At 48.0% G+C, this 131,679-nt stretch overlaps 1 protein-coding gene and 2 non-coding genes across 3 annotated transcripts; all 3 read right to left on the bottom strand.

Moving 5' to 3' along the window:
• Window positions 1–18,151: 18,151 nt before the first annotated feature.
• LOC119957056 (zinc finger SWIM domain-containing protein 4-like) lies at window positions 18,152–103,921 on the bottom strand. Its single transcript, XM_038784676.1, is given in 20 exon segments — window positions 18,152–18,445; window positions 18,448–18,501; window positions 18,504–18,618; window positions 18,621–18,914; window positions 18,916–19,271; window positions 21,403–21,484; window positions 23,337–23,500; window positions 27,985–28,142; window positions 30,413–30,548; window positions 33,042–33,302; window positions 35,170–35,307; window positions 36,074–36,220; window positions 38,057–38,218; window positions 43,282–43,470; window positions 51,158–51,308; window positions 52,234–52,382; window positions 58,000–58,098; window positions 58,101–58,355; window positions 94,443–94,644; window positions 103,713–103,921. Coding segments are annotated over 20 exon segments (3,351 nt in total). The 5' UTR covers window positions 103,914–103,921; the 3' UTR covers window positions 18,152–18,407.
• Window positions 103,922–107,622: 3,701 nt separating this feature from the next.
• Window positions 107,623–107,816, bottom strand: LOC119957260. The gene has a single exon (XR_005458773.1). It is a non-coding gene; the product is annotated as a U2 spliceosomal RNA (small nuclear RNA).
• Window positions 107,817–108,522: 706 nt separating this feature from the next.
• Window positions 108,523–108,629, bottom strand: LOC119957262. Its single transcript, XR_005458775.1, has one exon. It is a non-coding gene; the product is annotated as a U6 spliceosomal RNA (small nuclear RNA).
• Window positions 108,630–131,679: the final 23,050 nt, after the last annotated feature.

The raw sequence follows: 131,679 nt of genomic DNA, 5'->3' as shown, positions 1-131,679 counted from the left end.
GCTCTCTATCTCTCCACAGATGCTGGGTTTTCCCAGAGCTTTCTGATTTATTGCATGAGACTCCTGCCACTGAGCAATTTTTTCAATTTACTGTGGGAAGATTTTCCCACGGGTCTCCTTTTATTTATTCTTTCAGAGGGCGTGGGCATCGCTGGGCCAGCCAGCATTTATTGCCCATCCCTAATTGTCCCTTGAGAAGGTGTCCGTCAGCCGCATTCTTGAGCTGCTGCAGCCCTTGTGGTGTAGGTGCATCCACAGTGCTGTTAGGGAGGGAGTTCTTGGATTCTGACTCAGCGACAGTGAAGAAACAGCCGATATATTTGCAAGTCATGATGGTGAGTGGCTTGGAGGGGTACTTCCAGTTGGTGGTGTTCCCATGTGTCTGCTGCTCTTGTCCTTATAGATGGTACATGTCGCAGGTTTATTTGAATGTAGAGTGCCTAATTCTTTTTTTACAATTAAGGGGCAATTCAGCGAGGCCAATCCACCGACCCGGCACATCGTTTTGGGTTGTGGGGGCAAAAACCACGCAGACACGGGGAGAATGCGCAAACTCCACACGGACAGTGACCCGGGTCCTCGGCGCTGTGAGGCAGTAGTGCTGACCATTGCACCAATGTGCTGCCCTCACGTCACAGATTTGGACGGTGTTGTTGAAGGAGCCTTAGCCAGGTGCTGCAGTGCATCTTGTAGAAGTACACATGGCTGCCACTGTGCGTCGGTGGTGGAGGGAGTGAATGTTTGAGGATGGGGTGCCAATCAAGCGGGGCTGCTTTGTCCTGGATGGCGTTGAACTTCTTGAGTGTTGTTGGAGCTGCACTCATCCAGGCAAGTGGGGAGTATTCCATCACTTCCTGTCTTATGGAGTAGGGGGTAGTTACTCACCACAGGATTCCCAGCCTCTGACTTGCTCTTGTAGTCTTAACCTTCTTTGTTGAAAGTAGTTGAGGCCAAAACACTATGTTTTCAAGAAGCAGTTAGATATAGCACAGGGGTGGGCAAACTACGGCCCGCGGGCCGCATGCGGCCCGCCAAAGGTATTTCTGCAGCCCACCAAGTCATTTTAAAAAAAAAAAAAAAAAAATTTTTTTAATTTTTTTTTTTTTAAATTTATTTTAAGGTTAATGCGGGGGGGCTGTTGGCTTACTTACTGGTATAGGGTGGATACGTTGACTTGAGCAGGGTGATCATTGCTCGGCACAACATCGAGGGCCGAAGGGCCTGTTCTGTGTTGTACTGTTCTATGTTCTATATGAGGCGCCCAGAATCATAACCGGGTGAAGTAATTATTTTACTTAATATACTATGCGGCCCTTGTGAATTGTGAATTTCTGAATGTGGCCCTTGCACGGAAAAGTTTGCCCACCCCTGATATAGCACTTGGGGTGAAGGGGATCAAAGGATATGGGGGGGGGGTGGGGAGGCGAGATCAGGCGAGTTGGATGATCAGCCATGATCATAATGAATGGAGGAGCAGGCTTGAACGGCTGATTGGATTGGCTGACTAGCAGGAGGCAGAGAGTGGGGATAAAGGAGTCTTTTTCAGGGTGGCAGCCAGTGACTAGTGGTGTGCCTCAGGGGTCGGTGCTGGGACCACAACTTTTCACAATCTACACTAACGCTCTGGAAGAAGGAACTGAGGGCGCTGTTGTTAAGCTTGCAAATGATTAAAAAAATGTATGCAGGGGATGGGGAGAATTGAGGAAACAGGGGGGCTGCAGAAGGGCTTGGACAGGCGAGTGGACAAAGAAGTGGCAGATGGAATACAATGTGGGAAAGTGTGAGGTTATGCACTTTGGAAGGAGGGATGGAGGAATAGACTATTTTCGAAATGGGAAGATGCTTAGGAAATCAAAAGCAGAAAGGGACTTAGGAATCCTAGTTCACGATTCTCTGCAGGTTAACGTGCAGGTTCAGTTGGCAGTTAGGAAGGTAAATGTAATGTTAGCATTCATGTCGAGAGGGCTAGAATACAAGACCAGGGATGTACTTCTGAGGCTGTATAAGGCTCTGGTCAGACACCATTTGGAGTATTGTGAGCAGTTTTGGTCCCCGTATCCAAGAAAAGATAGATAGATAGATAGATAGAGAAATACAGCACAGAACAGGCCCTTCGGCCCACGATGTTGTGCCGAACTTTTGTCCTAGGTTAATCATAGAATTTTGGACACTAAGGGCAATTTTTCATGGCCAATCCACCCAACCTGCGAATCTTTGGACTGTGGGCTTGGAAGGGTCCAGAGGACGTTCACAAAAATGATCCCTCGGCTGAAGAGCTTGCCAATATGAGGAACGGTTGAGGACTCTGGGTCTGTACTCGTTAGAGTTTAGAAGGATGAGAGGGAATCTTATTGAAACTTACAGGGATACTACGAGGCCTGGATAGAGTGGACGTGGAGAGGCTGTTTCCATTTGTAGGAAAACAATGGACACAATCTCAGACTGAGATGAGGTGGAATGTCTTCAGCTAGAGTGGGGAGGCCAAATTACTGAGTGCCTTAAGACAGAAATAGATAGGTTCCTGATTGATAAGGGATCAGGGGTTATGGGGAGAATTGGGTACTCTAAAAAAAATTTTTAGTTCTGAAACCTCGGCACACTCCCAAGGGAATGTCAGAGATTTTCCTCATGTTCCAGTTGAGATGTCAGAATGGATTTTGTTAATGAGAAAACCCAATGTCTAAATTTCACAGTATAATTAAGTGGGTGCCGGGTGAGGTTTACAGAGGATAAGCAGCTGAAAAAAACTGGAGCGGTTTCACCCTCTGAATCCTGGGCTGTGCTAGAATTGACCGGATTCAGCCGGGGACTAGGATCCGGGAGTCTTGAAGCACTCAGAGCTCGGGATGGGAGACGCTGCAGAGTGAAGGTGGGGGAAGGAGAATCAGACTAGGTAGCTGGCTGAAAAACATTAATTGGAGCTCCAATTTCCCCTCGCTCCGAATTCAGAGGCCAAAGTTTTCCTCCTGAAAAGCAAACTTTTCTTTTGAAATAATGACTTCATTGCCTGATGGGACAACATCAATCAGGGAATGGAATCCTCCCACTGCATTTACTCTTTAATTGAGACTATTTTTTTCCTGCTTATCTGTTTAGACAGCCTGCAACTCCATTTTCCACCCCCTCGGTGATCAAAGGACTAAATTTAAAGATGTCATTTATTCAGAATCTAAAGTTTTCTAATTGCAATCCTCTGCGCCCTTGCTCGAGGGATTGTGTCACGGCAGTGATGTTTACCCTGTGTTACAGGACAGCCTCTGGGAGATGTAGAGCTACATGGGTGGCGCAGGCAGGATCTGGGGCCTGGCCCAACATTCCCTTGCTCCGTCGGAGTTTCCCAGTCTCGCCGGCAGGGAGGCACAGTGTGAGGTCATTGTCACGTCCTGCAGACTGGCCAAAGTGAATGACGAACTACAGACATCTAGCTTGAATAATTTATTATGAAACAACGGCGCGCTAGAGACATCTAGGATAAATTGCTACACTGTCGCTTCACAGCTCCAGGGTCCCAGGTTCGATTCCCGGCTTGGGTCACCGTCTGTGTGGAGTCTGCACGTTCTCCCCGTGTCTGCGTGGGTTTCCTCCGGGTGCTCCGGTTTCCTCCCACAGTCCAAAGATGTGCAGGTTAGGTGGAATGACCATGCTAAATTGCCCCTAAGTTTCCAAAAAGGTTAGGTGGGATAGGGTGGAGGTGTGGGCTTATGTAGGGTGCTCTTTCGCGGCGCCGATGTCCCCGGTTCGATCCTGCCCCTGGGTCACTGTCCGTGTGGAGTTTGCACATTCTCCCCAGGTCTGGTGGGTTTCGCCCCCACATCCCAAAGATGTTCAGGTTTGGTGGACTGGCCACACTAAATTGCCTCTTAATTGGAAAAAATTTATTTGGTACTCTAAATTTATTTTTTAAAAAGTAGGGTGCTCTTTCCAAGGGCTGGTGCAGACTCGATGGGCCACAGGGTCTCCTTCTGCACTGTAAATGCTATAGAAAAAAAAAAACAATAATTAACTATTGTAGAGCTACTACAATATACGTCTATCCTCCCAACTCGACATACTCCCAACTCCCCAGCCAAAGGGTGGTGAGTTTATACTGCCACCTAGTGGTCGGAGGTCGTGCATAACGTTACATATCGAACTGCTTTATGCATATCAGCACAGTCGTGTATCACAGAAGTGTGCGATCTCCGCGTTTGAGGGACCTCCATATCCCTTTATTCTTCAAAAAACTATCTATCGTTATCTTAAAAACATTTAATGAAGGAGCCTCAACTGCTTCACTTGGCAAGGAATTCCATTGATTCACAACCCTTTGGGTGAAGAAGTCCCTCCTAAACTCAGTCCTAAATCTACTTCCTCTTATTTTATGTCCCCTGGTTCTGCTGTCACCCGCCAGTGGAAACAAACCTGCCCCCATCTATCCTATCTATTCCCTTCATAATTTTATATAAGATTCACCCCTCATCCTGCTAAATTCCAACGAGTACAGTCCCAGTCTACTCAACCTCTCCTTGCAATCTAACCCCCTCAACTCTGGGATTAACCTAGTGAATCTCCTCTGCACACTCTCCAGTACCAGTACGTCCTTTCTCAGGTAAGGAGACCAAAACCGAACACAATATTCCAGGTGTGGCCTCACTAACAACTTATACAATTGCAGCATACAATTGCATCCCTCTAGCAATGAAGGACAAAATTCCATTTGCCTTCTTAATCACCTGTTGCACCTGTAAACCAACTTTTTGCGACTCATGCACTAGCACACCCAGGTCTCTCTGCACAGCAGCATGTTTTAACATTTTATCATTTAAATAATAATCCCTTTTGCTGTTATTCCTACCCAAATGGATAAGCTCACATTTGTCAACATTGTATTCCATCTGCCAGACCCTAGCCCATTCACTTAACCTATCCAAATCCCTCTGCAGACTTCCAGTATCCTCTGCACTTTTTGCTTTGCCACTCATCTTAGTGTCGTCTGCAAACTTGGACCCCAAAAGGGGGAATCCTGCCCAACAGGTTTCGATGGTCATCATTAAACTTAATTCCAGATTTAAACAAAAAATTAATTCAAACTTCACCGTCGGCTGCAGTGGGATTTGAACCTGCGCGCCCAGGTTCTTGACTACTAGTCCAGTGACAATACCATTACACCATCACCTCCTGTGCTAATGCACTCCTGTCTCTTGTCAGCCACAAGGAAGAGCAACTTAAATTTGGAGGGGATGGTAATACTCCAGTGCAGATAACGGCATTGCCAGGTGGGGGACTGCAGATGATATTCTCAACGCTGGTCAGTTCGAGGCCCATTCCAAGATGGAAAAAGCAACCCTGACACTGTCAGTGTCGTTCATTTGGAAAGGCACGCATTTGTTAAGGGATGGTCATCTCGGATTAACTGGATTGGAAGGATAACAGGTTAAGTTTTTTAAAAAGTTGTCAAGCATTTTCCGATGGAGAAGTACAGTTTCTGTAAACAGCTCTGATCGAGAGATTTAATAACACTTTAACCAACACCCCATCCGTACAGCTCGGAAATAGAACTTCATGATTTTATGCCAACCCCATTTACCTCCTGCGTTATGAGATGATGGGGTTGACGTGTCTGCAGAAAACCAGGGAACATGTTTTAAAATGTTTTCACATTTAACTTCAGGCAGCTAGATGGACGACCGACAGCAGGACACAGAGAATGCTAACTCGACTCTGGCCCCAGCTGCCTTGATTCCATCGCCCTCTGGTGGCATCTTTCATTCACGATAGCTGGAATCCCCTGGTGCCCGCAAGTCCCTGGGCTTTCAAACACTTAATCAGCAGGGGACTCTCTTAGCATGCTAACCCTCTACTACCGGACCATAAGGCATAGGAGCAGAATTAGGCCACTCGGCCCATCGAGCCAATTTCGCCACTCAATCATGGCTGGTATGTTTCTCGTCCCCATTCTCCTGCCTTCTCCCCAGAACCCCTTATTAATCAAGAACCTATCTATCTCTGTCTTAAGGACACTCGGTGATTTGGGCCTCCGCAGCCTTCTGCGGCAAAGAGTTTCACAGATTTACCACCTTCTGGCTGAAAAACGTCCTCCTCATCTCAGTTTTAAAGGATCGTCCCTCCAGTCGGAGGCTGGGCCCTCGTGTTCTAGTCCCGCCTATCAGCGCAAACATCCTCTCCACGTTCACTATCTAGGCCTCCGTGTTCTGCACGTTTTTTTTTAAATTCTATCATCAACGAGAGCAAAGAAGCTTTTCATTTCACACCAATGGCAGCATTTAATGCTCCCTTCTAGCCTATCCACTTACCCTGCGTTTCTTTCCCCCACAGGTGCTTCCCCTGAAAGGCCCCATGAGAATCATCTTAACTGTAGGTCAGCAAGGTGGCAGGTGTCATGTGAGAGTACCTTTAAGAAATGAGTGTTTAAGAACTGTACCTTTAAGAAATGGGTGTTTATCAGTGATGTCAGAGTGTGGGTGGAGCTGGGCTGTCTGTCGGCTTTTTACTTTCATTTTAGGCTGTTTGCTGCAGGGTGTGTTTGTTTTGTTTTCAGTGTTGGAGCTGAAGCCAGACAGAGGAGGTGTACTGTTGATCTCTCTGCCATGAAAGACTATCTCTTGATCATTTGGTGAATTCAGAATTATAAATGTTCTCAGTAGTGAATGTAACCTAATGTGCTTCTGTTAAAAGGTGCTTTTAAGTCGTTATGGATGTGTTTGGGAAGTGATTAAAGATTACTTAGCGGTTGTATCTTGGGGGTTGTATTTGATTATGGTTGCCAGACGTTCACTGTATGTTTTAAAATGGTTAACTTGAGTTCATGGAATAAACCATTGTTTTGCTTTGAAAAATACTTTCCATTTCTGCTGTACCACACCTGTAGAGTGGGCCGTGTGCTCCCCATACCACAATCTATTAAAAGTTGTGGGTCAGGTGAACTCCATGCTACGCTATGGGATTCTCTAAATCCTGGCCCATAATACAGTGGTTAGCACTGCTGCCTCACGGCACCGAGGTCCCAGGTTCGATCCTGGCCCCGGGTCACTGCCCGTGTGGAGTTTGCACATTATCCCCGTGTCTGCGTGGGTCTCACCCCCACAACCCAAAAGGATGTGCAGGGTAGGTGGATTGGCCGTGCTAAATTGCCCCTTAATTGGAAAAAGAAATTGGGTACTCCAAAATTTATTTGAAAAGAACTATTCCATGGTAGCGAGCTCTACTCCACAGTAGAAGTGGGGAAGAGGTTTGAGATTGACTATTTGTTAGGGAATAGCAAATCAATGTAGGACAGTGAGGGACTGCCCAGAACACATGAGAGACTCCGAGAAAGGCAGCAGAGTGTTGGATGATTAGGAGTTCTGCCAGAAACCTTATTACTTTTACTCACCTGTAGCTGTAACCATGACAACTTTCTCCCATTCACCACACTCCAGAAACCCAAGCTCAAATGAAAACGCTGTCGTCCAGATCCTCACCTGGTCCTATTCACCATTCACCCCTCCAAGGACAATAAATGCAGCCTTGGACAGCAACACCTACACCTGCCAAGTAAAAATTCTCTTCCTCCTCCTCCTCCTTTAGCTCCAACGCCCTCAAAGGTTTCAATATAAAATATTCATCCGTGTTTGAAACCCTCGGAGGCCGCATTCCTTCAGAAAAATATCACTCAAGTCCTAAAATACACCTCATTCATCCTCCCAACTCCATACTCTCATGCACCCAGATCTCCTTTGTCCTAATTATTTGCGCAAAACCGGCCCCCCCACCCCGAAAATGTGAAATTGTCTATTTTGGCAGATAGAATTAAAAAAGATTAATTAAATGATGAGAGATTGCAGCGCTCGGAGATGCAGAGGGATCTGGCTGGCCGAATGAATGAATCACAAAAAGCAGTCTTGAAGGTACAGCAAGTACACTTCGGGCAGCACAGCAGTTAGCACTGCTGCCTCACACCGTCAGGGTTCAATTCCAGCCTTGGGTGACTGTGGAGAGTTTGCACGATCTCCACGTGTCTGCGTGGGTATCCTCCCACAGTCCACAGGTGCGCAGGTTAGGTGGATAGGCCATCATAAATTGCCCCTTAGTGTCCAACGGTTAGGTGGGGTTAGGGCGGGGGGAGTGGGCCGAAGTAGGGTGTTCTTTCAGAGGATCAGTGCAGACTCGATGGGCCAAATGGCCTCCTTCTGCACTATATGGATCTAAGTAATTAGGAAAGCTAATAGAATGTTACCATTTATTGGGAGGGGAATGGAATACAAAAGTAGGGAGGCTATACTTCAGTTGTACAGGGCATTGCTTTGGGCATTGCTTTATTTTTTTAAATAAATTTAGAGTACCCAATTCATTTTTTCCAATTAAGGGGCAATTTAGCATGGCCAATCCACCCATCCTGCACATCTTTGGGTTACATAGAACATAGAACAGTACAGCACAGAACAGGCCCTTCGGCCCTCAATGTTGTGCCGAGCCATGATCACCCCACTCAAGCCCACGTATCCACCCTATACCCGTAACCCAACAACCCCCCCCTTAACCTTACTTTTATTAGGACACTACGGGCAATTTAGCATGGCCAATCCACCTATCCCACACATCTTTGGACTGTGGGAGGAAAACCGGAGCACCCGGAGGAAAACCCCACGCACACAGGGGGAGGACGTGCAGACTCCACACAGACAGTGACCCAGCTGGGAATCGAACCTGGGACCCTGGAGCTGTGAAGCATTATGCTAACCACCATGCTACCCTGCTGCTTGTGGGCAAAACCATATGCAAACACGGGGAGAATGTGCAAACCCCACACCGACAGTGACCCAGAGCCGGGATCGAACTTGGGACCCTCGGCGCCGTGAGGCAGAAGGGCTAACCCACTGCGCCACCGTGGTGCCCCGTACAGGGCATTGCTGAGGCCACAATTGGGGGGCGGTTGTTACAGTCTTGGTCGCCATTGGAAACAACTCAAAGGTCTGCCAGATTAATACTTGGAATAGTTTGTTTTATGCGAAAAGGGTGGAGAGATTAGGCTTGCATCAACTGGAGCTTAAAGAGGCGACTTGATTGAAACAAAAATCCTGAGGGGTATTGACAGGATGCCTGGTGGAGAAGATGTTCCCTCTTGTGGGAGAATCGAGAACTAGGCCACAAGGGTCGTGCAATGGTTACCATTCGTGTTTCACAGCGCCAGGGTCCCAGGTTCGATTCCTGGCTTGGGTCACTGTCTGTGGGGATGCTCCAGTTTCCACCCAAAAGACTGAGCTGTTAGGTAATTTGGGACACCCTGAATTCTCCCTCTGTGTGCCCAAACAGGCCAGAGTGTGGCGGCTAGGGGCTTTTCACGGTAACTTCACTGCAGTGTTAATGTAAGCATACTTGTGACACTAATAAAGATTATTAAAATAAAGAGGTCCCCATTTAAAATGGATGAGGCAAATATTGCACTTGCAGAGGGCCATGAGTCTTTGCAACTCTTCCTCAAAAGATTTTGGAAGAGGGCAGCACGGTGGCCTAGTGGTTAGCACAACCGCCTCACGGCACTGAGGTCCCAGGTTCGATCCCGGCTCTGGGTCACTGGCCGTGTGGAGTTTGCACATTCTCCCCGTGTCTGCGTGGGTTTCGCCCCCACAACCCAAAAATGTGCAGAGTAGGTGGATTGGCCACGCTAAATTGCCCCTTAATTGGAAAAAATAATTGGGTAATGTAAATTTATTAAAAAAAAAGATTTTGGAAGCAGAGGCGTTGAATATTTTTAAGGCAGAGGTGGATCGATTCTTGATATGCAATAGCGTTAACGTTTATGAGGGGGGGGGGGGTTGGTTGGTGGGATGCAGATGAGATTAATAAGGTGGTGGCTGATCTGATAGTAAACAGCAGAGCAGGCTCGAGGGGCTGAATGGCCTCCTCCTGCTCTTTAATCGTATGCAGCTGGCTGACCAAGCATTCAGTCACTCTTCCCTGGTCATGCCACTTCCATGAAGGACTTGGACACCCATTTCTTGGCACTGCGCAAAAGTCGCAATGTCACCCCAAACAAAAGCCCTGTACTATTGTGCAGTATAATTTTTTTAATCATTTATCCTACAGCAAGATGCCACAGGGAGCAAAGCTGCGAATAGTCGAGGAAGGAATGCTGGCTGGAGCAGTTACTTATCTACACAATTCCCTTGTGGTTCTGCCATCCACATGATGCTAAGCAGATAGATAGAACATTCTGATGAGCATTGACACCATGGTACTCAAGTGCACCTCCCCCAGGAAAAGTCACGAGTACGCCCATTAAGCCAATGCAAAAGATTGCGAGTATCAGACCTTCGTCAGAAGGCAATGGTCTTGCATACAAGTTGCCGTGAATCTTTAACCTGGGGTAGGAGGACAGCAGAGTCTTTGTGGTACAACGGGCATCGTCCCTATTTCTGGGCTAGAGTCAAGTCCCAACTTCAGGATTTGGGTGGTCACAGGCGGGGTGTTCATAATGCCACCCAACAGGTTGATTGCCAGCCTGCCAATATGCATGCGGGCAGGCGGTAAGAGTGAGAGCGTTTGCTGGTCAAGCACACTGCAGAAGGGGCTGTTTAGCACAGGGCTAAATCGCTGGCTTTTAAAGCAGACCAAGGCAGGCCAGCAGCCCGACTCAATTCCCGCACCAGCCTCCCCGAACAGCCGCCGGAATGTGGCGACTGGGGGCTTTACACAGTAACTTCATTTTGAAGCCTACCCGTGACAATAAGTGATTTTCACTTCATTTTTTTCAATGACAGACCACTGCAGCATGTTGCCAAGCCAAAGCCCTCCAAGGTGGAGGTGGATTAGCAGCAATGTTGCAGGCATCACTTGTGCAAATCAAATTCAGCTCGCGCTCTGGCCCTGGGAGGACTACCTTCTGCCACTCAGTCGATCTCTCCCGTCTCCCCACCTTCTCAGACCTTCCGTAGTTATCCCACCCACCCCATGCGGTACGGTGGCACAGTGGGGTAGGACTGCTGCCTCACAGCCCTCGGGTCCCAGGTTCAATTCCGGCCTCGGGTGACATGTTTGTGTGGAGTCTGCACTTTCCCCCCAGTGTCTGCCTGGGTTTCCTTCCACAGTCCAAAGTTGTGCAGGTTAGGTGGATTGGCCATTTTAAATTTCCCTGCAGTGTCCAAAAAGGTTAGGTGGGGTTACATGGTTAAGTAGGGTGCTCATTCCAAGGGCCAGTGCAGACTCGATGGGCCGAATGGCATTCTTCTGCACTATAAATTCAATGATTCTCTGCTCAAAACCCATTCCATCTAACTTTGCCTCGTTCTGATGAAAGGTGATCAGTCCGAAATATTCCCCGTTTCTCAGTGTACAGCAGCACCACCTAAACTACTGGTTGTTTTTTTTTATATAATCCCCAAGCATTCAGTTTTTGATTTCAGCTCATACAGAATTGGACACCTTCAATTCAAGGGCAAGACATTCAGTTTCCCCCCTCACTACTTGACTGACCAAAACGCTTTCGAAAAGTGCATAAGGTCAGAGGTTAAAGCAGAGGGTCACCATGAAAATGAAATGAAAATCGCTTATTGTCACGAGTAGGCTTCAATGAAGTTACTGTGAAAAGCCCCTAGTCGCCACATTCCAGCACCTGGTCGGGGAGGCTGGTACGGGAATTGAACCGTGCTGCTGGCCTGCCTTGGTCTGCTTTCAAAACCAGCGATTTAGACCAGGGTGCCCAACAACTAGCGACATCCACACTCGCCACCTTTATTCTAAAAAAAACACCTCATGGGTTCTGATCTGTAACTACATCTATAGGTATGTAGAGAAAGATTGATTAAAAACTAGTGTCGGCCCCTTACCGTGAGAAACGGGGGAATTCATAACGGTGAATACAAATGGCTGAGGAACTAAATTCGTACTTTGTTTCTGCCTCACAAAGGAAGAGGTGGATACTCGGTGAGATCTTGGTGTCCTCGTGCATCAGTCACTGAAAGTATACACGCAGATACAGCAGGCAAGTAAAGAAGGGCTAATGGTATGTTGGTCTTCATAGCGAGGGGAACAGGGATGGTCTACTGCAATTGAAAAGTGCAATAGTGAGGCCACATACTGGGGTATTTGTGTGCAGTTTGGTTGCTCTTATCTGAGGAAGGATGTTCTTGCTATGAGGAAGCGCAGCAAAGGTGCACCAGGCTGATTCCTGGGGTGGTGGAACTGATCATGTGAAGACGAGATCAAGCCAGTTAGGCCTTATACTCATTGGCAGTTTAGAAGAATGAGAGGGGATCTCTTGAAACTTATAAAATTCTACCAGAAACTAATGTCCCCGATAGTGGGGGAGTCCAGAACTAGGGATCATAGTTTGAGGATCAGGGGTAAACCTTCAGGACTGAGGTGAGGAGACATTTCTTCACCCGGAGTGGTGAATCTGTGGAATTCATTACCGCAGAAAGTAGTTGAGGCCAAAACATTGTGTAATTTCAAAAAGGAATTAGATATAGAAGCCCTACGGTACGGGAGGCCATTCAGCCCATCGAGTGTGCACCCACTCTCTGAAAGAGAACACATCCTAAGCTTAGCGTCCCCCTCCCAGTAACCCCTTGACCTCACCGACATTTTTTTGGGGGACACTTAAGGTGAAATCCACCTAATCTGCACATCTTTGGATGGTGGGAGGAAGCCTATACAGACACTGGGAGAATGGACAAACTCCACACAAGTCACCTGAGATCGGAATCGAACCTGGGTCCCTGGTTTTGTGAAGCAGCAGTGCTAACCACTGTGCCGCCCCAGAGGACTAAAGGAATCAAGGGATTCAGAGAGGGTGGAGAGCTCAAAGGCCAAATGGCCGACTCCTATTTACGAGCACGTTTCTATGTGTCGAATTCCACCAGAGCAGTTTGAAAATAGGCCAGTTCAGGTCATTGGTAAAAGTAATCGTTGTCAAGCTACTGGTTCATAAATATCCTGTAGGGAAGGAAATTACTCAATTTTACCTGGGCTAGGGCAGCACAGCAGCAGTGGTTAGCATTGATGCCTCGCAGCATTGAGGACACAAGTTCGATCCCGGCTCTGGGTCACTGTCCGTGTGGAGACATTCTCCCTGTGTCTGCGTGGGTCTCACCCCCACAACCCAAAGATGTGCAGGGTAGGTGGATTGGCCACGCTAAATTGCCCCTTAATTGGAAAAAATAATTGGATACTCTAAAATTGATTTTTTTTAAAAAGACACATTGCAAGAGACTGAAAATGTTTTTATTTCCACAGGGTGGCAGCAGAGAACACCGCATCCAATATATAATCCAGAAGAGTGCAGCCCTATGCTTCGAGTGGCAGGGGATTCAGCATATTCTGATCTTCGACACAGATGGTGCAGCTGGCAACCCCCTCCCCGTTCTTAGCAACTTGGCCTGCCTCACGACAAGTTGTCAGGATGTAGCGCAGTTTGCCCCCCCCCATCTATTTTCTACATGGAGTGACGCCAGGAAATAGATACTGCAGTAAGATGGGAGGTGGAGAGCAGGTTACGGTCACCTGGGACTACGGTGACCTTCTAACCTACCACGAGGAGAGCAGGGCAGGCTTTCTATTGGATTCGGCCTTGACAGCACCGAGTCCCCATCACACAGCAACCCAGGAGAGACTGCCATTTATTATAAATATTGGTCCACGGCTAACAAGGCTGAACTCCTCCTAATCTATGAAACAATGGCCTGGCCCATTCCGAGAAATGCAACACCTCAACATTAGAAGTGGCACGTGAACGGCGCTGAGGTCCCAGGTTCGATCCCGGCTCTGGGTCACTGTCCGTGTGGAGTTTGCACATTCTCCCCGTGTTTGCGTGGGTTTCGCCCCCACAACCCAAAAATGTGCAGAGTAGGTGGATTGGCCACTCTAAATTGCCCCTTAATTGGAAAAATGATTGGGTACACTAAATTTATAAAAAAAAAAAGAAAAAAAAAAGAAGTGGCACGTGTGGAAGCACTCCATCCATACTGTGATAGTGTCAACCCGGATTTTGGGTTTTCACATCCGATAGCGAACAATAGGGAAGAGGGAGTACAGGCAAAAGTGGTCAAGAGTTTAAAGCCAGGATTTTCCCCTTTTGCTACATTCACTTTTTTAAAAATAAATTTAGAGTATCCAATTATTTTTCCAATTAAGGGGCAATTTAGTGTGGCCAATCTACCTATCCTGCACATCTTTGGGTTGTGGGGGTGAAACCCACGCAGACACAGGGAGAATGTGCAAACTCCACACGGACAGTGACCCAGGGCCAGGATTCGAACACGGGTCCTCAGCGCCGTAGGCAGCAATGCTAACCACTGCGCCATCGTGCTGCCCCCTTGCTACATTCACTGGGATCGTCGACACCTCCACGCTGCCTGCAGTACTGCCAATCAGAATTAGTGCCCTAAACAGGGAAGCATTTCAGGTTTGCCTTCTGCCTGCAGTTTAAAACCTTGCTCGCAGCAAGCCTCAGTCTAAATAGGTCAAACACCAGCGAGCAAGTCTAGCCTCCCTCACGGTGGGCATCCAATCAGCATTGCTCGCACGACTGCACGACTCCGGTTCGATTCCTCTTACTGCAGTTTCACATCGATGCACGCCCGCAATTATATTTGGGAATCCTCTCCCACATTTATTGCCGAGTGTTACATTAAAGTAACAATGTACAGCTTTGGTTATGCATGGCATTGGTGAGGCAGCATCTCAAATACAGTCTTGGATTTTATTTAAAGGAAGGCTGGGGGTGTGGGAATCAGATGCCTGGTTTACTAGATTGACACCAGGATTGCGTGTGCGTCGGCAGGCAATCCTCGTTGTCCACCGTGAGTTAGAAGAGTGAGGTGTGACTTGATTGGAGTATACGAGACCTCGAATGGTCTGGACAAGATGGACGTGGAAACGAAGCTCCCTCTTGTGGTCGAGTCCATACCAGGGAGCGTGGTTTTAAAATTAGGACAAGAGAGGAGAGGATAATTTTTTTTCCTGAGGGCTGTGCGACTTTGAAACTCTGCACGGGTGGAGGTAGATAACAATTCTTGTTAGGCCCGGGGGGGGGGGGGGGGGGGGGGGGGGAGATTGGGAATGCCGAACTCAAAACAAAACAGATCAGGCATGATCTATAAATGGCGGAAGCAGGCTTGAGCGGGCCAGAATGGCCTGCTTCTGCCCCCTAATTTCATATCTATGCACGCGTGTAAGAGTAGAAATCTCTCCCACTTTCGCAGGCCGTCACTGATGTGTGCTGGAGGGATTTTACAGGTTGTGGCCACATTATGAAACACAACTTCCCTCGGCATCAAGTCCTGGGGTGGGATCAAATCCGGAGTTTCCAGCTCAGAGGATGCCTTGAAAATGGTTCAAAGGCAGCGAGGTAATCCCGATAGTACCAGTTTGACCGATGTGGGGAAGCTCGGGACATTAGTGTTTTTAAAAAATGTCCCTTCATCACATGTGAAAGCCAACAAGCGACTTAGGAATTTTAACGATTTGAACAGTTGGATGGCATGAGTTGGGGGGGGGGGGGGGGGGGGGGGGGCTGGGAATATGGAGATAGACAAACCGCCTCTCTGTGGCCACTGCAGAATAATAAACATTAGGAATTGGATTGCTATTTCAGAGCAGCACAGACGAATGGAGGTCGTCTCTTGGCTCGGCGGGGGGGTTTAGCATCCTGGAAGTAAGTTTGGCCGGGGGGGGGGGGGGGGGGGGCTGTATCGGCCATCGGCCCTACGTGGCTCCAGACGGAAGAAGCATGCGCGTGAAGATTGCATGGCTGCCACAGCGGACGTGCACGTGGAATGTAGCAGGGCCCACACTGCAAGAGAAACGGGGAAAAGAAAACGACCACACCCAAACGCAACAATTCACTCGTTCTTAATAGGTCTATTTCTCAACAGTGGAAAAACCATTTACAAACTTCAATAAATATTTAACAAAAACATTTTGGGTACACTGTACAAAAAAATCAAGAGCAATAAACTGACCAGCAGCGTTTTTAAGTTGTCCCTACAGCTGTGCAATACATCAAAAAGTTTTAAGGATGACACTGCTTTGCCCACAAAGAAATTCAAGTACTGTATTACACATACTCCATAAATTAAAGGTTCTTTTAAACTTTCTTTCATATTAATTTGACAAATAAAATACTATTTACAAAATGTTCCTCCTTTTCCCTGAGATGGGGCTCAGTCACAGCACACACAGGTTTACTTTTTTTCTTTTAAAAAAAAAACACACACAGGCGCCTGATCAAAATGGCTTATGTTTTTTCCTTTGTTTTTTTTAAGATTCAAGTTTGGCAGGAGTTGTTGGCGAGAGAGAGAGAGAGAGAGAAATGCATGAGAGAGAAAGCGCACGCACAGCGGTGGAGAGAGGTATAACGGCAAGAGGAGAGATTTGGTACAGCGGGCAACTTTGCCAGGATCGCCGGGGTAACTTTTTTGGTTGGTGCCAGGTGTTCAGAGGTGGCTTGAAGGCAGGCTCAATGGGATTTCGAGGAGACCAGACGAAGGAGGGGGGGGGGGGGGGAATTCGATCCCTGCACACGTTGCCTCTGACCCGGAAAACAGGATATCGAGATACTTTCGAAATGCATCCTACCCATCACACATTTTTTTAAAAAATTTAAAAATCTTGACAGTCAGGGTGGTATTCTTTGTGAGAAACTAGATTCCACCGCATCATTTAAGACATGCTCCGCACATTTTCCGAATAGAGTTGCAGGGAAACGCTACTGAATAAACAATGCAAAAGAATCCTTGGGCACCTTCAATGGGATAGTGAGAAGGCCAGGCCATTGGGGAGGGGCACGGTTTGCTCAGTGGGGAACCAATTCAGAGAACCTGCATACAATCGTAATGTAACGTACAAGGCAGAGGAGGGATTAGTGCGGGTCGTCTGCAAATGTTAAAAGCTCTGCAGAAAAACCAACAACTTCAGCCAGAAATCCTAAACGAGTTGAATTGTAAGAACACTGAATTGGAGAAATACTGCTTAATTGAGTGAGTGAAATCAGAGCTGTGCTGCGAATGGAACACTGCCATTTTTGGCACTGTGTCAGCATCACATTCTCCAGTCAGATGGCCAAGGATACGAGAGAGGGAGGAGAGAGCAAAGAGAGAGAGGAGAGAGCAAAGAGAGAGAGGAGAGAGCAAAGAGAGAGAGGAGAGAGCAAAGAGTGAGAGGAGAGAGCAAAGAGAGAGGAGAGAGCAAAGAGAGAGAGGAGAGAGCAAAGAGAGAGAGGAGAGAGCAAAGAGAGAGAGGAGAGAGCAAAGAGAGAGAGGAGAGAGCAAAGAGAGAGAGGAGAGCAGAGAGAGAGAGGAGAGCAGAGAGAGGAGAGAGCAGAGAGAGGGAGAGAGAGAGAGGGGGAGAGCAGAGAGAGGGAGAGAGCAGAGAGAGAGGGAGAGCAGAGAGGGAGAGCAGAGAGAGGGAGGAGAGAGCAGAGAGAGAGAGGAGAGAGCAAAGAGAGAGAGGAGAGAGCAAAGAGAGAGAGGAGAGGGTGAAAAGAGGGAGGGCGAAAAGAGAGAGGGCGAAAAGAGAGAGAAAAAGGAGAGAAAAAGAGAAAAGCAGGAGTGTAGAGAAAGAAAGGAGAGAAGAGCGAGAGAGAATGAGAGAGAGAAGGAAAAGAAAAAAAAGGAGAAAGAGCGAGCGGGGGGGGGGGGGCGGAGAGCACGCGAGTCACAGAGTGAAACTGTCCCTTTCCTAGCACTGGCCACAAGCCTCCCCCGGAGTGGGTTCCTGCTGCAAGCGAGGGTCATGGTGACAGGACTGACAAAGCTAATTTCAAGTACAGACCCCTCTGTAAACAGCCCACCACAGCAGAGATTTACCCAGGGCTCTCCCAGTCCAGACCTTCTGGTTAACGGTAGGTTATCTATAAATTCTTTGACCATTAGGCAACAAAGTGGAGAATACACTCGGAATTGATGGGATTAAACCACACCGCTCCACCTTCCCTCCTAATAATCATGCCTCCTCCAAACAGATACTGCAAAAGAAGAACACCTTCCATCCACGTACAATAATTTTGCAGGTAACTGCAACGAAGCTGACAACACTCGGCCTCCGTGCAAACGGCTGGCAAGCCCTCGGGCAGAGTGACCCACTACATTGCCAGCCTTTAGCAGTGTGCATGCCAGTCTGACACACACCCCCCCCCCCCCCCCCCCCCCCCACCCCCCCCCCCCCCCCCCCCAAAAACCTGGCCAGTTCCAGCGCAACACCAACACTTCCCCACCCCAGACAGGATTCGGAAGCAGATGGGGCATTTTAAACTCCACCCTCAGCAGATTGCAGACAAAAACGTCGGGGCCAGCTCCTGGAGCAGCTGCCGTGACAATACTGCGCATGTGGAATGACTTGGTTAAGTTTGTACCTCTCGCTTCTACACACAAAAAGGAAAAAAGGGACTTCACTGCAACGTAGGAAGACTTGAGACAGCGGAACCCCGAATTTCAACCAAAGCGTTCTCGAACCAGCATCATGAGCTTTTCTTGCCCTTGTAGGTCTGTTTGAGGTTGTCTATAAACTGTGTAAACTGAATGTGCCATCCTGAGCCATCAGGAAGGTCTCCCGAGCTTTGCTGAGGAATTCTATGAACTCGCCATAATGGCGGGGGCTGATGTGCGTCAGGCGCGAGTGCGTGGTGCTGATGTACGCGTTCGATCGGTCGCGTTGAGCAGCTGGCAGAGCGGGGCCTTCTCCGTCGACATGAGCTTCCCAGAATTCCTCCGGCCGGGAACGCCGGCCAGGCCGGGAGCAGACATAGTCCACCTCCTGAGAATGTCCGACAGCACAGGGGCGCACTGCACGCTCTTGATGACCAGCGGCACAATGGCGGCCAGCTCGTTCTTGCCCAGCGAGTGGCTGAGGGAGCAGGCCCACAGGACGTCATTGATGGCCGTGTGAGTGTCCTGGTTGTAGGCGACGTTGAGGGTGGAGAGGGCAAGGCTGGCCATTTTTGTAGGCCCTGATCGGGAAGCCCCTGTGCTCCATGTATCGAGCGATGGTGAACAAGTGCGAGTAGCTCATCCCCGTGGAGGCAGAGTCCAGGACGATCTGGTACGCTGTTTCAAAGGCTACGTGGTTCTTTTCGCACAGCGTCAGGGCCGACAGTGCGCAGTTCTGGGGGTCCTTCATTGTACACTGGAGTGCAAGTGTCCGGGCACAACTATCCAGCTCCTCGCGTTGGGTATAGTCCAGATTCAAGCGCAAAACAGTGGCATGAGATGTCACCGTGGCAGCTACAATCGTAGTCGCTTCAGTTGGCGTGAAGAGAGAATACCAATTCTGCATTATATTCATCAAGGCACAGACCCCTGGAAAGATACAAGAGGTAGATTCCTTAAGCACAGCTGTCGAGTACGGTTTGGGATATCTGCTAAAATATATGCAAGCTCTACAAATAAAAATTTGCCATTCACGGCCTCTGAACATCCTGATACAGCCAATGAAGTACTTCTGAAGCGGAGTCACTGTTGGCGACCTTGGTACAAAAGCCAGGCAATTTTGCACTCAAGGTCACAAAGTCAGCTATGAAACAAGAGGCCAGACACAGGTGGTGGTCTAATGGTATTGCTGCTGGACTGTTAATCCAGAGACTCAGGGTACCATTCTGGGGACTTGGTTTCAAATATGATAGAATTTACAGTGTAGGAGGCGGCCATTCGGCCCATCGAGTCTGCACTGGCCCTTGGAAAGACAACCCTATTTAAACCCACACCTCCACCCTATCCCCGAAACCCAGTAACCCCATAAATCCTTTTTTTGGACACGAAGGGCAATTTCAGCCAGGCCAGTCAACCTAACCTGCACATTTTTGGACTGTGGGAGGAAACCGGAGCACCCGGAGGAAACCCACGCGCACACGGGGAGGACGTGCAGACTCCGCACAGACAGTGACCCAAGCTGGGAATCGAATCTGGGACCCCGAAACTGTGAAGCGACAGTGCTAACCACTGTGCTACCCTGCCGCCCATCCCACCGGATGTTGAAATTTGAATTCGACAATTTTAAAAAAGAAAATCGGGAATTGGAAGTCTAATGATGACCAGGAAATCATTGTCGATTATCGTAAATACCCATCTGCTTCACTAATGTCCCTTTTAGGGACAGAAATCAGCCATCCTTACTGGGTCTGGCTTACTTGCCACTCCAGACTCTCAGCAATGTGGTCGACTCTGAAAATGTGTGTGTGTGTGTGTGTGGGGTGGGGCGGGGGGGGGCGGCACGGTGGTTAGCACTGCTGCCTCACGGCGCCGAGGGCCCAGGTTCGATCCCGGCTCTGCATCACTGTCCGTGTGGAGTTTGCACATTCTCCCCGCATCTGCGCGGGTCTCACCCCCACAATCCAAAGATGTGCAGGGTAGGTGGATTGGCCATGCTAAATTGCCCCTTCATTGGGGGAAAAAAAATTGGGCACTCAAGACTCTGAAAATGTGCTCTGAAATGTCACTCATTTGAAGGGCAACTAGGGACGGACAATAAATGCTGCCCGCCATGAATCAATAGGAAAAAAAAGCGATGGCCACAAGTTTTACATCATCCCAGAGGTCCGGAGTGGTTTAAAATCCCCATCTGAAAGACCATGGTAAAAGGTTGTTTCAAGTGCTGCGCTGGAGCAAGAGTGGGCCATTCAGCCCTTCGAGCCGCTCCATCATTTAGTGATATATGTTTTTAACATGTAGAAATCTATCGATCTCCATAGTGAACATACTCAACGACCAAGCCTACGGCGCCCTCTGGAGGTAGAGAATTCCAAAGATTCACCCACCACTGAGTGAAGGACATTTCTCCTCGTCTCAGTCGGAAATGGCCTGCCCCTTATTCCCAGGCGCTGCCCAGAAACCCCCACACTCCCTCTCCCCTGTACCTACCCGGTCAAGTCCGGCAAGAACTTTGTATGTTTGAAGGTGATCACCTCGAGAATAAAGGCCCAAGTCTATTTAATGTTTCCTCATGGGACAATCCACCCATCCCAGCAATTAATTTAATGAAACTTTAATGTACTTTCTTCTACGGCAAGGAGACCAAAATTGCGCTCAACAGTCCGGGTATCAAACTGGGTTTTGCACTCCAATTTCTGGAAGTGTCGCTTGAACCATGTGCACACTCGCTCAGAAACCAGAGTGCCGTGGCAAGGCTCAAGGTAACATCCGTCACCAAGGAAGGACAAGAAGGTCAGAGAGTGAGATGTGGCTGACCTCAACAGTTGGGCCAGTGTCAGAGTTAATTACAACACCCCTTGGTGCTGAATGCGAGGCAAGGACAAACCAATCTGGGGTAGATAGCACATTATGCTTTTCACCCCGTGGGTTACTCTTAACTGTCATCTAAAAGCAAGCCACGCAGTTGAAGGGCAATTAGAGAGGGGTAATAAATGCTGGCCTTGCCACCAAACCCACAGCCCATGCAAGAATAAATAAAAATACACACTTCATTCTTACTTACCAACTTCCGTAGCACAGCTGACCAGCCAGCGGACCATCTCGCGACGCCGCCAGTTCATTATAGACAGCGTCATTCTCATTACCTGCAGGTAGGAAGTACATTTAGTCAAGCACCAACAAAAAAAAAAAGGCATTAATGATATAAACGAAAAAACAGACCCCTTTAAAATCACAATTTCACAGGACACATCGAGGGCCATGGCCAGGAAAGCCTTGTTGCAGAGCACAGCATGGTGGAGTGTGCCTCTAACACACGCACACACCGGCTCGCCAGCTCCTAAGATCCTACTTTCAACAGTACAAGTAAAAAACAAAAAAGGGGGCGATACTCTACAAACTGTACCCCAACCACTGCACCACAATGAAGATCCAGGGATGAGGGGTCGTGGCATACAAACTGCACAATGAAACAGTCGACACATTTGGCTCATGCAATTCCCCAAGCAAACTGCTACACAAGTCACTTCTGTTCACTTGGGAAAAGGCGTGCGGCATGGATGGATCCCAGTAAATGCTCACGATACCTTGCCATATGCAAGGAGAAGTGATCAGGTTTTAATAGGAGTCACGCCGCTGAAACATAGCAACAGACTGCAGAACCCCGGCCATCCTCGACCGACCTCCAACAAAATCTACAGGTTTGAAACGCACAAAAACCATTATTTCTTGATGGTCTTCAAGTTCACTCCCAACTAATTGGCCCTCAGTGCTGCTCGACACAATGTTTGGAAGATTCTCAAATTAGCACACGAGGGCGCGAGTTGAAGTTTGGAACAAACTTAAGAGGAGCCAATTATTTTTTTTCCAATTAAGGGGCAATTTAGCGTGACCAATTCACCTACCCTGCACATCTGTGTGCGCTGTGGGGGGGTGAGACCCACACAGACACGGAGAGAATGTGCAAACTCCACATAGAGAGTGACATGGGGCCAGGATCGAACCCGGGTCTTTGGAGCAGTGAGGCAGCAGTGCTAACCAGAGCACCGCCGTGCTGCCCCTCTCATCAACCATACGTGAAATAACTCCGTTGATGCACGCTCCAAGCTAGTGCTGCAAACAGTTTCAAACACACTCTCACATCGAGACACGACAGGGTTTGTAACTGGGACAGTAACTGTGGGCAATTGCAGCCGGTCATCGATCACCAGGAGATTGACGTGGCAGAAGTCTGCTTCTCTCCATCCTTTCAAATTAAATGAAGCCTTTTGTAGCTTAATGCATGGTGCAAAATCCTTTCCACATGTTGAAAAATATGGCACAACGCCCAGAGATACGACATTCTAAACATCTTCCTGTTATCTCCAGATTTGACTATGGCTTCCCAACTTGGGTTCATCCAAGACTTTGTTACCCATAGCCCAAGTCCCATTGACACATCACCCCCCCATGCTCGCTGACCTACACGCACTCCCAGTCTGGCAACACAATAATTTTAACATTCTCAGCCTTATTTCCCAAATCCTTCCATGGCCACACACTTGGCCTCACCATGACCCCTCTCTAATCTCCTGCAGTCCCATGACTCAGACCTCGGTCTTTTCCAACTCCGGCCTCTTGAATATCCCCGATGTTAATTGCTCCGCCATTGGCAACAGTGCTCCGGACACAAACCTGTGGCGTTCACTCCCTAAACCTCGTCTCCTTTTAAGATGCTGCTTAAGTGCTCGCTTCAGCAGCACATATACTAAGATGCTCCTTAAAATCTAGCTTTTTTTTTTGCATCAAACTTTTGGCCACTTGTTCTGATGCATCATGTGGCTTAGCGTCAAATATGCTTCTGTGAAGTACATCCAAGACATTTTATTGCAGCAATGCAAGTTGTTGTTTGGAAATCAACCGGTGTCCTAAATTCTACACGTCATTCTGCGGCAAAAAAATAAAGATAACATGAAAAAGACAAATTGACTGCAATATCATGATTGAAAACATGCCAACCTGTAGTCCTAGTTCCAGGGACACATTGAGGAGTGTAATGTCGGGTGCACAGCTTGGTGGTGTAGCTGTTTTGCAAGCATCCTGTGCTAGTTTGTATATGAGCGAAGGGGAATGAATGTTCTGTTGAATGGACTCCAAGACCACTCGCAGCCACTTTGGGTCTCCTGCAACAAGAGGGAGTGAGCATTAAACGATCACTGAAATAGGAAGGAATACTTAAAATACAGGGGGAAGTCTGAACAGCAGCCCAGGACCCAGGTACACGGAGGGAGAATTCAGAATGCCCAATTCACCTAACAAGCACGTCTTTCGGGACTTGCGGGAGGAAACCCACGCAGACACGGGAGAACGTGCAGACTCCGCACAGACAGTGACCCAAGCCGGGAATCGAACCTGGGACCCTGGCGCTGTGAAGCAAAAAAGTGCTAACCACTGTGCTTTCTATTGTTACGATCCCAGCTGATGTTACTACTGGGCAAGTTAGATCCCAGAACAAAACCTGGTTTGATTGATCCTAACTTCTATTTTATTGTAAAGTGAGGTAGGTTACTGAACAAATTTGCAGGAGTCTATGAACGTTTAACAAAGAATAAACCAACAAAAATGAACTATTACACCAGACAAGGTTGGAAAGATCTCAAAACAAACACACAAGAAAACAATTCAATCTCACTTTTCTTTTACCCCAGCTATATCTTTGCAGACAAAAAAAATTCAGGAAGGTAAATTCACTCCATCTCTTTCTTATTAATTTACAGATATGGGTATAGCTAGCTAGGCCAGCATTTACTGTCCACCCTTAATTGCCCTCAAAGTTGGTGCTGAGCTGCCTTCTTGAACTGGGGTGGTCAATGTGGTGTAGGGAGGTAGCCCCAAGATTTTGACCCAGTGACAGTGAAGGAACAGCACGAAAGTTACAAGTCAGAATGGCAAGTGGTTAGTGGGGAACCTCAAGGTAGCGGTGCTCCCATATATCCGCTACCCTTCTCCTTTGAAGTAGTAGCAGCCGTATGTTTGCAAGATGCTATCCAGTGAATCTTGGAGTTCTTTTAGCATGCAGGGCAAGTACACGCCACTAGTGAACCCACGGACGAACTGTCTGACACACTCCAAAGTAAATGACAGATGCAACCAAAGCAGATTCTATGGATTTCCCAAGAACCAACCCAGACTCTGGTCTTTTTCACGAGGGTTTCCAATTTCCACGTAGAAGAACATTCCTTAGAATTAACTTCAAACGGCGCTCCCACTTGGCTGACTTCAACCAGGATCCATCTCCAGGGTTTCAGTCTCACCTTCCAATGTTCCTTTCCTCTGGATCTCCATGTACACTTGAGCTTCACCTTCCAGCATGCTTTGAGAATTTCAACTGCGCCAACTAAAACACCATGGCTCTAAAAAAGATATCTTTGCCCCGACAACACACTGCATGGAGTCACCATATCTAGGCAGCCTTGGATCTCCAGGGCTTCTCTTGAGCCCGCTTTGCTTCATGACTGCACCCTGCATTCCCCCTTTAATACAGAGCCTATTGCTCTGCACATTTCTCTCACCTTTACTTAGGAGATTTCTGATCTCTACCCTTGTCCCAAACCTTGCCCCACTGCCCAGTTTAGGATCTTCTCCCATTTCCCTACAACATGTGCTCTCGAATGGCGCTCCTCTTCAGGTCACCTGACCTGCAGTTACACACGTGCATTTTTTTCTCCCATCTGCGCATGTTTGCAAGGCCAGTTCCCAACCTAAGAGGCATGAAATGCCATCAAAAACACGTGCAGCCCCTTTCCAGACCAGCGCATTCTTGAAATCAACGAACCGCGCACATGCGGCAGCCATCTGCGGGTCGGACGTGCAGGAGATGCAAAAAAGGCTCACGCGTGTGGCCAATTCCCAGCCAGAGCATGCACATATGTCAGGGGGCTCACTGAGAACTGGAGAGCCTGAGCTCTCGCAACAATATAATGACCTGGAACAGTGATAAGGAACAAAATCTTCAGTACTGTGAAGAGTCAGCTTCAATTTGCTGGCTGTGCCAGCATTTATCACCCTTAAATGGAGTGGCTTGCTTGGTCATTTCAGGGTCAAACACATTGCAGTGGATCTAGAATCACATGTAGGCCAGACCAGATAAGGAAGGCAGATTTCCTTCTTTAAAGGACATTAATGAACCAGATGAGTTTTCAATGATGAGGACAATGGTTTCATTCACCGCTATGTCATCACTTCCCAATTGGTAACTGTATTTTTTTTTTAAATTCAAGGTACAAATGGAAAAACATTTTTATTGTTAGTCAAATTAGGAAATAAAGCTTTTTTAAAAAATTAATAGACAAGGTTATGATAATTATATATGTTTTCCAATGGATTACTACAAGGAACTCCCTACTCGCAGTGCAAATAGAATCCATAAAGGAAGCAGGGTGTTAAATGCTTCAGAATGAGGAGATAGATATTAAAAATAAAGAAGGGTTAGTTAGGAGGAAGGCAACTCCTGCAGCCAGCAGGAGTGCTATGGCCTCCATCTGCACTGCAATGTTCGAGAATTATGAGGGGCAATATGAATGTGAAGGGACATAGATTCATAGCCACACTCCTTTGATCTGTACAGAGGGAGGATAAGTCAACAGTTAGCAGTCACTACTCTGGAGGTCAGAGGGCGGCACGTGGCACAGAGATTAGCACTACTATCTATGGCGCCGAGGACCCAGGTTCTAATCCCAGCCCTGGGTCACTGTCCATGTGGAGTTTGCACACTATCCCCGTGTCTGCGTGGGTTTCGCCCCCACAACGCAAAGATGCGCAGGGCAGGTGGATTGGCCACGCTAAATTGCCCCTTAATTGGAAAATAGGATAATTGGGTACTTTAAATTTATATTTAAACAACTATTCCGGAGGTCATGGAAGAGAAAGCTAAAGACAATGCAGAAGCTGAAGTGGAAGCAGAACACATCACCGCTGACGTTTTGACAAGCTCACTTCGCAGGAAACCGTGTGTTCAGGAACTGTTTTGAAAGCAGGTCCAGTAAAAGCAGGGGTCTTCTGGTAGAATGCTTGGTTGAGAAACGTTGGGAAGAGGAATTGATCCACGGGCAAGGGAATTGCAGAACCTCCAGAGTCTGAAATGAATTTCTACAACCCGTTGCATAGCTACCAGGGTTACCTCACTGGATCATTGCACAATCTAGTTTAGCTCTCGCTATGCGTCAGCACGCCTAGTGGTGACCATGGGTCTTTCAAACTTCCCCATCATGGCAACTGTGGGTGACTTGGTTGTTGGGAACTCTGCTTCGTCCAATCTTTAATGCGGTCTGGCTGCTTCCTTCGTGGTTGGCCTCTTGTTCTCCTCCCATTCATTCTTCCAAAAGGTTATAACCACAGGTAACACCTCCAAAGAACTAGATGCGTCTTCTTTTGACATTGTTTTCTGGACTCATTTAGTACCTCTCCATTAGCTCTTCCCTCCACCCAGCTTACCCTTAAGTAACCTCGTTAAACATTGCACTGAAAAGTTGCAGATTTTCAACTCTCCCTATTAATATAAACTAAGTGATAATGTTAATTTAACTCGCGCTAAATTTGCTTCTTTTATTCAACAAGGTCGCACACAGTCTTTTGTCAACTCAGAATTAATTTCTGCGCAATAACACCCAGTTGCCTGCAGATGGCACTATGAATATTCGCAGTAGTTTGCAAGCAATGGAAGCACTGGTGGGAGCAGTGGATTCCACCCACAAACCTCCGGGTCCAAAATGGTTCCAATGCAAATAGAGGCCAACAGTCCAGGCAGCAAGAGCTAAATGATGGGGGGGGGGGGAGAAGGAGAGAGTGAGGCAACTACAGTAAATCCCCACACGCTGTACAGTACCGCAGACTGCAAGGTACAGTGTTTCAATTTTTACAAGCAGGCCAATACATTTACATTTATTTTTCTGGGCAAAGGTTGTCCTCAGGAATGCAACTCTGGCTTTAACCTCGATTCACAAGGCAAACCATGCTTCACGGGATTCACTTATTAAAGCGGCGATTTTCAGGAACCCAACCATCGTTTTTTAAGTGAGGACTCCCTCCATAGGAATTCGGTTGAGGGAAGTTCATTTGTTGAGCGAAAAGGGTTGACTTTTGCAGAGGAACTTCACTGAACATTAAAAGCGGGACTTTAAAGGGGGTCTTCTCTCGGAAACAAAAAAGCCCAGGAGTGCACAGGACAGTCCATGCCCAAGCAGGCCAATACTACAACTACGTATGAAGATACGACCATTCAGCCTCTCGATACGGCTCCACCATTCAACAAGATCGTGGCTGATCCCATTGTGACCTCAACTGCACATTCCCACTGACCCGGATCTACATCGAAGACACTGGACAAAAACAAACACTGCTCATTTGGACATCGACTTGTGCATCCACAATTTTAAACCATCTCAATGTTTGTTTCAATGTTTTCTTTAACCTCCTCTAAGCATGCCGCAAAACAAAGGAATTTCGCCAGTTGAATTTGCTGCTGAGAGGGGGTGGGTCTGCTCCCCACAAACTGCAATTCACAACAATAGGACCCAAACCAAAATGTAAAACCCACACAGGGACAGGGAACGTGTAACACAAGATGTACAACTAACTGTGCTTGGAATTGATCAGTGCCCTGTCTTACCCTTCGCAGCAGTTAACATGGTGGATGCCAGCTCACACTGCTGAGTTTCAAGGTGCCCGAGGATGAACCAACGTGGGTAGCGGCTTGGGTCCACTAATGCTACAAGGTGCGGGTGAGAGCCATCGCCTGCTGGCGCCATAGATTCCAGCACTGGCAGCCTGGAAGGAAGAGAATTGTAAAACAAGGTGAGCGAAGGGTCAAGCACTCTGGACACACAACTCAAATGTTTAAACAATGGTCTCGAGTGGCGTGGAGTGCAGGAGAAAATAAGTTAATTCTGGAAGCACATTGCACAAAGGTGAGTAAAAATCTGGAAAGCAATTCTCCACACCACTGTGGATGATGGGGACCAATTAAGCATTTGAAAATCGGGATTGATAGATTTTGTGTTAGGTCAGAGATAGAGCAACGGTAGATGAATAGAAGCTAAAGTGTATAAACATTGGGTCAAGCCAAGTCGAGGGACACACTCCTGTTCCTGTGATCCCGTCTCACTTTCTGCTTCAGAATTCCCCCAGTTTCTGCGTGGGTTTCCTCCGGGCGCTCCGGTTTCCTCCCACAGTCCAAAGACATGCAGGTTAGGTGGATTGGCTGTGCTAAATTGCCCGTGTCCAAAAAAGTTAGGAGGGGTGGAAGTGAGGGCTTAAGTGGGTCGGTGCAGACTCGATGGGCTGAATGGCCTCCTTCTGCACTATGTCCTAAGATCTACAATTCATCATCTGCCACATATATGCAGCAGTCAGTGACGCTGTGTTAAAGAACAGATTTAACACATGCAATTTCTCAGCTTCAGCTCTGCGTCTGTTTCCCCACCTTCCCCCAACCACCCTGTCGACTAGAACGGCGATAATCTGTCCTCTTTCCGCAAGAACTGCTCTCAAATCACCACCTGACTCCCACAGGAGATGGCAGAGACTCCGAGGCACATGTTTTACCACCAATGGCAGGGACACCAGAGGAATTTCTCAAATTCTTATTTTGCCTTCTTTTCCCATACCCATTCACGAAGTTCAACGAGTGCCTTCTCTTCAACAACCAGCACTTTGTCCCCATAAACACAACACTGAGCACCGCCACGTACTCAAGGGCAATAAATGCTGGCCTGACCAGTGCACCCTACATCCTGTGGAAGAACTTTTAAAGACCATGGCTTGAAATCGGGGCTTGTTCACCAACCATGATCCCACAAAGATTAATTACATTTACTGAGTGCCAAATATTTCACAATGAGTTATAGAAAATGCTTAATCATTTGTGTATTAAAAGAACTATCAACTTCGAATAGTGAAAGCAAAATAAATATTTGGACAGAGGGAGCACGTGGCTCAGTCAATGTCGTGAGCAATCAGCGTGTCCCTCACTTTGCTTGTCCCTTGCTTTGCACGCGAATCACTTCAGTCAAAACCGGTAGAAAGGAAAAATATACAGACGGAAATCAGCAGAACGCGGCAGCCCTGCACGCAATCCACGGTCAACTAAATGTCTCGTGGCCCATCTGGGCTCAGAGTGCGACCTGGGTGTGCCCCCCACCCCCCACACACACAGGATGCCCATCACTGGATTAGAGGGTTGCACGTATAGGAAGGATAGGAGTGGAGCATGGACTGGTCGGGCCAAATGGTCAGTTTCTGTTTGACTGTATTTTGTGTAACCCTGATAGCTTTCGGACAGGGGAACTGCAGATCAGAGAGCCCATACCTGCAAGAAAAACATACTTGTAGCAGCTCTCTGGAAAATTGTGGTTTAGAGAGGGAAGCCTCTTCAGCTAATTAGTTAGGTCTGTGGTTAGCACCGTTCAGTCACAGAATTACTGAATCTGCTCAGGCGGCCGTGGAAGGGAACCCACGCAGAGATAAGCAACAGATGAGTGACGCCTCATTAGGCAAGTTTTCCTCATGACGGCTGCCACCAGCTTCCAGCCCACATTCTTTTCACGCGACAGCACAGGCTCGCCGCGACGGGCGTCAAAACAGGAACCTCCGTTACAGATACCGCTCGCTGGTCTCCGAAAGGTCACGTGAAAAGTGCAACCATCAGAACACCCAGAAAGAGAGGGGGGGTGGGGAACGACATAGTAAAGCCCCAGCCTCAGAAATGACTCACTGAACAATACGCAGGCTGCATATTTCCTGCTCGTTAAAAAACAGCACACGCTTGCAATTGCCAATTTGGTTCAAATTTCTCCACCTGTAAGAAATATTCATTGCACTCATCCAATGCACAAAACCCAACGTGACCATGTTCTTCCCATCTACCAGGTACCTTAACTCAAGCACATTATATGAATCAGGGCAACGCCACGTTCAGAGTTCCCTCGAGCAGCTTTTTCCGACACCTGCAGTAAAACAGCACACTTCCCGTGCAGTGGGCAACAGCTGTCGGATTTGCGCGGAGTTTAAAAATGTTTCCCCTCAAGGGTTTCACCTACCTCATTGCTCGTAAAGACACTTTGTAGGCCAAATCAGGGTCATGGAGCAGGAGAGCTTTGAACAGGTATCTTGCAAAAGTGTGCATGGGGACACTTTCCCGGTGGACCACCTCGCCCAGGCCGCTGAATGGACCTCCTGAAGAAATATAAAAGCCATCCTATTAAATGCCCATTTTCTCCAAAGAGGAGGATTGTGAGAATAAGCGGGTACTCTTTTTTTTTCCAAAAAATACGATGCTCTTTCACGATAATTTGCTCTTTGGCACAAAACTGAGGTGCGTGTCTACGTGGGCTCAGATTCGCTCCCTGGGCCCCGTGGGTTGCACCGAGAGGCAACAATGAGCCATAATTGGCCTCAGCGTGTTCTTAGGCTGCGGCGGGGGGAGGGGACAGAGAAAAGCCCAGGCTTCCATTCCTCAATGCTCCTGACCAAGGAGTGTAACGGTGATACAGAAACAAGGACGGACGCACTCATCCAACCGCCTCCGTTATCGGGGTTCGCATACAAAGACTTGGCCGTTCAGAGCATGGTGACAGGGCTGCCTGAATCTATGAAATGAGGTTTGAATGGGAGTCGACACCTTCACGAGTAATAACCTTTGTCTATGCTCAATAATGGGTTGTTGGCTACCAACGGCATCAGTGTTCAGTAACTGTTGTGGTCAGGTGCCTCTAAAATAAGGAAAACGCAACTTTGTGCTAACTACCCCAAATCTTGCCAGAGTGCTTTTGACAGACGCTCGGAATGGATCGCCATTTACATGGTCCCCTTGGGATCATTTTACAATATTTGGCAATAAGTGGCCCTGCCTTACAGCTCCTACAGTGAAGAGGCACAGAGACTGGGTGATTGGGTTTCTGTTTCGCTTAGGGGGAATCTACAAATGGGAGGCCAGCATGTAGAGAGCACACTGTAGCGCGCACAAACTCTTTAAAAAAAAATGTAGAGGTCAAAGCTAGATTATAGTGACATCTAGCAAAATGGCATTAATCCCAAGTAATCCAAATAAATTGGGTCAAGTCATGAAAAAGGAGAGAGAGGGAGAGAGATAGAGAGCGAAAAAGAGAGCAAGAACGTATGTTTGTGTTTTCGAGCTGCAGTTTAACCTTTATCTTGCCAAGTAACCACGTTCTCGGCACTGCACTAATGGCAGTGTGGTTAATAAGCAAAAGGTTAACTCTTCAGTGGGTTTTTTGTTGCGCAATGGAAATTTTTGAGACCGATCTCTTTCTCCTAGAACACTGATCCGCACAATACAGAACAACGTAATCCTCCATTCTGGGCAGACGGCAGAATAACCCTGCGGTCAAAATCTCCACTGTAGAGTGCAGTATGCAACAAATAAAAAGCAAGCTACCGGTGCAAACTGCAGGAGCTTCTACGGATGAATTAGATCTCCAGTTATAAAGGGTGAATTTCTGCAGAAAACAAAAACACCTCGTACGAAACAGTTCCTGAAAAATAGTTTCCAGCGCTGCGAATGAAGAAATGCAAAACAAAATGTGATCTGAGGAAGCAAGGACTTGGGCTTCAATTGGTGCACCGATTCAGTGTTGAAGAGCTGGTCCAGGTTAAGAAAATATGGGTCCACTCTAGCAATGCATAGTGACGGCAAGCACAGAGGATTCAGGTTAAATCCAAGGGCCTGGCTCAATCCTGAGCGTTTAGCCACAAACGTACTGGAAGGGCTTGGCCGGTCCTTGGAACTTGCATTCAGACAATACCTTTCACATCACAACTCCCCACAACCACCCCGCCCCGACCTATGGCTAAACTCTTGGAAGAGGCGGAGCGATAAAATCGCACGGTCAATTTCAGGAGGAAAGGACCATCAAGTTTCTTTCCAAGTCCCCACACACCACCCCACAATTATTTCTAAACCATAAAGACCAAATCAATTGTAGTTAAATGAGGCCAGGCATCTCGTACAAGCCAATTATTTCAACTAAATAAATAAAAACCCACGAGATTTGCAGCTCGGCTGTCTCAGATGATGATCAGCTTATTGTTAACAGGGCAGAATTTCTGCCTTCAACCCGTGCCACAGTTGCTGCAGCAACAGTGGTCTCGGCCTCCGGTTTGGGAAAATGGGCCAGGGTTTTCAATCTTCATTGCCATTCCATGGGCCACCACTGGGAGATGCACCTTGAGCAGGACTGGGGTGTCATTCCACATCCATCGGCAGGCAATCGGGCCGCATTTACACGGAACAGGCGGCATGGTGGCAGAGTGGCTAGCATTGTTGCCCCACAGCATCCAGGTTCAATTCGGCCCTGGGTGACTGTCTTGTGGAGTTTGTCCATTCTCCCAATGCATGCGTGGGTCCAAGATGTGCTGGTTAAGTGAATTTGCCATGATAAATTCCCTCGAAGGATAGGTGGGGTTACAGGGATAGGGCGTGGGCCTGGGTACGGTACAGTCCTCAAGAGGGCCGGTGCAGACCCAATGGGCTAAATGGTCTCTTTCTGCACTATAGGGATTGTAGGTGGTGAAGCAGGGAAGGACAACACCTGGGAAACTTCTTTAGCAAAAATTCAAAACCATCAGGCACATGCACAAAGTGAACGAGCCACACACAGACCGATTAACAAAAGCATTTCTCTCTTGCAAATTAAAAATATTTTTTACCTTCCAGTAATAAGAGCGCCTGCTTACGCAAAACTTGAACTAGCCGTTCATCAAATTCCATTTGAGAAAGCATTGATATAAGCTGTTCTTCATTCCGACAGACTTTGTCCTGGGCATAGAGACCTTCTGGCATTAACCTCTGCTGCCCTAGTCCTATTAAGGCCACCTCAAGTGCAAGGGCGTAGTAGGACTCGCCAGTGTTGCTGCTGCCAGGAATTGGAAAGTGCTGATAGATTGGCTTCCGAATATCATTTATTGAATCTGAAAACAACCAAACGTCCAGGTGAGCAGATCTATTTACAAGTGGACTTTTTTCAAAAACAAAAAAAAACACCCAGAACGTATGTGGTTGGACAGGGCAAAGCAAGGGGACAGATGTTGCACAGAAGAAAGTAAGACAGATAATTGTCAAGATGATGAAGAGTTTGTGGTTTTCACCAAAAGATGGATGGAATCCCCACGCTGGTGAGAATCGCACAAGCCCATGGAGCAAGAAAAAGCACACAACACACACACACAATGTTCAGTCACCAGTGACCCAGTGAATGATTCATTGCTTGACACATGTTTCAAGATTTAACACTTGGTATTAAAGAGCAACAGTGTTCACACAGGCTGTTTTGGGCTTTCCCCATCAAAAATTTAAAAGCAGAGTATAAATAATCACATTGACTAATCTGGGCTTTCAGAAAGAAACATTTCAGCAGACGGCTCAAGTCCAGTTGGGAGGAGTGAATACTTTGCCCACAACCCATTGTGCTCCTCCTGATCAATAAATTCTAATCAGGTGCACTTGTGAGCTGCAGAATATAGGGGATGTATAGTAAAAAGTCTCGTTACACAACTTTCATCGCGTCAAGATTTTAAAAGGGGACCATTTTAAATGGGAAATAGGCAATACAGGTTCCCAAACCATTTCCGTTACAGGTACCACTAAACTGTTCAACGATGTAGTTCATCGTGGTGGCAAAGTCCTTTTCAGTGAACGGAATGGTTACTGAAAGAGGATTGGATTACGCTGGATCTTTCCCAAAGGCACAGTCATTGCAAAATCGTATACTGGCCACAGTTGTAACCGTGTGACTATCCTAATAAAAAGTGATCCGCTACTCAGTGGAGTGATGTTTTGTAGAGTTACCATTCACTGAACGTTATTATGGGCAGCACAGTGACACAGTAGTTAGCACTGCTGCCTCAGCTCCAGGTTCCCAGGTTCGATTCCTGGCTTGGGTGACTGTGTGGGGAGTCTGCACGTTCTCCCAGTGTCTGCGTGGGTTTCCTCCGGGTACTCTGGCTTCCTCCCACAGTCCAAAGGGTGTGTAGGTTTGGCCATGCTAAATTGCCCTCCAAAACGGTTAGGTGGGGTTACAGGGATAGGGTGGAGTTGCGGACCGGTGCAGACTCGATGGGCCGAATGACCTCCTTTGGTACTGTAAATTCTATGCTGTAGAGCTTTCTGGGATGTGCGACTTTAGCTTGGCCGTGGTGTATAGACATTCACCAGAGACACCAGGCAACATGAATCAGATTGATCAAATTAATTCATGCCATTTGACAATGTACACCAAAATAAGACGCGAGTAAAACTCATATATTCTGTTTGTTATGGTCCTTAATACACTGACTTATCCTTCCTTCTGTTGGCCCTTCTCAGCATTAGTATGTTGGTGGGAGTGACAAATGCTTCAAGAGCAGCATTTATTTCTGGGCAACACCACCTCACCTCGCCAACTGGGTGAAATTTATCCTCTCCTGGGACCTCATCTAGGTGGTCAACCTCCACCTAGAGGCCTGGAGGGTTAACGAGAATTGATATTTCAGGTAGATGACCCTTCAGGAGGACGCGAGTCCTGATGCTGTACGCCGTGCTGGGTAATTCCAGCATTTTCTGTTGCCCGTTCTCGCAGCATTTTACGCTCACGCCCTGAAGGACGAACGCTGGTCGGCTGGCTTCTGTGGGTGCCGTGCTTGCAGAACGCACACACCAGTTTCCAGCTCCCCCAACCTCCCTACGACACAGCCAGGACCAAACGCAGCGTCACAACGGCCACTTGTGGCTCTCATCCCAGAACTAAGGCTGCATCTTCAAAATTACATTCCCCGAAAAAGAAACAATTGGAGCATTTACCAGTGAACAAGACGGAGCTCTCGTCCTCCATTTTACAAGCTTCGAGCAAGGACCTGCACAGACACCCAATAGGATCCAGAGGATGCCCAACCCAACCTTCCTGGTTTGAAATGGTTGTGGCCCCTTTTTGTAACAACTCTGGAAAAACAAGGCAAGCCGTTAAAACACATCCTTATTCCTGCCATGGAGCCTCAAGAGCAGAGGCTCTGATGTTTATTAAATACAGAGGACATTATCACACCTAACTAACCTGAGGTGTCTATTTAAAAAAAAAGAGAGAAAACTGATAAAGAGAAAGCTTTGGGTAGCACAAGTGGATAGCACTGTGGCTTCACAGCGCCAGGGTCCCAGGTTCGATTCCCAGTTTGGGTCACTGTCTGTTCTCCCCGTGTCTGCATGGGTTTCCTCCGGGTGCTCCGGTTTCCTCCCACAGCCCAAAGATGTGCAGGTTAGGTGGATTGGCCACAATAAATTGCCCTTAGTGACCAAAAAGGTTAGGAGGGGTTATTGGGTTGCAGGGATGGGGTGGAATTGGGGGCTTAATGTGGGTCGGTGCAGACTCGATGGGCTGAATGGCCTCCTTGTGCACTGTATGTTCTATATTTATATAAAGCATCCTTCTACATCTTTTGGACATCCCAAAGTACTTAATACGCAATGTCTCGCTTTTCAATTCAATCTCTCCCACCCTCTACACAAACTTTTCCCGCTACAGATAGATTGGTGTTGGCTTAAAAAGAAAAAATCACCCAAGATCAAAACCAAAACAAAGTCTCTGACAAATCTTTCAGCTGCCCGTGGGTTGTGGCAAACTTTCCATCACTCCGAGAGCACGCGGTCTGTCGTCTCTTTCCCTCGCCCCCCCCCCCCCTCCCCGCTCCCTCGAGTAGCGAGTGACCATTACCCTTCTTTTGCTGCTTGTACGTCTCCAAATGTCGCCTTTTCTGCAATCGGAGTGTATTGACGATTGAGATAGCCAAACGGAGAGCTTCCCGCGGGTACCCGTGCGATCGCAATGCATCCACTCTGGCGCAAGCAGTTGGGACGTGCTCTATTAGAATGAGAGAGAGAGAAACTCTTCAGCAGTGGATAGAAAATCAATTATTTCCAAGATGGCGGGTTACTTAGCCAAATTTTGTACTCGTATTTCAAAGTACACTTTGTCTGCAAAGGAAGGTTAAGAGAAAGAAAAAGAAGTTGCAGTGCAAACCAAAAACTACAACTTTTCAGTAAGTAATGGAAGTTACTCACTTCCTGATGCAGAGTACAATCTGGAATGTCTCCCACAGCTAAAACGTCTGTTCTCAACATGCTCGGGTAAACAAAAAAATGGAAATAACTCTGGAGCAAGAAGCAATCGTTGTACTTGACTGAGCAGAAGTGGGCCCCACCGGAATGTGGAAGGCAGAATAACAGCACAACCCTGCACCGTGCTCAGCTCAGGGCACCCCGAGGACCAGTGAACTGCAATGGCCAGGCATTCCTGGGTGGCAGGCAATCTTTGCCAGGCTGCTATCATGCATTTTCTTGCAATCAAGCAGCGACAGCACTGATCACGGGTGAGCAGGGAAACGGGTGGTGCAGACGAGGGGAGCAGCAACAATCAAAACACACACTCATGTGGCAGGAACCTCCCTACATTAATTTCAATAATTTTGTTTGGTCAACTAAATATTTAACGGTTGCGGCAAATGCTCAACATGGTTGCGTCAGCACATCTATAAATAGAAATGGTAGCCAGAGTGTCTAATATGATTCAGTCATTCATGATGTGTGCTAAGGCAATCAATATAAATAACAAGTACTCAGGATCTGTAAGCAACCACAGATGTCTTATTTTGCTCAAGAGTCAACTACCAATTGTGAGAGTCTGGTAGATACATGACTGGGGAACACGGGGGCTAAAGAAATAGGATTGGAGGGGAGAGGAAGAGGAGAGAGATAGCGATGAGGGGAGATGAAGAGGAGGGAGAGAGCAGGGAGGGGAGAGGAAGAGAAGAGAGATAGCGGTGAAATGAAATGAAAATCACTTATTGTCACAAGTAGGCTTCAAATGAAGTTACTGTGAAAAGCCCCTAGTCGCCACATTCCGGCACGGGAATTGAACCCACGCTGCTGCCCTTGTTCTGCTTTACAAGCCAGCTGTTTAGCCCACTGTGCTAAACCAGCCCCTTTGGGGAGGGGGGAGGAAGAGAGATAGCGTTGAGGGGAGGGGGAAGAGGAGAGACACAGCAGGGAGGGGAGAGGAGGAGGAGAAGCGAGATAGTGTGGCGGGGAAGAGAAAAGGAGATAATGGTGGGGGGAGGGTTGCAAGGAAGAGGAAGAAAGCCAACGAGTTTAAATTACTGACACTTTCTAGGAGGGTCAAATAAACACTAGTTGTTTGACCTTGTTAAAATAATTTGTTGAGTGTTATCTTTGTTACTTCTGCAGTCTCCAATTTCTCAAGGGGGGGGGGGGGGGGCACCCAAAACTCTGCTGCTCACATCATAACACCCACCAAACCCCAATCACCCATTCCTCCTGTCCTGCTGACCCACAACAGTTCGCACCTCACACTACCCCCCCCCCCCAAACTCCTCAAATCATTCCACCACTGGCAGCCGTGCCCCCGAGTGAGTGAGTCACTGCCTAAAACCCTCCCTCTGAGCAAGCTTTCGGACAACTGCCCCAGTATCGCCATGGGGCTGGGTGCTTAAGAATTTGCTTCACTGGGTTCCTGTCAAGTGCCTCAGGCCACATTACCTTGAAGATGCCACATAAACACAAGCAACGGTTGTTTTTGCTTTTCCTTTTGGCACACTGAAGTCCAAAGCCGTATTTGACAGTCAAATGAAGATGAAGGAGGAAAGTTTGCGCTTTTATACGGCAATGCTTTTTCACCTACCCAGCCAAAGGGGTCGCCCCTGCGAGTCAAACAGTGATCGGTCTCCATCTCTCCACTGGTTTGTGTAGTTGTCACTACTGATTATTTTTCGAAGGTGACAGTCCGTCCAGTCCAGGCCACAGGCTTCTATTGCACGGACAAATACGGTTCTCCGGGATCCTGCTGGGATTTTAAATAGTTTTGTGTCACTAGTTCTGCAATTTCTTTCAACCACTCAAACACACCGCGATACACGCACAAAGTTAACTCCGTAGACAACACAAGATTGAAGGTCATCCTTTCCAAATTTTGTCTAGTTTATATAAATTCAAGCACTGGGACATTATGGGAGTCACAGAATGGTTCAGATGGAAATTTGGTCCGTCATGCCCGTGTTGGCCCTCTGAGGGAGCAATTCATCGAGTTTCACTCCCTGCCTCCTCCCCCGTAAACCCTGTAAATTTACTCTTTTCAGATAACGATCCAGTTCCATTTGGAACGCCTTAATTGACCCCACCTCCTCCAAACACCTTGCTGCACAAAAAAATATAATAATTTCCTCGTTCCGTCATCACTTCTGTTTGCCCCCTGGCTCTTGGGCTTTCCACCAATGGAAACGGTTTCTCTCCGTCTACTCTGTCCAGGCCCCTCACTATTTTTGAAAGGCTCTGTCAAATCTCCCCTTAATCCTCGCTTCGAAGAAAAACCACCGCACCATTTCCAATCGGTCCACACAACCGAGTTCCTCGTCACTAGAACCATTCTTGTGAATTTTTTCCGCACTCTCGTGTGGGGCTCCCAGAACTGGGTGTAATACTCCAGATGAGGTCAAACCATTATTTTACCAGGTCCAATGTAACCTCCTTGCTTCTATGGCCCTACTGATCGAGCCCAGGATGCCATATGTTTAGTTAGCATTGAAGTAACCTTGTGCTTCCAGCCCAGGTTCACATGCGCTGTTGAGACACTTGCGAAGTACAAGGGGTGTGGGGAAAGACAACTGCTGACACCCAAGGCTGCAACACACATGGGGCTGCATCGCCAAGTGAAAGGAAGCATGATTCAGAAAAATAAATCTGGCCCGTTGTTGCTTTACGAGGGGGAGGGTTGAAGCCGCCTCCATTCACTGAACAGGGGCTAATTTACAAACTGTTCTAAACAGTTGCCATGTCTGTTCAACATCAATTTCTGCCCCTCCAACTAAGAACCCATTGCTTCTAAATGGATAATGAGTAAGATTACAAACTTATTATGCAAAATTTGGTAGGCGTCAACCTGGTGTGATTCACATACATGCACACAAAATGCAACAATAGCTTATCCTGCCCTCAACTGCTCCAGCACAGTATCAGTCCTCCACTCTGCACAATGCGCTCTCCCTTTCCCATCACAGGAGACAGACCACAGCCGTGGGACACGGCAACCAGTGGGCCGTAAACTTCCGGTCTGCTACGGGCAGAGCTCTCCACATGTTTCCACATGCAGGCCTCGGGGAGGTGGCCTGTGCAGACCTGCCCGTGACACATTTGTACTTCCAGCGTTGTTCCAACCCTGTCTCGCAATCGAGGTTGGGAGGGTTGCAAATCTGAACAGCAACATCACCGTCAACTCACAAAGCCACCTTTACCATAAGTAGTTCCACAGTATCAATCAAGTTAGTTTCGACAGAGCAGAACTAACTGCATTTTTACTGCATTAGCTATCTCAGCCATCTACTGCCACTGAAACAAGTTACATCAAAGTCCACAAACTATACCCATGAATGAATAAATGCAAGTAGCAGCAAAGTTCAAACATTTATAAACTGCAGATCATGCTCAAACACCAAGACCACCACTGACTGAACTTAGCCTCACCCCCGATGTGCGGTGACTATCTCTCCAGCCCCACGTCAAGCTTCCAAAAATAATCACCTGACCTCCGGTTCGGAGCAGACCAAATATTCCGCTCGAAACTCTTTTCAGAATGTACGGAGCGAGGAAGGGCCATTACGGACTATTTTTACACCACTCAACGCCCCCAACAAACCCATTTATGCTCCTCACTTCCAAGCTTCCCCACTGCCTCAAATATCAATAACCCACTCAACATATTCTGTTCCCTTTGGAAAAAGGTTAGCGCACCCTTTCCATCTTCTCTCGAAGTCTGAACCCTGCACTGTTCTATAAGGAAGTCAATTTGAAAATCTTGCGAACTGGCACTACGATACAAGTGTTAAGTACTTTTATTTTTGCTTAAACCCCATTTATACCTTATGCATTCACATGGGCATTGCTAGCAAAGCCAGCACTTACTGCCCATGCCCAATTGCGCTCAAGGTGGTGGTGAATCACCTTCTTGAACCGCTGCAGTTCCCGTGATGCAGGAACTCTGCTGTTAGGGAGGGAGTTCCAGGACTTTGGCCCAGAGGCAGGGAAGAAATAGCAATAGTTCCAAGGGCAGCACGGTAGCATTGTGGTTAGCACAAATGCTTCACAGCTCCAGGGTCCCAGGTTCGATTCCGGCTTGGGTCACTGTCTGTGCGGAGTCTGCACGTCCTCCCCGTGTGTGCGTGGGTTTCCTCCGGGTGCTCCGGTTTCCTCCCACAGTCCAAAGATGTGCAGGTTAGGTGGATTGGCCATGATAAATTGCCCTTGGTGTCCAAAATTGCCCTCAGTGTTGGGTGGGGTTACTGGGTTATGGGAACAGGGTGGAGGTGTTGACCTTGGGTAGGGTGCTCTTTCCAAGTGCCGGTGCAGACTAGATGGGCCGAATGGCCTCCTTCTGCACTGTAAATTCTATGAAACTATGAAGTCAAGACGGTGTGTGGTGCAGAGAGCAACCTCCAGTACTGGCGTTTCCATGCATCACTAGGTGGTAGTGGCTGCAGATTTGGAAGGTGTTGTTGAACGTGCATTGCTGCAGTGCATCTTGCAGATGGCATATGTGGTGGTACAGGTGATTACCACCGCTAGGATGAGGGGAGTGGATGTTTGCAGTTGGGGTGCTAATTGAATGGGCGGCTTTGTCTTGGATGGTGTCGCACTTGGAGCTGCAAGGATCCAGGCAAGCAAGTGGAGAATATTCCATCACACTCCCGAGTTGTGCCTGATGGACAGGCTTTGTGGTCAGGTGGTGACTTACTACCTGCTCTTGTAGCCACAGTATTTCTATGTCCAGCTTTGACAAAGGGTCATCTGGACTCGAAACGTTAGCTGTCTTCTCTCCCTACAGATGCTGCCAGACCTGCTGAGATTTTCCAGCATTTTCTCTTTCGTTTCAGATTCCAGCATCCACAGTAATTTGCTTTTATTTGTATGCCCAGTTCTGTTTCTGGTCAACGATAGTGGGGGATTCAGCGATGATGATGCCATTGAATGTCATGGGGAGATGGTTAGATTCTCCATCGTTGTAGATGGTCCTTGCCTGGCACTTAATAGTGGCAAGTAACATTTACAATACACATCAGCCCAAGCTTGCTGCCTGTGGACACAGACTGCTTGTATTGAGAAGTCTCAAATGGTGCCATCATCTATGAACATCCCCATTTCTGACCTCCTGCTGGAGCGAAGGTAATTGATGAAGCAGCTGAAGATGGTTGGGCCTCAGGCACTCCAAGGACCTCCTGCAGTGATGTCCTGGGACTGAAGATAGTTGACCTCCAACAGCCACAACCACCTTCCCTTGTGCTAGATATGACTCCAACCCCCCCCCCCCCCCCCCTCCAATTCCCATTGATTCCAGTTTTGCTAGGCTCCTTGATACCACAACTGTCAAATGCTGCCTTAATTTCAAGGGCAGTCACTCTCATCTCATCAAGTGCAACTCCTTTTTCCATACTTGAAGCAAGGCTGTAATGAAATCAGAAGCAGAGTGGCATGGGCAGAACCCAAACGGAGCATCAACGAGCAGATTATTGCTGAGTTAAGTACCGCTCGACACCGCTGTCAATGTAACCTTCCATCACACTGCTGATGGGAGTGGAGTACCTTTCATCTAATGCCCTGTAACACATCTTCCAAGTCTTTCCAACAGCTAATGCAAGTTGCCAACTGAGACTTAACAGAATGTAACCGGTCAATGTCTAGAATCGTTCTGGATTATTGTTGCAATCTCTCTACAATGCAGATATAGCTAGTCAGTCCAAAACTGCACGTCAGACTATGGTAGCCACACCACTTTTTTTTTTTTTTCTTTTTTTTTATAAATTTAGAATATCCAATTCATTTTTTCCAATTAAGGGGCAATTTAACGTGGCCAATCCACCTAACCTGCACATCTTTGGGTTGTAGGGGTGAAACCCACGCAGACACGGGGAGAATGTGCAAACTCCTCACAGACAGTGACCCAGGGCCGGGATTCGAACCCGGGTCCTCAGCGCCGTAGGCAGCAATGCTAACCACTGTGCCACCGTGCCGCCCGTAGCCACACCACTTGATTTCTTCACATGTTCAGACATAGAATTTTGCATGTGACAAACGCACCCCAATGTTCCACTAGCTTTACAGATAACCAAATGCCTGGGAATAAACCACCTTCGCTGACAACGTCATCCCAGCATAGGGGAGTGGTACATAATGGAAGCTCCAATTTGGCAGGGTTGGCGGCGACTCCGGGTGGGGCTAAGCCTGTTGACTGCAAAGATGGACAACGGGTTTCTTGGGAGTCGTCCCGACCACACTGTGGGAGCAGCCCAGTCACTACTTCATTTAAAATCTCCTGAATTTACAGCGCAGAGGACAAAGAGCAGGCGAGGGCACTGCCAGGCCAAGAGGCCATTCAGACCACGGCACTGGCTTTTCACCTCGCCAGCAACTTTTGGGATCACCTCCAGCCTGTATGAAAATAAAGATGCCCGCTGCCGGATTAATCCAGGTTATCGGCAAATGCTGCTCAGGTGTGCCGGGCTTTGGGGTGAAGGGAGGAGCGACGGGTAAAGGGTTCTTGCTCCTAATTACCAACCCCCGGTTTGGAAAACGGTGCCTTATCCAACTTAAGAGGCAAGTGTCCTCAGTCAAATAGATCCCAAGAATGAAGCTAGCGAGACACATTTGGCAGCTGCGAAACAAACATGGCCATAAATGAAATGACTTGGAGTCAGGAAAACATCACAACACTTCACGACATCCTGTAAAGGGAACTTGCCTAGTTTTTCCACTTAACAATTGTTACAAGATCTACACACGGGTGGGTAGGAAACTGTGACAGATATTTGTTGCAGCACTTTTGTTGTTTTTGGAAAGTTCCAACAGCAGCACGTTAAATACCTGGGTTTCGATTTGAGTTGTGCTGTATGCCAACAGTGATGCTTGGGGTTTCGTTGACATGGTTGCCATAGTTACCATCTTCTTGTGGGCAGACATCCATGTTGTTCCACTTTCCGAGCAGCTCGAGCCAGCCAGCTTTCTCCTCCTGCTTACAGTGAGGGTTCAGCACGACACACACCCAGAGAGCACCTGAGGGAAGAGGGAGAAACTGGTGATTAAAATCAAAAAACGTGACCAAAATAAACCCGAGCCACTTTTGGTGTTGCTGTATAAACAATAGGGTGGGTACACTCTGCACGCCTCAGGGGAGTCTGTGGCTTCCTATAAACTTAGCCGGCTGGTTTCCTCAGCTGTTTATGACATCAAAAAGAAATTCAAAGCAGCAACGGGGCTGGCAATCACTAACCACAAATACGCTTTCACATGATACGCATTTTGAAAGGGTGAGAGAGAGAGAAAAAAACCCAACTGATCTTAGCTGCTCAATCTGCCATCTCGTCAGTGCAAATCTCTTTGGGAACATGGCTAATACTTGCTGCATGACTAGTAGGCTGCATCGCAAGTTTTCTCCCTAGCATCACTTGTCAGTAACACTCATTCAGGATTCTCCGCTGACGCGTAGCCGTCGCAATTAGAGGAGACTTCAGCCAAATATTTTTAAATTGCATTACAGGAACAAAACTGAGTCACCAGCCCTCCCTTTGCAGCACTACTGGAGAGCAAATCGGGTTTGAAAACAAGTGGTTTGACTGTATAAAAGTTGCCCGAGCGGCAAGTGTTAATTTTAAGCCTTTGATTTACACCAACAATTGGAATCGACACAGATACAAAAGTAAAATTTCATGTTTGTCATCTTCCAACTGCAAAATTGATGTGAACTTTGTTTCTCGCGCTCTCCGCCAAGGACGGTTAGGTGTCTCCAGCATTTTGTATTTTCATTTCAAATATTTACTGCTCAAATTTCCCCTTCCAAGCCCCAACATGCCAAAACCTCGTTTTCAGAAGGGATTTATCAGGCTAATTCTTAGACCCCTGCTCAAACTATCCCTTTGATACAGTAACCCCCTTCATCGGCGGAGGGTTTGAACCCCCCCAACAACTATTACATCATTCAACCTCAACTCAGCCCAAAGACAAACAAAATTGCCTCTGCTCCAGTACGGATCCTGGTGCAAGGTGCCTGGATGTGACCATACTTAGTGTATCAGAGAGGGGACAGCCTGTAATCTCAGTTCGACATCGGAACGTGCCTCAATGAAGAGCTATCTTGGGCTTTTCACAGTAATGTCATTGCAGTGTTAATGCAAGCCTACTTGTGACAATAAAAAAAAAGATTTTCAAAAATATAAATTGACTACCCAATTCCTTCCCCCCCCCCCACCCCTTGCAAAAATATAAATTTTGACTACCCGATTACTCCTCCCCCCCCCCCCCCCCCCCCCCCCCGGGGTTCAGGGCACCGTGAGGCAGCAGTGCTGGCCACTGCGCCACCCTATGAACAAATATCTTAGTATGTGGATGTACTCGAACTTCATAAAATGCACCATTTTGAAAAATCTATTTAAATTAAGCTGCAGGTGCAGTTACATGAAGCCCACTGCATCTCCGCCTCATTCTTCACCTCACAGCAAGACATCTGTAAAACAGCGAAGTGGTGTGGAACTATTCTGTGGACGTAACTGAACATAACCGAGACTGGACTGATCAGAGCTGAAGGAGTGCTGCACAATTGCAGGTGATGCCTTACCCTTTCCAGTACAACTCTGCATTGCATTGTTAATTGTAACATGCTTGTGAAAAGCACATGGAATTGTACTAATGGGACGGCATAGTGCTTAGCACTGCTGCCTCATAGCTCCAGGGGCCCAGTTGACTGTATGGAGTTTGCACGTTCTCCGTGCCTGCGTGGGTTTCCTCCACGTGCTCCGGTTTCCTCCCACAATCCAAAGATGTGCAGGTTAGGTGGATTGGCCATGTTAAATTGCCCATTAGTGTCCCAAGGCTAGGTCAGATTACAGGAGGCATGGGATTAAGTAGGGTGCTCTTTCAAAGAGCCGGTGCAGACTCAATGGGCCAAATGGCCTCCTGCACTGTAAATTCTATTATTTGAAAAAAGTGCGACATTAGCACACGGAAAACAGATGATGTTATCACAGGAGAGTCAGCTGAACTAATTAGCTTCGTCAGCTGCATCGACCATTGTGGAAAAAAAAAACACTTTATTCTGACGGGGCCACTGAAAATAGAGGTTGAGACAGACTGTGGATGTACAACTTGAGCAAAAATGAGAAAAATCACTTAGCATGCAAAGCAGTGCCCTGGGTTAAAAGGAATTGAAACTGACTGCAGCTCGAAAACAACACTTCGGGTAGCAAGAATGTGTGCGTTCCAGAACTGAGAAATTAAAAGTAATGAAGCGACAGACAGGCAGGAAAATCCAGTCTCGCTTCCCAATCTCCTGGGCTGTCAGCATAGAGCCAGCAAGCAGAAGCCAGGCATTTCTGCATTGGCTGTGGTGGGAGAGGGGGGGAGGGAGAGAAAGAGAGCACGCGAGAGAAAGAGAGCGAGAGAAAGAGAGCGAGAGAGAGAGCGAGCGCGAGGGCGAGAGAGAGCGAGCGCGAGGGCGAGAGAGAGCGAGCGCGAGAGAGAGAGAGAGCGAGCGCGAGAGAGAGAGAGAGCGAGCGCGAGAGAGAGAGAGAGCGAGCGCGAGAGAGAGAGAGAGCGAGCGCGAGAGAGAGAGAGAGCGAGCGCGAGAGAGAGAGAGAGCGAGCGCGAGAGAGAGAGAGAGCGAGCGCGAGAGAGAGAGCGCGAGAGAGAGAGAGAGAGCGCGAGAGAGAGCGAGAGAGCGCGAGAGAGCGCGAGAGAGAGAGAGAGAGCGCGAGAGAGAGAGAGAGAGCGCGAGAGAGAGAGAGAGAGCGCGCGAGAGAGAGAGAGAGAGCGCGAGAGAGAGAGAGCGCGCGAGAGAGAGAGAGCGAGAGCGCGCGAGAGAGAGAGAGAGCGCGAGAGAGAGCGAGAGAGCGCGAGAGAGAGAGCGCGCAAGAGAGAGAGAGAGCGCGCAAGAGAGAGAGCGCGAGAGAGAGAGAGAGAGCGCGGCGAGAGAGAGAGAGAGAGCGCGAGAGAGAGAGAGAGCGCGGAGAGAGAGAGAGCGCGAGAGAGAGAGAGAGCGCGAGAGAGCGGAGAGAGAGAGAGAGAGCGCGAGAGAGAGAGAGAGCGGGTGCGGGCGAGAGAGAGAGAGAGCGCGAGAGAGAGAGAGCGCGAGAGAGAGAGGCGCGAGAGAGAGAGAGAGAGAGAGAGAGAGCGCGCGAGAGAGAGAGAGAGAGAGAGAGAGAGGAGACGCGAGCGCGAGAGAGAGAGAGAGAGAGAGAGCGCGAGAGAGAGCGCGAGAGAGAGAGAGCAAACTGTGATTTTGCTGAAGTGAGATCCATTCGACTACAACAGGCATGGAGGTTCAGCCGGATCAATTTTCCCCAACTGACATGCACCTAGAAACGGGGAATGACTGGACAATCAAGAGTGGGGACTTGAGCTAACGTTTCTCAGCCTTAACCTCCAGAGTACAGAGAACAATTGGAGTACAGGCTCTAGTTTCTGGAGTCTCACCCAAATGTCCAAGGGGTTTTCCTTGGCCAGGGCATTTGGCCAAGATCAAGTCAGATGAAACCCAGATGAGGCGCAAATGCCGTTTGTATCTTTTATGTCTCTCATGTGGATATTTTAGTTCTTTATGGAGCAAGCAATGGGATTGTCCATTCCACACATTAGCTTTGTAAACTTTAAGGATGGGATTTTTATTTTTTTTAATTAAACCATTGGCGAAATCAGGACAGCCACTGTTGTGTCGACCTTAATCTGTACAATTCTAGTGTTAAAGCCTCCGCCGAGCAATCGACGTTGCACTGGTCAAATCAGCCGAGGTGCACGGTTACTTCAAATAAGAATCTCCAGCAGAACTATATTTTCTGCTGGATTTCCACACACTTTTCCTGTTTTACTGACTGTTTCAGTGGTCTCATAGTGAAACTGTCTGATCGTGAACTTGAGACAGTTCAGATCAAAACAGGTGCCCCAAGTAAGTGTGCGGTGCGTGCGAGACTGTTCTGATCCCCTTGCAGCTTTCATACACTGGATTAAACTGCAGATCAGCTCCTTTTGTTCTGCGCCGGTTTTGGGGTTTTTTTTTTTTTTAAATTGGGCTTTTCTAAAAGGTTCCTTGGGAAACTAAATTTAGGATTTGTAAGCTAAGCGTTGAAGGAGCGAGCCTTATCTGCACACAGTGGGTCTCTGCAGGCTAGATGCAACTATCTATAAAGATTAGCTTTCACAGTTATAGAAGGCTGGCAACATGAACATTATTCACCCAAAACTGGTCATCTGCACACTTAATTTATAAAAAAAAAGAAATTTAGAGTACCCAATTCATTTTTTCCAATTAAGGGCAATTTAGCATGGCCAATCCACCTACCCTGCACATCTTTGGGCTGTGGGGGGCGAAACCCACGCAAAACACGGAGAAAACAGGCAAACTCCACACGGACAGTGACCCAGAGCCGGGATCGAACCTGGGACCTCGGCGCCGTGAGGCAGCAATGCTAACCACTGCGCTGCCGTGCTACCATCTGCACACTTATTTACAACTCACTCTGACAGCGATCTCACCTGAGAAGATGACGACCCTGCTGGCTGCTACACAAAATATCAAGCAGCTTTATTCTAGACTTGGTAAACAAAGGTGGGTGGGCAGCATGTTGAACACCTATGATTTGGCACAAATTAGCACTTGAACAGCCTTGATCAAAAAAAAAAAAGACATGAATGCTCTGTTGGGGGCGGACAATCTCTCACTGCTAATGCAAATGACTCTACTGTCGAAAGGTGGATACAGGAACGTTGGGGGGAGAGGGGGGGGGTGACAATTCAGGGCTTTTTCTAGCTTGGGAGGGTGGATGGGGGGGGGGGGGGGTTTAAAGGAACAGAAACTGACTGAGGTACCTACAGATCAAAAACTTCCTATGAAGGGGAAACAGGGACGCATCCACGACAATCATCGCTAGAGGACCTGCTGGCCAACATATATCCGAGGGAAAGGGAACTATGGAATATCATGCCCGAGGACCTGAGTTATGACTAAACTAAGAGACTGAGGGTTTTCAACTGATAACAATGGGCAGCATGGTAGCATAGGGGTTAGCATTGTGGCTTCACAGCACCAGGGTCCCAGGTTCGATTCCCTGCTGGGTCACTGTCTGTGCAGAGTCTGCACGTTCGCGTGTCTGAATGGGTTCCTCCGGGTGCTCCGGTTTCCTCCCACAGTCCAAAGACGTGCACGTAGGTGGATTAGCCATGATTAAATTGCCCTTAAGTGTCCAAAAAGGTTAGGGTTATTGGGTTAGGGGGATAGGATTGGAAGTGAAGGGCTTAAGTGGGTCGGTGCAGACTCGATGGGCCGAATGGCCTCCTTCTGCACTGTATGTTCTACGGTGACATGTAGGGCTGCTGCTAGGCTGGCTAATACCCAACTGGACCCAACTGGACGAAACAAGGAGAAGTGGGAGGAGGAGGGCTATTAAGTTTGAAATAGGGTGGGGCTCTGGAGCGAAGCACTGCACCAGTGTCAACTCACCTCCAATATCGCAAGGCTAAGCCTAATGCAGCTAAAATTGGCACACAGCCCACTTAACCAGAACCTGAATTAGCAGGTTCTGCCCGAGGTGCTAATGGTGCCAAAGGAGGCCTGGCCAACCATGCCCACGTGTTCGGTCTTGCCCCAGACTTGCTGGGTTTCCAAACCGCCTTCTTCGACGTAGTGACACGGTGGTGGGGATGATGGTGAGGCCATGCCCTAGAGTGGCAGTCCTCGAGGTCTCAGAAACAGCCATGAGGAGGAGGGCCGATGCCTTTGCCACCCTGATCGCCCGCTGTAGAACCCTGCTCGGCTGGTGATCAGCAGCACCACCCAAAGCTGCAGACTGGCTGTCCGACCTATCGGAATTTCTCCAAAATGGCCAAAATTAAATTCACCATCCAAGGGTCGGAGGAGGAGGAGGAGGAGGGCTTCCACAAAACGTGGGAGCTATTCACTCAGTTGTTCCAAGACCTGCTTGTAGCCAACATTAAGAAGCCGAACAACAGGAGGGGGGTCAACCTCGACACAGCAAGGAAGGGGGGGGGGGGGGAGGAGACGATAAACAGGAAACCACAACCACCATTGCAATAACGCAGAGAAATAACAACGATGCATTTTAATAATGGAAACTGATCGATGTGTAAATATTTTTCTTTACCCTCTTGTCTCTTGTCTGTCCATACTTATCCTTGTTTTGTATACCGCACAAGAAAAACTCCAAACATAGACAAAAAAATGCAGCAAATATACTTTCATGGTTGAAATTAAACCATGTTGCAGGTGCAGTGCAGAAGGAGTTCAGCGTGGACACAAAATAAACCTAATGCAACAGAAATGGGCCATTTGGCTCATCATGTCAATACAATGTGTTTAGACCCTGCTGCTGTTTCAGGACCCATACACCTTAATGCTCCTCTTCCTGAAGCAATTAATAGTCTAAAAGTAAGAGGGCGCGGTGGTTAGCACTACTGCCTCACGGCGCTGAGGACCCGGGTTCGATCCCGGCCCCACGTCACTGTCCGTGTGTGGTTTGCATATTCTCTCAGTGACTGCGTGGGTTTTACCCCCCACGGCCCAAAGATGTGCAGGGTCAGTGCATTGGTCACACTAAATTGGGCACTTTAAATTTTTTAAAAATAAAAAGACATTATAGATTCAGCCTCAGTTAATTGCTCCACATTCTCTGGGTACAGAGTTTTATTCTAAACTTCCTGCATATCAATCTCTTTAACACGGGAAATGCAGTAACACTATACACCCCATTATATCCATCATGGTCCTCCAAATCTGCATCCTTGGGTCTTAAAGGAAGTGGCTGCAGAGATATTGGAAGCATTGGTTGTAATCTTTCCAAAATTCCATTGATTCTGGAAAGGTCCAACTGGGTTGGGAGAAAGGAGACAGGCAGAAAGCTCAAAGCTATAGGACATGGCGAGAATCATAATTCAATCAGGCAATGTCAACATGGTTTTGTGAAAGGGAAATAATGTTTGAGGTGTGGATAAAGGGGAACCAGTAGATGTAGTATCTTTGGATTTCTAAAAGGCATTCAATGAGGTGTCACATAAAAAGGTGTTGGGGGTGAGATATTAGGGTAGATAGAGGATTGCCCAAATAAACTGAATCGGGATAAAAATCATTTTCAGGTCGGCAAACTAACCAGTGGAGTGCCTCAGGGATCAGTGCTAGGACCAGAACCAGTTACGATCTATATCAAGGAGTTGACAAAGGGACAGACAGTATATATCCTCAGCAAAGTTAGGTAGGAAAGCAGTTGAGGCAGATACAAAGTCTGCAAAGAGATATAGATAGGTTACAGCGAATGGCTAATATTTGGTAGAGTGTAAATGTGGGATATTGAAGTTGGTCCACTTTGACATGAGGGACAGCAAAGCAAAATATAATGCAGGTACGGCAAGTAATTAGGAAGGCAAATGGAATGTTGGCCTTTATTACAAGGGGAATGGAGCAGAAAAGTAGAAAGTCTGTTACAACTGTACAGGACATTGGTGAGACAGTACCTGGAGCACTGCGTACAGTTCTGGTCCCTTTATTTAAGATGCATCTGCATTGGAAGCGCAGTCCAATAATAAAAAGATTTCACTCAGTGGACGGATATCCCCAAGTACAAAACAAATGAAGCTGCAAAAATGAACCAGAGCAGAAGATAAACGAAGGCCAGGAGTACATAGAGGCTAACTTTAGGTTTAGAACCAAAAAGGTTTAACGCGAGGCACACCAGGTAGTCGTTACCTAACTCATCCCACAGCTCCCGGCATTTATCAGTCATTCCTGTCCCCTGTTGTCGCCATAGCGAGAGCCGCGGGTCTTCCATAAACTGCTCAGTCATTAGAGTCAACATACGAGCCCCGTTGGAGTCCCGCATCCTGAGCATCTCCCGTACCTGTCATGCGAGGAAAGAAATTGCAGAAAACGTGTAAATTTAATAGCTGTGCTACAACAGCTTCCACCACAAGCCACAATAATCAGAGGCAATTAACTGTTTGGTATGAAGAGAATAGATTGCGGGAGGAATTAAACATGCATACGGCACCTTAAGCTGGCCAGTGTGGAGCTGAAGAAGGGTCTCAGGTTGTATCTCTCCAATTGGTTAAACTAGCTGATCTCATCAAGATCAGGAGCAATACAATTAGCCTTAGCAACAAAGGCTAGGAAGAGTTTCAGAGACCTGCTCCCAGCAATTTCTCATGGAGCGTGTATGCGGATAATCAGCGGGGATAGGATCAAGCTGACAGCCCGTCATTCACTGTCTATTGTCAGTGATATAAAATGGTCACATTGAAGCTGCTAGAGGGTAGTCTGCATGTGGAACTATACCAGAACATGAGTCACCACCTCGAGAACGCTTGTGCTTTTTAAAAAAAAAAAACAAATGCATGCAATCAAAATGTGACCCTGAGGCAGGCATACTACCAAGTGACAAACGTACCCATGGCCGTTTATGTTCCAGAGAACATGGTATATATACAAGGTACATCCATCGCTTCCAACATTGTTCCTCTCAATCTCTCCTCGGCTCTAACCTTTGCCATTACTGAAAAATGGTCAGCTTGGTCAGGAGGAAAACTGCCCTTACAAGGAGACATTGGTCAGCAATGACGAGGGGTGATTATCACAGACCAGACAACGTCTGTTGAAAGTGCTCGGAAGAGCTAATCCAGCAAGAAAAATGCGCCAGAAGGATATCATTTTCAGGAACACTTGGGGAGGACTGGCAGCAAGGGACAGTTGTGTATTCCGGAGGCAACAGAGCCCAACCCTCTGCAATTAGAGGATTGTAGCGTGTGAAGCTGACTGTGGGTGTATACCTTAGCAAACATGGAGTGGAGTTGCTTGCTAGCTCCATAGTATCCACTGATCGACAGCAGCACTTTCACCTGTTCCTGTACCTGCTCTTCATCTAGATGCCAGCAGTTCTCGTCATCGATACTTGCACCTGCTGTGGGGTCAGGAGCACCTGTAACGCAATGTGGAAAGAATTTTAAAAGTGCAACTCGGCCTCTGCAAGAAACAATTACACGCTGGAGCAGGGTGGAATCCTCAATGGTGCACGAGGACAGAAGAGGCGTACAAAGTGGGAGCACACCAACTGCTGACCTCAAGCCTTCAGCCCACACTGGCTATTAACCTGGCATTGGGGTCACCCACTGGAACAAAGAGCAGGAACTGGGCAAATTCAGGCAACTGGAAAGGGAAGAGTTTAATGCATTCTAGTGCACCTTTTGCCAGTACAAATGGAGGTGGTGCCGCGGCATAAAAGCTGACCTGAACGGGGATGGTTGCCACTGCCACAGCTTGCAACGGTCAGCGCCCAGCCCGGGGCAGCAACAACAATGCAGCAAAGCACGGTTTCGTTTGAGCCGCCTACCCAGGAGATGCTATATTCAGTCGCAGGTTGGAATGCAAGTCAATAGGCCCTTTCAACACCAACTCTGCAATAAAGTGGTTAAATATGGACTTCAGATCCAAAGCCAGCAAATGCCGGGCATGAAAGCGAGCACAACGGGGACTTGGAAAAACTTTGAATAAATTGAGGCTTGAGAATTTGCTTTAAAGGTTACATACACAGTGAAAAGCTTATTTGTTTATTAAATATTCTTCAACAATGATTAGCATTCTGCCTCATGCCTGCAGTGTTGTGTCTGGTTTCCTTAGAGTCTTACTTAACAATGAGTTGGAACATCCTTTGCAGTTTCTGACAACATTTTAAACTCAAGGGCTGGGCTCAGTTCATATCCAAAGAGTACACATCCAAGCTTTTTTTAAATAAAAAGTACTTAAATCCGCATTCTCACACCAGGTTAAAAACCAACATGGAGCCTAAACATTACATATCCACACAACCCTCCATCAATGAATTACTAGAACAATGGCAATGATGCAGTGAAATCGGGGCAGGACGTTGGGGGAACTGCAAAAAAGCACAGATAGGGATCACTGCCATTCCTTCAACATGTGGGTCGCCGCTTCCCAGGCAAATACTGTAGCTCCAAGGAAATTCCGAATAACTCCATCCGACTCTCTAAAGACTGTCAAGGAGTGTGATGGAATTCTCGCCACTTGCTTGGTTGCGTGCAGATCCACTGATACTCAAGAGGCCCGACACCATCCAGAACAAAGCAGCTCATCTGCCCATCTTCAAACATTGACTCCCACCATCTACACAATGGACTGCCGCATCTCAGCAGGGCTCCAAGTGGCGTGGTGCAATGACAACAATCTCTCCCTCAGTGTCAGAAAACTAAGGTGGTGGTCATTGACTCCAGGAATCAAAGTGTCGTACACACCCCTGTCCGCATCAATGGTGCGAGGTGGGGATGGCGCAGAGCTTTAAATTCCGAGGTGTGCACATCACCAACAATCTGTCCTGGTCCACCCACGTCGACGCTACGACCAAGAAAGCACAAGAGCGCCTGTACGTCCTCAGGAAACTAAGGAAACTCAGCATGTTCACATTGACTTAGCAATTTTTACAGGTCCATCCCTTCTGGCTGCATTACAACCTCGTATGGCAACTGCTCAGCCCAACGCCATAAGAAACTACAGAGTCGTGAACACAGCCCAGTCCATCACCTGAAACCACCTCCCATCCATTGACTTTGTCTACACTTCCCGCTGCCATGGGCAGCATAACCAAAGACCCCTCCCACCCAGGTTCTCTCTTCTGACCATCTCCATTGGGCAGGAGATACAAAAGTCTGAGAACACGCACTAACAGATTCAAAAACAGCCTCTTCCCTGCTGTTACCAAACTCCTGAATGACCCTCTTGTGGACTGAACTGATCTCTCCACACATTTTCTCTACCGAGTAGTACTGTATGCTTCAATGTCCGTGTCTACGTACTTCCATTGTGTATTTATGCATGTGGTATATTTTTTCATGTATGGAACATCCGTTTAGAGTGTACACAGAACAATAAAAAGTAACAATAAATCAAAGCCAAATCCTTACACCAAACCTCTATCAATATCTCAGAATGGCTACGTTGCCCTTGGGGCAATAACATGGCTTGCTGATAAGTTCTGTACCAAATCCAGCTGAAAGAATGGCCAACTATCAAGTCTGTTAGTTGATCCTTCTAGTAGTCTAGAAGATCTAGGGCAGAAGGCCCACGGAGGTTGCCCAAGTCTCACAGCATCCTGACCCAGAAACAACAAAAAAAAAAATCACTGTTCCTTCGTTGTCATTGGGTCAAAATCTTGAGACTCCCAACCTAACAGGCAATGGGTGGACGTATACAAGGACTGCAGCAATTCAAGGTGCCTCAGACATTCCATGGATGAATAACTATGGCTCTGGCTCCCAATCACCATCCACTAATTTTTGCTGGAAAGTGCGTTTACGCGAATGTCAGACATTAATCAGGTTTTAATAACGGCCACCTCTCTGGCCAAACAAACAAAAGTCTACTAACATTCACTCGAGCAGATCTACAATGAGGAACGGTCACTCGAGGGAGATATCAACGGTAGATGGGATCATGGGAGTTATTTACAATGCAGTGCAAACACATTCCTCGGCTTGGGTGGAATACATGTCAGACATCGCATTACTTTAAACGAGCAAGTTGCCTGCTATGGTTCTGTTTGAATCAGCATCAAAACAGATGGCAAAAGAAGAAACATTGCTGAAACATTTCATGGAATGATTCGACCTCGTATTCCCCTGCACCAAAGCAGATACAAAACCGCCCCAGCACTCACCATCTGCTTTGTAGGTTTAATGCAGAGCAACATTTTAGCACTTTCAGCAGCAATAGCAGAATGGGATAAACAAAAATATGAACTGTCTTTTTATGGTTTGTCACCGCTTAAATCGCAATTACTGCCCTTTGCAATTACAGGGAGTGAAATCAACAGCCATTCCCACTTTGAATGGGTAAAAATAAGATGCCGCAAGTACAGGGCAAATCAAGCCCCTTTGGCAGAAGGGCGCACTGAACTTGACTTTAGATAGATCTACTGAGCAGGCTTGACGATGCCCATCCTTCCGGCTGGCTAAGGCTCGGAATTTATCAGCAAGACATGTTGTCCACAGGCCGCCCCAAGGGCAACTTGGCCATTTTGAGCAGTATATTCCGATCATTTATAGGACAAGCAGCTTTGCCAAGAAAATGCCTCACACGATCTCAATTTACTGTGCAACAATGCAAAATATATATTTCTTTGCTGAGAATTTTTCAACGCCTGCCCTCCGCTACGAGGTCTTGCTACAGATTCACTGCCACGTGTGACGAGCATCACAAGTCGATGACTGGGCCACTTTCGGAGCAGCGAATGACTGGTAAGTGGTCTCGCAAGTGGAACAATAATCGTTGGAACAGAAATAGTTTAGCTGCAACAGACTTTTTTGAATTAATGAAAAATCTCACCATACAAATAAAAAAAGCAGCAAGACGCAAGACAGAATGCTGGGTTCAAGGTGTGATTCTCAGCACGAGACACTGAATTGATTACTTATTTGGTGGGTGCTAAATTTCCCATGAGAATACTCAAAAGGAGCAGGGAGGTTCTGTGTGTCCTGGTCAACATACCTCCTTTAACCAATACCACAAACCAAACAAGTGGTTATTCACCCCTCTGCCAAACATTAGTGCTCGAAAGCAGCGGGCACATTTACCTACACAATCACTGCTCTCCAAAAATAGTACAACACGTGAAGTCCTGAATGACCTTTCCAACACTTTTTGCAACTCTGAAGTTCAATTTCATTAATAGCACGTATATAGCACTCTACCGAACACTGGGAGGATCAAAGCAATTGGCATCAGTCTATCACAAACTCCAAAGTCACGGCCAAATCCATTGCTCCCAGTCAACCATCTGCAGTTAGGGCAGCACGGTGGCCTAGTGGTTAGCACAACTGCCTCACGGCGCTGAGGTCCCAGGTTCGATCCCGGCTCTGGGTCACTGTCCATGTGGAGTTTGCACATTCTCCCCGTGTGTGGGGGTTTCGCCCCCACAACCCAAAAATGTGCAGGGTAGGTGGATTGGCCACACTAAATTGCCCCTTAATTGGAAAAAATAATTGGGTAATCTAAATTTATAAAATAAAAAAAAAATAAAAAAAAAAAACCATCTGCAGTTGGAACCACACAATTCAAGTGTTGGGCTTGAGTGCGAGATGATCTCCTGACTGCCTCGGCAACATGAACTCAGCCCTGATTCGGCCCATCAGCTACTAAATAGCCACACTATCATCCCCTGTAACTCTAGGCTGAATTATTCCAATGCTCTCCCTCCTTGTTGCCTGCATCAAAACTCACAAGGAGCGCCATTAACCCTCCGTTCACCACATCATGCTGGTTCCTAGTCCAGCAATAAGTCAAATCGTAACATTCTCATCCTGGTTCTCCACAGCTTGCTCTCTTTCTCCTCTCCTTCTCTCTCTCTTTGTCCCTTTGTCAAAGCTAAAAGACAGAGAAGTAGGAGTATTTATACTGTGGAGTGAGAGATGAAAGACGAGTCACAGAAACCAAGGGAAAGAGTGCTAATTCCGTCCCCAGAGAAAACAAAAGGTGTGAAAGGCCAAACAGCAGAGAAACTAACATCAGGGGCTAAACCGTGACAGGTGTAGTTGTCGAGGGAACTACAGAGGGTTCGAGATGTTAGTATAGGCTGAAAAAATGGGAGTCATAGTGGGAGGCTAGCCACGATTTTAATGAATGGTGGACCAGCGTTTACAAGCACTCCTGCTTCGATTCCTTATCTGTACGGTAAGAAGTCTTACAAACACCAGGTTAAAGTCCAACAGGTTTGTTTCAAACACGAGCTTTCGGAGCACTGCTCCTTCTTCAGGTGAATGCAATTTCGGAGCAGTGCTCCGAAAGCTAGCGATTTGAAACAAACCTGTTGGACTTTAACCTGGTGTTGTAAGACTTCGTACTGTGCTCACCCCGGCCAACGCCAGCATCTCCACATCATATACGTTTCTCTGTTCTTTAGATTGCGTGGTGCAAATACAAAATGTCATTACAGTACAGAAACACGCCATTCACCATTTTTGGTTATATGCGTATCTCCCTCCCACCTTGCTGCCAGGAACTCCATCAACATAACCCTTCTAGTCCTTTCTCCCTCAGCTACGCAATTAGTTTACTGTTAAACGCATGCACGAACGAACCAGCTGTCATTCCAGGTACATTCAGCTTCACAAGTCACGGCCGCCCTGGAAAATAAACTCTCTCTGAAGAAATACAAATGAAGGGGAGCGTAGATGGTTTGGTTTTCATCGCTACACCGAACAGCCTGCATCTCTCATTTAATTCTGGGAAATGACTTTGTCACACTCCCCAAAAACCATCTTGATGAGAGCACGGATTGATTTAATAAACATATCCTGGCCTACAACCGAGAGCAAGAAAAAAACCCAGGAAACTACTGAATGAAACTTAATCCATTAAGACTTTGTGGAATGGAATGCAGCAAGTGGGCAAGATTTAAAAAAAACAGAAATTTAGCTCAGAGCTGCTAGCTTTAGAAAGGTAGAACATAGATGCAAGTCTTGAAACAGCTTCAGCGGAAAGCAATCAGATTGCCCCTGTGGGTTTGGCGAACTCGCCCCTTCCCTTACCGTGCACTTGATTAATATTCCGAACACGAGGACAGAATTTCGTCGCCAGCTTCTGCGCGGTTGGAAGCACCTCCGTGTGATGGGCCGTGATGAGGTACGGACAAACTTCTGCAGCTGGTCGCGGTTCATTTGCGACAGCGTCTCGGAGATGGGGAGGCGCAGCTCCACCTGCTGGGCTTTGCGAATTCGGTACAGGGAGAGGGCCACCACGTGGCCACAGTAGAAGATGTCCTTGTTGCCACAGCCACACGTCACCGAGGTAATCTTGCAGCGGTCAAAGCTGATGGCGACTTTGTACGTTTTCTCAGGTTCACCCTGGCTGGCAAGCTCAGTCACAGTTCCACTCAAATGAAATCCTGCGCAAACAAAAAAAAACACATTCAAGAAAACTTTTAACACGTGGGTTAGCCCTGCACGGCGCTGAGGTCCCAGGTTCAATCCCGGTTCTGGGTCACTGTCCGTGTGGAGTTTGCACATTCTCCCCATGTTTGCGTGGGTTTCGCCCCACAACCCAAAAAGATGTGCAGGGTAGGTGGATTGGCCACGCTAAATTGCCCCTTAATTGGAATAAATGAATTGGGTACTCTAAATTTATATTTAAAAAAAAAGAATACTTTTAACACTAATCTGCACCCACTGAAAAGTTCAAGTCCAGTTCCTAGAACTAAAAGCAGAATTCAAGAGCAGTAGACTGTACAAAACTGAAGGTTCAGGGTTTTAACCCCACGGAGCTCCTTAGTTCAGACAATTGTTGCAACACCCCTATTGTGAAGGGGTTAAGGTGAGGAGTTAAGGATATCCAACAACTTCAAAGCGCACATGAAAATAGGATACAAGGGCAGGAACTTGGCCAGATTGTGTGTTGTGCAACCCCCCCCCCCGGGGCCGGGTCCCCTGTGGTTAAATAGCATGCCAAGCACCAAGAGAGGTTTAGACTTGGCTTGAGCCCAGCCCAACTAGACAAAGTCCTCCCTTCTTCCCTAGTTTGGAGAGAAAAGGATTTGGAGGCAAAGCTCATGGGAACACAGCACAGAAGTGCCCACAATTTGGGAAGAGTCCTGTCACTTTTTATAATGATTCTATTTAATTCAAGAGGTTGGGAGACCACATCTTGGAGCATGTGTTCTGAAACCAAGCACTTGTATTCCTGCAACAGACTGGGGCATAAACAAAAAAAAAGTGTTTACACATACACGTCATTAAATGGTTTCAAGAGGGAGATAGATATATTTCTGATTTTAAAAATGGGTTAAAGGGATATGGACAACAGGTGGAGAGGTGGATTTGAGACCAGGAAGAGATCAGCCATGATCTGATTGAATGGCAGAGCAGGCTCGAAGGGCTGAATTGCTCCTAATTCCTAGCTCCGATGTTCACGACCGGCAAGCTAAGGACTAGGAGACTGGATTGGAAACTTGAGGAGCCTCGATCTCCTGGAATGAAAGGAAATAAAGTCACAAAATGCCCTGAAGAACAGACGATTACAAACCTGAAAGATTCATCATTTCACCTAAGAAACAAATGGTGGTGTTGAGGGCCAGGGGCATAATCTTTATTATTGTCACAGGTAGCTCACATTAACACTGCATGAAGTTACTGTTAAAAGCCCCGAGTCGCCACATTCCAGCACCTCTTTGGGTACACAGAGGGGGAATTCGGAATGTCCAATTCACCTAACAAGCACGTCTTTCACGATTTGTGGAGGAAACCGGAGCACCTGGAGGAAACCCACGCAGACACGGGGACAACGTGCAGGCTCCGCACAGTGTCCCAAGCCCGGAATTGATCCTGGGACTGTGAAGCAAGTGCTAACCACAGACGTTTGGGAAAGTACTCCAGTAGCTTCAAATCCTCGTCTCTCTTTAGGACAGCACGGTAGCACAAGTGATTAGCGCTGTGGCTTCACAGCGCCAGGGTCCCCAGGTTCAATTCCCCGCTGGGTCACTGTCTGTGCGGAGTCTACACGTCCTCCCCGTTTCTGCGTCGGTTTCCTCCGGGTGCTCCGGTTTCCTCCCACAGACCAAAGACGTGCAGGTTAGTTGGATTGGCCATGATAAATTGCCCTTAGTGACCAAAAGGTTAGGAGGCGTTATTGGGTTACGTGGATAGGGTGGAAGTGAGGGCTTAAGTGGGTCGGTGCAGACGTGATGGGCCGAATGGCCTCCTTCTACACTATATTCTATGCTCTCGCGCTCTCCTCCCCCCCCCCAAACAAACGCGGACAAGGATGTCTCGGCTGATTTCTGCGAATCCTACAGTTCAAAATATTTTGCACATGGCAGACAAACTACATTAAGAAAAGGAAACTTGAAAACTACGATATCTTAGCAGCAAAGCCACCAACCAGTCGGTCAACAGGACTCGTGGCTCGACCAGCTTCACACTGCAATCTGGAGCAAATGTTAAAGCCAGCCATTGGGAAACTGCAAAGCAAATGAGGCACTCAGGACACACTGTGTAAACTAAACTCATCTTGGATTAAAAATATAAATGGTTTTTAAAAAAAAAAAGAAGAGGCCTTGCTGCAACTTCATTTGAACTGACTCCCAGATATACAGTCGAAAAAACACAACCACAAGCAAGGCTCAACTCCTTCCCATCTCAAGTTGGGCACATGCATGTGAGTGAAGTGCCTCTGGATTGATTCCAAGGTCCATAAAACCTCACCTATCAAATGAAAAGCACCGTATCGCAATCTCTATTTTAGAAGACAAAACAGCCTAAGCAAAAACAAAGCTTGCAGCTATTTTCAGAAAGACTTACTTCTCCGTTAAAAAAAAAAATGGTGTAAAACGTTGGTGCACATTTCAACATACACAGTCATGGTGGCATCAGAAAGCAGCGCCATATCCAGCTCAGGCTAAATGACCTTAAGAATTAACGGTGGCGCCGTGATGGAACCGCTGCCCCTCAAGATGACTTTCACACCAATAACTGGGGAAAGGGAATGAAGGGGAGGGGGGGGAATAAAAGCCATTTTCACAAATGCCTCCCTCGTTGAGAAGGTAATTGATGCTCTCAGCTGTGATGCTCACGGTACCACATCACACCTCCATCATCCTAATTCCCCAGGAGGAACAAGCCCGTCCCCAGGCTCTGCTGGAAGCTCATCTTTCCTTAATTAGTTTTAATAAATGAATCAATGGCAGACAGATGACACTGGCCCTTAGTTTACTGGACGTCTATTGAGCTGCACTGACTGCAGTAAGAGGGGAGGGAGGGGAGGAGTTTCAGTCTCCCCAGGGTGCAATCAATCAGCTGTCTCAACTCTGTCCAAAGGCCAAAAAAAAAGGTACAAAGCAGCATTCAATCGCCCTCAGCAATTGCCAGCAGACAATTATGGATAAACGTGCGCAACTGTACCCAGGACACAAAAGCTTCAAAATTCAACACCAACATTCACTTCCTAGATATCAGGAAAATAAACACCCAACTTGCTCTAATGGAGAGAAAAAAAAGTTTTCAAAAAACTTCACAACTTGACCTCAAGCTGTTCCAATCAAGTTCAGAAACAGTGGTCAAAACTCCCATGTTTCTTTGCGAATAGTTACCAGTAATGAGCTTCAATTACCATGGAAGTTCAAATTAACGCAATGCATCAATGGTTAACACCTTGCCAGCAATTGTTATGCTTCTATCAGTCATACTTTGTTCAAAGAATTTCATATAAATGAGGCTTTGCTGTGAATGCTTCACTCTGATGCAGTCAGCTAATTTTATACCATTAACAGTAAATGTTGCATTCACAGCTACTTAAATTGCATAGTACTATAATTGTGTTCAGCACTCGGTCATCACACACCCACGTCCTTCCCCCTGAATGTTGTACAGGAGCTAACTTGCCATCGGTGAAATTCATTCCATCCACCCTCTCTCCTTCCCCCCCCCCCCCCCCCCCCCACCTCCTCTCCCTATAATGCTAATTGTAATCTTTTCAAAGTTTCATTTGCAACCCAATAGAATCTAATTGCATTCTGCTCACAATTCAACCATCTCATTCAAGGTTTTTCAACCTGGAGCTCAGATTTCTATTTGAGGACAGTGTCCTTTCACAACATTGTGTTAAGGAGAACTGCTCCCCTCGAGATGATTTTCCCCATCTTTCAGAAAGCATGCTGTGAAGTATCACTACTTGTCAGCAGATGAATTGGCCTTTAGATAGCATCATTCCTGACCACAAGACATCCTTAGAGTGCTTTACAAGCAGTCAAAGCATTTCTGCTGTTAACTGTTGTAATGTAGACACTCAATGGAGGGAAACCCATTTTGCACAGTACCCGCAATGTGATAGATGACCAGACAATCTGTTTATGGTAGTTGAGATTGATCTTCCCCAAGATACTAGGAGAACTCCGCCTGCTGTTCCTCCACTGTTAGAAATCCCTTTACCGGGCAGCGCAGTGGTTAGCACTGCTGCCTCACGCTGCTGAGGATCCCGGGTTCAATCCCGGCCTTGTCTGTGTGGAGATTGCACGTTCTCCCAGTGTTTGCGAGGGTCTCTTCTCTCTCTTCCCCCCCCACACACAACGCAAAAGATGTGCAGGCTAGGTGGATTAGCCATGGGGAACAAATTGGGTACTCTAAATTTATTTTAGAGAGTTGAAGAGAGGCAGAGTCATACAAGAAGCAGCATCTCAACGCACTTCAGTTTGTGGACAGTAGGCAGTGAGGGGACGAGTAAATTGGCACTCTTTTTAGATGGAGCAAGGAGTTGCATACAGATTATAGGAGGGAGCCACTGTCATATTTGCTAGGAGTGTTATACTCTGAGAAAATCTAGTGGGGTGGCACAGTGGTTAGCACTGCTGCTCCACAGCATCAGGGACCCCCCGGTTTGATTCCTGGCCTGGGTCACTGTCTGCGCAGAGTCTGCACGTTCTCCCCGTGTCTGTGTGGGTTTCCTCCAGGCGCTTCAGTTTCCTCCCACAAGTCCCAAAAGACACGTTCGTTGGATGAATTGGACATTCTGAACTTTCCCTCTGTGTACCCGAACAGGCGTCGGAATGTGGCGACCAGGGGATTTTCACAGTAACTTCATTGCAGTGTTAATGTAAGCCTACTTGTGACATTAATAAAGGTTGTTATAATGTGTTTTTTTTTTCATTTGGCTTCCATCAACTGCATGAGACCAGCCCTTGGGTGTAAACATGCAGGGTAAGATTAATATTAAACGGAGACCCAGAAGGAGACGACCCAAAAAAGAAACATGCCCTCAGATTTCGGAATATGCTTTGCCAATCAACAACAGAATGGAGCCCGGCGAGATGTCAGAAAGAGCCTTCCTCCCACTCCCAACTTGTTTAGGATGGCACAACTGGTATTCAGGTAAGTTTCTAGAATCACTTAACCCACTGAACATCGAGCGGCAGGAGGCTATTCAACTGTGAATAATAATGAAAGCATGGTCATCCGTTTCTTCGCTTAACAATGCACTCACATGACTTCCCAGCTCCGGTTAGTGGACCATTAAGTGGAGGAACCCCTCCCTCCACTAACACAGCAATTATCGGACCACCCAACTCAGCACATATCAATCAATCAGAGGCCTTCCCAAGCCAGTTCTCACAGGGAACCAATGGAGGGCAGTACAGGAGCTAGCACTGGATCTGTCACTTTGCACGGTGTTTAGCAGCCAAGCAAAAATCTTGTCAAGATCTATTGCTCAGCGAGAAGAAAAAATATTAACTTAATCCATTAGCAGAAGGAGGTTAACCACGCTAACCCATGTTTACTATTGTTGGCTAGCAGAGAGCCAAGCTGCATGAATCGCAGTCATCACACATTCATCAAGAGGAACCCAAGAATACTGTAGCATCGTGAAAGACTGGATTAGTTAGCACATCCCCACTGCATGTCCTTGCATGTAGTCGTGATCTCTGAGGAACTTGAGCAGTCCAAATTGCTCCCCAAGGAGCCATAACAGTCTTTAGAACAAAAAGGCATGTCATTGTTGCGAGCCATATGAAATGACATCCTCTACTCTCTGGAGAAAAGCATTTTTTCCCCCCTCTCCTCGGCCGGAGTTGGGATTTCTTTGTTGGGATTTACTGGAGCTCAACACCTCAGCGTGTGTTTGATCAATCAAATGACATCAAACTTTTATAAGACCAGACAGCACAATGACTTTCTCCCCCTCTCTCTCTTCCCCCCCCCCCCCCCCCCCCCCCAACACAATCTCAAAAGGGAAATAAACAGTGCCAACACAGTTCAGGCACAAAGACGAAACATGGGAGAGCTCCGGTCGTAGTAACTGAAAATTCTTCGACAACTGCTCATTGAAAGTAGAGACCGACTGCATACAAGAACTCAAAATATCTCCATTTGAGAGTCACTGGCCTTTTTTTTAAATTTCAAAATAGATCGGCTGTAACTGCTGAGACACGATGATGTTTGCAGCCTGCAATGTATTCTCGGGAGTGCAGAACGTTTGGCAGGAGAGGAGGCAGCTTCAGCGAGGGGCGAGAACCAACATGGCGATGACCACCAATGGCTCAGCTTCCCAATACAAGCAGCCCGGCTTACCCACCTGGCTACCAAAGCTCTGGGATGCAGAGAACCACCGCACAGCACGCAGGACACCCCCCCCCCCCCCCCCCCCCCCCAAGAGACAAACCTTCAGCACCCAGATCAAGGTGACAAGGAGTTTGCGCTTCCCCTTCACTGAAGGAGAATAAAATATGGTGGTTAATCAGGTGCAGCAGGAAGGATTTTTGTCTGTTACACAAAGCCATTTAATGGGCCCAAACAAGTGGAGCATCACATTTCAATTAAATCCATGATTGGGTTAGTGTTTTCTGCGATTCTGAATAACAGGCACACATATGCACGCACACAGCGTCAGCCATTAACTGAACGCATGGTAACGCCATTGCAAGTCCCCAATACGCTTTCAGGAAGCAACTAAATCAGACGACAAAATAAAAATCCCAGTAAAACAATCGAGGAAGATTAGAAAGGTCACAAGGTCAATCCCTAATCTAGTGCGCCTCGGCTGACCTTCGTCGTTGGCAACGGATCTCGAATTGAGGTCTCAGAAGGGAAACCAGAAATGAAAAACAGTGACGCACTACATGGTGTCAAGTAACGCCCCAAAAAAATGAGAAGAGATTTGCTGTAAAACAGCCACGTGCATCGCAGTGTTGCCATCATTCAGGGAACCATACTCAAAGTAATGGATCAACACCGTCACTGGAGGTCAATGGCGTGTTTTTATTTTTTTTTTAAAACAAGGGTGCAAAATAGCTGCTACGATCAGCTGCCTAACCGGAGTATCAGAAACTAGCTCAAGTTAGCTGTGAAATGGCTGCCGAGCATACCCTATAAAAATTAAATGTCTGCCTCCAGCTCCCAGACCGGTTTCCTTTGCTCTCATGCGCAAATTAATACAGCAAGCAACATCTTTGAAACTGCTTTCATTTTCCAAACTTGAAACGGCCTGCGAGCTCTTTCATATCTGCTCCATGCCAAGGCAGTAAAAGACACATGCTCAACTGGCGAGAGAGGAGCTTTCTCAACGTACCTGTTTATTATAACAAAAGGGGGGGGGGGGGGGGGGGGGGGGGGGGGGGGGGGGGGGGGGAGAGAGAGAGAGAGAGAAACAGAGGAGTTCACCTCCTTTGGGAATTTTCTTCTGCTGCTGCGCTCGCTTTGCTGATTGCTCACCTGCCATCTGAAAGGGTTGGCAGTGGATCACTGAAGTCAGGAGCCGTACAATTTTCTTGAAAGAACAGAATTTTCAAAGCTTATTTCTAGGTCTGTTTTAATTGCAGTCCTGCCTGCCCCCCAGCGGGCATTCAAAACGTCTGATTCGAGCTCCTCTCTCGACTGCACCAGACTGACCGAATCTTTCAAGCTGGATAGATAGCAACTCTGGCTATTCAGCCGGGGAGCCATCGACATTAAGTCTGCCTTCACCAGATACCCACCCTCCAAAGCTTCCCAGCAGGAGTGAGCGGATGGTGGCCAGGCGGAGGTGATTTTTCTGCAGCACGGGAACAAGGCCAATTTTAATGTCCATACCATTGGATGTGTTGAAAATACATCTAATGCAGCTAGGGAAAAAAAAGTTAACACCACCTTGGGGGGAGGGGGGGGTTGGAATACCCTGCCTCAGTAGCAATAATTTGTTATCGACAGATGCAGCCCCGCCTTTCTCTCATCCGCTTTCACATCCATTAAACCCGTTTGCTCTCCATAAGAGATGGAGGCTAGCTCAGAACTGACAACCTTAAACCTTTGGGGAAGAGTAGGGAGAGAAAACAAAAGGGAAAAATACCTCATTACCAGCACTCAGCAAAAACTACTTGGGAACCACCAATAGAACATCGACAAAACAGAACTCTCAGCGCCAAGTACAGCTTCAAAGCGAATCTTTCTGCCTCTGACCAGAGTAGAAATTACAAACACTAACACTGGGAATTAAAAATTTCCAAGTAGGTCTTGCGCTTTTGGAAACAAGCAGCTGGGATCTGTTTAGCTGCGCTGGCTGTGATATTTTAATTGTATTCATCTAGATCAATAAAGCCACTATTGTCCATTAAAAAATTTGGAGCCATGAGCAGTCAGCAAGCTAGTAAATTTTCGTGTGCGTGTATTGTCAGAGAAATGCTCCCATCTCTCCATCTGGCTGGCTTTAATTTCCTCCTTTTCAATTGGCTACAGCAGCTTGTCGGTTGCCTGCTCAGAACAGGAAACAGAGGTATCAGCTGATGACCTTCCAAAATGCTAATTCTGTCTCCATATGGCTACGCATTAATAGTTATCACACAGTGATATGTACACCAGGGGGTGGGGGCTCAAATTGAAACCACATACATGCGCCCCGGCATCCAAATCGTCCCCCCCACCATCTGAAAAGAACACATGCTGCGGAACATTATCCTTCACACAAGTGTGCGACTGTTTCTTGCTCCCAGTGTCTGCCGCAGTCTCTCCCCCCCCCCCCCCCCCCCCCCCCCCCCCCCAGAAATGGCCAATGCTAGGTGTGTGTTTGCAAAGCCAGGGCAAAAGCTCTGCAGTAGCCAGTCAAAGCAGCTGGAAACGTGATAAAGTCCCTTTGATGGCCCCAACTTTTTTTTTAAAGAGCCAAGCGCATGGCCCATGGTGGTGGCTAGTTTTAATCCCATTCTTCGTGGAGCCCAGGCATGCGCTGGCTTGCACAGTGCAATAGCTCAATTCTGACAGCCGTCACCAAACCAACTTCTGTAGCACTTGTGCTCCAAGGCCCTAAGCAGTTCCTGCACTATTCTGGGCTATCTGCTTGCTACAAGTCTCTAAATATTCACTGCTGTAGCATACATTCTGTAACACTCCCTGTAGTAGCTGTGTTTGCAGCACTTAAATCACAAACAACACATTCAAGTGTTAAAAATAACAGGTCACCCCCAAGATGAATAAAAAATGTCCCGGGGGGGGGGGCAGTAAATTTTAACGAGCCTTCGTGTATTTTAGAGGAGCGCGCAAATTAAAGGAACATTTTGGCAACTTGAGTCAAGTTGAAAAAATTAAATTGAAAACAAGTACTCTTGCACAGTCCTGCTGCTGTATGATGTAGAATTTAAAATCAGCAGCTCAATTCATAAGTATTGCCCACAGCGACATTCAAACAGTATGGGAGCTGGAAACCTATCAATGTAAACTCCATTCAGTTTTAATCCACAGCGTAACTATTTTCAGTTTGTTTTCTAGATCCCAGGGTCTCTATTCAGATCAGATCAAATCAACATTCTCAGGGCAATTTTATTTAAACGACATCAAACAACGTGCAAAGGACAAGCAACGTGCAAGAATGGATGGCTTGCACCTAAAAACTGGATGAGACTTAATTGGAGTTCGCCCCTAACAAGTGGCAAACAGCCAATTGTTAGATTTTTAGGAACCCGATTCCAACCCCCCCTTTCCAAAGATAGTGTCCAATGCAGCTCATATGGGACATGGTGACAATGGCGAAAACGGTGGCACCAAATGGCTTTTTCTTTTTTTTTTAATGTGAACTACTACAGAGTGAAGAATACTATTCCACTTAAAAAGGCAGGAGCAACACCTCTCTGCAAAATGGGTTGACCTGGAAGGTTTAAGAACCAAGATGGGTTTTGATGGAGTAGATGCAAGATGGAATATTCCCACTTGTGGGGAATAAGTCAATGTCAGGTGGCAACCAACAAATCTGATGGATAAATGCTCCTGAATTTCCTCGCGTGGTTACAAGACAGGAGTTGTGGAGGTGAATATTCTCGATGAGGGAAAGTGAAACACTCATACGAAAGAAGGGAATAAAGGATTATGCTGATAGGGTGAGGTGTGGAACCTCAAAAGCTGCCGTGGTCTGGTTGGGCCAGTTGGCCTGTTTGCATCATATATTCAATGCAAGTTCAAATATTTAGTCCTTGTGGCACAAGCCCACCGATCTCTGCCAACCGTTAAATAAATTTGGCTTGCCCACTCTAGCTAAGGAAGGTAGCCTTTTTTATTAAAAACAAAAATTAGATCTTCAGAAAATACAGCACAGGTACATCCACCTTCACAAAACCTTGGGTTACAAAACAAGGTACCTGGAACTACAAAATATAACTTGGGTGTATAATGGGTCCCACCTGAAGCATTAACCCGTCTGTCAAGTGTAAACTAGCCTGCTGTGCACAACCAACTGCAGATTTTCCTTTTCTTCATCTCTTCAAGCTTTCTTTCCACCTCTGGGTATCAGTTGTAGCTCAGTTGGCATCACCCACGCCTCTGATTAGGGTCATGACTTCAAGTTTCATTCCAGACATTAAGCACAGGAGTCTATGCCATCGCTCCAGTGCAGTAGCGAGGGAAAGCTGCATCATTGGGAGGGTTCAGAAAAGACATGAAAAAGGGGAAGACTGAACAGACCAGTGATCACATTGATGTTCGTGGGACCCTGCTGTGTAAATCTAGCACATTTCCTACATTACAGCTGATGAATAAATCACTGCGTAAATTGTTGAGACATCTGGAGATTGTGAAAGACGCGATATACACTAAATTTGAATTGTTGGTCCTCCATCAGATGGTCCCAAACCAGTTGGATGTCAATTAAATGTCAAAGCTCTTTGGTCCCGCGACAGTCATCATGAATGACTGCTGACAACTAAACCACCATCAGCTTCAGCTTCATGGATATCCCTACCTACCTATAATGGTACAGCCTACAAGCAAGTGCAAGGACAAAGCATTTTCAACCATTGCTTTATCGATTATCCATCTTAGCCCCCTTCAAAGTCCCCAGCATCACAGAAGCCAGTTGTCACCCAATTTGATCCCCTCGGGATAAAGAAATGTCCAAGCACAGCAGAAACAGCAAACGATTAAGCGCCTGGGCAATCTCTCAGCTACAATGTATGCCGTAGCTAGCTGCACTTTAGCCAAGATATTCCAGCACAGCTACAACACAGGCAAAGTGGAAAATTGCCCAATTATGTCACGTCCAGTAAAAGCAGGACAAATCCAATCGCCACCCCATTAGCAAACTCTCCAGGGCAACAGCAAAGTGATGGATATCGGCGGTGCTATTAAACTGCACTTTAGCAAACATTCTGTTTGTTTTTATTAGGATCACCTAGATCCAGATTTGATCCAAAGTTTGAACTCCAGGAGACGAGGAGAGAGTGACAACCTTGGATAGCATTTGACCAAATGTGGTCTCAAGAAGTCCAAGCAAACTTGAATTCAATGGGGAAAATTCAGAAACAGTCCAATGGTTGAATCATGCTGAGCACAAAGGAAAATGATTGCACTCGCTGCAGGAATTCCTCAGGGCAGAGTTCTCAAATCTTTCAGCTGCTTCATAAAAGGACCTTCTTTCCAACAGGAAGTCATAAGTTCCATCCACAATTCCTCAGACACTGAAGCAGTCCAGGCTTGCTCTGGTAAGCGGCAAGTAACAAAATTACCGACATGACTATCTTCCCATGACATTCAACAGCATCAAAATCTTACATTAACACTGCAAGGATCGCAACTTAAATATTGTGACTGATCAAGAGTAGGTCAGAGATAGAGACTGTTGGGGCAGCATGGTGGCACAGTGGGTTAGCCCTGATGCCTCACGGCCCCGAGGTCCCAGGTTCGATCCCGGCTCTGGGTCACTGTCCGTGTGGAGTTTGCACATTCTCCCCGTGTCTGCGTGGGTTTCGCCCCCACAACCCAAAGATGTGCAGGCTAGGTGGATTGGCCACGCTAAATTGCCCCTTAATTGGAAAAAAATAATTGGGTACTCTAAATTTATTTTAAAAGAGAGACTGTTGTACAACATGTGTCTTGCCTCCTAACTCCCCAAAGACTTGCCACCACCTACCAGGGCAGGAGCATGATGGAACACTCTACCTGCCTTAGTGAGTGCAGCTCCAACAACACTCGAGAAGCTGGACACCATCCAATCCAAAGCAGCCCACTTGACGAGTGTCCCTATCCACTGCCTCAACCTCCAGCACACAACAACCAATATGCACCATTCACAAGATGCATTACAGCAACTTGCCATGGCTTGTTCAACAGCACAGTCGAAGCCTGCATTTCCTAATGCCTGGAAGGGAAAGGGCAGTAGGTGCAAGGGAGCACGAACAACTTCAAGTTTCACCCAAGTCACAAACCACCCCGATTAGGAATCACCGCCGTTCCTTCAATGTCATGGAGTCACAATCCTCAAACCCCTAGACATATCCCTATGGACAGTTCAAGAAAGCGACTCAAACCCACATTCACAGGCAATTAGGAATGGGCAAATAAAGACAAACCCACCCAGTGATATCCACATCCTATGGAAGAAACCTCTACCACGTGAAACAGGCTTACTGAGCACCTGCTATAAACGGAAGATAGCATTTTATTAGGGTTTATTGTCCAGCTGCTCCATGAATAAAATTCACATCGAATGGGCGAGCAATGCCAACTGCAATTTCATTCAAAATTAAAACTCAAAAGTCATGGCATTTGTTTGTTGAAAACTGTAAAAAGATCTTTTAGTGGGCAGATGAGCAACATGGAAGTCATGCTACACTCAAGCACAAAGATAATCCTGCGGAGGATGTACAAACTGAAGTTATTGAATCAAAACAAACCCTGCACCCGCTCGAAAAGGAGACAGCTTGCTTTGCACTGATCCTATACCTCATAGCCAAAAACCAAAGAAACATTTCTTTTGAAAGTTACACTGCTTACGGCAGTGCCTCACGGCGCCAAGGACCCAGGTTCGACCCTGGGCCACTGTCCGCGTGGAGTTTGCACATTCCCCCCGTGTCTTCGTGGGACTCACCCCCACAACCCAAAAAGATGTGCCGGGTAGGTGGATTGGCCACACTAAATTGCCCCTTAATTAATTGGGGGGGGGGGGAGAGAATGACCTACTCTAAATTTTTCTTTTTAAACGCCACTGCATTTGTCAGAGGCAAAGTGCAATTAGTTACCTGCAGTACTGTCAATGTTAAATGGCCAATCTTCTCACGTACAAGGAGAGAAAGCAGAGTCACTGCACATCTGCTTTATGGTTTAACTGGCTGCACTCATGTAAATACACATGGTGGGATACACGAGTCACACTCCCACGGCCTGGCCAATGCACTTCTTAAGCAGCTACACAGTGCTAGGTGGGACAAGGCTGCGCTGTTATTTTGATTTATTTATTCTTAAAACTGAATTAAGCATGCCAAAGACCGATTGCATTTACATGGAGCACATTGCAACAAATAAAACAAGAGCAGAATGGGTCTGTCGTGTTGCTGCAGAACACCAGAAGGTTAAAACTGATAACGCTTTCGTTGACAGGCTAGTATTTTCACTTCCAAATGAAAAATTTCACTATCAAATGCGCTTGCCTCTTCGATGCAATTTGAATACTGCATTTCATTAACAGTTTTAATTAGTTGTTAGGACTCTTTCAAGATCTGAACAATGGATTTTGGGTGTTACGGGAGGGGGAGATAATTTTAATAGCAAATTCAAACAACATGGCACACAGTCTGTTGCAACTCGATGGCAGCCGAAGCTGGTTTAACCATCAACAGAAATAGCAATGTTTTTCCATTTTTAATTTATTTGTTTAAAAAGCCACACATTACCTTTTGTTCTCTCCAATGCTATTTCATAAGGGAAGGTAGCTGGCCAAATCCGTACCTAGAATTTGAGGGGTTGGGGAGAAAGAACAGTCTATCTGCCATCTGTATGTAATTCCTTACAAAATTTCACCTATCTGAAAGCCTCCTCACAATGCCTTTTGCAAAGCAGGACTCAGCGCTGCCTTGCCTTTAAGCAACTTGGCGAAATTGATTTTAAACCACGATATCGCATTCACTATTCCAAGGCCAGTGAATCTCCCATGGATTCCACAGGGATGAACAGACACTGGGTGCTTTCATGCGGGAAAGGAGAGATTGATGAATCACAGAATTATGTTCACTATAATGGGGAGAATAAAGGCCTTTAAAATTGACTAAAAACAGCTATGTAATCCAGGAATGCACTGCAGTTCCAACAGCTTGATGTGGCGAGGACTAAGCACAGCGAAGCGGTTGAGAATTCCTTTCCACATTACAGATCAGCAAATTTGCTCTGCAAATTTAGACAGGCAGCTTTGGGGTTTTTTTTTTGCAATATGGACGTGACCATACTGTAGTCATCTCTGTGCCATTCTTGCAGAACATTCATTCATACAGATAATACTGAATGAAAGCAAATTCCTGAACATTTTTTCAGGAAAGCAGACACTTGCTTTCTGTTGTGGTACAGCATATGCTTTAAATATGTATAGGACAGGCAAATTACATTCAGCAACTGCAAACTTCTACCTTCTCGCAGACAGAAGCACTTCCTAATTTCATTCCGGAAAAGGTCTGGTTCCAATCTTTAGACCATGTCCAGTAGCCCTAGACTCCAACTAGTGATTCCTATCTGCTCCCCTTAATATCTTCAAAACATGGGTGAGATCACCTCTTAAATCTCCAAAATTCCAGAGAATGCAACCTAATTCTCCTCATAATTTAACCGGAGATCAAGGTCTCACTCTGTCAATGTACACGGCACTCGAAGGGCCAGTTTCCATGCTGTAAACATCTATGACTCTATGACTCATAATACCAAAACGTTGAAAGCGCGAGGTCCTGGGAAACACTGAATGAGACAAGGACAAGATGAATGACCCAGAGTGCGGCGCATCTATGGAATTTGCTACCACAGAAAGTAATGGAGGCCAAAACGTTGTGTAATTTCAAGGAGGAATTAGGTATAGCTCTTGGGGCTAAAAGTGTCAAGAGATGGAAGGGGGGCCAGGGTATCATAATGAATATCTCAAAAGGGTCAAATGGTCTCCCCTCCTGCTTATATTTTCTAAGTAATAATAATAATAAATAATAATCTTTATTGTCACAAGTAGGCTTCCATGAAGGTACCGTGAAAAGCCCCCAGTCGCCATATTCCGGCGCCTGTTAGTGTACACAGAGGGAGAATTCAGAATGTCCAAATTACCTAACAGCACATCTTTCGGGACTTTTTTTAAAAAATAGAATTTTACAATGCAGAAGGAGGGCATTCGGCCCATCGAGTCTGCACCGGCTCTTTTTGAAAGAGCACCCTATCCAAGCCCACACCCCCACCCTATCCCCATAACTCAGTAACCTCACCCAACACTGACGGCAATTTTTGGACACCAAGGGTAATTTAGCACGGCCAATCCACCTAACCTGCACATCTTTGGACTGTGGGAGGAAACCGGAGCACCCGGAGGAAACCCACGCACCACACGGGGAGAACGTGCAGACTCCGCAGAGACAGTGACCCAAGTCGGGAATCGAACCTGGGACCCTGGAGCTGTGAAGCAATTGTGCTATCCACCATGCTGCCATGTGGGAGGAAACTAAAGCACCTAGACGTGTGCAGACAGTGACCCAAGCCAGGAATCGAATCTGGGACCCTGGCACGGTGAAGCAACAGTGCTACCATGCCACCCAGTTATTATCATGGTCAAAAGTGCCAGGCCAGCATTTAAGAAAGGTTGCACGAGTTGCTATTCATCAGATGGGAGATGAGAAACAGGTGGTATTGTGGACATAAATATTCCATGGAACAAAGAGGGACTCCCATTGTCCTGGCCAACATTCTTCCTGGAATTCACAGAAACCAAAAACAAAATTACCTGTGGATGTTAGTTTGCTATTGCTGCATACTCATGCAAGAGAGACTGTAATTCAAAAAGTAATTTGCTGGTCTGTTAGGCCAGAGAAAGGGCTGTGGTATTAATGGAAGTTCAGTCAGAAAGCATTATAGTGTTATAGATTTCTCATATCACTATAGGAGTCACACTTGGAAAGCCACAGAGAGCAATACAGCAGCTAGGTCAACAGATACACAAGTGACCAGGTTTTGCAAGGCTCCTAGTGTCCAATATTTGCCACTGTAGAGTGGTCAGTTCTGAAAATTGAATGTGTACATAAAATGGCAGGTAACCCAGGCCAGCCAAATGTACAAGTACCCTAAGTTTCAGAGCACAATTCTTGAGCCTTGGCTTGAAATTTGCCTGGTTTACATCAAGTTTCTAACCAGGGTGTAGTAAGAATTCACAAGACTAGAAGATTTACTGAGCTTTAACAATTAAATCCTACGAGCAGGCCACTCAAAAAAAAAAAGCACAGGGTGGATGTAGCTGTTACAAGGGGGCATAACTATAAGGTTTGGGGTGGGAGATATAGGAGGGATGTCCAAATAGGTTCTTTAGTCAGAGAGTGGTTAGGGTGTGGAATGGACTGCCTGCTGTGATAGTGGAATCGGACATTTTAGGAACTTTCAAGCGGTTATTGGATAGGCACATGGAGCACACCAGAATGACGGAGTGGGAAAGCTTGATCTTGGTTTCAGACAAAGCTCAGCACAACATCGAGGGCCAAGGGCCTGTTCTGTGCTGTACTGTTCTATTTCTATTCCTACACTGTGTTCGAGGGATCCTTTAAGCATGTACAGAATGATGTGGAGATGCCGGCATTGGACTGGGGTGGGCACAGTAAGAAGTCGTACAACGCCAGGTTAAAGTCCAACAGGCTTGTTTCGAATCACTTGCTTTCGGAGCGCAACTCCTTCCTCAGGTGAATGACCCGAGGAATGAGCTGTGCTCCTAAAGCTAGTGGTTCGAAACAACCCGTTGGACTTTAACCTGGCGTCGTAAGACTTCTTACCATGTGCATAATGACCTATGGTTAAGACTACACAAAGGTGGCATGCAGCGCAGTGGTTAGCACTGGGACTGCGGTTCTGAGGACCCGGGTTTGAATCCCTGCCCTGGGTCACTGTCCATGTGGAGTTTGCACATGTCTGAGTGGGTTTCACCGAACAACCCAAAAGATGTGCAGGGTAGGTGGATTGGCCACGCTAAATTGCCCCTTAATTGGAAAAAAAATAATTGGGTATTCTAAATTTATAAAAAAAAAAGACTACACAAGCTACATGAACAGCTCTGATAAATGCAAACGGTACAGCTCCATTACATGCCAAAAGGTTACGGCTTCAGTTCCCAACCGCACCCAAGGCAGTGGAGGAAAGAGTAAAACGCCAACCACGTCCAGGAATCTTGGTGGAAAGTGTGGAAACATGGGCATCAAACCTGGCCTAGAATGCTTCCAACCATAGCTCATTATCCACCTCTACTCCACTTCTGCAGGGCATCTCTATCGCTTGGCGCTCAAGCTTAAACCTTAAATATACTCACAGCCCTCTTTGGCAGAGAATTTCAAAAAATCCACAAACCCAAGTGAAGAAATCTCTCATTTAACAAATCAATCTTGTGTCAATCCTGCTGCTCACTAGAAATGAATCAGTTGAGAGAAGCTGCTCTTTCCCCTGCATCGCAAATTTAAAAAAGGTCTATTTCTGTCGATTTTGAAGTTTGACAAGCTGCAAAATTTGGTGCATAAAAAAGCTCCGATTAGAACAGCTAGCTCTTCAATCTGACGGTATTTTCTTGCGTCAAGAACTGCAAACAAGCCCTGGGTGTTCATTTTTCACCTCGCACAAGTATTTTGAAGCTTCAAAGCCGCTGCTTTGGCGAGATAAAGACAAAGCAAAGTTGAACAATACTTAAATCAGTATTTGGAAGTGAGGATTAGATGGCCTCACAGCTTTCCATCAGCCATTCATTGGACCCGACTGCGGAAGCAGCACGGGAAACATTAGGGATGGGTGTCAATGCAAGTTCAGTTTGACAATTGTGGACGTTTAAACGCAGTAAGGGGGCGTGAAAAACTCCAGTTTCAATTCTATTTAAATGTCTTTTTTTGCTCTGGATTATCCTGCCCATGCCATCCTTGCTAGCATCCATTCCTCTTTTGAGGTCACACCTCACCTGCCCTCTCTCCACTCAAGAAAGGGATTATGTCAGTTTGAACGAAATCGATTCTGGCAAGTTGTACTGCTCTGATCTGCACATCAGACTAAAATTAAATAGTACCAGAAAATTGGATTTAAAAACCAAAAAAAAACAATCTAATGTATTTCACGCCCATGTCTTCCGCAGCACATATTTAGAGAATAGTTATGGAAGTTCAATACACGTCAGCTTTTAGGACTTGCTGGAAGCCCCCAAGACTCGTGACAAGTGATGCCAGCTCCGGGGGGTGGGGGGGGGGGGGGGGGGGGGGGGGGGGGGGGGGGGAAAGAGAGAGAATGAGATTACATTTAATTCACCAAACTTTAAACAGAAACTAATCCAATGTACAAAACAACCACGGATTTGTGACTTTCCAGAGGTCGTGAACAGAGTTTCACAGTAAATAAAGCTAATCTGGGCCAATTCCAAACATTTGCTGTCAAAACAGTCAGCAATTTATGGAACAAACAGGACCACCAGACCCACAGAGCTCTCTATAAACAATTAAAACCTTCATTCCCCAACAGGCTCAGCTAAACAAACAAACAAACTCAAATCCCACTGCTCGGTTTACAAGGGGTTGCAAAGTTAACGCAGCTTTTTGAGTTACATGACCGTCACACTGATGAGTAAACTTGGGAGGGGAGTGGAGGGAGAGAGAGAAACTGGACCATCACCAAGCTTGAACTATTAAACAAAACAAAAAAAAGATTTGCATGAGAGCTTTTCACGACTAGCTAGCGGACATCTCAAAGCACTTTTCAGCTAATGAAGGACTTTTACGCGCAGTCACGGCTGTATTGCAGCAATCAAGTCAAACAAACAGCATGAAGATGACCTCCAAATTTACTTCAAATGCCATAAGCATTAGGGGCTGCCATTTTCCTCTGCCCACTGTGGACTGGTGTTCCTTTGGCTTCAGTAACTAGTTAAGAGCATTATGCTGGCTGGACGCACAGTCAGATAAAGTTGCGAATGGTGTAATCTCAAACGTCTGCTCATTATCATCCACCAAGCATAGAGCAAGTGAATTTAAAGCACAGGCAACCACACTACCAAGGGCGACACAGTAGCACTGTGGTTAGCACTGTTGTTTCACAGAGCCAGGGTTCCAGGTTCGATTCACAGTTTGGGTCACTGTCTGTGCGGAGTCTGCATGTTCTCCCCGTGTCTGCGTGGGTTTCCTCCGGGGCTCCGGTTTCCTCCCACAAGTCCCGAAAGACACGTTGTTAGGTGAATTGGACATTCTGAATTCTCCCTCCGTAGACCTGAACAGGCGCCGGAACCCGACGACTACGGGCTTTTCACAGTATCTTCATTGCAGTGTTAATGTAAGCCTACTTGTGACAATAAAGATTATTTTTTTAAAATAAAGTCATTGCAGCTCCACACATGTTAGCGCATATTCATTAGGAGAAGTGGGCTGAAGCATGTCAATTCTAAGATTCCACCCCCCCCCCCCCCCCCCCCCCCCCCCCCCCCCCCCCCCCCCCAACCCTCCCCGGGCAAGGAGCAGGGTCTTCCACTGGTTTGGGGCAATTCAGTATAACTATCCAAAAATGATTCACTTTTACAGCTTTTTTCTAAAATGCAGAAAAATCAGTACTGCAGAAGAAACACTAAAACTGGCCATAAAAAGCATGAGCAACAGTTTTTAAAATCTTAACAATTGGAAGTTAAAATTTCTCTCCTTTTGAGAGATCTCGACCCCCCCCCCCCCCAGTACTGTATACTGCAGGGTCCAATTCTTCCCCCAGTAGCTTCAGTGAAATTAATCTCTGCGATCAGATGCTTAATGCAGAGCAAGAGCACTAGGCGACAGCTGGTCCTTCCAATTACCTTGCCCTGCTCAGAGTCACCTCTCCCCAGTCCGTGGAGAAATGATGCTCGAGCCAACATGCTTTGACGTCACAGTGTGATTTTTGGATAATACTCTCCATCACCCTGCACTGCTGATAGAAAGAAGCAACCTTCAATCACCATCTTGCTCTCTTACCAGATATAACCCAACTTAAACACCTAGATAGTATTGTTGCCTTTTTCTTTTAAAAAACCCTCAGTTCAGATGAACCTAGCAGGCAAATATACCAACCATTCTAATTCTAATATTGCTGCATCCCAGCACTCCAAAGCATTGCATTATCACCACGGGAAAATCCGAGACCCACGCAAACACAGGGAGAATGGGGAAAGCATTGGGGCCTCTGAATTACTAGGCCAGTGGACATTACCACCAAGCCAAAAAGGGGAAGGAGGTAGAGAGGGGTTCAGGGAGAGAATTCCCTGAGATTAGGGTCCAGGCAACTGAGGGCTCAGCCGCAAGTGGACCAATTAAATTGGGGACAAAAATCAAGGCATTGCTTAATCTTTCTTTCAGCTCCGATGTACAATTTGAAATACATTGCAGATATCACAGAAAATAAGTGATCAGCAGACAAGCCACGGGGGAAGGGTGTCTGTCTTTATTTGGAGCACCACAACTACGTTATAGTTGCCTTGAATCACCAATAATGAACTGCTGCCTCACTGCGCCAGAGACCAAGGATCGATTCTGGTCACCGTGTGTGGTGTTTGCACGTTCTCCCAGTGTCTGTTTGGGCTTCCTATGGGTGCCCCAGTTTCCTCCCACAGTCCAAAAATATGGTTAGGTGGATTGGCCATGCTAAATTGCCCCTTAAGTGTCCAAAAGGTTAGCTGGGGGTACGGGGATAGGGTGGGGGAGTGGGCCGAATGGCCTCCTTCTGCTCTGCAGGTAGGGATTCTATAAAAAAAAAGAGGAAGGTTAAGGAAGGGGAGGGGGAGAAGCATGTACAAACAGGGAATTCCAAGCTTGTGGCCTCTCCCTAGGTAATTAAAGAAAAGGCCATTGATTGGGCAAAAGGAGGGGGGGATGGGTGGAAATAGTGGAACCGCGCACTTGTTTTTTTAATTACTTCTGTTAAAACTTTAATTAACATTGGATTCGGAGCTCTACTAATCTCGATCAGAACTTGTAATGCAGGCTTGCTATTGAATTTCAGCCACAAGGACATCAAGCTCTCCATTTTCATCCAAGTGTTTGCTTCATAATCCCATTTCGACCACACAGCAAACTGCAAGAATGCAACCATTCCTGCTGCACAACACACTGGTGCTTGTTCCACAAGTCTCCGAGGCAAATGACAAGATATCTGATACCAGAGTCTTTTGCACAGCTTGCTTTACAGAGGCATTTTCGGTGTTTGCCGTCACTGAACCGGGATCAGGACCTGAATCAGTACAAAAGTACATAGCTCAAGCCTACGTTCCAACCCTTTCTTCCTCTACACTCCCCCCTTACTTCTCTTGAAAGCAGTGATCCATGCTCGGATACAGCTCGCAGCCCGATGGCAGCCGTCAGCACCCTGTGCAAGTAGACCTGGAGTGCCCAAGCGTTTGTCTTCACAAGCAGTTCAGGTGCATACCACCAGAGCCTCCTTACCCACAAAGTCGAAATCAATGCCTGTTAATCTGCAAGCATCTCAAGTGGCTCAACTCAACAGAGCTTGGCTTTTGATTTAATCGACCAGTGAAGCAACACTAAAAACAACCCTTATAATCCACCAGGCCCCTGCAAGTTAAACAGGACAAACCAGAGTGGAAGTGCAAATAGAAAATAAAGAGTTGCCAGGCCTTTAGTTTGCGAGACGGGGCAGAGTCAGTGGGTTAGTCAGTCCTGTTTAGGTTCACAGCCCAGTCCGATCCTAGGTCCCTTGGAGACATCCTCCCAATATGAATTTAATGGATGTTAAAATCATCAGGAGCAGGGGGAGCAGGGAACAAATGCCAGAGTACTTCTCTTTCTCTGGGATAGTCAGGCCAACTGCCATGGTACTCTGTCTCAATGGTACTCCAGAGATTGTTATTTAGCATCAGACCCAGACTGCGCCTGGGGCCTACTGATTTTGGTTCAGTAACAGACCTCGGTGAAAATAACCAATTAATTTCATCAGGTTCAAAGTCTGACTTTGAATATGTCCCAACCTTTTATAACATGCAAAGCTACATGCAGTATTATGCAAACAGTCACTACAGCAAGCACATTGATTTTATAAACCATCTCATGACCAGGGCATTTCCAAACTCACGCGGAACATACAAGTGGCAGGCCACAGCATTTAGTGATTGTGCCACAGAACCAGCAGTCCAGAAGTCCCGGGTACATACCCCCAAAGGAGCAAAGATGTGAAACCGCATTTAAGAAATATGGTAAACCCAAGTTATTTGTGGGATAGCACCTTGGCAGGAACTGAGAAGTGACCTTGATAGCTGCCAGATTACTGTAAAAAAAAATCAATGTTGTTCATGGGCAGCCTTCCCAGTCTTGAGTATAGCCCACACCTTGTTCTTCAGATACATCAGCTCTAAAGCAACTACAATGGGGAAGGCTCTCTCACAACATATTGCAGAGAAATTGCATTACAGGTTCAGCATTAGTGTGGCACAGGGCAGGGCATTAAATATCCAGTTCTACAGACATCAGCATGGCACAGCAAGGTCCTGCCTTATTCAAGACAATGGGAGATGGAAGCGATTTAGAATATCAGACGTGAACTCCAGTCTCCCCGCAGGCCCCATTTTAAAATGGATCTGAAGAGAGTGGTGGTGTGAAATGCACAGAATTCAGAACACAGTGGTCGGGTCGCGACATTTAAAAACGGAGTCAGATTCTCTACCAGGTGCATTGCTCCTGGTTCGGTGGTAAAACACAGTCCAAGACTGATCATAAATCCAGTCTCCTCTTTCTCTTGAGGCAGCAGATTTAAGGGTTACTGAAGAAGGGCATTTCTCTAGCCTGTGAGAAGTTGAAACATTGCAGCTGACTCAAGTATTTACAAAATCCAAACTAGTCAAATTACATGAAATTTAGCCCTTTGCCAGAGGATCTGCAGCTGTGTGATTCACTTAGTTCAAAGCCACTGAAACAATGGCAGGCTCTAATCTCAACTCATTGCCATTTCCCTGGCTGCATAGCTCACAAGTAACTCAAGGCAGGGGGGGGGGGGGGGGGGGGGGGGGGGGGGGTGAGTCAGTTGGGAGGGTCACAGAAACCTGCAGAAAGACTGAAACTTCCTGAACTATTCATGTACCAGCTGCTAAACATTCCCTGGGGTAAAATTTAGGTAAATAAGCCACCATCGTTAAACCACTTTCAGAACAAGCTTAAGGTTGAGCAACACAGATCGACAAGGCAACCAAGCAGATCTTTAACTCGCTGTGGCAAAGTGCTCAGTGTGTGTGCTATTTAATCAATAACTACAGACATGGTGCGGCGCAGTCGCCAAACAAAATACTGTGAAATAAAAGTTACTGCAGAGACTGCAGTTCCCGTGTTCAAAATCATGACAAATGGGGAGGGAAAAGAGTGCTGAAGTGCAAGGATTTCAGAAGCCAGCCAGAATATTTTCATAAAACGAGGAGACACTAGGAGCTCTGGGATATAGGTGTCCATCTACACTAAAAGCTTATGCATAGGGGACAAACCACAATCACTGGATACTGCAAAAAGTCTATGGGCCCTGACAATATTTCAGCAATAGCATCGATGTCTCGTGCACCAAAACTTGCTGCGCCCCTAGCCAAGCCATTTCAGTACAGTTCCAATACTGGCATCTACCCACCAATGTGAAAATTGCCTCGGTATGCCCTGTACAGAAGAAAACCCGGCCAATTACCACCCTATCAGTCTACACTCCATCATCGACAATGATGGAAAGGGTGATCAAGTGTTATCAAGGCAGCACAGTGGTGCAGTGGTTCGCACTGCTGCCTCACAGCGCCGAGGTCCCAGGTTCGATCCCGGCTCTGGGTCACTGTCCGTGTGGAGTTTGCACATTCTCCCCGCGTTTGCATGGGTTTCGCCCCCACAACCCAAAGATGTGCAGGGTAGGTGGATTGGCCATCCTAAATTGGCCCTTAAATTTAGAAGACCCACTTCATTTTTACCAATTAAGGGGCATTTAGCGTGGCCAATCCACCTACCCTGCACATCTTTGAGTTGTGGAGGTAAAACCCACGCAGACATGGGGAGAATGTGAAAATTCCACACAGACTGACCCAGAACCGGGATCAAACCTGGGACCTCGGCGCCATGAGGCTGCAATGCTAACCACTGCACCACCCTGCTGCCCAAATTGCCCCTTAATTGGAAAAAACTGAATTGGGTACTAAATATTTTTTTTAAACAAAAAGATGTCATCAAGTGGCACTTACTCAGCAATAATAAAAGCAAATTACTGAGGATGCTGGAATCTGAAACAAAAGAGAAAATGCTGGAAAATCTCAGCAGGTTAACTTTGGCTCTTTCCTCTCCCTACAGATGCTGCCAGACCTGTTGAGATTTTCCGGCATTTTCTCTTTCCTTACTCCGCAATAACCTGCTCACAGATGCTCAGTTTGGGTTCCAGTAGAGTCACTCAGATCCTGACCTCATTCCGTGCTGCTCCACGATGGATAAAAGAGCCGAATGCCAGCGTGAGGGGTGAGACTGCCCTTGACATCAAGGCAGCATTTGACCAAATATGGCATCAAGGAGCCCCAAGAACTCTCCACTGGTTGGAATCATATCTGGCACAAAGGAAGATGGCTGTGGTGGTTGGAGGTCAATCATCTCAGCTCTAGGACATCACTGCAGGAGTTCCTCAGGATAGTGTCCAAGGCACAAACATCTTCGGCTGCTTCATCAATGACCTTCCTCCCATCACAAGGTTCCCTGATGACTGCACAATGTTCAGCACCATTCGCGGCTCCTTGGATACTGAAGCAGTTCACGTCTAAATGCAGCCAGGCAATATCCAGGCTTGGGCTGACAAAGTAACGTTCACGCCACACAAGTGCCAGGCAATGAGCAATTCTAACGAGATGATCTAACCATTTACTCCTTGACATTCAACGGCATCACATTGGGTTAGCCTTGCTGCCTCACGGCACCAAGGTCCCAGGTTCGATCTCTGCTCTGGGTCACTGTCCCTGTGGAGTTTGCACATTCTCCCCGTGTTTGCATGGGTGTCACCCCACAAACCAAAAGATGTGCAGGCTAGGTGGATTGGCCACACTAAATTGCCCCTTAATTGGAAAAAATTAATTGGGTACTCAATTATTTTTTTTAAATTACCATTGTTCAATTCTGCACCAATCAACATCCTGGGGTGTACCATGGACTAGAAACTGTATTGAACTAGCCACTGACCGTGGCTACCAAAGCAGGTCAAAGGTTAGGAATCCTGCAGTGAGCAATTCCCCAAAGCCTGCCCACCATCTACAAGGCACAAGTCAGGAGTGTAATGGAATATGCTCCATTTGCCTGGATAAATAGCTCCAGCAACACAAGAAGCTCAACACCAACCAGGACAAAGCAGCCCGTGTGATTGCTATTCCTTCCAGAAACATTCCATGCACTGCATCTAAAAGAAGCACTGCAGGAACTTACCGAGGCTCCTTTGGCAGCACCTTCCAAACCCACGATCACTACCATCTAGAAGAACAGGAACAGCAGATACCTGGCTACACACCACTTGGAAGATCCCCTCCACTCATCATCCTGACTTGCAAGTATATCAGCCATTTGTTCACTATTGCCGAGTCAAGAGCCTGAATTCCCTCCCCAACAGCACTGTGGTTATACCTACCCCTCAGATGCCGCAACAGTTCAAGGTGGAGGCTCACCACCACCTACTGAAGGGCAATCAAGGATGGGCAATAAATGCTAGTTTAGCCAGCAATACCCATATCCCACGAATAAGTCAAAATGACTGAGTCACTCCAAGTCTGGCCCAGCTAGAATTTCTAGTTTCTTTTCCTCCAACATGGTGTATCCCATGATTCAACAGGAAATACAAGGATTGAGCTTGGTCTAAATCTGGAACACGTTTCCTGGACATGTAAACAGCGATGCCAAATCTACAGAAGCCCTACAGGGCGGGAGGCCATTTGGCCCATCAAGTTCGCGCTGACCCTTCGAAAAAGCACCCTAACCTCAGTCCACTCCCCTATCTCTAACCCACACATCCCGCATATCTTTGGACCGTGGGAGGAAAACCACGGCAACACAGGTAGAATGTGCTTAACAGTTTCGGCTTGCCATTAGAGAAGTATGCAGCTTAACTCAAAAGGAGTTCCAACGAAACATCCAAAGAGCTGATGCAACGTTGCACTGATGCAGAGGTGATTGAGCCTTTTTCTTTATTATTAATTGTCCACCTTCTGCCAGGGACAGTGTGAAAGCAACATTGGTGGCAACAAGGGGCACAGTGGTTAGCACTGGGACTGCAGCACTGAGGACCTGGGTTCGAATCCCAGCCCTGGGTAACTGTCAGTGTGGAGTTTGCACATTCTCCCCCTGTCTGCGTGGGTTTCAACCCCACAACCCAAAGATGTGCTCATTAGGTGGATTGGCCACGCTAAATTGCCCCTTAATTGGGAAAAATAAAAAGAATTGGATACTCTAATTTTTTTACGTGGTGGCAACACAGACTACCGGAGTGAGTTCAAACACCAGTGGAACTGTACCCAGGGCTGTTAACTACCTTCGCAAGTGGCAACAAGAAAGGAGAAGAAAAATATTCCAGTGTTACAGAAGAACATAGCAAATAACATATATAGTCTGTGATTAGGATCGAATGGCAGTGAGAAATCTCATTGTCACACACTGTGAAACTATCATAGCTCAAAATGAAGGAAAACACACCTGGACCTCACTCCTAATAGCTTTAGATTTTGTCATGTTCCCCCTCCCTCTAGGAATGTAACTCCTGCTGGAGCTCAAACACATTGTTTTTTTGCTGAATCCCACAGGAGACCATTGTCTCCACTTCACATGTGCAAACCACCACTTTTTGATCTGCAGACATGTGAAATTATCAGTATCGAAGAGTGAAGTGATCAATCACAGCCGGGGATTACGACAAGACACTGGGAACAAAAGCTGAAAACGTTCGTTCAAACACAGCTTTGGTTCAAGGCTGCGTTAACATTATCACTCTGTTGTCCTCAAATCCAATGGCCACTTCCTTTAGCTCTTTAAGGAACTGGCGGGGGAGGGGGGCTGGGTGGAGAATAGCTGTTGTTACAGTGGAAGTCGGAGATCAAAAATCTTTTGTAAGAGAGACAAGGCTGTTCACAATTCTAGGACAAAGCATGTTGTTTTGCCAATACACAGTGGCCTCAAGAATGAAGTGGGTTCCAACAATTTAAACTGGGATAAGGCAGTATTTAGCATCTTAGAACTGTTCCATTTCCCACCCTTGTTTTTTTTTTAATGGATAAAAATAAAGCATCAACTGGTGTGATTGTGCTTTTCCTGTGCCAATTGCTGATTGGAAATTCCAATTTTAGCAAACAGGAACTCTGCAGGAGCCGTGAGCAATTACATTACTTCCTGGACAAAATTTTGTCCCTATCTCATCTCCTCCAGCCTTGCACCTCCCTCCTACCAGAACTATACTTGCCCAGTTTTAACTTCTTAGCCAACAGCTACAGTTAGCAACAACTGTGCCTTCAGCTATTGAAGCAATGCGCTCCGGAACTTTAATAAAACCTGCCTCCCTTAACTCCTGTTTGAACCATCTTTCAAGCCCACCTCTGACCAAGCAAACAATCCTCCTAAACTCACCTCTTGCAGTAATTTGGGACAGCTTCCTATCTATAAATGTAAACTGCTTTATTAAAAGAACAGCCCTAATTAAAATTGAACCCCAGCTGAAAAGGAACTGCTAAGAGCAACTTTTAATAAAAGTGGATCAACGCAACTTTAAATAGTTATTTTTCAAAAGCATGTCAAATTCTAAATCGCACACTGACACCAACAACGTGAACTTGATATTCCTGCTCCACACAAGCATCAGAACAATTAAGTGTATGGAACGCTGCAGGACTGGGTGAGCTGTTGCAACTTCAACGAGGCCCCCAAGTTAGCAGATCATAGTACAAGCATCACTCTGGAACACAAACACCAGGGGCAGGAGCAGTCCCCCACCCCAGCTGGGGGATTCTCTTCTCCCGCCACTTGTCAATGTGATTTCCACTGAACCACCCACGCTGTCAGGAAACTCGCAGGCAGGGGTTCACTGCCATTGGGAAAAAGAGAATCTCAACGGCCAGAGAATTCCAACCAAATTTTGCATAACACTATCTGCCAGAGTTATCACCTTTTGGGCAGAGGCGTTTAACTTGAGACTCATCTGCCATCCCAAGCAGCTGTAAAATTCCATCTAAGCTGTCATAAAGTTCTCCCAGAGCCCTGGTCACTGTTCATCCTTCAATCAAATGCCAAAACATTCATGAATTGCTGTTCGCGTACACGTTTGGGGCTATTTAATTTCCTCGAAAATAGGACAAGAGGGCGGCACATGGTGCAGTAGTTCACACTGTGACTACGACGCTGGGGACCCAGATTCGAATCCCGGACCGTGTGGAGTTTGCACATTCTCCCCGCGTCCGCTTCACTCCCGCAACCCAAAGATGTGCAGGTTAGGTGGATTGGCCATGCTAAATTGCCCCTTAAGTGTCCAAAAGGTCAGGTGGGATTACAGGGATGGAGCAGGGTAGTGGCTCTGGGTAGGGTACTCTTTGAGGCTTGGTGCAGACTCAGTGGGTTGTGTGGTCTCCTTCTGCACTGTAAGTATGATATGATTCCAATTCAAGCAGAGTTGCAGGAGAAACATCCTTTAACCAGAGTGAGATAGAATATGAAAATCTTGCCACAATGAGTAGGTGATGCGAACAGCACTACTTCATTTCAACACAAGCTCTTTTTTGTTGCAAAAGGTTATGAAGCAATGTGGGAATTTACTGAATAATTTTTGATGGCTCCATCGGCAAATTCAGATCTGGAAGGCTAGCTGGAAGGGCAAGCATACGCATTCAGATTCAGCTGGCATTGCTCGATTTGGCTCCTTCATACCCACAGCGACTTGAAGGCCCAGCTTTCACAGGCCAAGAATACACTGCCAGGTTAACAGTCAATTCAAAAAGTAGTGGGCTCCAGCAATCAGAAAAAAAACAAGAAAATGTTCACTTTTACCAGATTTTCATGGAAACACACAGATCCAAAGAATTATAAGTCGACCAAATGACATCAGCTGATAAACCACACATTGCCTTTTCCAGTTCTACACTGGAGCAATCCCAAACAAATCTCAGTGCTATGATCTCGCTCCCATTTTTATCTACTTCAAACATTTACTCATTTCCGCTTGCTCGAAGACCGCTAGTGCGTTGGATGAGAGAGCAAATAGCTTTCTGCACATTCTCTGATTCTCAGCCACCACTCAGGGAAATCTCTAGTAACTCGCTGTAGGAATAAAGTTCTCTGTCCTCACCTGTAATTTCAAGTTTCTTTGCCACAATAGGTAACTATCCCCACCCCCCGATTCATTACCAAAACCTTCAACGTTAAAAACTTTGTTAAATCTTCCCAGCAGTAGTAGTACTGTACACTGCACACCACAAACGATTCACCAAACTACATTGCTTAGATCAGGGGTGGGCAAACTACGGCCCGCATGCAGCCCGCCAAAGGTCTTTATGCGGCCCACCAAGTCATTAAAAAAATAAATAATTTTTTTCATTTTCTTTTTTTTTTAAGGTTAAAGGGAGGGCTGTTGGGTTACTTACTGGTATAGGGTGGCTACGTTGACTTGAGTAGGGTGATCATTGCTCGGCACAACGTCGAGGGCCGAAGGGCCTGTTCTGTGCTGTACTATGTTCTATATGAGGCGCCCAGAATCATAACTGGGTGAAGTAATTATTTTACTTAATATACTATGCGGCCCTTTAAAATTGTGAATTTCTGAATGTGGCCCTTGCACGGAAAAGTTTGCCCACCCCTGGCTTAGATCTATGTAGCTGGCACCCAACTGAAACGTAGAGGCCACTTAGGACAAGACGTTATAGAACCAACACCTCAGTCATGCATATTTCGGCCGGGACCACAGCTCTCTCCAGCAACCTGCTGAAACCTGCTCTTGAGCAGAGAGAGTACAGGACCAGACCTGGCTCCGATTTCCAGACTCCAATAAATATAGGAGCAATCATTTTACACAAGATGCTGAAGGGCAGTCAGCACTTGTAAAAACCATGCCCAGGCATGAGTCAGCACCGCCAGGAGCATTGAGCAAAGTTTCCTCTCTGGCTTTGCCCATGGCCTGAACTGCAAACGACTGCAGCATTACTATATGCTGAGTATGCAGCAGGGCTGCTCTCTGCTAACGTCTGTTCGTTAGTACGCAGCTCACACACTGATCCCTTCAAAATGGCTAGTCTTTCACCCACTCGCATTAGATTAGCCTGCCAAAGCATCACTATGCAAGATAGATCGTCGCTGCATTGATGTCTTCAGACGTCCAATCTTCAGACATTCTTCCTGAATTAACAAAGATACTAACAGACTACTTAAAGGTATGGAGGTGCTGCAAGGATGTTACTTAGGATACAAACCCCATATAATAATTCGGCAGCAGCAACATCAGCTACTGTCAAGTGAAACATTAGCCTGACGATACATACACACATATATGCCTAAAAGACCAACTCTCCCTCTCTCTCCAGCGAGACCAAAGTGTCTCCAGCATTGTTAATTTTTCAGATTTCCAGAAAATTTGTACTTTGCTTTTAACAGTATTGTATCCTCAACCTAAAAACGAATAACTCACTGATGTCCATCTATTACCTCAACATCAGGGAGAGTCCTTTCTCCCCCTCCCTCCCAACACACCATGCCCGTTGGAATCAAGGCTCCATATTCCTTTCTCTCCAACTTCAGTGCTTTCCCAGGAACACCCGGAAATATATCACCAAAGTTGCGCCCATTCCCAGAAGTGCACTGCTGGCCTTGCAGGTATTCCGACAGACCAGCCAGCACATGTTTGACACGCACTTCAGCTACCCAACTGCTGGTGGATCAGAGCCTAATCTAATGCAAGTGGGTGAAAGGCCTGCGTCAGGCACTTGAAATGAGTCGCAGATGCAGAGGTCACAGTAGTTCATGTGGCGAGGCAGCTGTTTTAGCAGGCCCGGTCATCAAAAGCAACCCTTGTATTTTCAAAGGGGTCAGGTAATGCGTCTTTCCTCCCACAATGATGTTTTTTTTAAACCAACGCTTGACATCTCTCCCAAATGATGTCCTGCCGCTGGCCGCAATTCTCAGTTTAAAAAGACAGCCTTAACGCAGGCAGTGTGTAAAAATCAGAGAGCAGCTAGTTTGTCCTCGGTCGGTGAAATCAGGAGCAGGGAGTACATTTTTTCAATCATTATAAGAGTTGGTGGGACATAGAATTCCTCCAAAAATAGTAGTGAAAACAGAATCCATAGGAGGGGAAAATAAAGGATCGGGAGAAACAAAAAGAGGGGAAGATTTGATGAGGCAAAGAGAAATAGGATCTCACAAGGGCCAACAGGCGCACGACAGCCCAAATACCTTCCTCCTGGACTAAAGAAATTCACAATGATTATGAGAACATTCAGAAGCGTTCTTCCTCTCAGTGAATTACGACATATCAGTTACCCATGTATTCAAACAGCTGAAATGCATTAATTAGACTTTGTCTACAGTTGGCAAAGTTCTGTACACACCTGTAATACTGGAATTAAATTATTCAGTATCAAATGTTACAGTAATTAACAGGCTTTTATATGCAAGAACAAGCACTCCTCATCTACAAACAGCAAAGCCAGTAAAGTAGCGTTCCAAAGTGCCTGCCTTCATATCAGTGTGTCGAATGCAGTTTGAGGGAGTTTAAATCCACACGCCCAGTAACTTGTATTTTCCAATATCTCAGATTTACCAGCAACCTGGCAATCCTGTCAGAAACAACCCTTTAAAAAAACTCCAGCCCAATTGCACTTAAACAGGGTGGGGACAGCGGTTAGCACTGTTACCTCACAGCCCCAGAGACCCGGGTTCAATTCCAGCCTTGGGCGACTGTGTGGAGTTTGCACTTTCTCCTCATGTCTGCGCAGGTTTCCTCCAGGTGCTCTGGTTTCCTCCCACAGTCCAAAGATGCAGATTAGGTGGATTGGTCATGCTAAATTGACCATTCGTGTCCACCATGTTAGGTTGGGTCACAGGGATGGATAGGGTAGAGGTGTTGGCTTAAGCAGGGTGTGCTTTCCAAGGGCTGGTGCAGACCCGATGGGTCAGGTGCTAGGGAGCACCAAATTCACACGGGTAAACAATTTATAAAACTCAACATCATTCAAATGGGCTGCCATGTTAATTTTCTTCCCATTGTAGAGCAGTCCGGCACAGGTACAACATAACAATGTCAGAAATCACTGTGGATCTGGACAGATCAGATTTGAAACGTGAATCTGTCTTTTCGGATTCTGACCAACCTGTCGGGCACCCTTTCTAGCTTTATTTCCAATGATCAACATTTAGATTTTTCTCCACCGTACACCTGCCAGCGAGCGATTGACACAGAAATTAGTAACCGGACACAGCTCTTCCTATGCCGAACACATGGGTCGCTGTTTTTTGGGAACCAGTAGATCCCCAAACTGGTTTAATGGTTTGCCTTCAGGGCCAAATTGTCGGACACGCTACTCCAGGGAAAGGATTCCAAGACGAAAGACGCGCACGGCAGGCAAGACAGACAACGATCAATACAGAGCATCGTCTATTTAAAGAAATTTAGAAGCACCTTAAACAGACGGCTGCTAAATGAGAAAGCCACAGTACACAAATGCTGCAAAATTTATATGTACAAAACAGCTGACTTGCACGTCAAGGTTGCACAGTTGCTGGCTCGCAAGGCAGCTTTGCAAACTCAAACTTCTACTTTTACGATTCAGGTCATTATCGGAGGCCCTTGGGGTACATCCTAAACTTTATTGCAAATGCAACATTTGTTCACATTTGTCAGAATTATTCCTTCTTGTGCACTGCTGGATTGGTTCAGTCGGATGACCTTGCAAGTGCAAAAATAAGCTTGTTAAACAATCTCGAACCAGACACCTGCCAGTGGTTTCTCGGGGACCTCTGATATGAATTATACATAATTACACACCCCAAACAAAATCAGTTTAGGGAAGCCCAGAGGCTAACAGCTCAGCACAGAGACAGAAGTCACCGACTGGTGCACTGTTACCACACAAAAAGGGAAACTGGATTACTGACTCACCGTCTAATCAGCTTTCAGAACTGTGCAAAAGGTTCACCTGTTATGCAAGCACTGTAAAAGTGGATTTTTGTACAAGCCAGAGGAGAAACTAAAACATTCCTAGACCTGGCTCAGATATAACGAGCATGGACAGAAAACATTGGTAGCTCCGTGGTGGCAGAATATATTTACAATGGAGGTCCATACACCCCTCCCCAGCTTTATGCCACCAATTCAACTGGAATATGACCCAGTGCATCTTGATTAGGTGCCAACAGAAAATGCCTTCATGACTATTAGATCTGCAAGGCAACAGCCCACCCATACCCCAACACGTTCCAGGACCCAGGCTGGAACCGTCTCCCCTACTATTCCCGGCAAGCAGCAGCAAAGTTAGTACATTTTTAAAAATATATAATAATCTTTGTCACAAGTAGGCTTACATTAACACTTCAATGAAGTTCCTGTGAAAATCCCCTAGTCGCCACACTCCGGCTCCTGTTCGGGTACACTGAGGGATTCAGAATTTCCAAATTACCCAACAAGCACGTCTTTTGGGATTTGCGGGAGGAAACCGGAGCACCTAGAGAAACCCACAGACACAGGGAAAACATGCAGACGCCGCACAAGTGACCCAAATCGGGAATCAAACACGGGTCCCTGGCGCTGTGAAGAAACAGTGCTAACCACTGTGCTACAAATTCATAATCACTGCCTGCAAAACTATTTGGGGGCATCCTAGAACATAGAAGTTACAGTGCAGAAGGCGGCCATTTGCACCAGCTCTTGGAAAGAGCACCCCACTCAAGCCCACACCTTCACCCAATCCCCATAACCCAGTAACCCCGCCTAAGCTAAGGGCAATTTAGCATGGCCAATCCACCTAACCCTGCACATCTTTGGACTGTGGGAGGAAACCGGAGCACCCGGAGGAAACCCACGTAGACACGGGGAGAACATGCAGACTCCGCACAGACAGTGAACTAAGCCGGGAATCGAACCTGGGACCCTGGAGCTGTGAAGCAACTGTGCTAAATACAATGCTACCATGCTGCCAACGGAAGTTTTCTTTTTGAAGCGTAGCAACCACTGCTGGAGTACAGGAAACTTGACAGCCAATGTCCACACAAAGTTCCAGTAAACAGCAACATCATAGTGTCAAAATTATTTTAAAATATTAAAAACAGGCAGAGGACCAGGGGGAGAATTCCTCTTCAAAATAACGTCACGGGCGGGGAAATGGAGGATGGGCTGTGGGCAGAGGCCCTGAGTAGGGTAAATTCGACCGCGACATGTGCTAGGCTCGGGCTGATCCAATTTAAGGTCGTTCACCGGGCCCATATGACGGTGGCTCGGATGAGCAAATTTTTCGGGATAGAGGACAAATGCGCTAGGTGCGCGGGAGGACCAGCGAACCATGTTCACATGTTTTGGGCATGCCCTAAGCTGAGGGGGTACTGGGAGGGATTTTCAGGGGTTATGACCCAGGTGCTAAAAACAAGGGTGGTGATGAGTCCAGGGGTGGCAATTTTTGGGGTTTCGGAAGACCCGGGCGTCCAGGGGGAGAAAGAGGCCCATGTTTTGGCCTTTGCTTCCCTGATAGCCCGGCGACGAATATTATTGGCGTGGAGGGACTTAAAGCCCCCGAAGACTGAGTGGTGGCTTGCGAACATGTCGAGTTTCCTGGGGATGGAAAAAATTAAGTTCGCCTTGAGGGGATCTGTGCAGGGGTTCGCCCGGAGGTGGCAACCATTTATTGACTTCTTTGCGGGAGAGTGAGCGTCAGCAGGGGGGTGGGGGGGGAGGTAGAGTAGAGTAGGAGGGAAAATATGGCGGGTAGTACCGGTGGGAGGGGAGCTGGCTTGTGCAATATGTTACAATGGAAGTATTGAAAGTACGTGGATGTTTGCACATTTTTGCCTTTTTTGCTTTCTTTCTGATGATGTCTGTAACTGTTTATAAAGCCAAAAACTACCTCAATAAAATTGTTTATTAAAAAAAAAATAACGTCATGGGGTCCATTAGCCCCACGCGGAGGAGCAAGCAGGCACAGGGCCTCAGTTCAACATCAACACTGCAGCACTCCCTCAGTCCTGCACTGGAGATTCAGGCTATCTTTCTGTGCCAGAGCCTCTGGACTGGGACTGGAACCCACCACCACATGACACAGAAGCAACAAAGTGCTACTCGGTGAGTCACGGCCGACATGGCGGAGGCGACTGCAGCAACAAAAAAAAAAAAAAGGGTCGCAGAGGACAACGAGAAGTCAACCCGAAACCCCTGGCAATCTTGCGTTTAGTTTAACTCTGAGCACATGACACGGAGCACCCGTCACCACTTCAGCGATGTTTCTTTTTAAAATGGGAGGTTGTGCCCCAAGCCATCTGAAGTTAATTCTTTATTATGACTTCACTATTGTGGGAAAATGCTGCATTTCCACTGTCTTGGGACTAGACTAGCATCACAAAAGGAAGCCCATTATATAACAAAAGATGATGTTAACTGCTACTCATGTTTGGCTAAGCTGGTTGCTAAGATCTTATTAGCTACTGCTGACAAATACTGCTTTTCAAAGGTTTGAGCAAAAGTAATAGAAAAAAAATGTCAATCAGCAGTGATTACATGCAAAGATTTGTTGGGTTATTTTCTCCATACCATTAAGCACCTTTTATAGATGCAGGTCTGTGGACCCAAACCATTCCTCCTACAAGCAGACTGCACGAGGAAATAACGCCTTCTGCAAACATCCTCAGGGACTTTTCTACCTTCCTGTTCTTCTCGTGCACAGGCACGAAAACGGAGTGTGTGACCATCTCACTTGTGGTCACGTCTTAACCAAACAGAGCATGTGCCATCAGAAACGACAGCGGCACGCTGTGTGCTTTACAAATTGGATTAATATTTCCTCAAGATTCAAGTGCATTCAGCAATCCATGCCCCAGATCACCTGATGGCGTACTCACCTACTTGCAGTACCCGATCGATGGCTCCCGTCTCCAATAATCTTAGCCCTTTGTTGAACGGAACCTCACCATCCTTCTCCCCTTCCTGACACTGATAGCTGAGTGAGGAGTACATGCAGATCTCCCGCTCATTCCTGGGGAAGGACCAGAAAATAATCCTCCGCTGAACTGGCTCTGGAATGCGAGAAAATCTCTCCTCTACCTAAAAATAAAATGCACACAGAATAAAGGAAACGAAAGTGGAGCAGGACGGTATCATGTCAGTAGAGAATAGTACAATAACAGTTTCAAGATCTTAAGACAATAGCGGGGGAACGGAGTGCTTCCAAAATGTATCCTGGTTTTCAGAAGTAATCAGTAGAATGATATTGACTCCAAAGTTAAATTAAGCAATATCCTTTCACCAACTTTTATCGAGCCGTGCAGTACAGAAAAAGTCTTCGGCCCGTCAACAAAACTAAACCTACACAAATCCCACTTCCCAGCACTTGGCCCATGTACTTTTAAAAAAGATTACAAAACCACCGTTTGGGGAACTTTTCTCAAAACCCCTCTAAACCACTTGCCACCATGCTATTGACCCTTCATCCAAGGGGAAAAGCGGCTTCCAGTCCAGTCCAAAGATGTGCGGGTTAGGTGGATTGGCCATGCTAAATTGCCCGTAGTGTAAGGTTAATGGGGGGATTGTTGGGATACGGGTTACGTGGGTTTAAGTAGGGTGACCATTGTCCGGCACAACATCGAGGGCCGAAGGGCCTGTTCTGTGCTGTACTGTTCTATGTTCTATGTTCTATGTTCCCAACCATCCTGTCCACGCTCCTCAATCTTACACACCTCAATTAGCCTCCTCTGCTTTAAAGAAAACAACCAAAGCCTATCCAGCCTCAGCTCAAATGCTCCATCCTGGTGAATCTACTCTGCACCCTCTCAAATGCAATCACATCTTTCCTACAGCAAAGCAACCAGAACTCCAGAGTGCTCCAGCTGTGGGCCTAACCAAAGTTTTGTACAGCTCCATCATAACCTCCCAGCTCTTATAATCTATGCCACAACTGATAAGAAGGCACCCGTATGCCTCAACTACCCAATTAACCTGTGCTGCCATCTCCAGAGATCTGTGGAAGAGAACCCAAAGATCCCTCTGATGTCCTGCCATTCATCAAGTACTCAATTGTCTTGCTACTCTTTACAAAGTGCATCATCTCGCAATTTTCACAATTAAATCCCATCTGCCACCAAAATGCTCAACCCATCACCTACCCACGAACCCAGTTTTGGACGCACCTTGCTAAACTAGCCGAAATCCCATGTGCTTTTTAATCTTCTTTATCAGTCTCTTACGTGGGACATTGTCAAAGGCTTTGCTGAAATCCCTATAAACTACGTCGACTGCACTATCCTCATCAACACACCTAATCAACTCCCCGAGAAATTCAATTAACGTTTGTTCGGCATGGCCTCTCTCTGGTCTGTAATTCCCTGGTTTATATCTACTGTCCTTCTTGAAAATTGGAACCCCATTTGCTGCCCTCCAATGTTCTACCACTTCCCCTGTGGCCACACAGGAATAAAAAATTTGAGGCAGAGCCCTTGTACTTTTCTCCCTGTTAAGCCCACCAAAACCTCCATGGACGGCATGGTGGCACAGTGGTTAGCACTGCAGTCTCCGAACAAGAGACCAAGGTTCAATTCCGGCCTTGGGTTACTGTCTGTGTGAAGTTTTCACGTTCACCCAGTGTGTGTGTGGACTTCCTCCCCGTGCTCCGGTTTCCTCCCACAGTCCAAAGATGTACGGGTTAGGTGGATTGGATTGGCCATAATAAATTGTTTCTTAATGTTTAGGGATGTGCATATTAGGTTATGGGGTTACTGGGATAGAATGGGTGGATGTGAGAGTGCTCTTTTGGAAATTTGGTGCAGACACGATGGGCCAAATGGCCTCCTTCTGCACTGTAGGGATTCTATTTGAATACCTCCTCGCTCTCCAAGTCAAACTGTACCCCATAGTCCCTCTCCCTGAATTCTGGTGCTATATCCTCCTTCTTCCAAGTGAAGACAAATGTGAACTGCTGGAAAAGAGTCACTATATCCAGGACAGCAGACCCTGCAAGGGTTTCCTTTAGACATGGAACATGCAACCATTAATTACTATCAATTCTGCAAGGGATTAGCTCGCCACATCCCAGGAATCGCTTTAAAGTAAAAATCAGCCACTCTTCCCTTTCTAGCCCAAACCCCACCATCTCAACTAGTCAGTTCTATAGCTTGCATAAACCACCACCCTATCTTACAAGGGAAGGACTAACCAGAACTATTTGGTAAACGTGCAGGAAAAAGACCATTTGGCCCATCAAGTCCATTCTTTCCACAGATTATGTATAATAGTCTCCAACATAGTCTCCACACTAACCATGAGTTGAAGGGCCACAGCTTTTTCCCTTCATTTGTTGACAGTTCAGATGCAAGCTTTGAACCCAAGCTCCAATGCTATATAAACACGACCACAGATTTCTTCAAAACAACATGAAGGGAACATTTTGCCAGCTGACTGCGTTACTAGCTATCTAAAGTAGGTGCCAAAAGGAGAAGGCAGTGAACTAACTGAATTTCCACCAGAAACAATCAGACTTCAGAAAACTAGATCAACCCTGAGCCATTGTTTGCAGCTAGTGTCATCAACCTACAAGTCCATACACTTTCAAAATGAAATAAATAAAATTTAGGAGTACACAATTTTTTTTTCATTTTCTCCAATTAAGGGCCGATTTAGCGTGGCCAATCCACAGCTACCCTGCACAGCTTTGGGTTTGTGGGGCAGAGACCCACGCAGACACGGGGAGAACGTGCAAACTCCACAACAGAGTGACCCGGGGCCGGGATCGTACCCGGTTCCACGGCACCGTTAGGCAAGAAAGGTTAGCCCATTTATTCTCAAATTAAGGCAGAGCTCGTGACAGTAGAGCACTGGGCAGTAGCACACCATCAGCAGCAGCATCAACACATCAAGAAACTCTGCACCTAAACCAATGCACTCAAACAAAATTCTCAGCGTGTTAAAATGATTTCATCAACATCTTGCATCTACGTGACACCTTGAACATACTGCAACACCCCAAGGTGCTTCATAGGCGTACTATAAAACAAAATCAGAGTCACACAAGAGGATGAGGACACATGGCAAATAGCTTCAAAGAGCTAAACTTTAAAGAATTCTGAAAGGAGGTAGTTTAGGGTGGGAAGTCCAAGAGATTGGAAAGCATGGACAAGAATTTTAAAACCGAGGGACGAGAGATGGGTCAGCAAGCACAAGGAAATTGGGTGAATGGGACTCAATGAGAGCTAGGTCATGGACAGGGCTTTAAGATCTCAAACTTGCAGAGGGAGGTCAGCCAGGATCAAGTGATCTGAATGTGCAAAATAAGATAGCAAAAAGGGAGTTCAGACTGTAGAGGGATTCAAATGACAAATTGCTTCAGCATCATTTATGACTTCATAAGAACCCTTTTGATGGTCACAGCCTTTAACCTCCCTCCTTGACATCTGTTATTCTGCAAATAGCATATCGATAGCGACACTACAAGAAACCACAAACCATGCTGTTTTTCTTGGAGATTTCTACTTTGAAGTGGAAAGGCTTTGTTATGGTGTTCTGGTAGTTGCTGCAGTTTCAATCGTCCCGAGACAAAATTACATCAGTCCAATGATTATGGGACTGCTATGTCCGGGGAGGGAGGAGGGGATGCAACGTCCGGGGAGGGAGGAGGGACTGCAACGTCCGGGGAGGGAGGAGGTAAAGGGGGAGAGGAATGGCTCATGGTACTTTTTTTCCTAAAACGTATTTCCACTCCCACTCAGATAACCAGGCGTTGGAATTCACACAAACCCCGATTACAGAATTGACAACTGGGAAACTTTTCACAATACTTAACCCAGAGATCAAGAACAACCGAGAAACTTTTGGTGCAAAGTTGTCAGTAATTCAAATAAACTTCAGGCAAGAAGGTCTACACATGAACCATCTCCGATCGGAAGGGCAGCTACCAGATTAGAAATCATAATGTATACACAACATAATCCAGTTGGACTGATTAAAAGGTTTTTACAATTACAACTGGGTAGGGCATGTGCGACAACACCCCAATGAAAATGCAGAGGTCATCAAGGTCCGTAAACGCACAAACAGGCCCCTTTCATGCTGATTTGATACTGCCCAAATGTCGAGGCAAACGCTGGAAGACTGTCTAAATTTATTTTCCTCACGGAAAACAAACTCAAGTGGCTGCAAATGGTGCCAATAAAGAGACTGAATCAACAAACCAAAGTCTGAATGGTGGCCATCTCGACCAGGTTTCAGACATAACCTCCTCTCTGGGGCCACTAGGGCAGGGTGGTAATGTCACTGGACTAGTAATCCGGAGGCCCCCAGACTAATGACTGGAGACACCGGTTCAAATCCCACCATTGAATTTAAATTCAATTAATAGAAAAGAAATCGGGAATATAAAGAAATGGCTACTCTCAGTAATGGTGGCCATGAGACTATTGTCAGAAACACTCATCTGGTTCACTCAAGCCCTTTGGGGGAGGAACCACTACTGGTCTGCTTGCGACTAATGCAGTCGACTCAACTGCCCCTCTGAAATGGCCCCGCAACCCACACCGCTCAAAGGCAACGTGGGATGGGCAACAAACGCTGGCCTCGCCAGCAACGCCCACACAAAAAAAATCAAAACCAGACAAGAAGTCCACCTTCCAGCAACCAGAACTTAAAAACAGTGCACGCACAACCAAACACATTCCAGGGCATGCTCAACAGAAATTAAATCCCGTACTCCGCGTCAGAAGCAATGTGAAAACAAAAGGCTATATTCTCAGCGGAGCCTCAAACCGGCTACATTATCATTTCATGTACACAACCTTGTAAAAGACTGGCAACACAGGATCAATTCTGCGCTGTGTCAATTCATTAGAATATTTTATGTTTCATGACAGCCTGCCCTTCCCTTTCACTGAAGTTATGCCCTTTGTTGTTTAGAAATAGCATTGTGCAAATCGAGCCAACTTTACTAATCAAATATAGAAGCCAATATAGAACAATTAGAACAGGTCACAGTCCTCACGGCGCTGAGGTCCCAGGTTCGATCCCGGCTCTGGGTCACTGTCCGTGTGGAGTTTGCACATTCTCCCCGTGTCTGCGTGAGTTTCACCCCCACAACCCAAACATGTGCAGAGTAGGTGGATTGGCCACGTTAAATTGCCCTTAATTGGAAAAAATAATTGGGTAATCTAAATTTTTTTTTTTAAAAAGAACAGGTCGCAGTACCAATTTACTGGTCAATAACTTTTTTTAAACAAAATTGGTGTGACTGCTATCTGCTGGACCACAGTAACCCAAAAAATGCAATCTGGAGCAAAGACGCCAAAGTCCCTCACTGCTGACACTAAAATTAACTGCAAATTACACACAAACGCGATGACTTGCATTGCCGGAATCAACCACGAGTGTCATTCTGACACAGGGAGGGGGGAAAATGCAGGAGGAAGGCACACGGGAGAAGTGATTCAATCTTTTTAAAAGACCCATTCTCCGTGGCCAGACTTTAACGCACAATGCATCATTCCCCGCCCTAAAAAACATTTCGTAAAATGCCCTTCCCATCCCCTCTCCCTGGTTTGTAAAAATGATCCACAACATCCTCCATCTCTTTCCCACCCCAAGTGAATCTTTACTTTCAACTGGGGGACGGATTTTTTGGTGGGAGGGAGGTGTATGTGTGTAGGGTGGGAGGAGTGGGTGTATGTGTGTAGGGTGGGAGGAGTGGGTGTATGTGCGTAGGGTGGGAGGAGTGGGTGTATGTGCGTAGGGTGGGAGGAGTGGGTGTATGTGCGTAGGGTGGGAGGAGTGGGTGTATGTGCGTAGGGTGGGATGAGTGGGTGTATGTGCGTAGGGTGGGATGAGTGGGTGTATGTGCGTAGGGTGGGGGGAAGGGGGTATGCGTAGGGTGGGGGGAAGGGGGTATGCGTAGGGTGGGGGGAAGGGGGTATGCGTAGGGTGGGGGGAAGGGGGTATGCGTAGGGTGGGGGGAAGGGGGTATGCGTAGGGTGGGAAGGGGGTATGCGTAGGGTGGGAAGGGGGTATGCGTAGGGTGGGAAGGGGGTATGCGTAGGGTGGGAAGGGGGTATGCGTACGGTGGGAAGGGGGGTATGTGTACGGTGGGAAGGGGGGTATGTGTACGGTGGGAAGGGGGGTATGTGTACGGTGGGAAGGGGGGTATGTGTACGGTGGGAAGGGGGGTATGTGTACGGTGGGAAGGGGGGTATGTGTACGGTGGGAAGGGGGGTATGTGTACGGTGGGAAGGGGGGTATGTGTACGGTGGGAAGGGGGGTATGTGTACGGTGGGAAGGGGGGTATGTGTACTGTGGGAAGGGGGTCGAATAGGAAGAAAGTCGGTCTCTTGGATGAGAGAAAAAAAATCCAGGAGCGGAAATTATTATTTTTGTTTGGAAAAGTCCAACTGGTCAGTGGAACCAATTTGAACAGCAGATTTTGGGGGAGGGAAGAGTTTTTTGTTAAAAAGAGTAGATCATAGAATTTACAGTGCCGAAGGAGGCCATTCGGCCCATCGAGTCTGCACCAGCTCTTGGAAAGAGCACCCTACCCAAGGTCAACACCTCCACCCTATCGCCATAACCCCACCCAACACTAAGGGCAATTTTGGACACTAAGGGCAATCTATCATGGCCAATCCACTTAACCTGCACATCTTTGGACTGTGGGAGGAAACCGGAGCACCCGGGGGAAACCCACGCAGACACGGGGAGAACGTGCAGACTCCGCACAGTGACCCAAGCCGGAGGGATTGAATAGGGGGGATGGGGGATTGAAGGGGGGAGGATTGAAGGGGGGAGGATTGAAGGGGGGAGGATTGAAGGGGGGAGGATTGAAGGGGGGAGGATTGAAGGGGGGAGGATTGAAGGGGGGAGGATTGAAGGGGGGAGGATTGAAGGGGGGAGGATTGAAGGGGGGAGGATTGAAGGGGGGAGGATTGAAGGGGGGAGGATTGAAGGGGGGAGGATTGAAGGGGGGAGGATTGAAGGGGGGAGGATTGAAGGGGGGAGGATTGAAGGGGGGAGGATTGAAGGGGGGAGGATTGAAGGGGGGAGGATTGAAGGGGGGAGGATTGAAGGGGGGAGGATTGAAGGGGGGGAGGGGGAGGATTGAAGGGGGGGAGGGGGAGGATTGAAGGGGGGAGGGGGAGGATTGAAGGGGGGGGGGGGGGAGGATTGAAGGGGGGGAGGGGGAGGATTGAAGGGGGGGAGGGGGGAGGATTGAAGGGGGGGAGGGGGAGGATTGAAGGGGGGGAGGGGGAGGATTGAAGGGGGGGAGGGGGAGGATTGAAGGGGGGGGAGGATTGAAGGGGGGGGAGGATTGAAGGGGGGGGAGGATTGAAGGGGGGGGGGGATTGAAGGGGGGGGGAGGATTGAAGGGGGGGGGAGGATTGAAGGGGGGGGGAGGATTGAAGGGGGGGGGAGGATTGAAGGGGGGGAGGATTGAAGGGGGGGGAGGATTGAAGGGGGGGGGAGGATTGAAGGGGGGGGGGAGGATTGAAGGGGGGGGGAGGATTGAAGGGGGGGGGGAGGATTGAAGGGGGGGGGGAGGATTGAAGGGGGGGAGGATTGAAGGGGGGGAGGATTGAAGGGGGGGAGGATTGAAGGGGGGGAGGATTGAAGGGGGGGAGGATTGAAGGGGGGGGAGGATTGAAGGGGGGGGAGGATTGAAGGGGGGGGGAGGATTGAAGGGGGGGGGAGGATTGAAGGGGGGGGAGGATTGAAGGGGGGGGAGGATTGAAGGGGGGGGGAGGATTGAAGGGGGGGGGAGGATTGAAGGGGGGGGGAGGATTGAAGGGGGGGGGAGGATTGAAGGGGGGGGAGGATTGAAGGGGGGGGAGGATTGAAGGGGGGGAGGATTGAAGGGGGGGAGGATTGAAGGGGGGGAGGATTGAAGGGGGGGGAGGATTGAGGGGGGGGGAGGATTGAGGGGGGGGGAGGATTGAGGGGGGGGGAGGATTGAGGGGGGGGAGGATTGAAGGGGGGGAGGATTGAAGGGGGGGAGGATTGAAGGGGGGGAGGATTGAAGGGGGGGAGGATTGAAGGGGGGGGGAGGATTGAAGGGGGGGGAGGATTGAAGGGGGGGGGGGATTGAAGGGGGGGGGAGGATTGAAGGGGGGGAGAGGATTGAAGGGGGGGAGAGGATTGAAGGGGGGGGAGGATTGAAGGGGGGGGAGGATTGAAGGGGGGGGGAGGATTGAAGGGGGGGGGAGGATTGAAGGGGGGGGGAGGATTGAAGGGGGGGGGAGGATTGAAGGGGGGGAGGATTGAAGGGGGGGAGGATTGAAGGGGGGGAGGATTGAAGGGGGGGAGGAGGATTGAGGGGGGGGGGAGGATTGAAGGGGGGGAGGATTGAAGGGGGGGAGGATTGAAGGGGGGGGAGGATTGAAGGGGGGGAGGATTGAAGGGGGGGAGGATTGAAGGGGGGGGAGGATTGAAGGGGGGAGGATTGAAGGGGGAGGATTGAAGGGGGGAGGATTGAAGGGGGGGGGAGGATTGAAGGGGGGGGGAGGATTGAAGGGGGGGGGGGATTGAAGGGGGGGGGAGGATTGAAGGGGGGGGGAGGATTGAAGGGGGGGGGAGGATTGAAGGGGGGGGGGATTGAAGGGGGGGGGAGGATTGAAGGGGGGGGGAGGATTGAAGGGGGGGAGGATTGAAGGGGGGGGAGGATTGAAGGGGGGGGAGGATTGAAGGGGGGGGAGGATTGAAGGGGGGGGAGGATTGAAGGGGGGAGGATTGAAGGGGGGGAGGATTGAAGGGGGGGAGGATTGAAGGGGGGGGGAGGATTGAAGGGGGGGGGGGAGGATTGAAGGGGGGGGGGGAGGATTGAAGGGGGGGGGGGGGATTGAAGGGGGGGGGGGAGGATTGAAGGGGGGGGGGGAGGATTGAAGGGGGGGGGGAGGATTGAGGGGGGGGGGAGGATTGAAGGGGGGGGGGAGGATTGAAGGGGGGGAGGATTGAAGGGGGGAAGGATTGAGGGGGGGAGGGGGAGTTGGGGCTGGCGGTGCTGAGGGGGAGGAGGCTCTGGTGAGTCTGACAGCTCGGGCTTTATTGCCTATTGTTTTCAGCCCCTGTCTCTCCAGTGTTGTTTACTGTGGTGATTTATTTATTTATCTGACCCCCCCACTCCCCTCCCCCTCACTCTCCCCTCCCCCTCTCACCTGCTCGAAGGGCCATTTCTCCGCCACCTTCTTGGCGCTGATGTCCAGCAGGGTGTCGGGCTTGTGGAAGCGGCCGTGGCCGGCCTTTGTGTGGGCCGCTCTGGCGGCCGCCGCCATCCCCGCCGCTGTCGTCGCCCCTCCGCCGCCGCCGCCCAGGCACAGCCGCTTGGCCGGCGGCTCCGCTCCTCCGCCGTCCGCCATCGCCGACGACTCGCTCAACCGACTGACCGCACGCCGGCTGCCGCCCGCCCCTTTTATAACCTCCCCTTGCCCCGCCCCCGGCCCCGCCCTCCCCATTGGCGCGGCGGCACGTCAATCACCCGCCCCCCACCATGCCCCTCCCTCTCCGCGCCCTCATTGGCCCCCCAGTCCGTCCGGCCCAGCCCTCCCCATTGGCTGGCCGGCACGTCAATCACCCGCCCCTCTTCGCCACGCCCCCTCCCTCCAGACCGCCCCGCCCACCCAGCTGCAGGGAGCATGAACAATGTCTATTACTGCAGGGCTGAGTCAGTCAGCCTCCTGTGTCTGGGGCAGTCTAGTCTTGTGCGCTTTCGAGACCAGGGGACTGCGGATGAGCAATGCCCAAACTTATTTATTTTTTGAAATCAAATGAAAATGAAAACCACTTATTGTCACGAGTAGGCTTCAATGAAGTTACTGTCAAAAGCCCCTAGTCGCCACATTCCGGCGCCTGTCCGGGGAGGCTGGTATGGGAATTGAACCGTGCTGCTGGCCTGCTTGGTCTGCTTTAAAAGCCAGCGATTTAGCCAAGTGAGCTAAACCAGCCCCTGTTTTTAATCATCTATTTTGTCAATTCAGTAATGTGCAAACCGCTAAAAGAAAAATGATCCCTGGGGGGTGGGACAGTGAGCGGTCAGCACCGCTCCCTCACGGCGCCGAGGACCCAGGTTCGGCCCCGGACCCGGGTCGCCATCCGTGTGGAGTTTGCACATTCTCCCCCCCCCCTCTGCGTGGGTCTCACCCCCACAATCCAAAAAGATGTGCTGGATAGATGCATTGGCCACGCTAACTTGCCCCTTAATTAGAAAAGTTATGAATTGGGTACTCTAAATTTATATTTAAGAAAATGGTCCCAGATTCAGCTCCGGGTCTGAGACTCTTGTGTTTGGGAACCACGGCGGCAGGGTGGGTTGGCACTGCTGCCTCACAGCGGCAGGCACCCGGATTCAGGTGTCTGTCTGGAGTTTGCATGTTCCCCCCGTGTCTGTATGGGTTTCCCCCCACAGTCCAAAGACGCACAGGTTCGCTGGGGTCACGGGGATAGGGTGGAGGGGAGTGGGCCGAGGTAGGGTCCTCTTTCGGAGGGTCGGTTCAGACCAGATGGGCCGAATGGCCTCCTTCTGCGCTGTAGGGATTCTGTGGTGCATCGAGAGGCCACTGAGTCTGAGAAACAAAGAAACCAGCCGCTCATTCTTATCCTTTTTTCCACCTGGTACAGCATTTGAGATGCAGATGCAGGTACCTTCCAACAGAGTCAATGGCCTTGAAGCTTTGAATCTGCTTCCTTCCTGATAGATGCGGCCAGATTGTTTCCGGCATCCACTGTTCTTGTTTCAGATTCCAGCGTCCGTCGTATCCTGCTTATTTTACTTTTTAAATGAGTCAAGCCTTTTGGCCTCATCCTCCAATTCGGGCAGTGAATTCCAGATGCACAGCAATCTCTGGATGAAAAAGCTTTTCCTTGAGTCCCTAAGTGGGGTAGCTAAGGCACACAGCATCAGCGGAAGCACATAAATACAAGGAGGAGAAAGGAATAGGGGTAGCACGGTGGCGCAACTGGTTAGCACGGTTGCCTCACGGCGCCGAGGTCCCAGGTTCGATCCCGGCTCTGGGTCACTGCACATTTTCCCTGTGTTTGCGTGGGTTTCGCCCCCACACCCAAAAGATGTGCAGGATAGGTGGATTGGCCATGCTAAACCGCCCATTAATTGGAAAAAATGAATTGGGTATTCTAAATTTATTTTAAAAAAGAAAGGAATAGACAGACATGCTAGGAGGGTGAGATGACGTACACTAGGAGGGGTCTCGTGTGGCGCATTGACCAGGTGGGCCTGTTTCTTTGCTGTAAATTCTACCAATCACCGTAAATCTATACCCAGCACCAACCCACCCCCGACAACTGACCCCCTCAGCTAGCGGGAACAAGTCTTTCCTGCAGGTGGGGACAAAGTAGGCATCACCACCCCGAATCAAGGAAAATCAAATCAGACAGGTGGTTCCGATCGCCATGACTCGACAGTGATACCTGACCAAGGCGCGGTCACCCCACGAGGTAAGGACTGGGCTCAGCTGTCAACTTCGCCTCATCACCTCTGGCAATTCTACCAAAGTGAGCAGCCCAGGCTGACAAATAATAAGCAGGATACTGGAGGCAAGCAGAGCCCGGGGAATCAATAATTCAAATCCTTAAAGGAGTTGGGAGGGGAGATAGCTGGCAGTGGATAATGAACACTCCAGTTCGAACCTAGGACAGTCAAACCCCACCTGGGTCGTGAAAGATTTGGACATCGACTATGTTATCTTATGCTAAATTATAGATAGAATCATATAATCTCTGCAGTGCAGGAGGAGGCCGTTTGGCCCATTGAGTCTGCACTGACCCTTGCAAAGAGCACAATTTAGAGTACCCAATTCATTTTTTCCAATGAAGGGGCAATTTAGCGTGTTCAATCCACCTACCCTGCACATCTTTTGGGTTGTGGGGGTGAAACCCACACAAACACGGGGAGAATGTGCAAACTCCACACGGACAGTGACCCAGAACCGGGATCGAACCTGGGACCTCGGCACCGTGAGACTGCAGTGCTAACCACTGCGCCACCGTGCTGCCCCCCCCCCCCCCACCTGACACTTTTGGACACTAAGGGACAAGTTAGAATGGCCAATCCAGCTAACCTGCGCATCTTTGGACTGTGGGAGCCTTTATATTAATAATAATAATCTTTATTAGTGTCACAAGTAGGCTTACATTAACACTGCAATGAAGTTACTGTGAAAATCCCCGAGTCGCTACATTCCGGCGCCTGTTCGGGTACACAGAGGGAGAATTCAGAATGTCCAATTCACCTAACAAGCACGTCTTTCGGGACTTGTGGGAGGAAACCGGAGCGCCCGGAGGAAACCCACACAGACACGGGGAGAACGTGCAGACCACCGCACAGACAGTGACCCAAGCCGGGAATCGAACCTGGGAACCTGGCGCTGTGAAGCAATAGTGCTAACCACTGTGCTACCGTGCCATATGACAAACCATGTTTTTATTGAATCAATCAGGCTCTTTAAACTGAGATTCCAGGATTTCAGACTGCGCACATTTCCCAAATCATGTGCCGACACTAGATGCCGTTCGATTTATTTAACTGGTCGAATTTATTTTTCATCAGAGGTATGCCATTTGTTCCTGTTGTTACAGGAACATTAAGCGCTATTAAAGACCAAATCCAATTCTGGGCTATAGCACAAATCTCCTAACTGGCAATCTTGTCCAGCGGAGGTCACAGCCAGGCTGGTCTGAAAAGTAACAAAAAAAGGATGATGTACTTGTGATGCATGAGGTGTTCTGCAGAGATTGGAGCTCGGTGGAGAGATCATTATTCTTTATCTAGTTGCATTTTAACTGCACTGACGCTCCTTGTAGGTGCCTGGAATGGGAAGTGTTCTGCTCCCAGCTGTCACATCCCACTTTGATAAGTAACTCATTCTGGGTGAAATTTTAAAACTCGTTTAATCGCAAGGAGGAACAGCATTTAAAATCTTCTGGTCTTCTAGGTCACACTTCGCCTGTACACTTGGACCGATGGACACATTGCACCAAACAGCCGATCTTTCCCTCACTCCACGTTCTTACCTTTCCACCATATCCTTTGATATGCTGACCTTTTGTTTTTCAAACTTTTTCTGAGTTGCCGAGCCAGGGCTCAGAGTGTGGACCGGGGCGAACCCCTAATCCAGCTCCCTGCCTGCTCCAAAAACCAATTCAAATTGAATCCAATTCATGGTCCCCACAAGAGAGACATACTAGATCTGAGCCAAAGGGCAGAGCAGATACTACACTTGATCTTAGCCAAAGGGCCGAGAAGCGATTGACATGCTTACCTGACCAAAACTTCACAATTGAATTTTGGACTTCAGATGATACTCAGGAACCACAATGTTTGGAAGCGGAACAGATTCCACTATCCTATGGGTCACAAATTGCTACCTGATTTCACTGAGATAGACAGATTTTTATTCAGTAAAGGAATCAAGGGTTATGGGGATAAGGTGGGAAAGTGGAACATAGAACATACAGTGCAGAAGGAGGCCATTCGGCCTGTCGAGTCTGCACCGACCCACTTAAACCCTCACTTCCACCCTATCCCCATAACCCAGTAACCCCTCCTAACCTTTTTGGTCACTCAGGGCAATTTATCATGGCCAATCCACCTAACCTGCACGTCTTTGGACTGTGGGAGGAAACCGGAGCACCCGGAGGAAACCCATGCAGACATGGGGAGAACTTGCAGACTCCGCACAGACGGAGCGGGGAAATCGAACCTGGGACCCTGGTGCTGTGAAGCCACAATGCTATCCACTTGTGCTACCGTGCTGCCCCAGTTCAGAGTTCAGAGTTACCTCTGGAGTTCAGAGTTATCAGGTCAGCCATGATCTCAATGAATGGCAAAGCAGACTCGATGGGCCGTGTGGCCTACCTCTGCTCCTACTGCTTATGGCGTTATGGGTTTATCTAATATTTTTATTTTAAGAGGTTTTAATATGATGAATTGGCTTTATTCAAACCAAAGATTCTAAAAATATGGAACGCTTCACGAATTTGCGTGTCATCCTTGCGCAGCGGTCATGCTAATCTTCTCTGTATCGTTCCGATTTTAGTATATGTGCTGCCAAAGCGAGCACGTATTATGGTTTTATGATCTAAGCTCCAACTTAAAGATGATGCCTCCCCGACCGGCCACCCCATCACCACTACACACACAGACACACTCCTTGTTCTGCATTCTTCCACAGCAAGGAATAATGGGCGCGATTCTCCGCTCCCCACGCCGGGTGGGAGAATCGCGGGTGGGCCGGGCGACTCACCCCGGCACACCCCCCTGCCCCCCCCTTCCCCCCTGCGATTCTCCCACCCCCCGTTCGGACCGGCGATTCTCCGGCCCGGATGGGCCGAGCGGCCTGCCGTTCCCGACCGGTTCACGACGGCGGCAACCACACCTGGTCGCTGCCGTCGTGAACATGGCGCCAGATGCTCGTTTGAAGCTTGTGGGGGGGGGCAGAGAGGGGAGTGAGCACCACGGCCATGCTTGGGAGGGGACTGGCCCCGCAATCGGTGCCCACCTTTCCCCTCCGCCGCCCCGCAAGATCAAGCCGCCACGTCTTGCGGGGCAGAGGAGGAGAAGACAGCAATCGCACATGCGCATGTTGGAGCCGGCAGCCGTCGTGACGTGAGCCGCACATGCGCGGGTTGGAGCCGGCCAACCTGCGCATGCGCGGCTGACGTCACTTAGGCGCCGCCGTCGCGTCATTCTTGGCGCGCCGCCTTGACACAAGTATCAAGGCCCGGCGGCCGAGAGTTACGGAGCGCCGCTCCTCGCTCCCTGGGTGGGGGTGAATAAGGTGCGAGGAGCGGCCTCCAAGGCCGTCGTCAAACTCGGCCGAGTTCACGACGGCCTTCCCGATTTATCGCGGGAGCGGAGAATTCCGCCCAGTATCTCTGTATCGGCTCTATCGAATCCCTTAATCATTTAAATATTTGAGTTGGATCACTCTTTAATCTTCTCAATTCAAGGGAATATAAGCCAAATTTATGCAACCTCTTCTCATAACTTTTTAAAAATAAATTTAGAGTACCCAATTTTTTCTTTTCCCAATTAAGGGGCAATTTAGCGTGGCCAATCCACCTAACTTGCACATCTTTGGGTTGTGGGGGCGAAACCCAGGCAGGGACGATTCTTCTCATAACTTAACCCTTTTAAGTCTGAATTCAATAAATATGCTGGAATTTGATGCCTATGAATGCATTGTCACTCGTCGTAAAAACCCATCTGGTTCACAAGGAAACCTGCCGTCCTTACTTGGCCTGACCTATATGAGGCCCCACAGCAATGCGGCTGACTGTTAACTACTCTCTTCACAAATTTAATTAGGGATGAGCAATAAACGCCAGCATTAGCCCCCATCTCACAAATAAAATTTTACAAACCTGCACTGTTCCCTTCCAAGGCTATCCCTTGATTAACAAGGGGGGAGCGGGGGGTGAAAGATTATCGGGAGTAGGAGTAGGAATGTGAGGTAGAGGTTACAATCAGATCAGCCATGACATTATTGAATGGCGGAGCAGGGCTCAGATGGCCGAGTGGCCTACTCCTGATCCTAATTGGTATGTTCATTTGTACTTATTTTTTTTTAATTTAGAGTACCCGATTAATTTTTTCCAATTAAGGGACAATTTAGCGTGGCCAATCCACCTACCCTGCACATCTTTGGGTTGTGGGAGTGAAACACGGGGAGAAAGTGTAAACTCCACACGGACAGTGATCCAGGGCCAGGATCGAACCTGGGACCTCGGCACCGTCAGTACTGTTTTTTCAACCTGTAAGGGATTCAAGGGTCATGGGATAAGGGGGGGGAAAGTGGAGTTGAGGATTATCATAGCAGATCAGCCATGATCCCATTGAATGGCGGAGCAGACTCGATGGACCGAATGGCCTACTTCGGCTCCTACGGTCCGATGGTCCATCCTTGCTGTCCAAAGCTGAAGGCAATGCCCCAGATGGGACTCCAGGATTGCCCTGGAGTCTCCAGGAATCGAAGATCAATCTCCATTACACTGCTGGGTGCAATCCTGGAGGAAGAACCATCTGTGCATTATAAAAGGTGCTTTCTTTAATCATTTTCATTGACCATTTCTCATAGAAATAGGGAAGGAAGGGGCAGCACGGTGGCCTAGTGGTTAGCACAACTGCCTCACAGCGCTGAGGTCCCAGGTTCGATCCCGGCTCTGGGTCACTGTCCGTGTGGAGTTTGCACATTCTCCCCGTGTCAGCGTGGGTTTCGCCCCCACAACCCAAAAATGTGCAGAGTAGGTGGATTGGCCACGCTAAATTGCCCCTTAATTGGAAAAAATAATTGGCTAATCTAAATTTATTAAAAAAAAGAAATAGGGAAGGATCAGGCTCTATGGCTGACAGTCAAACATCGTCCAATTGGATAACGGTGTAGGAAGACAGAATGTCACAAAGACGGCTGGAGCGTGCAGACAAGTCATGTGATGAAACCTCTGATATGTTGGGTAAGCTGGGTCTGCGAGGGCTGCATTTACTGCAGCAGTGAGAGAGACAGGCTTCCAACACTTGAAGAAATGCAACTCTATTTTTATTGAACTCTTAACTATTAAACACACTTTAACTGTGGGTTGACACTATGGCTGGTTTAGCACACTGGGCTAAATCGCTGGCTTTTAAAGCAGACCAAGGCAGGCCAGCAGCATGGGTTCAATTCCTGAACCAGCCTCCCCAAACAGGCACCGGAATGTGGCAACTAGGGGCTTTTCACAGTAACTTCATTGAAGCCTACTCGTGACAATAAGTGGATTTTTATGTTTATTTATTGACTGGAGTTGACTGGAGACCTGAGGCTAACCTGACCAGGCTAACTGACTACCACATGGTGGATGTTCTAGTTGTTGCTCACGGGCTCTGACTGTCTCAGAGGCTGCATCCCGAGAGAGCGGGAAAACTAGTGCCCTCTGGCTTGATAGTGGCCGTGTCCTGTCTGGTGATTGGCTGCTGTGTTCTGTGTGTTCATTGGTCATCCTGTGTGTCAATCAATGTCTGTCTGTGCACCATCACATACTTGTGTGTATATTATGACAACCTCAAGCAGCACGGTGGCGCAGTGGTTAGCACTGCAGTCTCACAGCGCCGAGGTCCCAGGTTCGATCCCGGCTCTGGATCACTGTCTGTGTGGAGTTTACACATTCTCCCCGTGTTTGCGTGGGTTTCGCCCCCACAACCCAAAGATGTGCAGGGTAGGTGGACTGAACACGCTAAATTGCCGCCTTAATTGGAAAAAATGAATTGGGTACACTAAATTTTTAAAACATGTGATGAAACCTCTATGGGCAGGTCTAATCACAGTTGGCAACCCGTGACGTAAACAATGCTCTGTTCATTGATTCCTCACCCTCATATACTTTTTTATAGATTTTTCTTGATTTTGTTTGTCCTTGTTGATTGGCTTGTAATGATCTGTGTACTCAGACACCTATAGAACCATAAAATTCCTACAGTGCAAAAGGAGGCCATTCAGCCCATCGAGTCTGCACCGATCCTCTGAAAGAGCACCCCACCGAGGACCACTCCCCCGCCCGAGCCCCGTCACCTCACCTAATCTGCACATCCTTGGACACTAAGGGACAATTTAGCGTGGCCAATCCAGTATAAAAGTGTATATTAAAGTGTATTTTTATCGGTTTTACATTTATACATTGTGCCTTTCCCCAGGGCTATCACACTATACTCACCACAGATTTTCAATAAAAAAGGAAACAAAATTATACAACAAATGAATATGTTTATACTCAACTCTAATCTATGTACAGGTGTGATGCTCCTATATTTGTGCCCCCGGTGGTCAGTTGCTGTTACAGCAACATTTTGGTTCTGTACCTGCCGCCTCCTGGTATTAGAATGTACTGAGGGGTGGGCCAAATTTGGCGTCCATCTTGGCGTTGCTGTTGCGGCCGCCATTGTGCGCGTCCCCACTGCTTGACTCTTCTGGTTCTCTGCTTGCCCTGTGTTCTGCTTAATGTCCATCCCCCCCTCCCTTCCTCCCCGCTTCCTTCCGCCCCTTTCTCCCCCTTCAATTCCTTTCTCTCTTCTGTTGCCAGTCTTGTCTCCCCCCCCCCCCCCCGCCCCCAACATTCCCCCCTCCCCCTTATTTATTGACTGCTGGTCACAAACAAGTCTTGGAACAGACTGGTGAACATCCTCCACGAATCGTGGACGCCTTCCTCTGAACCCTGGATGGCGACCATTAATCTTCGGCGGGCGGTCAGGGAGGCAAAGGCTCGGGCGCCTGCCCCTCTCCCCGTAAACAGCTCTGGCTTTTCCAATACCCTGAAGACCACCACTAGTGGGCACGGCTCCCCCCTCACCCCCACAATCTTGGACATGGCCTCAAAGGAGGTTGTCCAATACCCGACAATCCTGGAGCAAGACCAGAACATGTGGGTGCGGTTGGCCGGGCCTCCCTGGCACCGTTCACATTTGACCTCCACCTCCGGGAAGAACCCGCTCACGCGTGTTCTGGTTAAGTGCGCTCTGTGCACCACCTTCACTGGCGCTCATGTTTGAAGACGTGCATCAGCTTTGGCTGAAATGAGGGTGGCATGTGGCGCAGTGGCTAGCACTGGGACTACGGCGCTGAGGACCCGGGTTCGAATCCCGGCCCTGAGTCACTGTCCGTGTGGAGTTTGCACATTCTCCCCGTGTCTGCGTGGGTTTCACCCCCACAACACAAAGATATACAGGGTCGGTGGATTGGCCACGCTAAATTGCCCCTTAATTGGAAAAAAAAAATTGGGTACTCTAAATTTATTTTTTAAAAAGCTTTGGCTGAAATAAATGACCAATACGTCACCGCGAGGCTGTCATTTTAAATTCAGCACACGAGGGTCCGTACATACAGACAAATTACAATACAGTTAGAGGACGAATATTGACACTTTTGGGCCATTGGATAAGAGTAAACCAGGAGAAAGAATCGTTCCTACTGCTCGTATCATGTTTTCTGACAATGGCCAAGACGAGATGTCCTTCGCTTGGAGCCAGGAGCTAGACCTTGTGGCTGTACTGGAATCCATGTTCCCTTCAGAGGCTCACAACCAATCCATGGAACTAATTCCTCTCATTTGAAATAATTCCTGAGCTTCCCCAATTCCAATTGGTTCCCTCCCAGCCTGTCAGCAGATTAACAGATTGCTATTTTCTGCGTCTATTAGTTCCTGCAGCCTCGGCCTTCTACTTGATACGTTGTGGAGTGCAGCTACCCTGTGCTTTTGGGGTCCTTTAAGGGAGTAAAAAGTCTCAAGGTGTTTCACAGGAATGTTATCAAAGTACACTGAGATATTGGTCAGGGAGCCAAAAGCTTGGTCAAAGTGATCTGAAAGTAGGAGAGAGAGAGAGGCCAAGGTGATGCATTTTGGGAGGCTTAATAAGGTAACCTTATGTGAGGTAAGGTAACTTCACCACAGTCCCAGATGGCCCTCAGGTGCTTTCCCCTTTGAAGGGGAGGAGCTGACTGGTGGTGAATTAACCTGAGGGTCACCACACTTCAGGCGAGGGGCAAGGTTGAGAAGGCTTCCTGAATAACCTCAGCCGGTACGGGAATTGAACCCACGCTGATGGCCTCGCTCCGCGTCAGGAACCAGCTGTCTAGCCAAGTGATGCTTCACCCGTTGCGGGCTCTATGTATTTACATTGTGGACCTTGTGTTGCCCTATTGTGTATTTTATTTTCTTTTTCATGTACTAAATGATCTGTTTGAGCTGCTCGCAGAAAAATACTTTTCACTGTACCTTGGTACACGTGACAATAAACAAATCCAATCCAAGTGAGCTAAACCAGCCTAGGATATACACAATGAACGGCAGGTCCCAAAGGGGGTATTGAGGGACAAAGGGACCTTAGTGTACATGGATCCCTGAAGGTGGCAGCACAGGTAGATAGGGTGGTGAAGAAGGCATACAGAATGCTTGCCTTCATTAGCCAGGACATAGAATAGAGGAGCAGGGAGGTCTTGGTATAACTTTATAGAACACTGGTTGGGCTGCAGATGGAATACTGTGAACAGTTCTGGTTGCCACACCATCGGAAGGACGTGACTGCTCTGGAAGGGGTCCAGAGGAGATTCACCAGGATGTTGCCTAGGATGGAAAGTTTCAGCTATGAGGAGAGACTGGAACGGCTGGGTTTTGTTTTAATAATGATCTTTATTAGTGTCACAAGCAGGCTTACATTAACACTGCATTGAAGTTACTGTGAAAATCCCCGAGTTGCCAAATTCCGGTGCCTGTTCGGGTACACGGAGGGAGAATTCAGAATGTCCAATTCATCGAACAGCACGTCTTTCGGGACTGGTGGGAGGAAACCGGAGCACCCGGAGGAAACCCACGCAGACACGGGGAGAACGTGTAGACTCTGCACAGACAGTGAGCCAAGCCGGGAATCGAACCTGGGACCCTGGCGCTGTGAAGCAACAGTGGAGAAAACCAGCAGGCCGGCTGGTTTTCAATACAATCATAGCTGGCCTTGCACTTCCACTCCATTTTCCTGCCTCGGTCCCCATGTCCTTTCATTCCCAGGGAGGCCAAAAGCCTGCCCATCACATCCCTTAAAAGTATTCAGCAGTGAAGCATCCACAACCCTCCAGGATAGAGAATTCCGAAGATCCATGACCATCTAAACTTGAGAGCTTAGGCCCCAGGCAGTGAAGGCCCAGCCGCCAACGATGGAATGAACCAAAGTGGGAAAAGGCACAAAGAGGTCAGGGTCGGAGGGACCCTGAGATCTGGCCGGGTTGTAGGGCGGGAGGGGGTGGCGGAGATTGGGAGGGGAGAGGGCACTATTCTTATGGTCTAAGAGACGTGCTTTTTTGCAGCACACTAGGACGTGGTTACAGAGGGAAGCTCAGGAACTATCACCAGATTTTGAGCAGCACGAAGAGATAGTTCAAGAGCAGAGCTGATGAGAAAGGTGCAATAAACATAAGGACATCTCTCGCACCTCCGGGAACAATGTGTGAAGTCAAATCAGGAAGCTACCTTTGAAGAGATACAATCGCATTGGTAATTTCGACTAGACTTTTCACCCCTCTCTCAGGGAGGTCATTTGAATCATAGTGAATAGCCATCTGGATAAATGCAATACACAGGTCCTGCCCCCTGACTAGCCATCAACGAGCCAGGGAAACGAGAATTAAACCAGATGATGCCTGGAGGCCTGTGCTTCAAGCATTTGCTTTAATTGGGTGTCATAATGACTTGCAATGCAAAACGAGTCAAGCAAAGGAGAGCAGGACCGGGGCAGACGAAAAAAGGAAATAAACATGAAAATAATGTGAATTACAAAGAACAGGACAGTTAAATATTTGGGCTAACTCCTGGAGTCAGGAATAAGAAATAAGGGGCAGCACGGTGGTGCAGTGGGTTAGCCCTGCACGGCGCCGAGGTCCCGGGTTCGATCCCAGCTCTGGGTCACTGTCCGTGTGGAGTTTGCACATTCTCCCCGCACTTGTGTGGGGTTGGCCCCCACAGCCCAAAGATGTGCAGGGTAGGTGAATTGGCCACGCTAAATTGCCCCTTAATTGGAAAAAAATGAATTGGGTACACTAAATCTATTTAAAAAAAGGAATGAGAAATAAAACTCTACAATTAGCTGCTCAATATTCCTTTCAGTTTCTTCCACTTCCCTCGCCTTCAGGCTTTCAACTCTAAGGCTGCTGTAGGAGGTTTTGCTGGAAGGGCTGAGAAACCATGGTTACGCTAGGCCCGATAACCATGGTCAAGGGGATAGCCTGCTCATCAGCCGCTGCTGCCATTGCCCCCAGCGTGTGGCCAGCCTCCAGAGACTGCCCATGCCGGCCCGGCTTCCCTCCGCAATCGTTCACTTCTCTGTTGGGGGGGGGGGGGGGGGGGGGGGGGACACGTCTCGGCCTAATCTGCCCATTTGAGATTGGGAACTGAGGGCCCCACATTAAATCAATGACACCGACCCTACACCATCGTCTACTCACTCCCCCACCCCCAACCCCCTGGCCACACCAAGTATTTTTGTCCCCATTCTGATGGACTTGCGTGCCCAGTTTAACACGTCTACAGAACGACGGGGCTGGTGTTACAGCAGTCCCTCGCACGCTGTCGGCCTAGATGATGTGCTCCAGCTCTCTGGAGTGGGACTCCAACCTTCCAGCTCTGGGGCATGAGTGCCACAGCCATGAGGTTGCGGCTGAAACCGATGCCACCTGTCAAGCATGATCAAAGCCATGCAGGGAATCCGAATATAAGAAACCGCTCTCATATCCCAATGAAAGTAGTTCACCAATTTTTGCTCCTTACTTCCTTGTCCTTGCCTCTTGCTGACCGATCGCAGGTCCATCGTCCAGAGAGGCCTCCTTGCTCAATGTACCAAACCTACACATTTCACTGGGATAACTTGCACTCTTCTTTTTACTTCAAAGTCTTTCTTCATTGTTGATTTCAGTTCTCCTCACAGCAGATTCCAACAGGCACCTTTTTTCCCCACAAACCCAGCCTTGGGTCACTGTCTGTGCGGGGTTTGCTCGTTTTCCCCGAGTCTGCATGGTTTTCCTCCCACAGCCCAAAGATGTGCAGGTTAGGTGGGTCGACAGTGCTCAGATTGCTACTTAGTGTCCAAAGATGTGCAGGTGAGACGGGGTTACGGGGATTGGGCGGGCGAGTGCGCTCTTTCAAAGGGTCAGTGCAGATTCGATAGGCCGAAGGGCCTCCGACCGCACTATCGGGACTCTTTGATTCTGATTCTCCGATGACCACCATCATTGATTCACCTGAGCATCGCCTGTTGGGCATCTGATTGGCAGGCAAGGGCGGCACGGTGGCGCAGTGGTTAGCATTGCCGCCTCACGCGGCCAAGGACCCAGGATCGATCCCGGCCCCGGGTCACTGCCCGCGTCGAGTTTGCACATTCTCCCCGTGTCTGCGTGGGTCTCACCCCCACAACCCAAAAAGATGTGCAGGTTAGGTGGACAGACCATGCTAAATTGGCCCTTAATTGGAAAAAAAGAGAATTGGGTCTCAATTTTTTCCCAAAAAATGTGATCAGCAGGTAGTCAAATGGAGTGTCCTCCGCACTCAACTCCTTGCATTCATGGGTTTTCCTGCATGGATCACTGGATAATATTTGGGAGCAGAAATTTCCCTTACTTAGCTCAGTGAGGTGGGGGGGGGATCTCTGAGTCACTGACTCACGGTGTTATGTTTTAACTGGTGAGACGCAAGCGTTTGATGCTTGCTTCCCATCTGTTATTTGACGGAATTTTAAAAATATTTTCTGGTTAGGTCTCGTCTGAGCTCCCATCTGCCCCATATGTGTTCCTTCATTGACAGAATGCCAAACAGATGTAACGATTTATTGATTTGTACAAAAGAGTCAAATGCAACCGCAAACATGAAAATAAGCTAATTTTCGTTCTCGAGGCTCTTTGTCCCAACCTACAAGTTTGAGTTTGTTTCAACGGGAACAATTAGACAATATTACACACTGTTGCCTCACATCAAACACCCGTCTTTCCCCTTTTTTATGTAAGGATTAACCCTCCGCTTCCCTCTTCCTGGCAAAGCTGAAGGATCTAACAGAGTTATTGAAATAAATCCAAGTGTGCCTTCAGCTGCCGTCAGCATTGCAACTGAGAACTCTCTTTGATCTTCAGCTACCAATTCCATTCCTGCTTCCAGGCTTACACCCGGACACCTCTTGACACCCCCATTTCAATACTGATCTGGTCTGCCATCAGCTGCAGGCCATTCAGCCCAACAAGTTCCATGCCAGTCCACTTCAACCTGCCCCCAACCCTCTCCGCCTAACCCTATCAGCCTGTATTTTGTTAGATTAATCCATGGGGTATGGGTGTCGATGGCTCAGCCGTCCTCGATAGCCCATCCCCATTTGTTAATTGTGGGGGAGGGGGCGGGGTGGGCCGGAGGCAGGGACATTCAAATTCAATTAATAAAAACATCTGGAATATTAAGTTACCTCACCATTACTGAGGCTATCATTGATTGGTTCGGGGTGGCATGTGGCACTGCGGTGGGTTCGAATCCCGGCCCTGGGTCACTGTGTGTGTGGAGATTGCACATTCCCCCCCGTGTCTGCGTGGGTTTCACCCCCACAACCCAAAGATGTGCAGGGTAGGTGGATTGGTCACGCTAAATTGTCCCTTAATTGGAAAAATTAAAATAATTGGCTACTCTAAATTTTTTTTTAAAGTCATTGATTGGTTCACTTAATTTAGGGAAGGAAATCTGCCTCCTACCCTGGGTCTGGCCTACACCGCCAGTTCCTCTTGTTCAATTTGGGCATAGCTTTGTTCCATATCTGCCAAGGTTCGTGATGCATCTCAATTGGTTTCTCAGTGCCATTGTCTCATCGACGGGAGAGGACTGGCCCCTACTCCATACACAAAGGCATCGCACATTGGTATCAGATGTCATAGAATCATAGAATTTACAGTGCAGAAGGAGGCCATTCGGCCCATCGAGTCTGCACCCACCCTTGGAAAGAACACCCTACTTAAGCCCACACCTCCACCCTACCCCCGTAGCCCAGTAACCCCACCTAACCTTTTCAGGACACTAAGGGCAATTCAGCATGGTCAATCCACCTAACCTAGGGCAGTATGGTGACCTAGTGGTTAGCACAGCTGCCTCACGGCGCTGAGGTCCCAGGCTCGATTCTGGGTCACTGTCCGTGTGGAGTTTGCACATTCTCCCCGTGTCTGCATGGGTTTCGCCCCCACAACCCAAAGATGTGCAGAGAAGGTGGATTGGCCACGCTGAATTGCCCCTTAATTGGAAAAAATAATTCGGTAATCTAAAATTTTTAAAAAAAAATCCACCTAACTTGCACATCATTGTGGGAGGAAACCGGAGCACCCGGAGGAAACCCACGCAGACACGGGGAGAACGTGCAGACTCCAAAAGACAGTAACCCAAGCCGGGAATCGAACCTGGGACCCTGGAACTGTGAAACAACAGTGCTAACCACTGTGCTACCGTGTCTTGTGGGACCATGTGGTGGCAAGATGTTGGACAACAGCAGCTGTTGTTTGATTGGTGTGGTGCAGTAGCTAGCGCTGCTGCCTCACAGCGCCAGGGACCCGGGTTCAGTTCCGGCCTTGGGTCACTGTCTATGTGGAGTTTGTACTTTCTCCCGGTGTCTGTGTGGGTGCTCCCGTTTCCTCACACGGTCGAAAGATGCGCGGGTCAGGTGAATTGGCCATGCAAAGTTGCCCCTTCGTGTCCAAGGAGGTGCAGGTTAGGTTATGGAGTTACGGGAGTAGGGCGGGGCGGACATGGGAGTAGACTTGAGTGGAGTGATCTTTCGAAGGGTCGGCGCAGACTCGATGGGCCAAATGGCCTCCTTCTGTACTGCAGGGATTCTATTTTCATGAATGCTTGGCCCTGTGGCGCCTGCCTGGAACCCACATTTTCCCTGCTTGAGGCGAACACCCGCATTAGAGAATCATTGTAGGACTTCCCCTGGGTTTGTCAGATGTTCTTTTCCGGTGACTCCTGTGATTCACACATCATTCAGATGCACTGCCAACTAAGGCAACCCTTGCAGGATATTTTCCATACCCGCTGGAAAATGGCGCACACTACGAGACTCCAGAAGGCAGGCAGGCGTACTCATCAAAGCCCTTTTGTGTATTGATAATTACGTGTTTCCTGGATGCCGCATGGAGCTCTAGCTGGAGGGTTACGTGGGTCATATCAAGCCTGGTAAAGCGTGGATCCCTGCCAGTTTTGCATAGAGGTCCCCGAGGCGCATCACAGGATACCAGTCTAAGACGGAAGGCTCAGTTATCAGTTCGTTTATAGTCCCTGCAAAGGCAGACCCGACCTGTCGGGCTTGAGGATCGGATCTACTGGTGCGGCCAATTCTGCACATTGCAATGGGCGTATGCTGCCAAGACTCTCCAGTCGCTTGTGTTTGGTCTCCACCATGATGAGCAAGGCACAGGGGACTCGTCGTGCCCTGACTTTGATAGGGGCATCAGTGTCTACATAGATTTTTTGCCCTTGTTCCCTTGATTTTTACCAAGGTATTTTCCGATCACCTCGTATCGGCCGCAAGTTGCCGTTTTGAAAATTCGCCGGCAGACCAAACAGATCCGTTGGAGACAGTCTCTCCCCATGAAGACTAGACCCTGGTACACATACGACTATCAGAGGGAGTCAGACCGTCTACTGCCCATGGGTCACCGGGGTCAGGGTGGTGCCTACAGAGGTTCCCCTGTATTTGTGGCCAATTGGCCTTGGTGTCTCGCAGGTCCACGGGAACGATGCCCATTCAGCGGCGCCTGAAAGTCTGTTCCCCAATAATAGAGATGGTGGCTCCTATGTCCACTTCCATTTCCAGAGTGTGACCACTGACCTGGAGATTGATTTTAATTGGGGCAACCTAGGGGGTGGGGGAGTGGGGGGGGGGGGGGGGGGGGAGGTGTTGGTGGCGCCCTACATTGAGCAGTCTACCGTCCATTGACCCTTGAAGTTCCTTTCTCAGCATTCTCCAAGGGCAACACAGGTTCTATTGCTCTTTTAACATCTAGGGTAAGTTTTCCTGTAGCTTTCTCTGTGTCGCGACGTTGTTTATTCCGCATACCAATCGGTCCCGTAGCAGCTCAGGAAGGGATGGCCCGTACTCTGTTTTCCGCCACTTTCCTGAGCCTGATCAGGAATTCCACCAAGTATTTTCCGAGGGCCCTTCTAGCCGTGTTAAATCTGTAATGCTGGAGAATTAGCGATGGTTTTAGATCACGGTGGTTTTCCACTAAATCCAGCTATTCGTGAAAGGTTTTTGAGTCCGAGGCTGGCTGCCAAGTATGTCAAACTCTTAATGATACTGAAGGTTGGCAGCACAGTGGCCCAGTGGGTTAGCCCTGCAGCCTCACGGCGCCGAGGTCCCAGGTTCAATTCCGGCTCTGGGTCACTGTCCGTGTGGAGTTTGCACATTCTCCCCGTGTTTGCGTGGGTTTCACCCCCACAACTCAAAGATGTGCAGGGTAGGTGGATTGGCCACGCTAAATTACCCCTTAATTGGAAAAAATTAATTGGCTATTCTAAATTTTCTTTTAAAGCGGCATGGTGGTTCAGTGGTTAGCATTGCTGCCTACGGCGCTGAGGACCCGGGTTCTAATCCTGGCCCTGGCACACTGTCCGTGTAGAGTTTGCACATTCTCCCTGTGTCTGCGTGGGTCTCACCCCCACAACCCAAAGATGTGCAGGCTAGGTGGATCGGCCACGCAAAATTGCCCCTTAATTGGAAAAAATAATTGGATACTCTAAAAAAAAATGTTTTCAAATGACGCCGAAGATCAGGGTAGTCAGAAGGATTACCTTGTGTCAGTCGTCAATTTCAATGTCATTTGCACAAAAAAGGGGAATTCTTTCAGCATACTGGGCTCTATGCGACATCATATGGGTTGAATGTTCTGAATAGGGGCATTTCTGGGTTATCCTCGCACTTTGTTTCTTACCGGAGTTTCAAGGAAGGCTGTCCAGAACTCATACTTGATCCAAGTCACCAAGGTAGTAATCCGGGAGATACAAAGGCGAAACAGGTTTATTTTAAATTCAAAAGGTAGAGCTGCTACTGTGTAGTGCAACATTAATTCCCCAGCCCGGGACTGTCGGAATTCCCATTCCGTGTCTGGGAGGAGCATTTATAGGTCTCACTAGTAGGTCCCATCTGGGTGCCTCTGCCTGCTACTCATACTCTACAAGCCACACGGGGAGATTGGTTCGTGATCCCCCGTGGTCTGCTCAGGGTTATCACAATGAATGATCTGATGTGATAATCCTCAACTCTACTTTCCCGCATGGTGGCGCACTGGTTAGCACTGCTGCCTCATGGGCTGGTTCAGCACAGTGAGCTAAACAACTGGCTTGTAATGCAGAACGAGGCCAGCAGCGCGGGTTCAATTCCCGTACCAGCCTCCCCGAACAGGCGCCGGAATGTGGCTAGGGGCTTTTCACAGTAACTTCACTGAAGCCTACTTGTGACAATAAGCGATTATTATTACTATGGCGCCGAGGTCCCAGGTTCGATCCCGGCTCTGGGTCACTGTCCGTGTGGAGTTTGCACACTCACCCCGTGTTTGCGTGGGTTTTGCCCCCACAACCCAAAGACGTGCAGGGTATGTGGATTGGCCAGGCTAAATTGCCCCTTAACTGGAAAAAATGAATTGGGTACTCTAAAATGTTTTAAAAATCTTTTGTTGTTTTTTAAAACTTTCCCAATCCTCTGACTGGCCCCTAATCTTTGCCACATTGTATGTTTTTTCTTTCAATTTAATATTATTCTTAATTTCCTTGGTTAACCATGGTCGAGCTAACCTCTTCCTAGAATCCTTCTTCCTCACTGGGATATATCTTTATTGTGAGTCATGAACTATTTCAATAAAAATCTGCCATTGCTGTACATGCGTCATTTTTGCTCAATTCCTTTCCCAGTCCATTCCAGCAAACCTGGCCCTTCTTCTTTTGTAATTACCCTTATTTAAGTTCAACACAGTTGTTTCTGACCCTAGATTCTCACTCTCCAACTGAATGCTAAAGTCTACCATGTTGTGGTCACTGTTTCCTAGGGGATATTTTACTCCGAGGTAGTTCACTAAATTAGACATTGCCAGATATAAAACAGCCTGATCCCTGGTTAGATCCACAACATATTGGGTGGCATTCTGTGATCCTGAAGTTAAGTGTTGACGCCGTCGGAAAGGCCGTCGCGTTTCTCGACGGCGTCAACGCGGCCTCAGGATCAGCAATTCTGGCCCCGACAGGGGGCCAGCACGGCACTGGAGCGATTCACGCCGCTCCAGCTGTTGATCCCGGCGTCAACTCGGCGCCGCGGGGTCCGTGCAAGCGCAGTGGCACCGCTGCCAACGCACGCATGCGTGCGCAGTGGCTCCCATCTCCGCACCGGCCCCGACCCAACATGTAGCAGGGCTACAGGGGCCGGCGCGGAAGAAAGGAGACCCCCAGCCAGAGAGGCCGGCACGCCGATCGCTGAATGGGACTTGGTAGTCGCGTTTTGGATGAGCCGAAGTCCAGGGAAAAGATGGGAGCTCAGGCAGCCGGAGGGAATCGCCAACCCGGGAAAGCCAAAGGTCTGTCGGCTTGTCATTTGACTTCCACTCTGCCGTGATTCACGGCGAGAATGTAAGCCCGTGGTTAGATAGATTAGCTCCCGCGAGAACAGGAGCGATTCGCAGATAACGGCAATCGCCCACCAGCTTTTCCCGGCGATGTGCGGGGTTCCACTCCACCGATGTTCCCATTTGAAATGTTTCGGCATTCGGCACATTCTCAAAAGATAAAGTTAAAACTCTGCCTCGCATTCCCAGCAGCCAGGAGAGTTCCAAAGGAGCACCAGAGGATGCTGTTGCCACTCACCGTCATCACACTCCACATAGCTCCAGCAACAACGCTCACACGTATGGCCCCTTTGACACGGGGGAAAAAAATATATCCCCGGGCGCTTCACACGGCCTAAGGATCTAAAACGGCCACAGACACATGAGAAAATGATGAAACCAAACACAAGGGAGTTCTTAGGATCAGCAGAACATGGGATATTTTCCCAGCGTGTAGAGTCCAACTAATGACTGCACATATGATCAAAAATAGACATTCTAACAGGCTGCAATTGACACCAGATGGTGAGGAAATACCCACATCTTTAACAATCCATACATCTAAAAACCCTTACCACTATATTGACTGTAGCAGCGCTAATCAAAAAGGCTAATGGAATGTTGTGCCTTTATCTCAAGGGGGCAGGACTACAAAGGAAAGGAAGTAATGCCCCAAACGCATGGATCCTCGGTCAGATCCCATCTGGAGCAGTACATTCACTCTGGGCACCACATCTCAGGCCCTGGAGTACTGATCCACCGGGGCTCAAAGGGGTTTAAATCACGAGGAAGAGTTGCACAGAACCATGGCTCGTGTTCCCTTGAGGTAGGAAGGAGACGGTGGGGCAGTGGTAATGTTACTAGGCTGATGTTGCTAGAAGGGACTGGTTTAGCACACTGGGCTAAATCGCTGGCTTTGAAAGCAGACCCAGACGGGCCAGCAGCACGGTTCAATTCCCGTACCAGCCTCCGCGAACAGGCGCCGGAATGTGGCGACTAGGAGCTTTTAACTGTTAACTTCATTTAAAGCCTACTTGTGACAATAAGCAATTTTCATCTCCAATCACTTTCATTTCAGATTGCTAGTCCCTTGACCCGAGGCTAATGCTTTGGGGAACGTGGGTTCAAGTCCCATGAGGGAAGCTTTTTTTAAAATAAATTTAGTGTGTTAATTCATTTTTTTCTTGGTGTTAGCGTTTAGCGTTTAGTGTGTTCAATCCACCTACCCCGCACATCTTTGGGTTGTGGGGGTGAAACCCACACAAACACGGGGAGAATGTGCAAATTCCACACAGACAGTGACCCAGAGCTGGGATCGAACCTGGGACCTCGGCGCCGTGAGACTGCAGTGCTAACCACTGCGCCACCGTGCTGCCCTGCAGATCATAAAATCTGGCATTGAAAGCTAGTCTCAGTCAAGATGACCATGGAACTATCATCGATTGTTGTAAAAGCCCATCTGGTTCACGCATGTCCTTTAGAGAAGGAAATCTGCCATCCTTACCCGGCCTGGCCAACATATGGCTTCAGAGCCCACAGCGATGTGGTTGACTCTTAACTGTCCCTGTGAAATGGCCTATCAAGCCTCTCAGTTCCATGGCGTTTAGGAATGGGCAACAAATGGCTCTTTCAACGACGCCCATATCACAAAGAAAGAAAAAAGACAGTGACCCAGAGCCGGGATCGAACCTGGGACCTCAGCGCCGTGAGGCAGCTGTGCTAACCACTAGGCCACCGTGCTGCCCCAAAGCAGTGTTTGTTGCCCACCCTTCACTGCCCTTGAGAACTGTTAACAGTCAACCACATGGGAGGTACGGTGGCGCGCTGCTTGGCACTGCTGCCTCATGGCGCCGCGGACCTGGGTTCGATCCCGGTCCCAGGTCACTGTCCGTGTGGAGTTTGCACATTCTCACCGTGTTTGCGTGGGTCTCACCCCCACAACCCAAAGATGTGCAGGGTAGGTGGACTGGCCACGCTAAATTAAGAAAGAGTCAACCACATCGCTGTGCGGTCTGGAGTCACATGTAGGCCAGACCGGGTAAGGAAGGCAGATTTCCTTCCCCTGTGGACATCAGTGAAGCAGCTGGGTTTTAAACAACAATCGATGATAGTTATCATGGTCGCCATTACTGGGACTGACTTTCAATCCTAGATGTTATTAATTGAATTTAAATCCCCTAGAAAGAACAAAACAGTACAACGGGGTTATGGGTATAGGGTGGATACGTGGGTTTGAGTAGGGTGATCATGGCTCGGCACAACATTGAGGGCCGAAGGGCCTGTTCTATGTTCTATGGTTAGAACCTTTTTATTCATTCTGGGGCACTAGCTGCCGTGGTGGGATTTGAACCCACATCCCCAGAGCATTAACCTTGGTCTCTGGATTACTAGGGCAGTGATACTATCATTGTGCCATCATCTTCCCCATCTCCCGTATCATTAGCTAGTTACAGATAAGGCCCATTTGGGTCCATCCAACCAAGAGAGGGAGGGACCCCTCCTCCGTCGCTTGCACTTTTAAGGTATATTTCTGGATGAACCTGTTCCCGATCACTTAAGATAGCGACAGTCAGATCGCAGACGTCTCTTTTCAAGCCTGAAGAGATCGAGTTTCCCTCCACCTCCCTCCCCACTCAAAGATTCTGACATTACGCGCAGTTTCTCTATCGAAACCTCACTTCCCCTGCCTCGCTCTCGACCCCGACCCCGACCCCCCCTCCCCACACAGCAACAAAACAAGTCAGTGAACATGTTTGAGAATCCCAAAGTTCGGCGAACGCACGTCATCATTCAGTGATGAACTTAACCTGAGTGACTAAGTTGCAAATCTAATCACAAAAAACATTGGGTTAACGTACATGTGGCAAACACTGAACAATGCCAAATCAAAACATTTGGCAGTCATTTATGTATGTCTTAAAATCTCCCATCTTGCAATGTTAACCGTGGCCTTTAATCTTTGGATCCTGTTCAATATTTGGTACTGCTAACCACCCACAGACCTCTCCAGGGCTTTCGCAGAAGTTTGCTTTTTGTCACATCTTCGAAAAGCCGCTTCAAAAAATTAATCGTAGTTTCCAAATGAAAACTCCATTCAAAATTTGAACGCTACCGCGTTTAGCTGTGATACGCCGCAGATCCCATAGCATCGCGTAACAACCCGTCACTGCACGCCAGGAAACGACAAGCTTTTTTTAAAACTTAAGAGTACCCAATTATTTTTTGTTCCCATTAAGGGGCAATTTAGCGTGGCCAATCCACCTAACCTGCACATCTTTGGGTTGTGGGGGTGAAACCCACGCAGACACGGGGAGAATGTGCAAACTCCACGTGGACAGTGACCCAGGGCCAGGATTCGAACCCGGTTCCTCAGCGCTGAAGTCCCAGTGCTAACCACTGTGCCACATGCCACCCCTAGGAAACTACAAGTTGATGGGTTGGCTTTGGTCCCTTGTTTGGCACGTTATACACCCAAAGATGTTTTGTTCCCATGTGGCACAGAAGATATGGGCACCAGATAAATGTGAATTCGTGGCACCCCTACGCCCCGGCTTACAGAAATGGTTTGAGACATTGGAGAACCAGAAACTGCGCAGCGGAAGGCCATTCTGCCCATCACGTACCCCTGCCGGCTCCCTGAAAGAGCTGCCCAATGAGTCACACTCCTCCCACTCTTTCCCCAGAGCCCTGCCAACCTTTCCTGCTCAGCTATTTACCCAGTTCCCTTTTGCAAGTTACTATTAAATCTACCCCCATCACCCTTTCAGCCGGGGCATCAGGGGAAAAAAAATTGCATTTATATAGCGACTTTCACAACCTCTGAATGCCCCAAACCACTTTGCAGCCAATGAGGTACTTTTGAGGGGTGGTCGCCATTGTAATGTCGGAGTTTATGTAACGATGCTTGTGGTTAACGGCGAAACACGACCAACGCTGGAAATTGGAAAACCTGCAAAAATACTCATCGGGTGTGGCCGAATCTTTTAAAAAAACCTTAGTCCTTCATAGGATGTGGGGATCACTGGCACGGCCAATTTACTCTCCTGCCCATCCCTAATTGTCCTTGAGCTGAGTGACTTGCCCGGGCCAGCAAAAGTCAACCGCTGGCTCTGGAACCACAAGTGGGATAGACTGGTCTGGACGGCAGATTTCCTTCCTTCAAGGGGTGGGGCATGAGTGAACCAGATGGGTTTTTGTAACGACCGCTGACAGTCGGCCGTCGTGGCCATCGCCGTTGGGACTCCGGATTTATGAATTGGGTTTTAAATCCCACCGTCTGCCTTGCTGGGGTTTGAACCCAGAGGGTTAGCCTGCGGCATGCCAGCAAGCATTCCGGTGATATTACCACAACCCAACCATCTCCCCTTAGCACTCTGTACCATCCATTCCACCCCCCCCCCCCCCCCCCCCCCCAGCCCCTCTCTCCAACTGGATTAATTCATCACGTTTCTTTTTTTAATATAAATTTAGAGTACCCAATTCATTTGTTTCTTTTCCAATTAAGGGGCAATTTGGCGGGGCCAATCCACCTAGCCCGCACACTTAGAACTTAGAACAGTACAGCACAGAACAGGCCCTTCGGCCCTCGATGTTGTGCCGAGCAATGAATCACCCTACTCAAACTCACATATCCACCCTATACCCGTAACCCAACAACTCCCCCTTAACCTTACTTTTTAGGACACTACGGGCAATTTAGCATGGCCAATCCACCTAACCCGCACATCTTTGGACTGTGGGAGGAAACCGGAGCACCCGGAGGAAACCCACGCACACACGGGGAGGACGTGCAGACTCCGCACAGACAGTGACCCAGCCGGGAATCGAACCTGGGACCCTGGAGCTGTGAAGCATTGATGCTAACCACTATGCTACCGTGCTGCCCAACCTTTGGGTTGTGGGGGTGAAACCCACACAAAGACGGGGAGAACGTGCAAACTCCTCACGGACAGTGACCCAGAGCCGGGATCGAACCTGGGACCTCGGCGCCCTGAGGCTGCAGGGCTAACCCACTGCGCCACCGTGCTGCCCCTTTTCTAACCCTCTTCAGCTCTGCTGTTGGGTGACGTTGGGCTGGAAACATTCACCCTGTTTCTCTCTCCACAGACGCTGAGCGGCCTGCTGGGTTTATCCAGCATTTTCTCTTTTTACTCAGTATTGAGGCACCTTGTGCAGATGGACACGGGTGCCTTTCAGTCAGGTGTGCGGAGATTTAATTTATTTTGCCCACTTCTCACAGAAGGACCCGAGTCCAAAGTAGTCCAAAAGACTGGGAAGGAATCTTGCTTTGCTTGATGCGCGCTGTCAGACTTCTTAAAATATGAGGATCACCGCTATTGACCTGACTCGTTACAAGCAAAGGCAACAATTTTTTTTTTTTAAATTTAGATTACCCAATTATTTTTTCCAATTAAGGGGCAATTTAGCGTAGCCAATCCACCTCCTCTGCACATTTTTTTGGGTTGTGGGGGCGAAACCCACGCAGACACGGGGAGAATGTGCAAACTCCACACGGACAGTGACCCAGAGCCGGGATTCGAACCTGGGACCTCAGCGCTGTGAGGCAGCTGTGCTAACCACTAGGCCACCGTGCTGCCCTAAGCAAAGGCAACAATAACATGCGTTGATACAGAGCCTTTTAATGTAAAAAAAAATGCCCCAAGGCGCTTGGATGGTAAGGCAGGGAAAAAAATAATCATTGTAGCCCAAGAAAGGTTATAGAGCCCATCGCTTCCCCTGTTGGCTGCCTGTCTCAGCAACTTAGCTCAGTGCACCTTTTCCCCCCCTCAGCCCTGTCATTTGCTTTGCTCTTTGGGCAATTGTCAAGTTCTCTTCTGAAACGCCACACTCTCAGGGCGTTCGTGCCTGGCCTTTACCGCTCGAGGTTTTCCCCTCACGTCACCTCCTTTGCCAATCACCTTAAATCTGTGTCCTGCGCTTTTCCATTCTTGGGTCAATGGGAACAGCCCCTCCCCCCCCCCCCCCTCCCCCACCCATCGGCTTTGCCCAGAAGCCTCAGGCTTTTTGAGCACCCTTCTTCTATCTCCTCTTAATCCTTCCTTCTGCTCGGAGAACAGCCCCAGCTTCGCCAATCTACAGAGTCGCCGACCCTCCTGGACCGGCAGTGGTGGGGCACCTAATCTGGAAAGCTTTCTATTGGCTGGCCAAGAGTCCAGAGATTCAAAATAAGAAGGCGCACTGCTGTCTGCTCTGCGACTGGGCTGGAGCAAAAACACGAATTGACAGTGCTGTTATGGGAGCGGCGTTTTCAGAACCCCAAAATGTATCATGGAGTTCAACCAACCTCTCCCTTTAATGGATTGTTGCTTTTGCAGCACACGGCTTGGTCTCCAGGTGTGGTATTACAATTATGGACACATGGGTTTTTAAACACAAAACAATTTTTATTCCACAAATTCAACTTAACCTTTTAAAATACACATTGGATCCCTTAACACCCCTTACTCCAAAGATAACCCCGAAAATAATACAACACTAAATAATCCCTCAAAATGTTCCTTCAAACCTCCAAAAGACTTAACACCTTTAAACAGAAACACATCAGGTTAAAGACATGACTATTATGAGTTTAAATCACCCAAATGATTCAGAGATAATCTTTCCTGGCAGAGATCACAGCAGATCCAGCTCACTGCAAACACAGACACACCCAAGCTCTTTTTCTCAAAACTGAAACTAAAACTCCCAAAAAACAGAAGTGATCTCAGCTCAGCTCCCCCCACCCTCTGACATCACTTCAGTAATAGGAGCTGCTCCATTTCTTAAAGGTACATTGCCCAAACATCCATTTCTTAAAGGTACTCTCACATGACTCTAAGAAGGCCGAAAAGCCTCTAGAAAGGCTTTAAAATGCCGAGAAACAAAAACATGTACTCACTGAGTGCCAGGGTAGTCAACTGCCTATAGTATATAACATACAATGAACAATGTTCATAAGGATATAAAGTAAACGTAGCCTCCTTACCTAGGTCTCGGCAGATTAATAATTGTAGGGGCAGTGCAGCTATGGGAGGGTGATGTGGCTCCAGACCCCACTGAACTGACAAGTCAATCAATCTCGTCATCAATTGCAGTGAAACTAAATCTCCCGCCAAACACACACAACACAAAACACACACACGCGCACGCGCAAGGGATGGAGCCAGGTGGTGGAGAAGTAAAGGTGGGTCACTGATGTACGTGTAGCAGAGGTCAAGGGCACAATTCTCCCAAATTATTTCTCAGCCTGGCCTCCAGCGGGTAACGTGTGCGGCGTAGGTCGGCAATGTTCGGGTCACCCCTCAACCACACACACACATCTGACAGGCATCAGGGTGCCCATCATCCCCCACACCCGATCATCGCCGGCATCATACCCCCACCCCCAATCTTCGCTGGCATCATTTCTCCCCTCCCACGATCCTCAGTGGCATCATTCCCCCACCTCCCTCCCCCCACCAACCCGATCCTTGCCGATATAATTTCCCCGAGGTGGGGGGGGGGGGGGGGCGGGGGGGGCGGCTGAGTGGCGCAATGGTTAGCCCTGATGCCTCACGGCATGGAGGGCCCTGTTCGATCCCGGCTCCGGGTGACTGTCCATGTGGAGTTCGCACATTCTCCCCGTGTCGGCTTGGGTCTCATCCCCCACACAACCCAAAATGTGCTTGGTAGGTGGATTGGCCACTGATCCTTAACGGGAAAATTAAACAAAAAATAATTCTCACCCCCCAATCCCGATCCTAGGCAGCAGCATTAATTTAATCCATCCTTGTCGGCAACGCGCCCCCCCCCCCCCCCCCCCCCCCACGCTTCAGATCACTGGCATCGGTGCCCTACCAATGGGCCACCCTTAAGGCCCCACCCCTTCAGGCCTCGGTCCATGGCACTGCCAACTTGCACTGCAAGGGTGCCAAGCCATGCCCCCGAGCGCCTGGGGCCGACAATGACCTCTGAGGACGCGCCCCCCCCCCCCCCCCCCCCCCCCCCACCAGCG

Source organism: Scyliorhinus canicula, chromosome 25 (genome assembly GCF_902713615.1).
Source record: "Scyliorhinus canicula chromosome 25, sScyCan1.1, whole genome shotgun sequence".
NCBI classification, from domain to species: Eukaryota; Metazoa; Chordata; class Chondrichthyes; order Carcharhiniformes; family Scyliorhinidae; genus Scyliorhinus; species Scyliorhinus canicula.
The sequence above is the reverse complement of the archived record's forward strand: the minus strand, read 5'-3'. Positions and strand labels throughout refer to the sequence as shown.